The following is a 144,179-nucleotide window of genomic DNA, read 5'->3' as shown; positions in this document are numbered from 1 at the left end:
GGTGTAGTGAGTGAAGTGAGCCCTCCTGCTTTTTTTCTTTTCTCTTTTTCTTTTTCTTCTCTTTTTTTTTTTTTTGAAGAATTGCTTACAAGGAAGATGTATTGGCTAACGCCTATCACCTTCAGCTGGATTACGAGGCGGTCGCAAGCATTGGGCTAGGAATGCGCGACTTTGTTTTCTAGGCAAAAGGAGGGAAGCAGGGTTGCCCTCATCATTAGTCTAGTCATGGCTCTACTATCTATCCCTAGGTTGATGTCAAAAAAGAGTGGAAGGAGGTGGGCTTCCTTGGCTGTGGGTCTCTGCATTAGTAGGAACTTGATAAGCCTAAGGTAATTACAGGTAGTTAAGAAGGTTGGATCTAGGCAAGAAGAAAAATCTGCGAGGAAGCGGTTGATAGAAGGGAGGAGATCCTCTAACCTAAAGACTAGGCATTCCTCGGGGCTCCGGGCATTAACATTATATATCTTAAGAAAGTCAAAATCCCCATGAATATTTTGATCATAGTCAACTCCATGCCTACGGGGGTAGGGCATGTAGATGGGGTCGTTGCATTCTTTAGGGAGCGAGCTGCAGAAGGTGGTCCAGACATCAAAATTGGTATCCCAAATCCTCCTCCGCCACTTTGGCTGTGTCTCATAGCCTTGGATGATTTTGGGAACCCTGATTACCTTGTCTTTCCAGTAGTCTTCAAGCTCTTGCCTCCATCTAGTTATTATGAGGATTCTTTCCTCTATCCAGCTGTTTGTAAGATCATTAGCCAGATCCTTGATCTTGGCTAGAATACCTAGAGGCAAAGCACGGTCCAAAGAGCATGGATAAGAAAATGAAAGTTCAAAGGGCCTCGTCTGGAACTCCTGTTGACGCCATATGACCAATTCCTGAGGCCAATCGATAGGATGGGGATCCCCCCGTAGTGGCACAGGCTCTTCAAGAAATTGTCTTGGCAGTGATCGTGCTCTACATTGGGCTTCCGCTGCTAGTTCTTAATGCACTTGGGCATATGGGCATCTTCGGGCTCTTCAGGCGGGAGGTCTGGTAGAGGCAGACTGGGCATTCTTTGTTGCTCTTCTTCAACATCCTGCTCAAAGTCCAAATCCTCTTCGACATTCTGCTCAACAACTGATGGAACCGCTTGTGGTGGTGGTGGTGGCTGCTCATGCTCTTCAAACCCAAGTTCCTTAAGCTCAACAGTGGAGAGGCTGGCACGGCGTAGGTAGTGAAATTGCTGCTCTTTTGTGATTCCTGTGCCTGTTGGAAGCTCTCATTCTTGAAGGCCATACTTTAGTGCTGGGGTGGTCAGTTCTAGCTTCCTTCTTACCTTCTCCACTGAATCATTGCCCTCCGCCTGGGTGACATGTAGTACTATGCTGAGGAAGGCTTGCCTTTGTGTGTTAGCACATACATCAACAACTTCTGCCCTGGACTCCGCAAAGCACTCTCTTGCACTTAGCCACCGCCAAGCATTCTGTTAAATCCCTAACTCTTTCAAAATTGTTTCTTTCCCACTCATCACTGGCTCTCTCGTCCATCTTCTTTCTTCCCTCCTCCAACTTACTTGCCAAGGTTGTCACAACCTGCTTCTGCTCATTCGTTAAGAACCAGAGTTGGTTCCTTTCCCTAGATTTTTGAGCCAACTATTCTTCAGCAATTTCTTTTGCCTGATTTGCAATGTTGAATCTTTTTTTTGCCTCAACAAATAGCTCTAACTTTTCTTGCACAAGCTGCTCATGACTTTGGATCTCTGAGAAGTGCAATCTTCTTTGGGTGAAGGCCATGGCCATGAGGGCCTCTATGTTCTCCCTTGGTAATCTCCAATGCATCTTGCAGTCGTTGTGCCTCATTCTGCAGCCTTTATGCTTCTGCTGTGGGAACTCCTGGCCTTTCCTATTCTAGGAACTCTATTTCCCTCTCCAATCTGTCTTGTTCTTCAAGTTCGTACCATAGCCGAAAAGCTATGGCATCTTCTTGTTGCTCACTTGGCTCGCCCTCCCGAGCTTCTATCTGTCTATACCTTTCCAGTTCGGTAGTTCTCTGTTGCAAGTCAGCATACTGCTACACTAGTAACTTCAAGCTTCACTGTTTTGCCACCAGGTTTTGCTCTTCATCTTCCAGCCTTTGTCTTAGGTGGCTCTCATTGTCCTGGGCTTCCTTGGTCTTTGCTTCCAAGAGCTGATCTTGTAGAGTTTTCACTTCCCTTCTTCGGTCGGCTCCTTGCTTTGCAACTTCCAGCCTTAAGGCTACCGAAGTTTCCTTTTCTTTCTCTAACTCCACCAGGGCTATCTTCTTTTCTTCTTTTTTCTTGTCCAATTTGTGCTAGAAGCTCAGCCACATAAGCATCATAGTCGGCACCAGATGTCATGGGAGTAGGGGCTGTAGTGGTTGATGCCTCTAGCTTCTATAGTTTTGGATCTTGCCTAGACTCAGCATCTGTGGGGCAGTGGGCCTTTTTGCTCCGGCTTTTGGTACAATTTCAACCACTTACTAACAAGTAGCTACATCATGTTCATCAATTGGGCCGTGTCTAGAGAGGGCGTGGGTTGCGGGGTGGTTGTGGTTGTGGTGTTGGTTGGTACTGGCACAAAGGAGGAAGGTAGGGGGTGCAGCAGGGACTTGCCCTTGCCTACAACTACTAGGGTCATTTCCACACTGCCACTTGCTTCAACTCACGGCAGGGACTCAAAGGATTGATCTCTCCTCCCCCATGGGTTTCTTCAACAGATCTATGAGTGGCCTCTGCCAACTCAGCAAGTTCTTTCATTCTTAGTTCTTCGGCTTCCTCCTCTGCCTTTCTTTGCCTCTCTTCTTCTACCCTCTTTGATTCTTCTCTAATTTTTTCGAGTTCTTCCTCTTCTTTTTTCCTTCGTTCCTCCTCCACCCTTCTTAACTCTCTTTTTCTCCCATGATTTAGCCGCTTGAGTAGGTGGTACCTCCGGCTCTCCTTTGTTGCTTATTGTCCTTTCACTCGAGCCTTCTTCCTCGCGGTGAGGTGAGCTTTGATGTACAGCTTGCTCTTCATCTACACCAGCATCCTTGATAGCCTCACGGATGATTGCCGTCAAGACACCGCCATATCTGATTGTGGAGGCTTTCGAGGCAAGTTTTTTCATTGTGGATCGTGCAGTAGAAGCAGGAGACTCCCCACCAGCTGGTGTTGTGGCTGGAGCCAGGAGTGCAGCTGAACTCTTGATAGTTTTCTGCACAAAACCGTTCCAATCCACCTCCTCTGAAACTCCTGTAGCAATGCTCTCTAGTAATGGCACCCCGAATCTGTTCATTAAAGCATTGTATCTCTGTCTTGAGAAAAGGGCATGGACCATTGTAGCTTGCATCTTTGTTGCGAGGTCTAGAATATCAGCCAAACTGATTCCATCCACTGTGTGCACGTCATCTTTTTCGACTCCCATCATGGTATATACATCTCTTCTTGGGCGCCTCTCCTTCTTGGACACAAGCCCCAGGGCTTTCTCGACGATAGCTACATTAAGGGGCACTTTTGCCCTTCTTTCCTAGTCACCAATCCTTACTGTGACTGTGCCACAGCTCCTACCTTCATCAAAACTTCTTAAAAAGTCAGCGCACGTGCTGTAATCTACAGCCTGTCCGACCTTTTCCACATACTTTCGGAGGTTGCATTTATCCACCAACTCCTTCACTGCCGGCTCTTCCAAGATGGCATCGTCTAAATTCAGGGTATGTTTGAACGTGAACTGGCTAAATCCACGTGTCTGAACACTGATCCCATACTTTGTCAGCTCCTCTTCAGTGAATGGAAGCTTACCCCCTTTTCTTGTCATGCCATGGTAGGTGCCTGTCATTACACCATGCCAATATTAGTGTTATGAATTGACTCATCACTAACAAAAACCTAAGAAAGAATGTGTGTGACAATTTGCCATGCTGCTTCAGAGGTATGAAACTTGGAAATAATTCAAAAGCAACATCTATTTCCTCCTTGCATTCTTTCCTATTTAAATTCAGTTGATCATTTTCATCCATCACTACACCTTGCTACATCACTTGGCTCTCACTTTGCTCCACTCCCCCCCCCCCCCTTCCTTGAGTTTTAAAGGAATCCTTCCTAGGATTAGCAAAGGAAGAAGGAGGACTCACATGGACTTTGTGGGGCAAGTTACTTGGCCAACAGCCAAGTATAGAGGTTAGGATTATATTCAATCTGGGCATGATGATCAAGTTCACATGGTCGTATGGAAGCTTGGGTGATATAGGTCAAGACATCATGAAAGATGTCCGCGGAGTTGAGGCGGCTAGCAACGTGCAGTTCCTCTTCCGTAAGGAATTGGTCAATGCAAGGGTGGGCTAACACATGGTCATCTAAGTGTATGTTGTGTGTAATGGCCAAAACCCTAAACAAAAGAGGTGACACATAAGTAGGGTCGTGTTCAATTGTTTTGATTGCCCTTCTTTGCTCGGCATTGGTCATGATGCAGCAGCCTTTTTTCTCCCATTGGAGTTGCAAGGCATACCACAGTTGTAAGAATGAAGAATCAGAGCTGGCAAGCTACATGAGCTCCTCCAGTTCTTGCTCAGGTGCAGAGCGAGCAGGCTTGCGATATGAGGTAATTAGTCTTCTGAGAATGGCTTGCTCCTTTGAGATTTCTTCATTAGCGATTAATTCGACGGCAATTTTGGGGAATTTGACGGTCATAAATTTGTAGTCTTCCCAAGTGCATGGCAGTGCACGAACATCAGAAGTAAGGGGTTCATTGAGAAGTCCTAGGTTAAGCCTCTCATAGCTCCTAGCGAATGTGGTGAAGGTATTATCTAACACCTTGATGCATGTCACCACATCATCTTCCGAGGTCTCAGCAAGATCCTTGGCCACTGAAAGGAAAGATCGTCTTTCATACGAAGGCCTAAGACCTGCTGGTGGTGATGGTGCAATTGGGCTGGATAGTGGTGACTCCATTGATGGCATCACAAATGGGACTTTGCACTCAGAAGCACTTTGAAATGCTACAGGGGGCTCCAGTGGCATAGGAGGTGTGTTGCATTCTATCTGATCCGGCATGGGGGTGCTCAACTCCTCTGACTTGGATAATTCTAGGGCATTTAGGTTTGTACGGTAAATGTGTTGGGATTCATTAATCACAACCGGGGTTAGTCCAGCTTGCTTTGCAGTGTGGGCTCCGTATGTGCAAGCCTCTCTAGCTGGAGTGAGGTTGCTTAGAGTTGAGCCTCTTGAATGTCCACTCTTAGGCACCCATATCCAGGGGTTGCCCTCATAGTATCCTTGTACTCGCAAGAGACCTTTGGGGATCCATTGCGGCATGGTCGTGCGCCTACGTCGATAGCGTCTGAGCTGCCTCTTAGGCTGTGACTAATAGTTTTTGCGTTTAGAAGCACGTTTTTGTGGTTTACAAGGAGGTGGCCCTTGTCGTTTTGGCACCCACATGAGTGTGGACTCCTTGGCCTTGTGAATGGCCTTGGTGGGCTTGGTTCTAGCAGTTTGAGCATGGGGTGAGATATCACAGCCCTTCTCCTGAGGCTTGGTCATAGGCGTGGTCGTAGGGGTCTCTATCGGTGGCTTTGCAATTGTACAAGGATCAAGATAACCCTTGCTGAAAGTAGTCACTATGCGCACATTGCCTATAGCAAGATGGATGCAATCTAGGTTATAGTCCACATTGCAGTTCATCTACTTTTTAAAAGTGTGACCTATTAGTGACTTATTACCGGTCCGTTTAGTGTTTGGCAACACATAAAAGAAGACGGGTATACTTTTAGACTCGATAGAGACAGTCACTTTGCATTTTCCTAAGAGTGAGTAAGTGTTGCCCCCAAATGGGCTGAGTTTAGCATTTGTGGGCTATAATTTAGGTTGACCAATGTGTGTCCAATGGTCATGTGTCAAGATATTATAGTCGGCACCTTTGTCGATCAAGGCATCAAAAGAATACATCCGTTCTGTAGTGACCGTGATTCGTAGGTAGGCGAGTGCCACTGCTTCTTCATCTTGATTTGTCAGTTCGGTAATAGTGGCCACGCAAACATTGACAGGGGCTTCAAGCATAGGAGGCTCATGCAACGGATGGGAAGGAGGATAGTACTTTTTCATGCGACTGCCATTGAAAAAGCCTATTCCTTCACCTTCGAGCGTCTCCAATTCAACATTGCGTGTTCTACTAATTGTACGTACTCGAAAAGGTCCTAGTCCTTGAAATTTCATTTTCTATTTGTTACCCTTCATAGAGTATAGTAGAACGAGGTCCCCCTGATCAAAGTTGCACTGTTTGACATGCTTGTCAAACCACATCTTTCTTCGTGCCTTCTCACAAATCAGAGCATGGGTGGCTAAGAGTCAAGTCTCCGTGAGACGCTCTAACTCCACTAAGCGGTTGATCCAAGCCTCTCTTCACTCCCAACGCTCCTGGGCTGCTATCCTTAAGCTAGGGACAAAGAACTCTAAGGGTAGAATGGCCTCCGTTCCATAAGTCAGCCTAAAGGGCATCTGTCCTACAGCCATCTTATAAGCTATACAATAGGCCCACAAGGCCGCCATTAATTTGTTATCCCAGTCACTTCGTGATGTGGATACCACCTTCATAAGCACATTGACCAGGATTTTATTCCTGGATTCTACTTGACCATTTGCTTAAGTGTAGTAGGGCGAGGACCTTCTATCAATGATTAGAAAGGTCGAGAGCAGGTGGGATATCACTTCATTAATGAAGTGCGTGCCCTGATCACTTACTAGTTCAATTGAACAACCAAAACGTGAAAGGACCTGCTCCCACAAGAACTTCGCAGTGGTTCTAGCGTCGTTCTTTCTAGTGGCTCTTGCCTCTGTCCACTTCATCAAGTAATCAGTGCCACAATGATGTAGCATGTCTGGGAATATTGTGTCGTAGGACTAATAGGTCCAATGAAGTCAATGCCCCATTTTTCAAAGGCCTGTCGTGCTATTACGGGGGTCAACTCCATCTTATCCTTGCGCACAGGCACCTTAGTCCTCTGGCACTCATCGCAGTGTTTTACAAATTTAGCAGCATCACGGTGACAACACCTAGAAACAATGCCTAACATTGCAAAACTTTTTAGCAATATTCTATACAATTGACACATTGTTACTAAATTTTCACATTAATTTAATACAGTGCGATCGTAATTTCGTCTTTGGAGGACGTGTCTCTGTAGTCCGACAAGTGGAAAATCCTAGTTCAAAGGATTTTTGTGCTAGAGGGTGGACTTAGGAAAATACCAAATAGAATTCGATAGTTTTATCTAATCAGAAGGGATTATTTTCAATTAGTGGAACCATGCGTATTTGAGTTAATATAAGCAAAGGAGGGGAAACATTTTGATAATGGCAACCTCATAGGCAAAAATAAAAGAGAGGGTAGTTGTATAATGAAAGTGGAAAAGTAGCTAACATTTTAGCTTAACAAAAAAAATATTATGTAAGAGAGGATGCTAATTGAAAGAGAAGGGGGGGTGTTCTTCTATGTGTTATGGTTCTAAAGGTTAGGAAATGAGTTTTTTAAAAAAGCCATAACTAAAAGAAAAAATTTTGCATGTGGATTTGAAGAGGTTATGACCAAGGAGAGGGCGCCCTCATCTTGGGGGGCACATCATAGTGGGAGATGAAGAGAGGGAGAAGGGGAAAAGACTAACTGGAAGAGGAAGAGGAAAGGGAGAGGAAGTCCAAAAGCCAATTGGAGAAGAGGAAGGGGAGGAGTTAGTGGAAGTTGAAGAGTCATGAGAAAGAGAGGAGGGGATACCATCCTATAAAGAGGGAGAGAGAGCAAACTAAAAAGAGAGAAGGGTGCCATCATCAAGAAGGGGACACTATCATCCTGAAGGAAATGCCATCAATTCAAGCCATCCAAGCAAGAGGATTTGAAGAAACAATTGAAGTTGGAGAGAGCAAGAAGAGAGAATTGAAGCCCATGCCTATTCCATAGCCATTACCATGTCTTCTCCTTCTACCTCCATTTTGGAGCCTTTCTCTTCTCTTCTCTCTTAGTCATCAACATAAAACCATGGAAGCTAAGCTCGTATATTTGGACTTAATCAAGATTAAGTCTTAAAAGAGTTACAAGTGGCTTTTCCATGGCAATAATGCAATTGACCAATTGATCTCTTGGGAGAGGAAAAATGATGAGCTCACTATTGGGAACGATTGGATAGACTCCTCTTTGCTGGACTACAAAGGACACGGCTCCCAAAGACGCAATTACGAATCTCGTACTTTACGTAAGTGCCTTAACTTGTTTAACATTAAAAAAAGTGATTTTACATAAATATTTCTTTAGTTTGGAATTTTTATAAAATACCTTTGAATCTCAATTTCAACTCTGATAGTTTTTAGAATTTATGTAGGTCTTATTTTTATTTTAAAAATCAAAAACTGTTAAAGATGCTTTAAAATGACTTAAAAATGACACAAATAAATTTTTATAAAATGGTTGATTGAAAATTTATAAGTTGTGATATTTTTCCTATAAAGTTTATGACTCAGAATATTTACTGAATTTTTATCAAAATTTTTAAAGATGGTTTATATATATATATAAATTCAAAAATAGTTATTTTTAAGGCAAAATAGCAGTTTACATTTAAATAAAAAATGTTCTCTATCAATAAAAATATGAATCTTTACATGAAAAGCTAAAAAGACAATTCTTGATTGCTGATGAATTTTTGTAAGCTCTAAGATGAAAAGAAACATCAGTTTAATTATATTTTATTGAAAGAACATTTACATGAACATGGTGTTTTTATTTTAAGTAAATAAAACGATACGTGGTGTACTATTCAATAACATAGGGATGGGTGAAAAATGAGAGATGCAATAGTATTTTATGATGTTTGCTGATGATAAGAAAATTATAACCTTAAATTTAATTTACAAATATCAGAAACGTAATGAAATAATTATTTGATGGCATGAGGGAAAGCCTCAGCATCCATATTTAAGATCTACATTTTGTTTATATTAAAAAGAAGTCATCTGATGATTGTGATTAAGAGTGGAGGGCCACTAGGACTAACTGATAAATTAAATGGAAATATGGGGATTTAAAATGAATTATGTATGTGTTTATCGCTAGAGTAGAGAGAGAAAGTACATGTTTTTATCCTGATTGATATTTAGTGAAGAGAAAGAAGGAAAGGACGTCATACTCGCAAAACGAATTAAGTATTTAAATACTAAAAAGCAACGACGAAATTGCAGTACAGAGTGGAGAAACGTTTATCAAGGGATTAAAGTTTATGGGTTTTTAGAACGTTAGATGCTTTGATTTGAATGTTTGCTGTTATTTAATAAATAAAATGAATTAATTCTAATCAGTTGGAGAAGAGAAATATAAAAGGAAATTTAAATGGGGGTATTCAAATAGATCCAAGGGATCTACACCATGAAACAAACTTCTTAAAGTCAAACATCAAAGCTTCCTGGATAAACCACCACTAGTATGGCAGGAAAAATTTATAAGGAGCCGCTCTTGAAAGATGGAGGGAAACTGTAGTTATCCTAGGTTAGCGTTTTAGTGCCCAATATAAAGACCTAGTTAAAAAAGGTTGAAAAGAAACGAAGTGTAAGATTAAGTATGTTAACTAGAGTTTAGATATCTATAGTTGGACTACTACGAACAAACGTCGTAAATACTGGAAGGTTAAACCAAATTAGTAAAGTTAGTATTAACAATCACCTGTTAGTGCAACAACTCTTAGGAGCTGGCTTGACATCCAGGTTAAAAGTGGCTTGGTCTTTGGCCAGTCACACGGAATAGAGTGGGCCACCATAGTTGGGATTGTAGCACCTTATGGGTTGTTGTATCCCCACTAAAGTGTCCTCCAACTATTCCACCATGCACTTCTCTCAATACATCATGCATCTCGTGCTCACACACACATCTACGCAACAAACTATCTTGTCCTAGCCTATAGAGTTGGCCAGTGATCAGTTGATATGGCTGGATCTTTAAGATAAGTCTCCTTAGCCTGGCTTTCTCAATAGATCTCTCAAGTAGACCGTTCTCTAGCACTTGAACTACATCATCAGCCCAATATGGCATCAGATCGGCTCTAAACAAGTCTCTTTCGCTAGACAGGCCAAAGAGATGAGCATCCGGTAGGTCATCAGGTATGCCTTGTCCAGCAACTTCTCCTATGGGTATGCGGGACATGTGATCAGCCATGTAGTGTTGCTTTCCCTTACGTACAACTACAGAGAAATCGAATTCCAACAAGAGAAGTAACCATCTAGCTATGCGACCTATAGCGCACGGCTTGTTCACGAGATAAAGCAAGGCTTGATGGTCAACGAAAAAGACGAAGGGGGTGACCAACAAATAATGCCTAAATTTCTTTACAAAACACCATGGCTAACCCTTCCCTTTCTGTAGTGGAATAGTTCATCTCCGTTTCAGTGAGCTGCCTACTGGCAAAACTCATGAGGTAATCTAGGTTATGCTCACTAGGCTAGCATAGAATAGCTCCAATAGCAAACTTAGAGGCATCTATGTGTACATGAAACGTTATGCTCCAGTCTGGGGCTCGTAAGATTGGTGCAGTGGTGAGAGCCTTCTTCAACTCTTCATAGCATTCCATTCGCCGTAAGCATATGGATTTGCAGGAATGAACCGTTTTGTTATGAGATGGCACGTTGGCATTCCTTAGTCCACTCGAATACGATCAGCAGCTTGTACAATGGTCTAGCAATCAGTGTGTAATTCAGTACAAAGCATCGATAGTATCCTGTATGGCCTAAGAGAAACACTGAACACCCTTGTAGTTAATGGGTGGTGGTAGGTCAATAATGACCCTAACTTTTGAGAAGTCAGTGGCAATGCCATTCCTTGACACTACGTGCCCTAGGATACATCCGTGCTTCACCCAGAATTGGCACTTTAAGGGGTTCAACGAGAGGTTGTATAACCAACACCGTTCAAAGATAGCTCTCAACTTTTTTAAGTGTTCGGCCCAACTAGAGTGTATGCATAAGTCATCTACGAACACCTCTAGCTCGCGTCTACGCATGTCCTTGAAGATGGTGCACATTAATCATTGAAAGGTCGCAGGCGCATTCATTAGCCCAAAGGGCATAACGATATAGGCGAATACACCCCACTCCGTCGTGAAGGCAGTCTTGTGCCTGCCATAGGGTGCACTTGCACTTGGTTATAGCCAGAGAAGCCATCCAGGAAGCTGTAGGCTTCTTTGCTTGCTACCCTCTCTAGCATGTGCTCGGTATACGGTAAGGGGTAGTTGTCCCGCTTCGTAGCGGTATTAACTTTCTTGTAATTCATGCACACTCTAATTTTACCATTCTTTTTCATAACAATCACTATAGGTGATACCCAATCCGCGTGCTCAATCTCATATATAAATCCCGCCTTCAGGAGCTTATCGATTTCCTCCTTCACTGCATAGGTGTGTTTGGGATTCATAGGGTAAGGTCATTGCTTTGTTGGCACCGCATCTGGAATCATTGGGATATTATGGGTCACAACCCTAGGATCGACTCCTTTAAGTTCCTCCAAGGACCAGGCAAACACATCGACATACTCTTGTAGGAGAGCAACAAGTTTAGCCTCCTCATCCTTGGTCAAGTTGTCAGCAATGAATGCAGGTCGAGGCTTCTCGCCTTCCCCTGCCAAGTTGACTTCCTTGACCTTGACGAGTCCCTCAATTGACTCACTGGTTTGCCCTTGTCTCTTTGCTCCTAGCAGAATCACCTCTCTATCACCCTTCTTAAACTTTGTGAAGCGTTTGGGGAGATCCTGTGGCTTCTTTTGCCTCTCTGCTTCTGAGTCCTTAGTTCGCTTCTTGGCCTCCTCTTTTAGCCGTCTGCGCCTCAGGTGGACTGGCAAGTCCCCTTTGGTGTGTCTGACCTTAGAGGGTTGGGGTATTTCAGGATCACTCTCCATACTGACTTCTGACTCCGAGTTAAACTCACATCCCTTACTTGAGGAAGGAGTTTCGCCAGGGGGTCGTAATTCAATAGGTGTATCCGTCTTAAGCACTGGAACTACCAATGGTTGCGCCACTCTTGCCTGCTCGTAATCCATGGCTCCTATGTGCTCCAACCAAGATCTATCGCACTCCATACGCATGACTCCTCTTTCATTCCAGCCTGCCCTTTCCCTTCTAGGCCTAGAGTCTGCCTTAATCTGTTCGATCGTTCTCCCTTTAGTGTCATATTCTATCATGTTTAACTCTTCTTCACTCTCGTCTCCAATAGAGCAGTAGTCCTCGTACTCCTCATCATCAGAGTCTTGCCCCTCTGACTGCTTGTCATCCCCCATGCTTTCCTCTCCAATCTCCTTTTCGTCAATGACTAAAGCCCAATTGTATAATAGGTTCAGATCGTGAATTTTGATCCATTTCCACTCAAGCTTAGCCAAAAGATCACTTAGGGGTTTTAGATTGGCAGCCATGTTGCCCTTCAGTTTATCGGTCAGGTACTCTATGATTTCCTGAAGCTCAAGCTTGTTGTGGGGATATGGAACGAGACCAGTTTCCCTGGGTTACGTGAACTTCCTGCCATCATGCAGAGTGGCATGATGGGCTCCCTTGCTGGCATGCTTGGGGATTTAGCAGCTTGCCTATATAGCTCTTCCTCATCTGAGAACGGTAGATCAATGGTTGCCAAGACGTACATCCAATCCGGCTTGTCCTTAGGGTAAGGGATGTACTTGGTCAATGACCCATAGGGTTTGCTTTCCTGTGCATCACCTTTTAGCATGGTTGAGATAGCATCAAGGTCGGCTGGGGTAGTCTTCCAAGTATCCATCTCAACCCTTACCGCTTCTGTTCTATTCCCCAAGAAGATGAGATTGTTATCCCAATCTTCAATAACTCGAGCATTCCTCATCCAGGGTCGGCCTAGCAGTATGTCATAGTCCACTCCCTTCATGACAATGAAGTTCACGAAAAACTGCACCCCTGCAACCTTCACTAGCCAGTTCTTTAGGACCCCGAATTGTCTAACCTTCATTTCGTTGGCCAATGTGACATTGAACCTAGCCGTTTCCACGGGTGGGTTTCCCCAGGCCTGTAGAGCTCCGTGGCTCAAGACACTGACACCGGCGCCTATGTCTACAATTCCTTTTCGTGTTACATCCCCCAAGGCCAAGATAGGTAAGATTACACGTATCTCAGTGCCTTCCCAGAAAGCATTGATGTGCAGTGACCTTGGAACTAAGTGTAGCGTTATGCTTGGAATCTGAGTGATGCGTCCTACTCTTGCAAGTCAGTAGCAGTGTGCTCCTCTTTTCCCTCCACCCAGTGCTTTAATTCTTGCCATAAGGAAGGGTGCTGCCGAAGTAGATCTCCTAGGCTCAAGGTTACTGGCGTGGTTATTAAAGTGGTGAGGAGGTTGCTGGGTGGTTGCCTTCCTCCTTGGTCAGCACTCTTTGGCCATATGTCTTGGTTAGCTTGCTGACATGCTTCTTCCTAGTCTTGCCTCTGTGGCATCTCATGTGGTGTGGGTGCATTCCCCGATTGAGGTCGCGATGGTGAAACGGGTGTACTCACACTAGAGAGATCTTCAATTTGGTCTTCCAGTATGGGCTCTACATCCTTAAGGTGTTCCTGGGCATCCTTGACCCACTCCTTGACTTTGGCTATAGCCTCGAGTCGCCATTTGGGGTGGGGGTATTCCCCTACCTTGGCACTCCCTAGTTCTATTGTCGTAGGAGCTGAGGTCTCTGCCTCTGCATCAGTGACCCTCTTTCCTATCACTAGCATTGTAGCTTCCTCCGTCTTAAGGGTAATCTTTGTGTCTGTTCTCTTTCTCCTTCTCCTCCAGCTTTTCTTTCCCAACAAGGCTGCATCCAGGTTACTTGGCCCAAGCAATGAGATGCCTGCCTATTTTGTCTGTGCTCACATCATGACATGTAGTGGGATGGGTGTATCCTCACTGTCAAAGGTCTCCACACCAAACAGCTCCAAGGGTACTGAGGGCACATTGGCAGAACTAGTTGACGGCTTCCGTCTAGGACAGTCAGGAAATAGGTGTGTGATTCCACACTCGGTGCATCGAAGGACAACTTTGTCCTTGTTTTCATGTTCCCTTTCCGGGCACGTGATGAAATATGGCCTGGATGACCACAAGTCCAGCATGAGATTGGATCTTGGATTGGTCCTCCAAAGCCTCTGCCTCTTCCTCTACCTAGCGCCATCACTGGTACTCGTTGGTAGTCCATCAGGACTGGATTGCCTTCCTCATCATAGGATATGTATGGGTTCATGTAGGTCTCCTCTTCACTAGGTTCTTTCACATAATGAACAGGATCGTCACTCAGTGGATGGGTTACATAGGGCCCTGGTGGTCTGGGTATGCCTGTTGGGTTCATCTCTAGCTTAGGAATGGTCGGTCTTGTGTCATTTGGTACTGGAAGGGCCAACTAGGCTCCCCTGCCAAAGAGGTTAGGTGGCCTGTTGCCTAAGTATGGAGGGTTGTATTGCTGCACATATGGGAATCTCCTTTCCAGTCTGCAATGTAATGCGTCATGACCGAACCTACCGCAATTTGAGCACGGCCTAGATCTAGGATCTTGGCACTCAGCTCGGAGGTGGTTACCGCCACAGTGTATACACTGCACATGTGACCGCACAGGTTTCCTCTTTTGGTCTTGCAATCTTGCAAGCTCCATTCTCACCTTAGCCAGCTCCTGGCCTTGGTCAACACTCTTTCCCTTATCCTATATGCTAGAGTTCTCTCTCTCTCCTGAAACTGTTGACCGCTCTAGGGCTCTCTAACTTGTATTGTCCCAAGTGGTGTTCCTCATGCTTTGCTTCCTACGCTAATCATCCACCCTTATTGCCTCTTCAAAGACTCTAGCTAATATGTCTCAATGTAGAGTAGAGTTACTAGCCAAAGCCTTGTAGAGCTTCTCGCTTTGAATTCCATTTATAAATACTGTAGACACAGCCTTCTCGTTAGGTCGCTCATTTGCAAGGATCCTCTTGAAGAGGCTGCACACATGAGTGACATAGTCCCTTATGTCTTCCTTTTCCCTCTGACTGACATTCATCAACCGAACGATGAGATTGTCAGAGTATGTTGGCGAAAGGGGGAGATACACTTGAGCTATTGTAACCCTCCTTGCGACACATGCGATGTGGGTACAATTGAGGTAACGGCTGCCGTGAGCCAACTATAGAGCTTGACCCAGAAAGGGGGCGTGGCCCAGGAATGTTTTGTGGGCCATGCAATGTGGGCGGTTGGCAAGGGTGATTCGTGATTTCGGCAGGGTGGCTTTGCCGCGGCTCCTTGGGGGGTCGGTGGCCTTGCGGTGATCGAGCATTGAACACTTTCGCCGAAAGATCTGCCCCATCCTATATCCACTTGTCGCTTCATGAGAGTACAAGCATGGCATATGCCACAACTATAATAAGCCAGTGCAATGCAAGGAGACATCACTGATCTGAATTCTATGGTGTTGACTTAGACATTTATCACCTGCGCTTGATTAGCTTTTTCTTTTGCTAAAGGCGTAAAATATATTAAATGCAGATATGAAAAGTTCATACAAGTCGGCAACATGTCAACACTTAACAAGTCGGGAATACTTAACCACTTAAAACAAAAAGTTATGGCCAGTTATCATTTGATAAGCCCTTTATGCATCATGGGCTACTCGATTTGTACGAGGCGGGGCGAGTCTGGGTGGCCGGGTGATTGGGGCTCTGCTGGTGTGGGGCTCTCGTGGGGGTGAGCAGGGAACATGTCGGTCGGGACATGAATGGTGTAATCCCGGCCCGCTAATGTCTCCAGAATGTCTTTAAATAATTCATTAAATTCTTCTCTTTCCCGAGCTGCCCTTTCTGCCTTTGAGCATCTAGGGCCCGAGCGGGAGCTGGGAGTTCGTGCCACTAGTGCTGCCACCTGTTGCGCGTTTTGAGTCTCGACTTTCTTGACTCGAGGATTCTTCGGCCTTCGCCCTGGGCAGTGTCGCTTAGGGCCTCGCTTCTTGGCATACCTCTTGATGGTGGGCACATAGCGCTCCGGTGGAGGGGTGCGTGCCACCTGCTCCCGCCTTTTGCGAAGAGCGTCTTTGCATGCTAGATCTCCATGATTCTCCATGCATTCTGTCGCAAAAGGAAACCTGCAAGACGCAATCCAAGGGTTTAGACCTTGATATAGGATACAACTGTTTGCATGGAAGGGATTTTAGTGTGGTTTATAAAGCGCATATGACAAGAAGGGGAGGGGTGAGGCATGCGGTGTTTGTTGTAGAGGAATGGCCCCCATGCTGATGTTCGCGTGGCTTCTAGTCATTAGTGGATATTAGTTTATGCTAAGTCGCGTGGACTGGTTGTCATGGAGTGGGATAGGGCACATCCTCGGAAGGGTAGACCAAAACGGGAAGAAGGTGTATAGAAAGGGACTGCACCCTGTCTACAACATCAGTGTTGTTGGTCAAGGCCTCCTATGGCGGTAATGTGGGTTGCATGCCCTTCACTTGGTGGTGGGAATGGTCACACAGCTTTTAAATGTGTGATGAGAAGAGGACTTGAGGAGCTTAGCCTGTCAGACCCAGCTCTTCTGCCTGTGCTTGACTATCATTGCTTGCGTGTGTTGATATTGTTTATACAAGGTGACACAAGAATCAGTGTTTATTTATATACATATTCATGAATCCATGTCACTTCACGAGGATAAGAACCAAGTGTAGAACTCGGGGTTGTACCAGAGCGTGGCACACGCATCTAGTATTCGTGGCAGCTGACTTAATACTGATAGATATTTTGCCACGTCGAGTAGCATGGAACCTTGACCGAGTCTACTAGCAATATGTAACTCCTCCTCAGTGAGAACCTTATCAATCAAAGGGCCTTGTAGCCTAGTCCCAGCTAAGTCCGTACCCCGAATGTCAGTGAGCACTCGAAGGGAAGTTGGTGCCACGTAGGTTGGGTCTCTTTGAGACCGCCATTTGGCCAATCGCTCTTCTGAGACCGTCATGATCTGAGCCCCTAGTTCGGCCATTACAACGCGGCTTTCGCACCAACGCTGCTCAAATTGACTCTGGCCTGCTGACAGTCGCTTTAGTAGCTCTATGTCTACGAGATTCGGTCGACAGAGCACTTCATTGAACGTGACGGTTAAGCGCAGTTCGTCAGCCTCCTCGTCAGGGATGAGTCGCATATGTTCATGCAGGAGCCTGTCATAGTGCCCGTTAAGATGTTCTTGTTCTTCCCATGATAGAGGAAAGGTCAAGTAATCTCCAAGCTGCTCCTTGGGGATCGTGCCCATGTCCGCAAGGACGTAGACACGCGCGACCACTTTGAGCTTAGCCTCTAACTCAGTTAAGCATTCTACGACACTTCTATGTTCAACGAGGGCTTGCTCGGTTGCTATCTCATGCAAAGTTCTAAGAGTTTCCTTAGGCTTTAGCATGGCTGGGGGCTCAGGCCTAGATGAGCAAGATTGGTCAACGCTAGGATTTCTTATGCTCTTGGGGTTCTCACGTTTCTCTTGAGGTTTTGCTGCTATTTTGTCATGGTTCTTCTCAGATGTGACTGATATAGATTTGTCACCCTATTGTGACGATGTTGTATCCACCCTTGATTGGTCAATGCGAGTTCTATTCTCAGTGGATAGAGTGCTGCAAGCAACTATTGATGGTAACAGCTGCTTTGATTTTTCAGAACACGCGGATGTGTCTGAGGTTTCACCGCTATTAGGAGAGGCAATAATGGGTTCATTGGTGGATGGACTCGGTGCGTTATTCATCGGCTCTCCGGCGCCCTTTATCTCAATGTTCTTGGGATCCACAACCACCTGCAACTGTTGTTGTTTTCTCTGCTTTCTCCTCTTTTTCTTGGTCAATGAAGGTGCCTCTCTCGACGACTCAGGACCCTGGGCTATATCGACCGTTGATGTGCTTGGTCAGGCCTCAGCATTTCCCTTCTCTAGTGTGTCCTTATGGGACATAGCCGTGGTTTGCTGAATAGCCTTGCCCGGTTGTGAGGGCACAACTACCGCCCTTTTCGGAGAGTTTAGCTTTTCAACCAACTCCCTTGCGTTTGACTCCTTCGTCCTAGGCTTTAGGCACTTTGAAAGTGCTAGAGTTGCCGAGGGATTTGGTTGCGACACCTCCTCCACAGGTAAACTACTAAGGACACGTTCCACATGGGGCATTGTCACAGCCAAGGGCTGTGACTGCTGTGATCCCTGATTGGAAGTAGTAGCAGCTAGTTTGGTGGGCTGGTCACCCTTGGTGGATTGCGGTGTTAAGTCCTTAGGTCGATTGGAAGTGGTCATGTCTTTTGTTGCCCTTTGAGCATTCATCTGTGTGGATCGAGCATGAGTTGATCTGGTCACTTTGGGTTGCACATGCATATCCTTGGGCAGAGAGCTACGGCTAGTGTCATGTCCCCCCTCTTGGGTATTCGGAAGCTTTGATGGAGATAGAGATTGGGAGTGAGCAGTCGTCATTGACGACTGCTGTTGTGCTTCCTGTGTTTGCTTGGGAAAAGAGGATGTAGGAGATCTAGGGCTCTTAGGTGGACTTGGCACTCGCTGAATGATTTGCTCGAGGCTTTTAGATGATTGTGCCATTTGCTTTGTTGAGCGATCAGCCTTGCCTTGAGCCATGTTGTGCCTATGATGCTTGTTCTCCCCTTGGGAAATCAAAGGCTCCTTGGGCACTAACGATTTTTGTGCCTGCTCAATGGCTACGTATGACATCTGTTTATTTAGCATGCTAGGCTGGGGCTCTTTCCTTCCAACAATCATGTCTGGTTTCTTGCCTTGAGACCTAGAGTTTCTCTTAGATTTCCTCTTGTGCCATGCTTTTGAGGTGCTCTGGCCTTCAGCTGATAGAGGAGGTTTAGCAGGGGGTTTTGGTACCCAAATCCATTGGTTGCCTGCATAATACCCTTGAGCACGAAGCAACGCTTTGGATATCCATCGCAGCGTTGTGCTAGCTCTCCATCGATGCCTTCGTTTATAAGGCTTGGGCTTCTTTTAGGGTCTTCTACGATATTTGTAAGTCCAAAGCCCATTCTTGGCATTGTCTCTTGACCTTCTTGTTTCAGGCCTGGCCTCACTCACTAGTTCTCGTTGTTCGACCTATGCTTGTATTAACTCTTCCAACAAGTCCTTGCTCTCGTTAGTAGGCTCGATCATTACGTCAGCAGCTTCCTTGCCTTTCCCTTGAGGTTTGATGAGATCACCCTTGCTAAAGGTTGTGACTATCCTCACACCTGGTAGTGTCAGGTGTATCCTCTGTGCTACATAGTCGGCCTCACACTTGGTCGCCCTTTTGAAGGGTCTTCCCAGGAGGGTTTCTTTCCTGCAGCTAGCACCTTTTGGAGAAACATGAAATAGGATGGGCAGGCTTTCCGTTTCAATTGTTGCAAGGATTTTGCACTTCCCGATGAGTGCTTGTGGGTATTCCCCATAAGGGCTAAGAGTTACACTAGTCGGTGTGAGCTCTGGTCGGCCTAGTAGGGTCCATGATTCATATGTCAAGATATTAAAATCTGCTCCTTCATCGATTAGAGCATCAATAGTATGCTCTCTTTTTGCGGTGAGTTTGACCCTAAGATACGCAGGTGGTACTATGTCTTCATCTTCCGGGTCTCGGCTTGTAAATTTAAGCCTTCTGACAGATGCCCTTGAGTTCTCGACTGCACGACCAGATGTGGATTCTCCACCGCTGTCTTGGGTCGTCAGTGCAGTGCTATTCAAGGTACATCTCTCGTCAAGAGTGTCATGTCTAGTCATCTTCGCATTTGTAGCTTGCTGAAGTTGCATTTTGCTCTGACTAGACACGGTTTGAACACAATGTCTTTGTGTTCTTGTGGTGTGGCCTCTTTGCCCTTGATGGCTAGATTGGCCCATTGATGTTCTAAGGTCTCTGTTTCTCTCTGTTCGGGTATGGGCTTTTGGTTGCTCTATTGCAAGTGAAACTCCATGCTGGTGTAGAGCCATTACTTCACTAGGGTCCAATTTGGAAGACCTGTCACGGCACGCGTTTTCTCTCCAACCTACTTGGGGGAGGTGCGGAGGGGGCAGAGGGGGCAGAGCCCCCTCTGCGGGGGTCCGGGGGGGCAGTCCCCCCCGGCCCGTAGGGCCGTTACGGTAGACGCCATATGCAATTTGGAGGACCGTTTATAGCCAAATTTTGAACTACGTGCTCTAAATTTTAGGCCGGTGATGGATCTGTGATGTGCCTTTAGCTCTACGTAGCCTTTGGAGTCAATCTCGGGGTTTAGATGTGTCAAAATTTGTGTTCTAGATACTGTCTGATTTTGACAGTTTTCTGTCCGATTCTCAGATGTCCGATTTTCAGGAGTCCGATTATCAGAATCGGACGTCCGATTTTGGGTTGGTCCGATCGGCCCAGTGGTCTGATTTTGGTCACGTCCAATTCTGGGAGTCGGATCGAAAAAGTGGTCCGATTCTGGGAATCGGATTGGACAGGATAGTCCGATTCTGACTGGTCCGATTCTGGACTGGTCTGATTCTGACTGGTCCGATTCTGGGTGGTCCGAGTGTCCGAGTGTCCGAGTCTGATGGGTTGGTCCGATCAGACGGGGTAGGTCCGATCGGACGGTTGTCCGAGCGTCCGAGTCCGAGTGGTCCGATTTCCAAAATCGGACGAGTTGGTCCAAGTCTGAGTGTCTGAGTGGTTCGAGCGTCCGATTCTCAAAATCAGACGGGTTGGTCTGATCGGACGATTGTCCGGGCATCCGATTCTGGGAATCGGACACTGAATCGGTGTCCGAGTCCGCTGGCCCGAGCGCACTTTCGAGCACAAATTTGTCCAAAATCTTAAGGTATTGCTTATTGTAAGCTACCAGATTCCATAGGAATGATGTTGGAATGATGGGGAAGAGATCTATATACCTGGGATAGCCAATAAACTCCAAAATGCAAATCAGCAACGAATCAAACCCTCATGCCCTGTTATGATAGCAGAAACCCTGATGCTTGTTTTTCTTCTTTTTCTTTGTTTTTTCCTACCCTAATGCACCCAATTCATAAAGTAAATACCTACACTATTTCATTCCACAACATAAATCTCAAGAAAGCAACAAACCTACTTGCCAAGGAGATCGAATACCATCTTCAACCCCCTCGCTTCCTACCTATCTACCTCAAGCACCGGTTCGGGGGAAACCCCTTACTTTGATGCTCGATTCGAAGCGCGCAAGCACTCAAGGCTTGAATCCGTTGGTCCCGGCAACGGAACCAAAATGTGGGAGCTTTCACTCAACCGCCAAGACCCACGGACCGCTTATTGATTCAAGCGTTCCAAGCCGAGCACTAATGGCTACCTCTCACATAACCGACGCGCCATCCATATCTATGGGTGTAGTGAGCTTACCTCCGTGCCGTTCGAGTTACCTCCTCTCCCGTGCACTCCGGTGGCTCCACGATCTAAGTGCAAGCTTCAAGCAAGCTCCATCCTCAAGCTCCACGCCCCAAGCTCCATTGCCGCGAGCAAGACAAGAGAAGAGAAGAGAAGAGAAGAAGAGAGGAGAAGATGGAGAGCTTCTCCTCCTCGGTCCCTCACTCTCACACACTCACTCCCTCACACTCTCACACTCCCTCTCTCAAGCACAAGCTCAAGCAAGCAAGAACAAGAAGAAGAAGAAGAAGATAAGAGCTACTTTTGGCCACACACAAGAATGAGCTTCTCATTCACTTTTCAACTTTATATACAAAACCCTAAATCCCTTTTGGGCGGTCATCCCCTTTTTCCCTTTTTACATGGCCGGCCATAGCCTAGGCCCTTTTTCCCATTGTCCCTCTATCTTCCTAGCTTCCTTTCCACCGCCCATCTACATTTACAAATTGCACGGGTGAGAGCCCGGCGCTCTTTTACAAGATTTCAGGGTGCGCCTTTTTATTTTAAAATGCGCCTTTCCCCTTTTGCCTTTGCCTTGGACTTTTAAGGTTGCCCTTGCGCTTTTGGCCTTTTCTCCTTTTCTTTCTTCAGTCGGGCTACCTTTTTTTCGCCTTTGCCCTGCGTCTTTTCCACTTCTTTTTGCTTTCTTCGTGTTGGGGTTAATAGAGTACCTTTCCTCAGAGAATCTCTTGATAAAGAGGTCCTTAAGATGGGAAAAGTTCATGCGCTCATCTGCATCTAGACTAGTGTACCGAATTCTCCCCTTATCACCTAAGCACAGACTGAAAGCTTGAGAACGTTGTGCAAGGTCCATGAGCCCGTTTGCTTCACAAACTTGTTCAAATTGCTCCACAAAGCTATATGGGTCATTGCTAGGTTCATACTTGTCTAACTGCTTTGCTACAATAGGGATTCTAGATTGCCCCTTGCGTGGCCCCTAATCCCGAGAGTAATGCGGTGACTAAGGGTGTTGCACTCTGCTCAGCGGACGTATTGTCCATGAGCCGCTTGGCTACAAGTTCACTCAATGATAAGTTAGCCTCTGTTGCTTGTTCTCTCTCTGCATTTGGCCCTGCTTTGGCTGCACCAGCCAAGGCTAGCACACATCAGGTCTCGTACATGTCTACATCTTGTTAGAGTTTCCTAGCCTTCTGCTCGTGGTTATAGGATGTCTGTGAGTGTATAATGAGGGTAAAGCATGAGGGTTTGCCTCAGGTTATCCCTATTTATATGTTTTTGTGAGTTTTACTGCTTATCTCGTGCAAAATACACATGAAATTACCCTTTTACCTATCACTGAAGCAAAACTCTAAATGGTAGGGAGAGAGGGGAGTTTGAGCATTGAAATAAGTTACAGAATCTAATATATTTTCTGCATTATTCATATAGGATGATGTTAAGTTAAATAAAGGGAAGTATAGCACGATTGTAAGGCTCGGTGTCTTCTCTCATTATAGCAACTATGCGTTAGTGTATGGAAACATGAAAAGAATGGATTTGCACAATGTACGAGATTGTTTTCCAATTGTTTGAGCACTTAATCATATACACATTTGCATCAAGCATCGTTAAATGGTATCAATTACAAGCTCCTGGATGCATAGCACTTAGTTTCTTTACGACTTGACCCACGTAGTAGAGAGAGAGTGAGCAACCCGGCTATAGGCCTAGATGGTGGGTTAAAGGGGATGGATAAGTGAGGATAAGTGCATTCCTGGAATGTTAAATATATTGGCACTAAGAGGGGATTTTGTTTCAAATGTGTCTATGTGTGGGAGCAATGCATCGAGGGGCCAATCCCCAAGATGTAGAAGAGTTGCAGTAGGGCCACGGTAATCAGCCGGTGGGGTGCTTTTGTGTGTGTAATATGTGGCATTTATTTTCGTCATATGTATAATATCCCTCTAAGGAGATGGGGAAAGGGAACATTCATTGGATTACAAACTATAAACGCGCAGTAATTATTTTTTGGGATAGTGTATCCCTCAATAGAGGGCCCACGAGGCCATGAGGTGGGGTTGTCTGTTGAGGGTATGAGATCCGGCTAGTGCCTTAGCCAGTGTTGGCCCATTTTAGGTCCCATCATATGTCTCTCTTTCTCTTGCTCTTACTCCTTTCACAATAGCTCTTGCTTTTGCTTACATACTTTCACTCCAGTCTCACTCCCTTCACAACTGGCATTAGAGCCATCTTCTTTGAGAGCTCAAGCCCCAAACCAACTTCCATTCGAATACCTACAACAGGGTTTCCCCATTTGGTAGCCATAACTTCATCTTTTGAGGTTTGTATTAGTCTTCCATTGCTTCAACATTCATTAAGACCTTTTGAGGCTTGATCTAGGGCCTTATTAGAGGCCATTGAGTGTTATCACAAGGCTTATTGAGGCCAACATTTGAAGCAACATCTCCATTAGTAGTCCATGTGTTTGCTCCTCTTTAGGCAAGCCTCCCCCTTGTTAGATTTGACACCTCTCCCACCTCCAATGTGACCTTTGGCATTTTGGTAATTATCTCAGGCACCCTTGGCATTGACATTGAGAATTGGACATGAAATTTGAGCTCATATACTTTAGACTCTTGCTATATATAGCATTAGACCAATTTCTTACAAGTCTATGAAGGCTTTACTTCATTGTTTGAAGCTCATACATGCTTCCTAGGATATCCATATACAGATGTATTGATGTTGGATACGTGGGGGATGATATAGCATTGATATGAGATGTTATTTGGCTTATTTGAGTGCACATTTGACTTAGTTTTCTCATATATTTCATTGTTGTAATAATAGGGCTAAATGTCATTTATTTGGGAAAAGCATATGCCTCTTGTCATTCGATGCTTCTAGGACTTGGAATTGATGCCCAAATGTTGACACTTGGGGATGCTTGATACATGTCTTGGAATTCTTTTGGGCTTTGATTGAGCTTGAATTTCCTCAATTTTAGCAAAGAGTTCACTGTGTTATATAATGGACAACAAGTTTTTTCTCTAGGAACACTAAATGCCTATTGCTCTTGAATGTTATTCAAGTGTTCCATATACATGTATTCATGCTTAGCATTGGTCTATGCACTCATATAAGCCATGGAATGCTCTTGAGATTCAATTTTGAGCTTGGAAATATTCATCTTGACTATGGTTCAAGCCTTGGTTGCTTCAGTGGCTTATGTAGTTACAGGGAGGTTGTTGGGGGTAAAGACGCATATGCCTAGCCACCCATGTATTACTACACTAACAATACCCACACACTTGTATATTGTAGATGGTGAGCACCCATCACTGTCACTTCATTCTTTATTCTTTCAATGACATTTGAATAAAGGGAAAGCCGATCACACATTGTGATGGTTCTCTCTCTCTCTCTCTCTCTCTCTCTCTCTCTCTCTCTCTCTCTCTCTCTCTCTCTCTCTCTTCCATAGATCTTACTTTCACTTGCATGCTTCCACTCCAAGCTTACTCCCTTCAATTGGTGGTAAAGGTGCATGTGCCTAGCTACGCATGTAATATTATTACACTAATAGTACCCGCACACCTACACATTTTAGGTGGTGGGCACCCATCATTGTCACTTCATTCTTTATTCTTTGAATGACCTTTGAATAAAGGGAAGGCCGGTCACACATTGTGATGGTTGGAGTTCCAACATCTTCTCTCTCTCTCTCTCTCTCTCTCTCTCTCTCTCTCTCTTCCACCATCTCTCTTGCTTCTCTCTCATGCTTCCACTTTGGGCTCACTCCCTTCAATGATCTGTGATCTGTATAGAAAGTCCATGGATGCACATTCTACCTCCAGCATTGAGGATGTAGTAGAGTTAAAAGCATACTTGAGCTTGGCCAATGCATCCATGAATAATCCAAATTTGAACCAAGCACTTGATCATTCAACCCCAATCCCAAAAGGAGAAGCCCTTATATGCTATCTAAAGAGTCACCTCAATATCCAAGAGAAGTGCAAAAACATAACTCACATGTGTATATTGGTTAATCTTGCAAGGTTGTTAGAGAAATCCCATCATCACCTTGAAATTGCGAATTAATGCATTTAGGCCTTACCAAAAACAAACGTTCTAAGCCTTTCACATAGCATGAAGAAGTGTGTTGAATGCTTCTTAGCATTTACAATTTAAGAAGAAAGAAGCGCTTCAATACATTTGTTACAAAGAGTAAGAGCTAGAATATGTGGAACTAGGAGAACTATAGTCCTCCAAATCAAAGAAGTTCTTACCCATAGAGCCACTACAAATTGTGTCTTCTATGGAAAACTACATGGAACCTCAAGAGTTTGATGAGACAAGGGAGAGTATAGGTGATGTACCTCAAATACCACAAGTGGTGGAGTTGGCACTAGAGATATAGAAGTGTTGCTTGAGACTATTGACTGCGTTACAAGCTTTTACACTCAGAATGCCAACTATCTATTGACTATGGAGGATACAAAGGTGTAGTAGGAAGACTTAGATGAAATAGTGAAGAGATACCAAGAGTAAGAAGGAGAGTAGGTTACAATGCTTGACTTCAAGGTTTTAGAAGAAAGAAAGCTTTGAAAGGCTCTACTACCAAGTCTCATATAGACATTGATTCAGGCAAGAAAGAGCATAAGAGGTGAACACCTAGGATTACAACCATGGGAAATTGAGGGAGAGAATGAGCACTTATGTCCTCTACACAAATGGGATCGGTCTCCACACATTAAGGAATGCAAAAGGGACACCACCTAGCCAAATCGGAAGTGGACTAGGCCATTTTACACACATAAGTAAAGAGATGATGATATAAAAGAGAAAGAGAGAAGAATGCATGGTACAATATGAAGTAAATGATTAAAAATACTAATATTTAGGATTACAACCAATGAATCCCAACCCAAAATGGTGGGGAGGATAGGCACACATAAGTGGAGGGATAATGGTGGTGACGATGTAGGAAGAGAAAGAGGAAGAAGAGGTGGAGAGGACGATGGTGTTGAGGGGTTTGGGATATGGAACAAAAAGAAAGGAAATAATGAAGAGATGGAGAATGAGGGAGGATGAGGGCAAGAGTAGGAGAGGGTGAGGGTATGATGAAGTGGGGGGCAAGGAGAGTGAAGGAATTGAAAGATGGGTGGGGGTTGAGGGAGAGGGAGAGGGAGATAAAATGGGAAAGAAGGGTGGTGGAGTGGAGAGGGATGGGGGAGTAGTGAAGGAGAGGAAGAAAATAAAGGTAGTGAGAATGGTGGTAGAGTTGAGTACGTGTATTCCTTCCTTTGAAAGCTCAAAGGGGTCTCCTTTTATAGGCACTTGAAGGAAGAGAATAAAGGTAGTGAAAATGGTGGTAGAGTGAAGTATGTGTGTCCCCCCTCCCTTGAAGGCTCAAAGGGGTCTCCTTTTATAGGCACTTAGCTAGATTGTATTATCTACTTACCCTAATTAATCAAGCATAATCTTAATTGATTAGATCCCAAATTGGATATGCACTAGGTAATGTAAGGCAATGTATAATACATTTTGTTGTCTTGTGTGCATGAGTCTTCATAGTCAAGCTTTCCTAAATCATAAGAAAAGGGAAGGTAAATACAAAGGTTAGAAAATGTGAGGGATAGTTATACATGTGCATTACGAATACAATGTGATGCTTTATAATATGGGATAGATAGTTTAACAAGGTTTTGATTAGAGAGAATGTGAAAAGATATATATACTTCTTACAATATGTTACATCCTTCAAAAGGAGATGAAGCTTGCTTTGAAGAGATATCAATGGAGAAAAAGGCTTTGAATTGAGAAGAGTCTCAAATCTCCACCATTGTAGATGTAACATTTGTTATGAATCCATTCTTGTACCAATATATTATTACATTTTCTTCTTTTGGTAGCCAAATCTTTTTTCCATGCATGCACCATTTATGAAGCTCCAAATATTAAAAAGAAGAATATCATAGTTAATAAGCTAGGGAAGATGAGATGCATGAAATGAGTAAAATGTAAGAGAGAAGAAAAAGAGAAACTGATGTATGCACCACATGGAAGAATTATTGGAGTATTTCTTAAAATACTCAAAGGCATGTGTGTCCAAGCTTGATCCAAGCTTCTCCTTTCATTTTCAAAGATTCTAGCTCCAAGTAATTGACAACTTTGAATTTTTATAGAAGGTGTCTTCATATCCCCTTATCCTCATGTTAACTTTCTTATATGCTTGGCATCATTTCCTTGAATGTGAGGAGACTCTTATGCACCACTCCAAGGTTTCTTAATGTCATGTGACTCACTTCTAAATCCATCTAAGCTCAACAAACACCATATTAGTGAATTTGGGAATCTCCCAAGTCTCACTTTCAAATAAGGGGTAAAGATTTGGCCATGTGGCTAAATCTTAACCCATGCTTCAAAGTGGGACTTGGAAAGACAACCTATATAGTAATTAGGGCAAACTCCACTTTCAAGTAAGGAGAAAAGATTTGATCATGTGGTCAAATATTAAATATGTTGGAAATTCCCAAACTATATGGAAATTTCCAAATTCTCTAATATAGTGTTAATACTAGAATTATTCTAGATAAATATTTCCAAAGATGATTACTTCTAAAAAAGAATTTTCTAAGGAAAAGGTAGATCACTCTATAGAAATATGCAAGCCTTTATAAACATTGGTTCCTATATAAGGCTTAAATTGCACACCCAAAAGCTATGTACACCTTGCATGATTCTAAGAGGAGATTCACATGGAAAAATAAAAGGTTGTGAAACACACCCATCAACATTGCAAGGTTAGGCTTCTGCTATGCTAAGCTATGAAAGAGTAAATGCACTCCATTACTCTTGCTATATATTATAGAATTTATGATCCACAATGCTATGGTTGAAACAACTTTCCAAAGATCCCTAATGTCAACACCCTAGAATGTGAAAAGTTATACTTATTCCAACCATTAGACCTTCAACTCTCCTTCTACAAGTTCCTCAAAAACTTCTCTAACTTTCCTAATATTGCATTCATTACCACATGTAACTATCTTCGGCTCTTGATCAAATTACTAGAGTAAGCCACAAGATCCTATGAAGATAGACTGCCCACATGCGCTATTAAAACATATAACACATACGATACATCATCCTCTCTTATTATTGATTGTTCTAGGAGATAAAGTGTAGTCCTCATTGAATAAGTCTCCCAAAGAAAATGAATCACTAACCCTACAACTTGGGAGTCCTCATCCTCAACGTGGGTCAACGTTCATAAAAGCAAGTACTATGCATCCATGATATATATTTCCAATACCATGTAATGAATGTAATGCAAGAGTGGATGATCCGTCATGCTCAACCATTTTATTTATCCAAAATAGCATTGTGTCATTGCACAAATAGTTTTCTTCATGCTTTTTATACTAACACATTTGCTTCGTTGCATAGTGACAATATCAAGCATACTCGTGCTACTAAACCCTTTAACACTTAAACCAAACAAACTCTATATACAAAGTGCATTAAAAAAAAATCATATTTCAGTCTATATTTAGCACTCATGATCCCTCCCCTCCCCACTATCTAATATTATGCTTGCGATAGTAGGTTTAGAGAGTGCCTTTATGTCATTTTCTTGTTCGAAAAGCAATAAATCACACACTATAATATGAAAATGGGGCAAAGCTAAGGCTAAACCTCATGCCTTAGACCCACCATGCATCCTCAAACACATTTGTAATTTTTTGTAATTTTTTGGTGCATAAAACCTATGTTTTTCTATTTAAAATTATTTTTTATTTATTTATTAATAAATTAATATTATTTTTTAATTTTTTGATTCAATCTAATTAGGATTACTGAGCTTCATCATTATCTTTCATTTTAATCCATAAGAACATGATTTTTCCACCTGAAATGGAAAACCCCCTTATTTTTCTACTTAAATACCATATTTTGGGCTTTTAATTATTAATAATGATCACATTTAATTACGGATTCTACATACTATTACTCACATCCCTCAAAGATATGTCAAACAAGGTTCATATAAATTTTCATACCATATGCACTTCATTTGGACCATAAACTGTTAAAAACAAGCAAATTTTCTTCATAAAATAGACATATCGTTCAATTGTGTGTGTTGGGTTACGAAAATTGAATGCATGGACAGCCACCCATTTGACCCGCCATCGATCTCTACATAGCATTGAACATCGATTCTCAGCATCCTCTTGATCTTGGATCAATCAAGCATTCTTCATCTTGTTCTTCTCTTCCTTTTGCCCGCATGAACTCTTGGAGGGGAGAGAGAGAGAGAGAGAGAGAGAGAGAGAGAGAGAGAATATATATATATATATATATATATATATATATATATATATATATATATATATATATATATATATATATATATATATATATATATATATATATATATATATATATATATATGAAATTGGCATCTCTACATCGAGACAGCCATTCCTCGTGCGGAGATCAACGATAGGGAGTGAAAATTTGGAGAAAAAGGCTAGTATCTTTGAATCATAAGCTTTTTTTGCAGCCCCAACCCCCTCTCATCAAAATCACCATAATGGCATCGTGTGCAAACCGCTCATCAAAAAACTCCCCCCTCCCATGTGAATTTTTTGGGGCCTAAGGCTCGCAAGGGCCATGCCCTTTCATATCTTGGCCAAAATTTGACCCCCACAAAGTCCGATCTCCAGTTCCTCTCTCATCCGGTACTCGATTTCACGTCTAAAGAATTATGCATGTCCATCTTGAAGTTCTGAACTACTAAAAACTTGTCCTGCTTCAATCTCGCACTCAAGAAAATTATGAAAAATCCACAACCATTACGAAGGTCGATCTTTTAAAGTAATTTGAATTCTCGTCTTCCACGGCCACTTAAAATTGTTGAATCTCCACATTAGGAAAAAAATGAACTCACAAATGGGCCCTTAAAAATAATATAGTTTAAGATGTGGGCCTTTTGGATTGTCCAATAGGAAGGCTAGATGTTGACATCGATGGAGGGTGAATATTCTCTCCAAATCTTGGGTTTTCCATTAAAAAAAGAGGTAGTGGGGGATTAAAAAAAGGGAGAATGAATAGTGCACAAAATTTGAGTTTCTCTCACCTCGTATTTCCCCCCTTTTTTTTGGAAAATTTTCAATTTCGATTTTTTTCCCTCTCATGAAATCAGTTTAACCCAAAAGTTGAGCAACAGACCACTTTCCCTCTCTTCTCTATACTCCTGAATTTTCGTCTCCATTGAAGCTCCCTGCTGAGAGTAATTAGGGTTTTGAGCATTCTACTTACCTCTGCACTTTCTTCTCCACGCAGCTCCAGATTTTGGGCAAAACACAGGTGCCCATCTCTCTTTGCATTTTCTCTTGTTTGCTATTTTTTCAATAGGGTTTGATGCCATTTCTTACTATTGTTGTTGTTTTATTGCAGAGGTTGTTTCGGCCAGGTGGCAGAGGTGCTCATCTCACTCTCCTTTCTTTCCCCCCTCTCTCTATGTGTTGTTTCTCTTTTATGTTGTGTTTTCAATAGAATTTGATGTTGGTTCTAATTGTTGTTTTCTTGCAGAGTTTATTTGGAGCAAGAGGCAAAGGTGTTAATCTCTCTCTCTGCTTGGTTTTTTTTTTTGCTGATATCTTTTCAATACAACACAATGTTAGTTCTAACCCTTGTTGTTGTTTTGTTGCAGAGATCATTTTGGGTGACATTGCATAAGTGCTTATCTCTCTCTCCCTCTCTCTTTCTCTGTCTATGTTTCCTCTTTTCTACTATTTTTTCAGTATACCTTCATGTAAATACTAACTCTTGCAAAATTGTCTTTTGTAGAGATCAATTTGGGCAAGATTGGATAAGTGCTCATTTCTTTCTCTCTCCCGTGTACTCACACAAACTCTCTCTTTCTTCCTCTCTGTATTATCCCTTTTCTACTATCTTTACAATAGGGTTTGATGCTAATTCTAACTTAAGGATCAATTGTTGTTGCAACACTTAACCAAGGTAGAGCAGAGATTCTGTAGCTCAATTTACAGATAATCTACCATATTTTGTGGTGCTAAAATTTACTCGTTTAGTGACTTTTATATTTAATGGAATTGATGTTTTCTTATGTCCATCATTTGCAATGGGTTTTGATTAGTAATGATTCAATCTTATCTTTAGCAAATCAGCTTATAGGTGAATTGGCCATGTTTTGTATTGCTTCTATTCATGTAGCTATCTAGATATTTTTTGCTAAAAGGGATTCATGCAAGTATTTTTGTTAAAAGGGATTCATGCAAGTGTTTTTTTGTATATACAGGTATTGTACAAGGTTTAGGTGAAGCATATAATTCTCCATCAACTATTTTGATGTGGTGAGTGATTCCTTTGTGTTGGATGACATGGATCTACTGGAAGTCGATGGTTCAAAAATCCTCTGCTATATTGGTCCTATGTGTCCATTTGGATCTCCATGCCAATTGGCAGTGATCCATGAAACTCTTGTATCATATCATCCATATAACACACAATGTGTTGAGTCTTAGAATATCTCAGGTGTCAATACAATGTGCCTATTAAGATTTGCATGCCATGTGGCTGCTATCCTTGTAACAACTACTCTATAATATCCACATTTCATACAATGTATTGAGTCAAATCAGACTCCTCTTCATTATAATAAAATTTATTTTGGCAAAATTCTCTGAGTATTCTTGTGCTATTCTTTTCATTATATTTCATGTGGTGATGTCTTGAAATTAAATCTATACTTTTGTTGACGTATATATCCATATGCGTTTCAATATCGATGTTTATGTCTGTTTACAAAAGTGTAAACATCTCTTAATGCCATGTTGATTTGTATGGCATATTGGACAGACTTAAAATGCTTATTATTTAGGGGTTAATACATACTTCTTTACATCTAATGCGTAGGTTATAATGCTTGAGAGAAGAACAAGCATTCTCTCAATAGAAGTACGTAACAGAAAAGATGAAGAAGGGAATTGGATCACTGATACCTATCATTGCTCGTCTTGGGTACATATGCGTCCAACTATGAAGGGAGCTTTCAGGGTGAAAGCATTTGCAATTGCAGATGTATCAAAGCACTAGAAGGGTAAAATTTTAGCTCTCAGATAAAGGAATGTTGATTCTCACCTTGTAACAAAGGCGTTTGTACAACATGTATTCATGCAAAAACAAATACACATTGCGCCCACTGTGCCCTTTCAACGAAACATTGCAAACAATAAGTATTTGCAACTCATTAAGAATGAGAACTTTCATGATACCTATGTAACAACTTGTCTTGAATTTACAGAAGTATACCCTTCAGATTGCTATGAGTGGCAAAATGTTGAGAGTTTCACTAGTTCTTTTAAGTGTTACCACCTCGAAATTGGTAGATTGCTCTTTGAGGGGCGTACAGCTAAGCAACTCGCAGAGGACCTTGTTTTTTTCTATGACTCCAAGTACATATTACCCAAGGGGAGTCGAGAATATGGAACCCTTGAGTCTATGCACATATCAAATCATCTCACTAGCATAGAATGGCCATTGTGTAGTAGCAACATTTTGCACATATGTAGCACAAAAATTTCAGCAGACATATTGAATGTGCATCTGAGCTGGTTTATATCGATTACAATTTTTGCATGCATGTTCAAGGAATGTAAGGGTTTGAGACATACCAAAAGCATGTACGTCATAAAAAATACATTAGAGGATTATGTAACAAGAATTCTAAGCAAAACTTGGACATCAAAAATAACTCACAGTCCTGACACAGTGGAGTGTCGAGTCACAACAAGGGACATGGCTTTCAGATAAAAAATTTCTCTCTTAGTTGACTATTATCTTACTTTGGGATGAATCGGCTAACTTTCCTTTCCAATTATAGGTACTTTGTCGCACAACAAACTTTATGCCTAGTGTTCAAGTATCGTAGATGGAGGATGCTCAAGGGTAAATGGTTGTGCCTTGATCAAGACATGCGTGAAAGTGCAGCTGTGGATGTTACTATCATTTATGAGGGCCGCGAGCCCCAAGTGTTGCAAATGGAGGATGATTGGCCCTTGAGTATAATGCGCCAGGAAATTACAATGTTAATGCAGAACCCACCTATTAGCTTCTATTTTAAACTAGATGGTAGGAAAATTCGAAGCCGAGATGAGGATAGTGTTACCAGCGGAAAGTGTGTGGCTCCACATATTTTAGAACTTGTAGAATCTCCCTAAAAATCCCAACACCACAAGTTGTACTATCCAACACTTGTAAATTTTTGGATTTTTTTGGCCAATAGAATATTGTCGCTTACAAACTTGCAATATTTAAAAATTATGGTATTTTTGCAAAATCATATACTTGTTATATACTTTCCACATCAAGACATTTACATATGCATGTAGACTTTACAAAGAGTAAAGCCATAACTAAATATCGTTATGCGAACAACCCTTAATGGTTTAAAACTTAAGGTTTTTAAGGTAGAACTAGTTTAGTTCTTGTTTCATTGTTTTATTTCACAATTTTTCTCTTCATCTCTTTATATCCACCACATCCCTCCTACCTGCTACGATGGATGCTCACGCATACTTTGATGAGTGGATCCACGAGACTATCTTTGCCAACCAGGGTGACGAGATATTCCAGGTTTTCTCTAAGAACTTCAACCTTGAAAGCGTGCTCTCATCGCTGGATCCCCCCCTTCAAGTTTTGAAAGAATTTGTGAGCACCATTGCTACATGTACATACTCCATCGAGAGATCCGACATGACTCGGATGCCTCTAGAACAGCTCATGGTATTTCAGGCAGGGAAGAATCACCAAAAAGTGGTGAATAGGTGTCTGGCCCATGTGGATCCTTTGCATAGAGTATGCACTGTTCCCATGGGAAGTGCACCACATACATCACCTTTGGATCTCCTGGAGTGTGATTGCGCATTGGCAATTTACCTCCTTGCATTGGATACACCCCTAGAGGAGAAGAGCGATGAAGATACAACTCCACAAGTTGTTTCTATCACATATACGAGAGAAGAACCGATCATAAATGTTGAAGAGGAACATCGAGTGGTGACAGAGCAAGGGTTGGCTCTCATGGTACCATCTTCTTCAGAACAGCCACAAGTCGACAAACCCAACCTTGTCTCCTTGATACCCATTGAAGTAGATAGTGTACAATACTTACTTCCATCAGATGTACTACAATACTTGGAAATGAAGGAAGAAGAGTTGTTTTCTATCCTAGTCAGGGATTCAATGAAAGACCTGATCGATTATGATTACATGGATGTGCATCCAACAATGGTAGAGATTGGAAGATATGATGGCACAAGCTTAGATACTGTGAGTGCGATCATAGCAGCACAAGAGCATATTACCTTAGTTGAAGAAGATTACCTTGTGCCCGATGCTGAATTTGAAGCACTACAACATGATTTGTTCGGACCAAGGCTCCCACTTCCTACCAAGGAGTTTGTAGATCCCTCTGCCCAAAGAGGTGCCTTCCTGACACACGAGGAAATGAAGATACAAGATGGTCTGGAGAAGGTGAGATTTCTAACTATCATATATTTTTGACAGATGATTTTTTATGCCGAGAAGTGCTTAAAAATAGCTAAAAATTACGAATATCAAATGGACTTTGTCAAAGGCGATGGTGGCAATCATTACGATTTTAAGCAGCAAGTGTCTAAAGCGCTAGTGCTTATTTTCATGGAAATCAAACATTAGCAGATGGTCGAGCTGGAGTTTTTCTAGATGTAAAACGACGTCAAGAATCCAACGCAAGTCTCGGATCTCCATTCCGAGGTCGTTTGATCCCCCATTTAATCCCCGTAAGGTTTGGGATTGTGAAGCAATCTATTAGATCTGGAAGCCGAGAAGAGCGTGATGGGGCCCAGCTTTGTAGATTTCGACGTCACGGAGCCACTTGTCCAGACGGATCTCGATTCCGATGTTGTTTGCCCCCTCAAAACTGAAAAATCCATTTGATTGAAAGTGTGAATGCAAAAAAGCATGAACTAGATATTTTGGCTATTTAGCTTAAAGCTCTTAATTAAGAGCTTAAGGGCAAGAAATGCCTACGAAATGAAACGATGGGGGGGGAAAGGGGGGGCATCAGTTTTTTGCGCCCCCTCTTTTCTCCCCTCATGATGCATTTTCTGATCGGTAGAGTGGAGAGGAATGCTCCTGGGCCTGGAATGCTTCTATCCTTTGCCCTCCATTGCCACAAATAGATCAAGGACTGATGCACTGAGTCAAGAGATCAAAAACCAGTCTTTCTCTCTCCTCCCTCTCTCTCTCCTGCATAGAGGCAATTCATGTGCAAGAAATCAAGAAGAAGAGGGTATGAAGGATGCTTGTCCGACTGTCATCGGATTGCTTCAAGATGAAGAGGAGGCTGAGGAAAGAGGTTTAGCACTGAAGAATGGTTGCTGGTCAGTCTGTGGGCTGCTCAGAATAATTATTAAAAAATCCGCAACACGCAAGACATGAGGTATGCTTCAATTTTACAAAGAAATTTGATTGTTTTTGTTGTTTCATGGTCCAAATGTTATTCATATGCGATGAATTTTTGTTTGAACCTTGTTTGCATCATATTTGAGGGTTGTAACTATAGCAATATAGAACCAGTGATGATTTAGAGCCGTTATTGATTCTTTAAAACAAGTAAAATGTCATTTTCAATGAAAATTAGTGGTTTTTTTCGATTTTGAGTTGGAGAAAAGAGATGAAAATGGAATAAAATCAGAGAAAATGTTAATTTTTAGTCAAAATGATAAGCCAATACAAATAAATCAGAAAATACCTATTTTTCATGAATAATAAATAGAGAAAAATAGCAAAAATGGAGAAAATTGGGGTTTTCGTGCTCAAAAAATATGAAAAAATAAGATTTATGTGCATGAATGTTTGGCAAGGTTAAAGCATGAGGTCAAGCCTCAGTTTGGACTTGTCCTTTGTGTTATAGTCCGTGTTTATTACTTTTTACATATAAAAATGATACAAAACAACCATTTACACCTATGCACTACAGCAATACCTAAACGGTGAGGGGGAAAGAAAGTTTGTGCGACGATCTAATTTCTGAAAAGATACAAATTCTAATTTTCCTTTTTGTGCATAGCATTTAGGGATCGTTCATAATTAAATATAGGCGACTAGTAGCACGAAAGTTCCGGTGCTAGTCCCTAAAGCAATGCAGCACGTAACGCTTAGTTAAAATTTATGAAAGGGTTGTTTTCCACACCTCACATGGCTGGTTTTTTTAATCATAAAATGGTTGTGCACAATCGTCATACAGCTTGCATCAAGCATGCCATGTGGTATCTCCTGGAATGCATTGCACTTGATTGATAAACTTTGACCAATGCTGAGAGGACAGGAAACCCAAGCTATAGCTTTAGACGGGTGCTTCCGTTGGGAAAAGTTTTGTGAGGCAAATCAAAATCATCTGGAATGCTGAATTATGAAAGAGTGGAGTTTGTGTGAATGTTATATGTGTTAGCAACGCATCTTAGGGCTAATCCCGAGGTGTAGGAGAGTCGCAATGGAGCCACAGCAATCAGTCGAGAGGTGCTTCCCTATGTGTGTATTACGAGGCATTATGTCTATATGTTATGGAATCTCCCTCTAAGGAGAAGGAAAGGTGAACGTTGGACTACATATTGGATACAAACGCAAAATCGTCATAAGCATTTAGTGCAAAGTGAGTTTTAGATGCTCCTGGCCTGCGAGGCCGTGTGGTGGGGTTGTCTGTCGTATGCATGAGGTCTGGCTAGTGCCATAGCCAGTGCCGGCCCATTTTAGGTCCCATCAATGGTGCGTCTGCCGGGAGCCGCCAGCAAGTGGTAGTTCTCGAATCTAGGGTTTTTAGGGACCAAATAGTTGGTTCATGTCTTCTGACAAGGGCCGTCAAGCCGAAATACAAAAAGCAGAATGTGCTGAGAGGGTTAGACGGCGGTTGGAGATTGTAAGATGCTATTTTCCTCAAAGGAGCAGCCTGTTACGCATAAGTGGCAGTGGTTCTAGTAACCTAGGTGTTACGAGTAGCTCTTTGAGTGCAAGTGGAAGTCTTCGTACTTCCCTATTTCCAGTTAATCAACCCACAACAAGTAGGGGTGTAGTGTTGCCTACACAGACTCATGTTGTCAATCTGGTTGTAGCCATGACACAACCTATCGCAATTCCAGCAGGTACACCGGATTTACCGGCATTAGGAGCACCATTGCCCATTTTCCATGGGTTAGCAGAAGAAGATGGAGAACTCCACATTAAGGAGTTTCAAACGCTCATGTTCAACTATCAGATCCAAGATGAAGGACACCTAATGATGTTCTTTAACATGACGTTAAAAGGAAAAGCGGCAGTGTGGTATCACAGTCTAGAAGCCGGAACCATAACTAGCAGTGCCCAATTCTTTACGGCTTTCCATAGGGAGTTTGCCCCTGAGAAGGGTGGACAATATTGGTTGTGTGTTCTGAATGTAACACGCCAAGAGCCAAATGAGAATGTCCAGGCATATGCCAAGAAACTAAAGCAATTTCTTCACAAACTTAACGCTTATATTCCCATTCCAGCGGCTGCACAGTTGCAATATTTCCTACATGATTGGATTTTAATATCTAGGTGCAGCTGAGTAGTGTTGCTTTGGTCGATATTGACACTGCCATTACCCAAGCAGAAGGAGTAGAGTCGTGCTTGCAAGCGGCTTATGCATGAAGGATAAATTGGAATGGTAATAATTTGGCCTTGACCAATGGGACTCAAGGGGACCCCCTGTTAAATACAAGTGGCAGAGGGAGTATTATGTCGAATCTGCCTATGTTACTAGCTCCTCCTAGCATGACTATGCCTATGGCTAGTCAGGCGGCCTCACTAAATAGTGGTGGAAACCAAACAATGAATCCTAATGTTGTCCCAGTTGGTCAACGGATAATTCCTAATCAAGTGGTTAGGCCCATGGGACGACAGACTGACGATCGTAGCTATGAGTAGAGTGCTTCTAATGTCCTTGGTGAAGTTAAGGACATGATGAAGCACTACACCGATATGATCTCTGAATAGTATCGACAAATAGCTGCGGATGTCAATTTTCTTAAGAAGCAATAGAATTTGATAGGGAGCCGACGCCCTAAAGAGGGTGGCCCCTCAAGATTCAGCTGTAAGTGTTGTGGTGGCCAATATTTTCCTAGGAATTGCCCAAATGTCAAATGTAATATTTGCGGGAAGTCTGGCCACTTAGCCGCTACCTGTTGGAGTAAGATTAGTCTCTCCAATAAGGGAGTAAACAGTCAGGTCTAGTTAACCATCACGCATAAGGGAATAATCTCCCGCAAGACGATGGACCAAGGCAAATACTACAAAGAGGAAAGGCTGTTGTAGAGGAGTTACCTCATGGCAAAGGAGTCAGCCTTATTGAGGCTGTACGTGTCAATGATGCTGAAACTTCTAATCCACGAGCCGTAACAAGAGGCCAAAAGATTAAAGAGGGTGACAAAGTAATTGTGAAACCTATCGAGGGAAGCCCTAAGCAAGATGCTAGGGAAAAACGAGTCCTGAATCCTGATAAGGAAGGTGAACCGTTAAGACCTGTTGGTAGTAAAGTCAATCCCGAGGAGGATAAAGGATTGCCAAGAAAGAAGACAAAGGCTAAAAAAAAGGCACCAAAACCGATGGAAAGACCAAAGGAGGGAATAGTGTGGTGCGAGAAGAGAACTTTGGCTAATTACCACAACTTTGATCTAGCAAGTTCCCTTTGTGAAGTCAAACCAAACATGAATCTCCTGCAATTGATTAAACTTTCTCCAGGAGTACGCAAGGAATTCAAGAAAATCTTGCGTATAGGGTATATAATAGAACCTTTGGGCATAGCTAGAGTGGGGGAAGATTGGTTCGATCATGCTGAAAAGCATTGCCCTAGGGTTCCAGCATATGTGGATGGAATATTAGTGGAGCACGCTATTGTGAGCTCGTGCTCAACTGCCAAGACCCACGGACCACTTATTGTTCAAGCGTTTCAAACGAACTCTAATGGCTATCTCTCACCTAGCCGATACACCTCAGATCCCATAGGTGTAGTGAGATTACCTTGATGCCCAAGAATGAGTGGCCTCCTCCTGCAAGCAGTCTGGTAACTCCACGATCCTAGTTGCAAGCTCAAGCAACCTCATGTCTCCTCCTTCAAGCTCCATCCTCCATAGCCATGCATGGGCCAAGAGAAGAGAAGAGAAGAAGAAGAGAGGAGAAGATGGAGAGCTTCTCCACCACGATCCCTCACTCTCACACATACACCCACTTCCTCACACTCTCACACTCCCTCTCTCAAGCACAAGCACACATAAGCAAGAAGGAGAGAAGAAGAGAGGAAGAAGAAGCCACTTTAGCCACACACCAAAGAATGAGCTTCTCATTCACTTTTTGAGTTTATATATAAGCCCTAAATCCCTTAGGTACCCATCCCCTTTTTTACATGATCGGGCATCTTGCCAAGGTCCTCTTTCCCTATTCCCTTCTAGTTACCTTATCCCTTCACCTATGCCTATCTAGATTTAACAATTTGCACAAGAGGGAGCCTTGCGCTCTTTTACAAAATTTTGGTGATGCCTTTGCATTTTAAAATGCACCTTCACCTTTGACTTGACCTTTTGCGCTTTTGGCCTTTCCTCTCTGATTCGTTTGCCAAGTTGCCTTTTTTTGCATTATTCCTTATTTTGAGTTTTCTTTTTTTTCATCTCGCATCAAGGTTAACAGAACCAATATCTTTGATATGGTAGTTGCTATCCCATTCTTGGATATGGCATGGCCTATGATGGTGTCATGTTTTATCCAAAAGTGATATTGTAATGGATCTAATGAGACTTGGCATTGCCTAAATTCCTTAAAGACCCCTCATAATTTCTGTTAATGTTCATCCCATAATGAATTAGTGCAGAGGTCATTGATTAAAAAAATTGAGATACTTGCAAAGTATATCCTTACAGATTGTATATATTAGGCATTGTAATGTATGGAAACATCCCCATTTAGTAGCAAAGGCAAGTTTGTGCCTATCATAAGGGCGATCATGCATTGATTATATCTTGAAAAATCATCGAGGAAGCTATAAGCCTCCTTGTTTGCCACTACCTTTTGATAATATATTCAATGTAAGGCAATGATGGGTAGTGGTCTCTCTTGGTAGTTGCATTTACTTTCTTATCATTTATGCATACTTGAACCTTTTCATTTTTCTTGAGTACAATCATGATGGGTGACATTAAGTCTATGTCTATCTCATAAATGAACCTAGAGCTAAGAAGCTTTTCTAGTTCTTCTCATACAAGATGTGTGCATCTGAGCTCATTGGATATAGTCTTTGCTTAGTGGATTTAACTTGTGGGCATGTCATATCAATATGGTGTAGGTAAGTACATGTGATGGTACTTCCTTAAGATCAATGTAATTTCATGTGAACACGTCTTGGAATTTCCTAAGGAGTGTGATGAGGTCACTCTCATCACTTTTTGAAAGGTTTTGAATAATATACATGGATTTAAGAGACTCTCCTTCCCAAGTAAGATTCACCTCCTTGACCTTTATAGGTCAAAAGATGGAAGGTATATAGGGAGCTTAAGCTCTTACAAGACACACAACACATAGACAATGTACACAAGATAGGAAGCAAAAAACCCTAGTCTTTCTTCTTTTTCTTTGTCTTCTCCACTATGTCAATCTACCAAGAACAAGAGAGAGTACAATATACATAATATACAAGCAGTTCATAGTGTGAACTGCTTGTACAAGCTAAATAGAGAGTACAATATACATAATATACAAGCAGTTCATAGTGTGAACAAGCTAAATAGAAAGATGATTGGATAGATATCCCCTAACTTAAGTAGGTGGACTATAGCTATAAAGTATCATTGAATTGATATGCCAATGCAAGTAGCAACAATGTTAGTGATATGAATGCAAAAATGGTCATCTAGGTCCTCAACTCCATGACTTGTACTCAAAGTAAGCTTCAAAATCATCAAAGCTTTTCTATTCCTAGGGCCTTCGTGAATATATTTGCAACCTGCTCCTTTGTAGTTGCATAGATAATATCAATGTCACCTACCAAGGCCCACTCTTTAATGAAATGGTAATTAAATTCAATGTGTTTTGTGTGCACATGAAACACTGGGTTCCTCTCCAACTGTATGTTGCTCATGTTGTCACAATAAACGATAGCTCACTTAACTATCTATATCCCCAAACCTATTGCCTACCTAGTCTATATCAATATAGCCAATAATTTCATGATCGAGTCATCCTCATAAAAGATACTATAATCCAATGTGGCCTTAAGTTACTACAAGGTACATCTCACACTGTCCAAAGAAGGTTTACAAGGCACCTGCATAAAGTGTTGTGTAGTTACAATTAGGCTAGGTGATATTAGTGAAGATCAAAATTTTCACCAAATTCTTGTACATTGTGGGATCCGTCAATATCTCACCCACATCACTTAGCTTAAGATTTTGATCCAATGCCAAAGATTGGCTTACAATCATCATATCATACTTCATCAATATATCTAAGATGTATTACCTTTGTGATAGCCATATCTCCTTAGCTATTCTTATCATCTCAATGCCAAGAAAGTACTTTACCTCTCCCAAATCTTTCATGCTAAATTTTTGCTTGATAAGACTCTTCACATGCTCCATCTCTTGTATAGTATCACCCCCAATAATCAAGTCATCTACATTTAAGGTAATCACAATAATACCCCTATTACTCTAATGCCCATAAAGTGAGTGATCAACATTTCCAACATGGAAACCAATAGAGATAAGATACTATGCTATCCTGTCATGCCATGCTCTTAATGCTTGTTTCAACCCATACAAGGCTTTGCATAACTTACACACATAATCGGGGTGAACCATGCTCTCATAACCCTATGGCTACTCTATATACACTTCTTGCAACTCAACATGCAAGAATGCATTCTTTACATCCATTTGATGCAAGATCTAACCTTTCTCTCCAACTATTACAGTGATAGCTCTAACAATTGTCATCTTTTCCACTAGAGCAAATGTCTCCCATAATCAATCCCATAAGTCTATACATAATTTTTGGCCTTACTATTTTTGGCCTGTGCATTTGTGGAGCACTTTGTGATCCCTTTACATCAACCCTGGTTTTTCTTACACTAGGTGTATAAACAACTGAAATAACAAGCTCCTTGTCCATACTATGATCTAAACTATCAAACTTACCATCTACATGTGAATGGCTTATAAAAACATCTAGTACAACAAGTGGCTCAACCACTTTTTATTTTCCCTTTTGTGATGCATTTTTTGCACTTCTAGGAGTTCTATTTGCATGCAAACTACCACTTCATGGTCTCTTAGTGGACTTACTAGAAGAGGACTCTTTTGACCCACTCAAAATCTATGATGAATGCGGATCCACATTTTCTGCAATTGCTTTTTCTTTTGCATCATTTATAAAAATCTACTTTTTAGCAGTGTACCGATTGCTTATCAAAATATCTATAAATGAGTATGTTTTGAAGTAATAAATATTTCAAATATCTTATAGCTATTAATGCAATGGCTGATGATGATGATTTGTTTTATCTACTTTGGGTGGCCTTAATAATGAGAAGGCCTAAAAAGCTTTTATTGATTCTATGTATATAAGGAAGCCATTTCCAAATTTTGACAAGTTGATCTCTCTCATGATTAATAAAGAGATCAACATGCTAGGTGATTAATCTAAAAGAAGTGATGAACGTGTTCAAGCTTTTTACTCAAGTTCAAGAAGAAGACGTGGTAGTTCCTCTTCAAGAGGTCGTGGTATGGGTTATGTTGGTGGTAACCAACAAGATGGGTTAAATCAATAGTTGGTAATATGTAGATTTTGGGAGGCTATGGTAATTCTAGAGGCAAGGGGAACCTCTAGACGAAGAGGTAGATGGTAAAATAGAGGTTCTAGTAATTGTGGTATTATTTGCCAATACTGTGAAAGAATAAATCATATTGCAGTCCATGGTTTTGATAAGAAATATAACATTCATAGTGGCAAGTTGTAGTAAAGAAATTATACATCATCTTCAAGATAGAATGATGATAAAAATGAACATTTATTTATCATGCAGCATATGATGAATATTGTTAAAGGAAAATGGGCATTTGCTTATGGTATGTTGATTTGGGTGCATCTAATCATATGACCAACCATGTTGAATAGTTTTGAGAGATATAGGATTTACAAAGTTCAAGTTATGTAGATATAGGTGATGATTCATACCATCTGATTTCATATATTGAAAAAGTTTCATTGTCCTTGTATGATGGTTAGATAAAGTGTTTATCATATGTTTTACATATACCATTCATCACAAAGAATTTGGTATCTATTGGTCAAATGGTAGAGCAAGGGCTACGGGTTAGATTTAATGCAAAGGGATGTTTTATTGAAATCTTTAATAATAAGTGTAAATTGATTGCAAAGGAAGTAGAGTAGCTGCATATTTACTTTAGATGTTGGAACCCCTGCTATAAATTCTATTATGTATGCTAAAGGAAAAGATGTGATTACAGATATTGAAATATGGCATAAATATATTGGACTTGCAAACCTACAAAGGCTGAAATTAATGTAGTCTACAAGGTTGGTTACACATTTCAAACTTGCTGAATTACATAAGGTTTATAAAGCATGTCGATTTGGGAAGTAGACAAGGCAATTTTTTTTCATGACAGAGATGTAAGCAAGCACATACTTGATGTTGTGCATACATATGTTTGGGGATATACCCCAAATGTATCTCTTGGTGTCAATAAGTATTTTGTTACATTTACTAACAATTGCTCAAGAAATCCTTGGGTATATTTTATGAAGGAAAAGTGTGAAGTGTTTGAGCACTTCAAAACTTTCAAGGCTATTGTTAAAATAGAAATAAACTTGAAAGTTAAGTGATTGAGGTCAGATGAAGGGGAAGAATACCTCTCTAATGAGTTCAATGACTTTTTGAGGTCTCATGGGATGAAGCAATAGTTTACATGCAAGTATACCCCACAGCAAAATAGGGCTGCAAAATCAAAAAATAGACATATTGCAAAAGTTGCACAAGCATTGATGGCTGAGAAAAATATACCCAAGCACTTTTAATCTAAAGTTATTCATACTGCTACCTACATTATGAACAAGTCTCACGTAGCTATCGTTCATACTATGACTCCTAAAGAATGTTTTACAAGCAAAAAACCTAATGTATCACACTTGAATGTGTTTGGTTGTATTTCATATGTTCATGTGCCTCATGAGTTAATAAATTAAACCCCAAGGCTAAAAAATGTATTGTCATTGGATACTCTAATGAGTAAAAAGGGTATCATTGAACAAGTCTCCCGTAGCTATCGTTCATACTGTGACTCCTAAAGAATGTTTTATAGGCAAGAAACCTAATGTATCACACTTGAATGTGTTTGGTTGTATTTCATATGTTCATGTGCCTCATGAGTTAATAAATTGAACCCCAAGGCTAAAAAATGTATTGTCATTGGATACTCTAATGAGTAAAAAGGGTATCATTGTTAAAACCTTATTAGTGATGAGTTTTGAGTAAGCATGCTTGTTGTTTTGGATGAGATAAGCAATTGGTATGCATCTAGTGGAGATGCATTGGATTGTGTTGATAATCATGATAGTCATGTGCAAACAAAAAAGTAAGAATCATGGACTCTTAGTGTACCGAAGACATCATCTAATAGTAGTTCTACAAACAGTCCTTGGTTTGGGAGACAAAAGAGCAATCTTGTGTCTTCAAGTGCATCTACTACTATGGCAAGTAATGGCAAAGGGAAGTAGAAAGTGTTAGTAATAATACATCTACTAGTCATGTGGTTCTTAATGGAGACTCTAGTGGTTCAGAGAGTTTGGATGATGACCTTGGTATTCCTTCAATTAGGATGCCATGTGTACAGAGAGCATACAATAATGTAAAGACTCCATTGAGTGATCCAATGGTATGCATGTCTAGTAGGGTGATATATTCTATTAGAAGATTTGGTTTTGAGAGTTATGTAGGTCACCATTATGCTTATATGGTAAATATAGTTGAGGATATTGAGCCCACGTGTTTTGAGAAAGCTATTGGTCATGTTCATTGGGATGCAATAATGGATGAGAAGATGACTGCATTAGAAGCCAATAGGACTTGAGATGTAGTACCATTACCCAAGGGCAAGAAACCTATTGGTTGTAAGTGGATCTATAAAATAAAGCATAATGCAGATGATTCTATTAGCAATAAGGCCTATGCTAGTTACAAAAGGCTATGTACAAACATAGGGCATACACTATGAAGAGATATTCAATCCAGTTGCTAGGATGGCAACTATCAAATCTATTATTGCTTTGCAACAGCCAAAGGTTGGAGTTTACAGCAAATGGATGTGAAGAATGCCTTCTTGCATGGTGATTTGCAAGAAGAGATGTATATGGAGTGGTTGGCAGGTTATGGGGATTTAGAGCATCCCACATATGTGTGCAAATTAAAGTAGGTGCTCTATGGGCTGAAACAAGTACCTAGAGCATGGTCTAATAATATTGGAGAGTATCTTGTCAAGATTGGCATTTATGCTTCAAACTTAGATCACTCACTTTATATGAGAAAGGATGATGTAGGTTTAGTTGTCATAGTCATCTATGTGGATGACTTGATTATTGCATGTGATAATGACAATGGGATTACTAATATCAAGAGCCTTTTGAAGCAAAAGTTTGAGATGAAGGATTAGCGTGAGCTAAGGTACATTCTTAATCTTGAGGGGTCAAATGTGCTAATGGTAAATGGCTATCCCAAAGGCAGTATGACTTGGATATGTTATCCAACTATGTTATGACAGCATGTAAGCCTCTTTCAGTACCATCAGAGCAAAATGTAAAGTTGAGTGCTGATCTTGGGGATGAGATAGAAGACCCTACTATATTTAGGAAGATAGTAGGAATTTTGATCTATATGACTATCTCAAGTTATTCTTGGACTTGTGAGTCAATTTATACAAGTACCAATGAAGTCTTATTTGGATGCAATTAGACGCATATTGAGGTATATGAAGTCCACCTTGCATTATGGACTTTTTTATGAGGCAGTTAAGGATATACACGTGTTTGGGTACACAAATGCAGATTAGGCTAGTAGCAAGTCTGATAATAAAAGATCTACTGGGTGGATTCACGTTTTCCCTTGGTAGTGAAAAATTACTTGTAGCACCAAAAATCAATCAACTATTGCTTTATCAAGTATAGAGGCTGAGTATAGAGGTGTTGTTATGGTAGCATGTGAGGTGGTATGGCTGCAAAAGTTATTGACTAATTTGGATGTGTAGGGAAAGAGTCTAGTTGTCATTGACTGTGACAACATGAGCAATATATAGTTAGCTAGGAACCCAATGTTTTATGCTAAGACAAAACAGATTGAGGTGCATTACCACTTTGTGAGAGAGAATGTACTTGTTGCAAGAGAGATCAACTTATTAGCACACAAGCTCAAATATCTGACATTTTCACAAAGGAATTGGTTGTAGAGAAGGTTCAAAAATTTCAAAGCTTACTCGGAGTTGAAGAGATGTAGTTGAGCTTGAGAGGGAGTGTTGAGATGGCAAGTTCAATACGTGCGGACCATCTACTTAGATAGGTCCACATGTCTACACTTAGCACATTGATGGTCATTATGATCCTCACATTGATGGCCACTGACTTAATTACTTATTATATTTGGTTTGCTACACCTACCTACAACTGTCATAGTTATAGTGCGAGTCATTTAGTATAGTTAGTTATATACTACTTGACTTACTACGTCACTTCCCTTTATATCGTATCTCATATATACTTTGTGTACATTTCTATTGTGAGAGGAAGAAAGAAGAAAAATCAGCAAGAAAATGTTTTGGCCTCCATCTCTCTTTGTATGTTCTTGAGTGAGATTCTTCTTATGTGTATGGTGTGTGTTTGGCATAGAAGCTCGGGCAACTCCCTCCACCATGTGATTCATGACATATACTCTCTCGTGGTGCATGTGTATTATCCCCTAAGTGTGCTACTACCATGCCTACCCTATATACAAGATAATGTGCCCACCTTGCCTAAGATTACTATGTGGGTCTCCTCAATGTGGTAAATACCTCCCATGCATGCCTTGCATCCTCTTCAATGCAAGCTCCCTTGACATCACTATCAATACCAAGGCTTGCAATGTCAGTACCCCTCCTCCATCGTCCTGCCCAAGTGATGCCTACTAATGCTAATGTCTCCTCACCTCTTCTTTCATCTAATCATTGTAACTATAAGATGTTTAATCAAACCATCCTAACTATCCTTGCTTTATTTTTCATCATAAGTTGCTCTCCTACATATCTACCCTTAATACTTACTATTGTTTCTATGTTTCAATTAATCCTGTATTCTAAGCTTCATACTCACACTTAGTGATATTTATATTACTCAATTAATCGACTGCATGTGCTCACATTACTAGAGTCACATTAATGATAGTCTAAATGCAACATCGTATATCCTTATGGGTGCACATCTCACACACATTTTTATTTGTCAACAAAGAAGAGTTGATGAGATGAACATTTTTGTAGGAAATAATGAAGAGCCAACCTAGGAATGTACTTATCAATGAAGATTTTCTATTGATGGACAAAGTAATGGAGTAGCAATTGGGCACACCTGACAACAAATCTAGATCCAAATCCAATCCAATCAATGGAAGTTTAGATTGTCATTGTCAATGAATCAAAGTACTTGTCAAGATCAAAATACTTGTCAAAATATTTGCTTATGGGTGACTAATGGTTGTGAAATTGTGAGTACGCATGATTTTTCCATTTTATAGGTTGGATGAAGCTATCCAAGTTCATGCTCATGTGCTAGCTCATGAAGTTTGCTTTGACTTCTTATCTTCTTTTGTATACTTTGGCAATTGAGCCATCCATCCACTATTATTAAGTTCAAGCTCATATTATTTCTTCCAACTTGGATCCTTTTTTAGGTGCCCACTTGCTTTTGTAAAACCCTATACTGATGAAAATCTCATAATGAAAAAAAAAAGGTTGAAAAATATGAACTTGCATCCCTTTTTTGATTCTAGAATTTCTTTAAAGTTAAATTTTATTTTTACCTTGGTTGAAAAAAGACAGTTCCATCCTTTTTTGGTTCCCCTAATGATGAAAGTCTCATAAGGAAAAAAATACTTGAAAAAAGATGAATGTGCATCCTTTGTTAGGTTATATAGTTTTTTAAAGCTAAATTTTGTTTTTAAATTTGGTTGGAACAATATAGTTGCATATTTTTTTAGGTTGCAAGGTATTAGATTTTTTTAAGAATATTTATGTCAAATTTGGGAATTTGGAGAATGTCTATGGTTACCATGTAAGCTTGAGAGTCAAGTCTAGTAGATCTATGGACTATAAGTTTAATAGATTTAATGCAAATTAAGTAAATATATTACCAATTATATGTTTATAATATCATATATATACAATGGGATAAAAATCAAGTATAGCTAAGTTGCTCTAGCTCTCTTAAGCATCTTAGAGCCAAACTTAACCACAAAACATTTTGCTCTAAGAGGTCCAAAGCATCATTTGAAGAAGCACAAAATAGTATGTCATGACACCAACACTTCTCCTTTTGCATCATCACATGTTCTCATTCTATCATAGATCATATCTCAAAGCTTAAGGGCCATCATCAAAAGCTCCTTTAGTACCAAATAACTCAATCTTCCAAATGTTGCTTGCATTAAATCCATATTTATGGATCCATTTCTTGATTCTTTGCCAAAACTCTCAGTCGAGCTACAATGCCATAAGAGATGGAAAAGTGATTTCTTTTCTATCAACCATAAAGGATACCAAGGGGATATATATATATATATATTTGTGTGGATGGTAGTTTCTTAGAGCCAACCTTCCACAAAAGGGTGTTGAGCTAGGCATCTCCATGTTTTCTAGTTTATTCGGGGACAAAATGCATTCCATTCCTCTTTTACCTTGATAAAAATGCATTTTCTTTTTTTTTTCTCAAATCTCTTCCTTCTCTTGAGCCTATGAGTAGGCCTGGCCCTTGACATTCAATACACACAAGGGGGTGACCCTCTTTATTCAACATGCAATGGCAACTAATTTTTCTCGCGCTTCTACAAGACTAGTTGTAGCCACAATCAGCTCGTTTCTAGTTCAAATTTAGTTGAGTTCCATAATTAATAGGTTTCACACCTCTAAATTGTTGGAATCCTAGACATAAGACTAGCAAATGACTATAAGTTTAGTAGATTTAATTCAAATGAAGTAAATATATTACCAGTTATCTATTTATAATATCATGTTTATACAATGGGATAAAAACCAAGTACAACTAAGCTTTAGCTCTCTTAAGCATCTTAAAGCCAAACTTAAACACAAAATATTTTGCTCTAAGAGGTCCAAAGCATCATTTGAAGAAGCACAAAATAGTGTGTCACAACACTAACACTTCTCCTTTTGCATCATCACATGTTCTCATTCTATAACATGTACTTGAGCATGCTTGCACTAATCATATCTCAAAGCTTAAGGGTCATCATCAAGAGCTCCTTCATACCAAATAACTCAATCTTCCAAATGATGCTTGCATTAAATATTTATGGATCCATTTCTTGATTCTTTGCCAAAACTCTATCAACCATAAGGGACACCTATATATATGTATGTATGTATGTATGTATGTATGTATGTATGTATGTATAATTTGTCTTTGGTAGTAGTTTCTTAGAATCAACCTTCCACAAAAGGGTGTTGAGTTGGGTGTCTCCATGTTTTCTAGTCTATTTGAGGACAAAATGCATTCCATTCCTCTTTTGTCTTGATAAAAAGGCCTTTTTTTTTTTCAAATCTCTTCCTTCTCTTGAGCCTAAGAGTAGGCATGGCCCTTGAGATTAAGTACACATAAGGGGTGACCCTTTTTGCTCAACATGCAATGGCAACCAATTTTTCTCACACTTCTACAAGACTAGTTGTAGCCACAATCAGCTTCTTCCTTGTTCAATTTTAGTTGAGTTTCCATAACTAATAGGTCTCACACCTCTAAATTGTTGGAATCCCAAACATAAGACTAGCAAATGACTCCTTTATCTCCCAAAGACTTAGATGACTTTTGGTTGTTGACAATCATTGTGAATATCTCTTAAAAGGCATCGATAACTAGCCAGATCACTGGGACAAAGGGAGATCACCTCTTTTGATAGCAAAGTGGGTACACTTGAATTCTCCAAAAATGATATTTGTGACTCCACCAATGCTTGGGTTGTTATTAATATCGAACCTTTATTCGAAGTCTAAGATCATTAACCTTGTTAGATAATTAATTCATTTGATTAAATAAATGATTTATCTTTTATGTGTAAATAATCATAAATTGGCAATCATAAAATTCATAAAATAATAATCATAGCAAGTCTTTTCCTAGTAGAGATCCCCCCCCTTTACCTTTAGGCATGTATGCATTGGCCATCTAGTCCCTAAGATCACCACCCAAGGATGATCTTCATGCAACCTCTTTAGTAGACCAAAGGATAGCATGCTTGCTTATAACATCATGGATTCAATCCCAAGATCACCATTAAACCTACTACAATGTTATGACCTCTCAAGATATTGCATGCCACTTGGGCAAGGATCCATAGTTCCAAAAAAAGTTCAGGAGCAACCTCTCCATCAGATTCCAACTTTACTTTGGAATGCATAGTGGCAAAAAATGCATCTAAAGGAGTAATGATGCGATATAGTATAACTAATTTATTGGACAAACTCACAACAAGCAATCTATTGTAGCTCTTGATCTTGTCTTCCACCTTGGCAAGCAACCACACTGAGACATCCATGTACTAGGACACTCTACCTAGCTTGGTATATTTACATACTACTATAAAAATTGCCCTACCTCATCTTATTCTAGGTTAAGAGCTTTATCTTCCTTTTGGTGATGATTGGTATTCAAACCAATGCAAATGGAGCATAAATCTTCAAAAGGACATTGGTACGCTCCTAATCTACTTTAACAATGTTAGAGTTATCGATTGATCTTCAAACCAATGCAACTGGAGCATAAATCTTCAAAAGAACATTGATACACTCCTAATCTACTTTAACAATGTTAGAGTTATTGCCTGTAAACATTTACTAACAAAAGGTTGTACCATCTAGGGAAGGAAGCCCTAAGAAATCACCTTTCTAAAGCCTAATGTCAAATCATTTTTAGTAGAGGGTTAGACTGGCAATTGCAAAAGTAAGGGTTGCAAGGGGCATCCCTGTAGTTTGCATGATTGTCTAGCATATTGGTCATATGCCTTGTCAAAATCCAAGTTCACAAGCACAAATTTCCCCCTCTCTTTAGAGCTAAATCCATTAACAACACAAGATTCAAGATTGCATCATGTATCTACCAACCATGGATAAAACACTATTGTCTACTATACAATAGCTTGATGTATTTGAGCACTTCAATTCTTTCAAGGCAGCTGTTGAAACAGAAATAGGCTTGAAAGTTAAGTGCTTGAGATCATATGGAGGGGGAGAGTACCCCTATAATGAGTTTAGTGGCTTCTTGAGGACTCATGGGATAAAGAGGCAATTTACTTATAGGTATACCCCACACCAAAATGGGGTTGTAAAAAGAAAAAATAGGTATACTGCAGAAGTTGCATGGGCATTGGTGGTTGAAAAGAATATGCCAAAACATTTTTGGTTTGAAGCTGTTTATGTTGCTCTTTATATTATGAACAGAACTCCCACTGTTGCAGTTCATGGGATGCCCAAAGAATTCTTTGCAGGCAAGAAGCCCAATGTATCACACTTGAAGGTATTTGGATGTGTTGCATATGTTCATGCGTCAAATGAGCTGCAGAAGAAGCTTGATCCAAAGGCTGAAAAATGTATTTTTATTGGATACTCTTTATAGCAAAAAGGGTATCGTTGTTATAACCCTGTCACAAGTGAGTTCAGAGTGAGCAAGTGTTAACCCTAAGATGAACAAGGTGGAAAATCCGAAAAATCTAAAGTAGAAGACAAGGCCAAGGCAAAGGTGAAACGGAAGACGAAGGCGTGCCAAGAAAAATATGGAAATACAAGAAGTGTAGAAAAGTTCTAAATCAAGGAGAAAGATGCACAAGAAAAAGTGCAAGTCAATACTTTTGTAAAAGAGCACAAGGCTCACCGTGATTTATTGTAAGAGCACTAGGCTCTCACCCGCTGTGTAAATTGTAAAGGTAGATGGGCGGTAGGAAGGAAGCTAGGAAGATAGGAGGACAATGGAAGAAAGGGCCTAGCCATGTAAAAAAAGGGATAAGGGGATGACCGCCCAAAAGGGATTTAGGGTTTTGTATATAAAGTTGAAAAGTGAATGAGAAGCTCATTCTTATGTGTGGCCAAAAGTAGCTCTCCTCTTCTTCTTCTTCTTCTTGTTATTGTTTGCTTGAGCTTGTGCTTGAGAGAGGAAGTGTGAGAGTGTGAGGGAGTGAGTGTGTGAGGGTGAGGGACCATGGTGGAGAAGCTCTCTATCTTCTCCTCTCTTCTCTTCTCTTCTCTTTTCTTCTCTTCTCTTGCTCGTGGCAATGGATCTTGGAGCGTGGAGCTTGAGGATGGAGCTCACTTGAAGCTTGTGCTAGGATCGTGGAGCTATTGGAGTGCTCAGGAGAGGAGGCAACTCGATCGAGCATGGAGGTAAGCTCACTACACTCGTAGAGATGGATAGCGCGTCGGCTATGTGAGAGGTAGCCATTAGTGCTCGGCTTGGAACGCTTGAACAATAAGCGGTTCATGGGTCTTGGTGGTTGAGCTTGTGCTCACCTCTACAATAGGGATGTTATTTTTTATGAGATGAGCAATTGGTATACACCTACTGGTGATATATTAGATGATGATAATGATCATGATAGCTATGTGCAGAAAGAAAAGAAAGAATCACGGAGTCTTAGTGGACCAAAAACATCATTTGGTACTACACCTACAGTGAGTCCTTGGTCTGGGAGACTGAGGAGTATCCCCACATCTTTAGGTGGATCTATAAGTGTTGCAGGCAAAGACAAAGGAAAGAAGAAAGTGTTGGATGTTAATAATTCATCTACTAGTCATTTGGGATTTGATGGAGATTCTAGTGGTTTAGAGAGTTTGGATGATGAGCTTGGTATTCCTTCAGTCAAGACACTAGGTGTACAAAGAGCACATAGTAATGTAAAGGCTCCATTGAGTGATCCAGCAGTACATAGGTCTAGCAGGGTCAGATACCCTATTAAAAGATTTGGTTTTGAAGGTTATGGAGCTCACCATTATGCTTATATGGCGAAGGTAGTTGAGGATGTTGAGCCCACTTGTTTTGAGGATGCTGTTGGTCATGCTCATTGGGGTGCAGCAATGGATGAGGAGATGGCTATATTAGAAGCCAATATGACTTGGAATTTGGTACCCTTGCCTAAGGATAAGACAGCTATTGGATGTAAGTGGGTTTAAAAAGTCAAGCATAATGCAAATGGTTCCATTTGTCAAGAATCCCAATGTGGGGTTGATCATGGTGTGTACAACATGATTGACACATAATTATGGTGGATTGTAACAAACAAGGAACTCCATGGCTAGAAGAGAAGGCACACAATATGCACACTCGAATGCTCTCTTCTTGTTTTTCATTGCATGAACTAGCTACATATATAAAGGAGGAAATGCTCCATCAATAATCTCTCACACTTTCCATGTGTGTCCCCATGTGACACTATACAATCCACACTTTACATGGGTGCTCTATGTGGCATACTTTTAGTCCACATCTCTCATCCATATTCGTGCACCATACAATCTTAAGCACATAAGAGTGCTTTCACGTATACACACCTGCAAACACCGAAGCTTACATTCTCAACACCCCCTCTTAAGCGAGGTGTTTACTTTACCTTATCACCCATCCAATGTAGCATTGCATGACCACAATCGCTACCTTTCAACACTCCTCCTCAATGTTATATTGGAGTGTTTATATGACTAGATACATCTAGTTCACCATATGCATGTTTTATGTGTGTGTACAATGTTCGTTTGAGCACCACTTGCTCGGGTGAACCTACCCCATCCTTTTTGAACAATCCTAGATGTTCGGGAAAGGTATGACAAACCTCAAGGTGCAACAATCATGTGCACACACCATGCACTTGCAAATTCTTTTTGAGATCTTAGTCTCGAGCAGAGAACCCAACACAAGCCAATTCTTGTGCAACCTTGTCTCGGACACACTTTGTTGAGATACACATTCATATAAATACATTCATTTTGAGCCTCTAAGTGGGCTCGACTAGAGTACCCTCATACCATGGGTGAGTATAGTTGCATGTTTCTAAGCATATATGCTCAAATATGAATTCATTGTGGCTCTTGTTTATGATGTGGGAACAACTACTCACAAAAATATTCATTTTCATGAAAAACTAACAATAAGAGTTTATCCTTGTGAGATAGGTGGCACCTTATCATCTCTCATCTTCTTCCACATCGTTTTCTTTCATTTCTCCTTCTGCTAATGTGCTACTTGGGTTTTTCGGGTGTTCTTCATAGATGAAGATGGCATTGGGGAGGTTGGAGTTGAGGTAGGTAATGAGGAACTCGAGGGCATCGTTAAGGTTGGAGAAATTTAGTTGAGGTAGGTGGAGCACTCACTGTTGATGCTCCACTGGCACACCAGATGCAACGGGATGTGCCCTAGCTATGACGAGATGCACCCCACAGCTACAATAGGATGTACCCCAACAGCCGCATCTTCTGGTATTCTAATGCCTAGGACTATAGCTTTGGCATAAGGCATTTTGTCCTGTAATAGCGGATCTATGTGTTGCATGATCTTTTGTGGCATCCATAGCCATATGATTGTTTTGCACAGACTCTTCTATAGAGTACCTCAACTGCCTGAGCTCGTGTCCATGGCTGTGATACTCTGATATTTTTGAAGTTGACTTGTTATAGTAGCTGCTTCTGCACCTTCTGTTCTTCATTTAATACTGCTACTTCAATATCATGATTTGCTGCCATTACCTTAGTAGTCTACACAACACTGCCATTAGCCAGCCGTGCCTACAACATCCACCTGCTTTCATAGCCTGCGCTTGCATCGCTGCACCTTGGATAGTTCATGCAATTGACATTGCCTCTGGAGCTACCCTATTACTACATGTAAATTGACGGATTGATTCTTCTTTGTCTACAAGCTGCCACATCTTCTTACTCTCTCTCGCTTCCATCAGGTCTGGTGGACTATGGCTGTTCTCTATCATTACCATCAATCGGCGACATGAATATGGCAGTGATGCAATTGGGCCACAAGCTCGATTCAACATAGAATTGTCTTTCTCCCTACAGTGTTGTCAACATTGATTTCTACAATATTGATAATTAGAAAGCACTAAGTATTGCCAAGGAGGCCACATGGGAGTAGAGTGGACAATAGAGGAGGCATTTTACAGAGACATCATGGTCGGAACTACATGCTTAAGGAGGAATGCCACCTCATAGCCTCCCTCTTTGCTTGAAGCGCATCTTCTTCATCTCCACCTTCCTCTCTTTTTCCTTTTCAACCACACAATATCTACAGTCTCTTGGTACAATGCAAATTAGCACTATAATGTGCTCTTATGAACTCTTCCTTCAATGGTACCAAATGTATTTGTGTTGCCTCCTAAGCCTCGCTTAGAACTATAAAAATTGCATGCACTTTCAAGAGTGCTCTTCAGAAGCTCCTCTCCTTTTTGAGAAGCCTCTAAGGTACAAACTATGTGAAAACCTTCCTTGCTTCCACTCCACATGCTCATCCTTGAGTATACACATGAGACATGCCTCAACCACCATGTTCCAACTTGGATTGCAACCAACCCAACACCACTTGCCATTCCAATGATAGCAAGCATATGCATCTTTACATTCTCCTTGCTCAATAGAAAGAGCCAATAGGACAACAATGTCCACAAACAACAACCTTTCTCTTATTTGAGCACTCTTCCATGCTCAAAAATAGTAACCGAAGAGAAAAAATAACCAAATACATTTGCCTTCTATTAGCAGCTTCTTTGTTGACAATGGCTCCATGACTTGTGTTGAAAAACTCCATTTCCAGCTTCCATTATACAAAGATCCTTCATTTGATGGCCTCTTCATTATTCTCAAAAGATTTTAGCTCCCTTGAAATCGTGAACCAACATAATAATGAGTGTGCAAGATTTTTAAGGAAAGAATGGCTAAAACATACTAGGGCTGAATTCGAGAAAACCACATACAATGATATCTACACATATAAGTACACCATGATCAAGAGCCCTGACCACGGCTCTAATACCATGTCAAGAATCCCAATGTGGGGTTGATCATGGTGTGTACAAAATGATTGACACATAATTATGGTGGATTTTAACAGACAAGGAACTCCATGGCTATGAAGAGAAGGCACACAATATGCACACTCAAATGCTCTCTTCTTGTTTTTCATTGCTTGAACTACTTACATATATAAAGGAGGAAATGATCCATCAATGATCTTTCACACTTTCCATGTGTGTCCCCATGTGACACTATACAACCCACACTTTACATGGGTGCTCTATGTGGCATACTTTTAGTCCACATCTCTCATCCATATTCATGCACCATACAATCTTAAGCACATAAGAGTGCTTTCACATATATACACTCGCAAACACCAAAGCTTACATTCTCAACACCATTATCAAGTATAAGGCTAGGTTGGTTGCAAAAGGTTATGCTCAAATATATGACATAGATTATGAAGAGATATTCAGTCCAGTTGCTAGGATGGCAACTGTTGGATGTGTGATTGCCTTGGTAGTATCCAAAGGTTGGAGTTTGCAATAAATGGATGTTAAGAATGCCTTCTTGCATGGTGAATTGCAAAAAAAAGTGTATATGGAGTAGCCATCAGGTTATGAGGATTTAGAGCATCCCACATATGTGTGGAGGTTAAAGAAGGCACTCTATGGGTTAAAGCAAGTAGCTAGAGCATGGTCTGACAAGATCTAAGAGTCTCTTGTCAATATTGGCTTTTGTATTTCTGATGTTGATCACCCACTTTATGTGAGAAGGGGAGATGCAAGTTTGGTCATCATAGTCATTTATGTGGATGACTTGATTATTACAGGTGACAATGACAATGGGATTGCTGAAGTTAAGGACTTCTTGAAGAAAAAGTTTGAGATGAAGGATTTGGATGAGCTGAGATACTTTCTTAGTATTGAGGTGATCAGATGTGATGATAGTATATGGCTATCCCAAAGGCAGTATGGCTTGAATATGTTATCCAAGTATGGTATGACAACATATAAGCCTCTTTCAATACCATTGGAGCAAAATGTTAAGTTGAGTGCTAGCATTGGGGATGAGATAAAAGATGCTACTATGTTCAGGAGGATAGTAGGGAGTTTGATTTACATGACTATCACAAGGCCAGACTTGAGCTATGATGTTGGCCTTGTCAATCAGTTTATGTAGATGCCTAGAAAGCCTCATTTGGATGTAGCCAAATGCATATTGAGGTATGTGAAGTCCACTTTACATTATGGACTTTTTTATGAGGCAGGTAAGGATGCGCAGATCTTTGGATACACAGATGCAGATTGGGCTAGTAGCATGTTAGATAAAAGATCTACTAGTGAATTCATGTTTTCCCTTGGTAGTGCATCAGTTACATGGAGCATCAAAAAGCAACCTACAGTTGCTTTATCGAGTAGAAAGGCTGAGTATAGAGACGCTGCTATGGCAGCATATGAGGTGGTATGGTTGCAAAAGTTATTAGGTGATTTGGATGTGCAGGGAGATGGTCCAGTTGTCATTTATTATGAGAACATGAGCAGCATGCAGCTAGCTAGGAATCCAATGTTCCATGCTAGGACAAAACACAGAGGTGCACTACCACTTTGTGAGAGAGAAGGTACTTACAGGAGAGATTGACTTGGTATATGTCAGCACATAGGATCAGATAGCTAACATTTTCACAAAGGCATTGGGTGCAGAGAAACTTCGAAAGCTCCGAAGCTTACTTAAAGTTGCAGAGATAGAGTTGAGCTTGAGGGAGAAGTGTTGAGATGGCAAGCTCAACACTTGTAGACATTGATGATGGTCCGCACGTCTACACTTAGCACGTTGGTGGTCATTATGATACTCACATAGCCACTAACTTATCACTTATTATATTTAGTTTGTTAAACCTACCTACAACTGGCAAAGATATAGCACCAGTCGACTAGTGTAGCATGTTATACACTATTTGACTTAGTAGGCCACTTTCCTTTATGTTGTATCTTATCTATACTTTGTGTACATTGTACAGTGTGTGGAAGAAGAAGAAAAAATCAGCAAGAAAACATTTTGGCCTCCATCTCTCTTCTTGTGTTCTTGAGTGAGCTTCCTCTTGTGTATACAGTGTGTGTTTGGTGCAACAACTCAAGCAAGTCCCCCCACCACACGATTCTTGACAATCATTGATGATCACACCATTGATAATCACAAAACGTGTAGGACCTTCACAATCGTATCTACTATTAGAGAGCCAATCTCCCCATCTATTTATTTGGGAAGTCAAAGAAAGGAAATCATGTGCGAGGGTTTTATTCGGAGAGAACTGAGGTGACCAAGGTAGTGCATGCATGCAATTTCCCCTATATTACATTAGCCAATATGTAGTCCTTTTCCTACTGTAGGCAAGGATAGTGAATTAGGACCCTTTACCCACAATTGATATTATTGTAGTACAAGCTTGGCCTAATAGGTGTTGGGAAACCTTCCATATAGAAATTGTGAGGGGGGGATTTGCCACATATAAAAAATGAGAATATGACTAGTGGAAAACTTAATGGACCCTTGCTTGAGGCATTGTAAAGAAAATGCCACAATAGCCTTGTGCATTTTCCTTTTTTCCTCATCTACAATGGATTTTCTCCTATAAGTCCATAATGAACGGATTTCAATCTCTACCATGTCTAGGCCATTGTTCTTTGAATGTAGCCAAAAAGTCAATGTCCATGGACTCCCCATTTTTTTGAGCTTCTTCACTTGTGTATTAGAGGCCCTCCGCTTCCACCCTAGGGACACTTCCCGACTGAAGAGAGTCGCATGAAGAGTAAACATGTGCATGATTGGAGGAGACATGACCTTAAATGCATTTAAGTAGTAAATGCATTAAAGGAAGCAACTTGAAGCTAGCCCACTACGCTCATACCCAACTTTCTCCTTATCTTCCCTTATTAAAACCTTCTCTTTTCATAGGTAAGTTCTATTCTCCTCAATACTTGTCACAACATCCCCTTTGTATGCTAATTCTCCAAGGTGAGTGGGTACAAGATTGGGGAGAGAGAGAGAGAGAGAGAGAGAGAGAGAGAGAGTTATTCTTTTCATTGTTGTATCCATCAATGCTTTTGGGTTCCTTGGGGTTACAAGTTGACTTGGACTAGCATGAGGAATGACCTTAGCAACCTTCCCCTTTACTTGCATTTTGGCCTTCATCTCTATGCTAGGCTCTAGTGCACCCAGATGATTTCCTGAAACGATCAACCAATTAGGTATACATCATAAGATGGTTGATGATAAGAGATGGGTGACTGTGAAAGCAAATAAAGTTCGGTTTGCTTCATATTTTAAAGCTAAGTGATGTGATTTGTTGCTTCAAGGTGGAGGTCTACACTTTCTTTCCACATTTTATATGAAGGCTCTTTATCTGGAAATATGTTGTGCTATTGTAAGACCTCTAGTGATAGATGTGCATTCTATACTACATGTGAGGAGATTCCTGCTCATCTTGTTATTTCTTACCTAGTTGCTAGATAGTTCTAGGTTTCATTTCCCAAGGATGGGCTTACATGCTAGCATACAATGATCCGTTCTTGGATTTTGAGCAAGATGTGCCACAACCACTTTACAACCAGAGCATAACTATCTCTTTAATTTTTTGCATTGGATTGGTCTTTGGCACATCTAGTGGATGCATAATACTTTCATTTTTGATTAGTCTTAGGTATCCATGGTCATATAGGGTTGTTATTGTGGCAAGTTCCATGGTTTTTGTTGATCCTCATAGATGACTGCTTTGTGGATGGATGTCGTCCCCACCACCCCTATATAGTATCCAAGTTGGAGAGAAGGCCCTTTGTAAATATTTCCTTTGTGGATGGATGTCGTCCCACCCACCACCCCTCTAGAAGCCAAGGTTGGACAGAACGCCCTTTGTAAATATTTCCACTGATATAATACATATTACTAATTACCAAGCGAGAGAGAGAGAGAGAGATTATTATTACTGGTGAAACAGTTTATACTGAAGAAAGAGGGGGAGAGACCGAAGTCAGATTACTCGTCTGAGAGGTCTTGTCCATTGGCAGCTTGATACTGTGCAGCGTGCAAGCATGCAGGTGTTCTCCCAGGATGATTGGATCCCATGACATATGGCAGTTTCTTCTGTTCCTGCGCCATGCGTTTAGTCTATTTGTGATTCTTGTACTTTTCCAGTAATTAATAGAATTGCCCTTTACTAAAAACCAAAGAGAGAGTCATCGATCCTAGAGCTGATCCGTTCGTTCAACTTAAGCTGTACTTGGCATTGTCCCGATGATCACTACTGAAGAACCAAGCAAGGGCGGGCCTGGAGAGTTAATGAGGGGGTTTGATATGCAGAAAAGAATGAAGTGCTTCGAAAAACCTCATTCATAATCTCCACCCTCACAATTGGATTGTGTTTTCAGAAATATGAATGCTTCTGATATCAATTTGTCAAGGGTATGGTACAGACACAAGTTCCTGTAATCCGTTGCACAGACAATGAAGCAGGGAAATCCATTTTTGAGCCCTCCGATGGCTTGGCACAGTGGAGAAACCAATGGAATTGCTCGGATATCCGAAATGTAGAAGTTCCTATTCCAATTAAGCCCCTTAGTTTTGAAAGGCGCCAAGGGAACAATTGTATTCTTCCGTGAGGGATTGGTACTGCATATCTATGTTTCTGTGATGCCCCTAGACACAATGCATCTTCAGATCTTGGCACACTTCCATACACCAGGAGTTTTCATCTGCACGGAGATGTCTGCACACTCTAGCTGGGGCATCATGAGGTTCCAGCCTTTACCTTGGCGTAGCTTTGTCAGGCTATCCCGGTTTGGCATGGTGAAATGCACAACACAGGTGAACATGCCTCTATTTTCCCCTCTTTGCTCTCCCCATAATGAACCCGAGTGGTTAAATTCAAAGCTAGGACCAAATCATATATTTTGTACGGACGGTCCTATGTTCTTCATCATCCGTAGGGAAGCTCTTTCTCGTAATGCTGCTTATACGTTTTTCTACTTATGCCTTTGGTGACCTGGTGATGATCTATATCAATATATGACGAGTTTCTGTCACTGTGGCTTTCAACAGGTAGTCATGATCCTTTTGAGTAGGGTGAAATGAGACTCTCTGAATCTGTCAAGAGTGTTGATTCGAATTATCACATTCAGATTGTGGGTTTCGCAAGTCCGATGCTCCTATGGGTAAGTGTTCCTAAACTCTCAAAGTATTTCATGTGTTGCCATTCTTCTAAAAGCTGGCTGATTAATTGTATTCCGTTAAAATATTTTATCAATTGCTATTCTCCTCAAGCTAAGGTAGTGATTGCATAGTAAGTAACACTAACAGAGGTTACCTCTTGGCATTTGGACAGAGGTGAGGGATTTGTGCAGGACGGGGCAGTTGATGGATGCAGTGGCCATGCTGCAAATGCTTGGTGAAAGAGGCAGTGGAAAGCTGGAGGACTATGTTTGTCTGTTGCAGTCGTGTGTTAAAATAAAAGCTTTGAGCCTTGGCAAACAGGTCCATTCTCTTATTGTCAAAGCCATTCCCGATGAAAGCATTGTTATAGAGAATGCCCTTGTCAATATGTATTGCAGGTGTGGGAGTTTGGCTGATGCCCACAGTCTGTTTGACAGAATGCTGAAACGAGACATGTCCACATGGACCAACATGATTGCAGGGTATGCCATACATGGGCCACCTGAGTATGCCATCAAGCTTTTCAGAGAAATGAAAGAGGAAAATTTACAGCCTGATGCTGATATCCTATTAAGCATTGTCAAGGCTTGTGCCAAGACAGGAGATTTAGAACAAGGGAAGCAGATTCATACTATTTTAAAGAAGAGAGGGATGCACACAAATATTCTGGTTAGTAGCAGCCTAGCTAATATGTATGCCAAGTGTGGTAGCATCGAGCTTGCTTATCAAGAGTTCAAGAGTATGCTGATAAAGGATGTAGTTTCATGGAACACGATGCTCTCAGGGTTTGTGCAGCATAAATGCTTTGATGAGGCATTGGATCTTTTCCAGCAGATGGTTAAGGAAGGTGTGAGGCCAGACATGGTCACACTGTCAAACATGCTTAAAGCATGCACCAGCATACAGTCTGTAAAAAGTGGTAGGAGAATACATGATTACATACTTGTGAACAGACTAGACCATGATACATCTGTAGCCAGTACCCTGGTTGACATGTATGTGAAATGTGGAAGCATAGAGGATGCACAAAAGTTGTTTGATACTATGCCTATGCAGAGCAAGGCCTCTTGGAATGCGATGATTGCAGGTTATGCCCAATCAGGCCGTGCAGAGGTGTCATTGAAATTGTTCTGGCAAATGGAAGCAGGAAGTGAAAAGCCAACCATGGTGACATATATCAACACTTTTAAAGCATGCGCTGTACTTGGAGTAGCTGAGCAGGGCAAGAAGATCCAGGAAAGGTTTTTAATGAGTGGCATAAAGGCCAATATAATATTGGGAAACGTACTGGTAGACATGTATTGCAAATGTGGTAGTATGAAGGATGCTCGCCAGACCTTTGATAGAATGCCATTGAGGGATGTGATTTCCTGGAATGCATTGATTGCAGGGTATGCACAACATGGGCCTGCAGAAGAGTCATTTATTCTTTTTAGTCAGATGGAAAGTGGAAGTGTTATACCAGATGGAGTGACCTTTCTAAGTGTTCTCAAGGCGTGCATCAGTTTAGGAGTCCTTGAACAAGCAAAGCAGCTCCACTCTTACATCTTGCAAACTGAACATGAAACAGACATTTTTGTTCTGAGCACTCTTGTAGATGTGTATGCCAAAGGTGGAAGCCTTGAAGATGCACGTGGGATGTTTGAGAAAATGCAGAAAAGGAATGTCGTTGCATGGAACTCTTTGATTGCAGGTTATGTCCAGCATGGACATCTTCATGAAGCTTTCAAACTTATTCAGCTAATGGAGGAGACAGATCTTAAATCAGTTCCAATGACTTTCTTGAGTGTACTCAAGGGATGTGTGGACCTTGGAAAGTTGGAACATGGCAGGATTATTCATTTTCACATTATCAGTCGAGGATTTGAAAGAAATGTCTACATTGGAAGCACACTTGTAGACATGTATGGCAGATGTGGGGCTGTCAAAGATGCACATTCTGTGTTTGACCGTTTGCCGGAACGGAATGTGGTCACCTGGAATGCATTAATTGCTGGTTATGCACTACAGGACTGTTTATCAACAGTTTTTGAACTACTGTCAAGAATGGAACAGAAGGGATTAGAACCGGATGGAGTTACGTTTTTAAATGCTGTTCAAGTTTGTGCAACCTCAGCATGCCTGCATAGGGCTAAACAAATGCATTTTTATATTGTGGAAAGTGGATTTGATTATGACCTCTTTATAGGAAACTCACTAGTTGATTTGTACTTCAAATGCAGTAGTTTAGACGATGCCCAGAAAGTCTTTGGTGGAATGCCTAAAAAAGATATTGTCTCATGGAATTCTATGATTGCTGGTTATATTTTTCTTGGTCTCAATCAAGAAGCATGTAAACTGTTTCAACAAATGGATAATCAAGGTGTAAAGGCGAATGAAGTAACATTCTTCAGTATTCTCAAGGTTTGTGCTACTCTAGGAAATCTGAAACTGGGCAGGGATGTACATGTGTCCATTAAAAAAAGTGGACTTAAGTTGGATGCCTTTTTGGGGACTTCCCTCATTGATATGTATGCAAAGTGTGGGAAGTTCGAGGAAGCTTTTGAAGTTTTTGATTCTCTTCCTGGTCGAGAAGTATCCCCCTGGAATGCAATAAGTACAGGATGCATTCACAACGGGTATGTTGAAGAAGCTTTCAAAAATTTTCAAGCAATGAAACGGGAAAATATTGAGCCCGATAGGGTCACATTTATTAACATCCTCAAGGCTTGTGGCAGTCTTGGTATTTTGGAACAGGGCAAGCAGATACATCTATCTGTGCAAGAGCATGGGGTTATGCCTGATATTCACATAGAAAATGTTCTGATTGACATGTATAGTAAATGCGGTGATATGAATGCTGCTGGGAAAATCTTTGATGAAATGGAGGAACGGGACATGGTTTCTTGGAATGCTATGATCAGTGGAAATGCTCAAAATGGACATGTCATTGAGACTCTTGAAATGTTCCACAAAATGCATGCAGAAGGCCAGATGGTTGATCATATTGCTTTTGTCAGTGTTCTTTGTGTATGCAGCCATGCTGGCCTCCTTGATGAGAGCTGCTATTACTTTGCTTGCTTGAAAGAGCATAATATTCAACCAACTCATGAGCACTATGCTTGCATGGTTGATACATTAGGTCGTGCAGGCTGTTTGCAGGAGGCTGCAGACCTGGTCCATACTCTTCCTTCTCAACCTAATATAGGTGTGTGGATGGCCTTACTAGGTGCCTGCCGGTCCAACAATGATTGGCAACTGGCAAAAGAGGCAGCAGGAAGTATAATGGAGATTGACCCTAAATATCATTCTGCGTATGTGCTGCTATCTAATATATGTGTTGAAGTAGAAAATTTGGAGGCAATGTGCAGGTGGGAAAGTTTTACAGAGACATGTTAGTTGTGACAAAGGCTGTCGACTATTTCCTGTTGGAGTTCATTGTGCAGCTTCCCACTGGCATTGCCCTCAAATGGGAACATTTTGGGCTGGAAACAGGTAGTACTTTTCAACATTGGTTTTTTGCAGCTTCCAGAAAACATCCTGCTGTGTGTTGACTGGTGGTTTACTGGTGCCTGTGCCCATGCTTTGTCATCAGTGCATGTTTTGTTTGGACCTTTGGACCTTTCATATATGTTGAAAGAGTTACTCACCTGTGCTGGCTCATTTGTCTTACTCCTGCAGGTTCTTCGAGGGGGCCTATTTTTTGAAAGCAGCCATTTACACACTGGCAGTGGAATCACATCATGGCCTCCTGTTTGTGCTTGTGTAGCACATTGTCGGCTCACATTGACACTGGTCATGTGGCATATTTTCACACTCAACTGGCAATCCTGTTGCTCTACACACGACTTTTGCTGCCACATCTTATTCTGCAGCCAGAGCAACTAAGGTCTGTCACTCAGGTATTCACCGATGTTAATACCTTTTAAGTAACTTTTCATGTATTTTGAGTTATGCAGTTATTAGCTTTTTGGACTCGTTTTTTGTACTGCTTTAACAGATCTCTTTCCATTGGGTTCATCGAAGCATTATTGTGCCTGTCCAAGTCTTTAGCCACTCAGGTATTTTGCCGATGCCTAGACCCTTGCATACTTGTTCTGTTTGTGACTTGTGCTTTTGCTGCTGTTTGGGTTCTGGTTTGTCTCTAATACTGTTATTCAGTCACGCATGCAGTTTTCTCTTATTTGTAGCAGATGGTCTTGCCATTCTAGGACCAAAACATCACTTTGCCTTGTGCTTCTAGGGATCGGCTGATACCAGGATGCTGAAGTCTGACCTCTAACAGGGGGGCTTCTGCTATAGCCTCTCATTGCTGGGTCATGAAGGAGCCAACGGATTGACTTGCAAGTGGTGCACAAAAAGACAAAGTAGAAGCAAGAATGAGAAGAATGCTCTCAAGTTTGCACACGACAAGAATGAGCTTATCCATTCACTTTCTGGCTGTTATACATGGTCACGGGCTGGGCTTTCACCGTAGTTGGGCACCTCTCCCTTCTATTGAGTTCTAGGCTGGACTTTCTTGCTTATCGTATACATATTTGGCTTGCATAGGCCGCTACGAAAGTTACAAAAGTGAACGGAAGTTAGTGCTTGCACCATTTCCGAGTTGTGGGTCTTCCTTCCTGATGGAAAATATTACAACTTACACAGACATTGCACTTGGCTTCCAAAAATATTCTTACAAATAATTACGTGATTGTGAACATTGATCGAAAATTATTGCATGCCTTAAACCTTGGTCAGTTCCGTCACCACTTTATCCGTTTATAGTTAATATTACTCCCTCCTAGTAGAGTGCTAGTTCTATGGCACTCTTCATCGGAGGTAGCACGCTTCAGCTTGCATTGAAGATGAGGAATGTTGGGGACATTGGGGTGGCTGTTGGGAGAAAAGTAGTGGTTGTTATTTGGAGTTCGTTGGTTTTTTTGTGGATGTCGGATGTCAAGTAGAAAGTGGTGGTTCAAATTAGATGGGCTCTTAAGATTGGTATATGCTATTGCTAGACTGATTGGATTTAAATAGAAGTTCAAAGCTGGTCATTGTGGAGGATGTTTAGCTGGTAGAAATTGTAAGCTGCTAGATTAGTTTGTACTTGCACGGAAAACCTCTCGTTCTCTTTCCCTAGGGAAGTGCTAATTTATTTTCTATGCACAAGACATGTTGATGGGTTGGTAGATGAACTCTTGGCAAGTTAGAGTTTTGTCCCATGCTTGAGGACCAAATCCGTGTATAGGTTATGGTGCAATAGACTATTATGTAGTTAGAAGACAACTTGATGCCTTCTATTTGTTGAGTGTTGATGAGCAAGGCACCAATTGATGGGTGATGGAAGGGAAGGATTGTCGTTGTTGAGGGATAGCCAAGTCAATAAATCTTGAGGTAATTGAGTGGAGTGGGCTCACGATCATGGATGCTAGGGGGGTGGTGGTTTTTAGGGCATATCCTTAAGTAAAGATTACAGTGCTATGTGAGGTTGCAATGTTGGGCGATTTTTGATTGGCTTGCAGACTGATTTGCTTTCAATATCATTGCCCTAGCAATGAGAGAATGGGTAGAATTGTGTTAGTAACCCAAGGAGATATGTCTAACTATAGGTGAGTCGAGACTCCCTAGGTGTGTCTTGTCCTTGATGTACCTTGAGTTTACGTGGGGGAATAGGAAGCCGGGCTAGGGGGTTAGGGATGGAGCCAGTTGATTGAGGCAACTAGGTGTTGCCAACTTGAGGACTCCTAGGTGCGGTGCCATGTTTGTGCATGTATATTTTTTATTTTCTTTCTTTCTTTTGATATACGATGCAATACAAAAGGATTTTCAACCTTTGTAAGGGGGATGAGGTGGTAAGATGGAGGAGGTGTTAGTCATAGTGTCCAATGTTTTAGTGTATGGTGTGGACACGAAGTTAATAAGTGTGAGAAAAGATGCAACAACCCTATTTTTTGAATTTGAGGGATTTTCAAAATTTGCTCCATCTTGCCTATCTTTGCTATTTTCAATTGTGCAGAAATACTTAGAGACCCTAAAAGTGCAAAAACCCTAATTTTAGAGTTTGGAGCTTGTTGAAAAATTGTACAATTTCTCATTCATCTTGCTCATCTCATCTCTAATTTCAAAGAAATTGTTAATCTCACACTCATTGCCAAGAAATTTGGGGGTTTTCGACTAGTCCAATTTTTGAAATTTCTTGAAATTTTTAGGAGAAATTTGGGGCTTTTGTGATCTTTGGGTTCGGCATGCAACTTAGGCTGTTGTTTTTTGTAGTCAATTTGCATTCCAAGGTGACATTTCATCGTTGTAAGGCTTGAAGTGGAAAATTTCTTCAATTTCTTGAAATTTCTTTGAGAAAATTTGGGGCTTTCGCATTTCACGTATTCCAAGGTAGCAAATAGGTGTAGTTATAGTATTTATTTAGTGATCGATACATGTTGGGCACGGAAACTCGTACAAATTTGGAGATTTATAATATTAATTTTTTAAAATTGACTTTTGGGACACGCATTTCACAGTACAAGAGTATATTGCTGTTCTGAGCAGTATTGGTATACTTTACGAAGCATTTAAGTACTTTGAGACAGTTTTGGGATAGTTTTATGATTGCATTATCAATCCCATGTTGGGATTTTGATACTCATATGAGTACATTTTGTACTTCAGCTTGGAAGTGTTTGGTTGCAGTTTGTGCATCTTATTGTAGCAATGGCTCAACAAGGGCACAGTGATCGTAGCAACATTTTGGGTGACTCGAGGACAAATTGGATGGTACCAATTACTCCTTGTGGAGTTTCATGGTGCGCAATTTGTTGGTTGGTAAGGGTCTTTGGGATTTTGTGACCCGTGATTCTACTAGACCAAGAGGATTTGCTTCTCAAATGCTTCGCAAAGGGGCTAGAGAACAGCAAGCTGGCCATGTTGCTATCCATATTTCTCCTATAGAAGAACAAAGGAAATGGGACTCCAAAGATACATAGGCCTTGTTTTAATTGCTCTATCAGTCAAGAGAGCAATAGTACCTCATATTCGGTCTTGTAAGGCCTCTAAGGTAGCATGGGTTATCCTTGACCAAATGTTTGCAGCTAGAAATGAGGCCAAAATCTCTTACTTGAGAAGAGAATTGGCAAATGCACACATGGATGAGGGTGATACTCGATGAAGAGATGGTTAACATCACACTTAACTCTATTCCAAAGTCTTACTCGGTTTCCATATTTCATTGCATTTGTCCTTGAGGGGGGCACATAGCCCTTCACATTCATGTGGTTAACCAACCTCTTATTGCAGGAGGAACAGACTCGCAAGAACATGACTATAAGATCAAGTGATGTAGCTATGCTTTCTAGGTATAAAAGCAAAGGCAAAGGCAAGCAACAAGTGAAAAATCAGCCCAAGGCTGATGTGAGACAATCATTTGGCAAGGCTGTCTAAGATGTAGAAAAAGGGAAAAAGAAGGGTAGATGCCACTATTGCAAGAAGCCCGGCCATTACATAGACGAATGTAGAAAAAGGTTAGCAAAGGAGAAAAAGGACTTTGGCTTGGTTGTCCATGAGGACACGCCTATGGTTCATTCATCAATTAATGTTGCTGAAATGTAGCATACATGGTATTTTTGATAGTGGTGTTGTCAAAATAATAGGTATGCTTTGATACCATGTTAAAATAGTGTGACAGAACGGTATGCACTCGTACCATATTAGAGAGATAATAGGGTTTGCAAGGAGAAACATAGAGTGTACGGCAGACACAAAGAGAAGAAGAAACTGTGAGAAAACACAGAAGAAGAAAAAGATCAATGATGAATGATTGAATCATGCTAAGTGAATTAGAGCCGGTATAGTGCAGCTGAAGCTCTGAAGATGATTGCATTGTCATGTTGATTAGGTGGCACCACCTATAGGGAATCTGCGCTATTGGGGAGTGAAATGCAGCCCTCTAGGTGGTGTATATCGAAGTAATGCTGAATGGTGAAGGAAAGGATAGCCAACTATAGAGGGAGTGAAACACAGTCCTCAAGAGCTGTTAGAGACAGAAGGATATGTTGAAATCTCTCTGAGATGATGGCTGCTATCAAGGTGATTGTTGGGTAGCAAGTTGAGAAGAAAATGCAAAAATATTTGATGAAAATCTCTCCATGTAAGTGGCTGCAAACATGTGGTTGCTGTGGGCATCCCTTTAGGAGTGAAGAAAACACAAAAATGCAGGTATTAGATGCATGGCTGATAAAGAGAGTGTAACCTATTGTACACAGACTGAAACTACAGCAAATGCAAGTTTAAGGATGATGCCAGGTGAGAAAGGCCGACGCTAGATGATGTAGGTTGCAAAACACTAGGTGGAGATGCATACAGAAGCCGCAAATCATAGTGTCCTCCTCACAGGGTGTGAAGGACAGTGGAGAGAATGGAGAAAGGAGAGAAGAATGTGGAATAGAGTGATAGAGTGTTAGAAGGAATGAATGTGTGGGATGTTAAATGAGGTAAGTCAATGCCATATTTATAGGCGTAGGCTGTCTCAAGTGGTGCCCCAACTCTCTCGAGTGGCGCCAACCGAAATCTCTCGGGTGGCACCTCGGCTCTCTTGGGTGGTGCCCATACACTAACTAATGATCAAAAGAAAGCCTTTTTGGGGCTATAAATGGAAACCAAAAATAGGAATGAAGTAGAGGAAATGTACTGAATGACTTGATTTCTCACCACCCCCTCTCAATCCCAAAAAGAAGCGAAAAAGAGGAGAGAGAGAGAGAGAGAGAGAGAGAGAGAGAGAGAGAGAGAGAGAGAGAGAGAGAGATGAGCATTTCTACTAGCACTGGCAATGCGTGTGGCTCATCTTATTCAAGAGTTTTAGTTGAAATCGTATCAGCAGGCCAAATTGCAGCATCTGACGGAGACTTTGCAAGATAATGCGTGTCAGACTCATAAGTTCTTTCGAGCCCTCCATGCCTCTCGTGCTAGAGAGAATATGACTAGACTCCTGGATGCAGAAGGGCACCTGGTCCTTGATCCGCAGACTATTGTGCATATGTGTAGGAATTATTTCATCGACCTTCTTGGTTCCACTTCTCCACCTTCAGCCCAAACTACTCAGGCCCGTTCAGTTTTTTATGACCTGGTCCGTAATCAGGTTCCGCAGGACATGCAAGCCACTATGGAGTCAGATATTTGTGAGGCGGAGGTTATGGATGTTTTGTTACACTTACCCAAGGATAAAAGTCCTGGCTGGGATGGTCTCACCAATGAGTTCTTTGAGGTTTTTGCTACCCAATTGGCGAAACCATTGACGTCTTTGTTTCAGCAGGTGTGGGAAACGGGGATTATGCCTTCCTCATGGAAAGAAGGACTTATTAAACTGCTTCCAAAGGTTCCTTCGCCGTCTATGTTGAAACATTGGCGCCCAATTTCTTTAATGGGTTCTATGTACAAAATCTTTTCCAAAGTAATGGCGAATCGGCTCCACAAGCATCTCCCTGCCATTGTGCATCCTCTTCAATATGGTTTCATTAAGGGCCGAAACATTCTGCACAATGTATTAAATGTGCAATTGGCGATTGATTATGCAAGTCATTCTAATCAGGAGGTCGTACTGATTCAATTGGACCTGGAAAAGGCTTTCGACTATCTGGACTGGTCTTTTGTTGCAGAGCTTATGTCTGCTATGGGCTTTGGTGATCGGATGTCTCGACTGATCTACATCATCAGTGCAGCGGCGTCTTCGCGAGTCATGTTGAATGGAGGCGTTATCGAGCCATTTGCCCTTGCCCGCTCTATCAGACAGGGGTGCCCATTGAGCCCTCTCTTCTTTGCCCTTGCGACTCATCCAGTTCTTTCGATGTTATCTCATATGGCAGCTTCCACTCAGTTGGCTGGATTGTCGCTTCCTTTTGGACAACATTTCATTAGTCAATCCTTGGCTGATGACAGCTTTATGATTCTGCGGGCGGATAATGATAACCTTCGCAAAGCATTGGATGTTTGGGCTCTCTTTGGTCAGGCTTCCGGCCTTCGCATCAATGCATTGAAATCAGCCATTCTCAGCTGCACGGAGTCGGATTTGCAGTCATTGAACTGGCAGGGTATCGTTGTGCCTCGTGGCTCCATTGTCAGGCATCTTGGCTACCCCTTGGGCGTTGATGTTCCCCCAAAACAGCTTCTACAGTGGACTTCTCAGAAACTGGCGGCTAAGTTCCTGTATTGGAAGTCTCAGGCTTGGCCATTCCATGTTCGCCTCAAAGTAGCCCAGACAATTATGTTGCCGATGCTCACATATTTCTTGCCCTTGCTGCCCTGGACTACTACTACTCTGAATGCTCTGACTCAGTTTATTCGTTTTATGTTATGGAAGAAAGATTCCTTGCATGCATGCATTTCCTGGATTTCTCGGTCGCATGCATGCACCCCCAAATGCATGGGTGGAGGAGCTATTTTGGATGCCCAAACTCACATGTTGGCCCTCCGTTGGTCTCTTTTCCGTGCCATGTGCTCAGATCATCGTCCGTGGGTCGTTATAGCCCATTATTTCCTTGAGGAGCATGGGCTTCGGCATGGCAATACCCAAATCCAGAGTTCGTGGTGGCATGTTCTTAATGTCGATTCCCGTTTCTGTAGTTCCTCTTCATCACTGCTTGCCCATTTGGTATGTTCCTGGAAATTGGTCCTCCGGAAGGCTCAGTGGCATCCGGCGGAGGATCGCTTAGCTGCTAATTCTTTTCAACTGGAATTGCTGGCAGTCTCGCGGTTACTTTCATGGGAAGGTAAACAAGGGCTTCGACCACAATTCAACCGTATGGCACGTTTGGGCTTAACTTCAGTCGCGGATGCCACCCTTGCCAGTCGCAATGTGTTAATATCATTTCGTACAACCAGGAGGATTTTTAGGATCCCTCGTGGATACAGGCATTTATGGGAACAGCTTTTGATGGTGTTCCAGAGTAGACAACCCTTTCCTGCCCTTGCTTCGGATCGTCCTTGACAGGATTGGGACTTTGAAGGCCGGCTGAGTTTAGGCAAAGCTTCCGCTAACCAGGTCTATCATCTTCTGATTAAAGATCATCACTGGCTGGTCACTAAAGCTAATGCTCTATGGGGATTACGTAAATCCCGGTCATGGTGGAGGGTAACTGTGATGGAAGGGTGGCTGAACAAGACACCCTTCAAATATAAGATCTTTCTTTGGAGGGTGATGATTGGGGGTCTTCCGCTTGCTTCGGCTCTTTCCAACGACGAATATCCAATGGCAACTATTTCTTTTGCACCACTAGTGTCGAATCTGCCCGTCACCGATTTATTTCTTGCCCTATCGCTAAGAAAATATGGTCGTTCTTGTCAGCCGTTTGGAGAGCGGTGGTTGGTTTCTTGCTAAGGCCCTTTGATTAGGTCTTTGTGCAGCCCAAATACCCAACACCGGCATAGCCACATATAAAGCTCGTGTTTCACTTTCTTCGATATTGGGGCTGTTGGCATAACTGGACCATTCGGAATGCTTTTCTTTTTGATTCCGCCTGTAATGTTCAGCGGCATATTGCTAGGCTTAAGGGTCTCTTGTATTGGCAGATAGATCTTCTTCAGCATTCTGACTTACTTTCCCGGGAGGACTTGCGTCCCTGGCATATGGCAATTTCCTCTACATCTTTGCCATGACTTTGTAACTCTTAGAACTAGAACCTTTTCACATGATGGCTTAGTGCCATCATGTATCTTGTAATCAAGTAAACTTGTACTTTTTTCGTAATTAATACAATTACCTTTTACGAAAAAAAAAGAAGAGAGAGAGAGATGAAGATCAATTGTGAAGTCCTAGTATTCAACTTGTAAGGGGACGTGTAGTGAAGAATGGTAGACATGATGAGTTGATAGTACTTGAAACTCAACCTTGGGAGAGAAGCCATAAGCTCTAATACTTCATGGTAAAAGGTATATAAAAGCCTAGCCACCAAGTGATGGTTGAAACATCCAACGACCTGAACTAGGAAGAACCTATAGATCATGGGCATGAAGGGGAATCTATGGGTGAGATGGCATGGAGATGTCAATCACCCGAAGAAGGTAAAGGGTGTGTGAAGAATTGTAGGATGAGTAGGGAACAAGCGGAAGGAATGGAACCCCCCTCGAAAGTAGAAGAAAGAGAGCCCCATTGGAATCCCCATTGGAATCACCCCTCAGTGTGAGATAGGGAATCAAGAAACTCATGGATCATGGCCTTTGAAGAGTCTAATGACAAAGGAAGTGCCGCTAGCAGTATCGAAGAAGGTATCTGGGGTGTAAAGAAAATTGTGTAGTTGCTGCTAGGGTTTGCACTGAGGAAACATATAGAGTGAACGACCATGACAGAAATACAACGATATAGACACAAAATGCAAGGCTTAAAACTCAAAATGCATTTTTTATTAAATTAGCATGATTTGGGGCTGTTTAAGAGGCTAATCAACATGTAATGCATTTCTTAGCTCAACACTCCCTCTCAAGCCCAAAACAAGGCTAGAAAGAAAGACCAACCTAGGTTTGCCCAAGGTGTCCCACCCTAAGTAGCCAGGGCATTGGACAAAGGGTAGATGGTCTGCCTAGTGGCCTACCAAGACTATAGAGGCGATGGCTATCTTACCAAGGGAGTCCAAGTAGTCACCCCAAAGAAGGTATCGGAAAAAGGGTGACTCAATGGCCCACCAAGTACTGCCAAGGCCGATGGAACCACAAAGAACTATGTTTGTTTATTTGTTTTTTTCTTTTTTTGGGTTGTTTAAAAGTGATTTGAGAGATGGTTTGCGGTCGGTTAAGTAATTGTACCATACCAAAGAATGAGAAGGGATGGTTAGGTTCAATCCATTACAAAATAGACAAGCTATCCAACCACTCGAGGGTGTTGATGATGAGAGGAGTTATGAAGCAGTGGTGGTGTGATGTACAAATCATTGGTCAAAACAACTTAGGATCTGTCTAGTGGGGCTCTTCACAATGAGAATGCTGCCAAGATAATAGGTATGCTGTTATATAATATCACGATATGCAACAACACAAAGAGACAGTAGGGTTTGCGGAGAGAAACACAGTGTGTATGCCAAACACTGAGAGAGAAGAGAAACTCAAAAGTACAAGAACATGGTGATGATGCACTGAATCGTGCTATGAGAAGGAAAGCTGATACGATAGAGCCGAAGCTTAAAAGATGACTGCAGCAGGCGGCAATAGCTATGGGGAATTTGCAGAATGAAGGGAGCAAAACATGGTCCTCTGGGTAGTGGGCTATCGAATTAATCATTGGAAGGTGAAGAACAATTATCGAGGGAGCAAAGTGTAGTCCTCTGATGTTGTTGGAGATGAGGAAGATGATCACCAGCTGTCGAGGGAGCGAAGCATAGTTCTTAGATGCCGAAGAGATGGCATGAGCAGCAAACAAAAATCCTAGAAGTGTGTGAGTTATCAAATGCAAAGAAGAATCAGCCTAGATGTTGACAGATTGATGCCATGATTGATGCCAAGGATGGCCCCCAGGTGCAAGGACGTACGCCATGCTAGAGGAGGTGATGCCAGGCAAGGGAAAGGCCTTTAGATAGGCAAAAGCAAATCCAAGAGTGACGCTTGATGAGGAAGAAGCTGATGCCAATGTTGCAAATGTTGACGTAGGTTGGGAGAGCTCCAAACACAAGACGTGATGATGGAAATAGGGCTCTTGAAGTAGAGGGTGAAGAAGGTGGAAAGCAGCCACGAGCCACGAATTGCAATGTCCGCCAGAAGGGGTGTGAGGGCAGTGGAAGGGTTGGAGAGAGAAGGAAAGAATGCTAGAGTAACAACGAAAGAGCGGTAGAGAATGATTGAAGGAGTGGTGAAGAATGAAAGCTCTGACGGCCTATTTATAGACCTAAGCTATCTAGGGTGGCGCACCACCGAGTGGGCGCCCATTGATGAAAATGACCAGAATGTGGACACCAACCCTTTTTAGGGCTGTCAGTGTGAAACCCTAATTGAAGTGGAAAACTGAAGAAATGGTTTCTCAACATCTCTTAGATCCAAAAAGGGATGAAGAAAGAGGAGCGAAGAGAGATATAAAGAAGATATAGAGGATCCCGAAGATCCAAGATTTCCACTTAAAAGGTAAGCTCTAGTAAGGAATAATAGACGGGGTGAACTGTAGAACTTGACTTCTCGAGAGAGAGAAGTCACTAGCTCGCAACTCCATGCTGGAAGGAATTCGAAGGCCTCATCATGAAGTTGCGGCTGAACCTCCAGGGCCCTCATCTAAGTGGTACTTGAAGATCTTGGGTATCAAGAGGAGAAATGAGTGCGTGAAGACAACCATCCCCAAAGAGTAAAGGCTAGGGAAGAACTTCATGATGAGCAGGTGCCCCCTCTGAAGGTGGAGACATAGGGGCCCCCTCTGAAGTTGAAGAATTAGGAGCCCCTTGTGAGGGCAAAGAGAGTACATCCCTCTTTGAATCCCCCTCTGCGAGAGAGGGAATCTAAAAACTCATGGTTCACGGACTCCAAATCATCTGATGATGAAGGAAGGGCCGCTGGTTGTGCCGAAGGAGGTATTTGGGGGGTCGAAGATGTTGAAGAACTCCTAAGGGTGGCCTCTCAAACCTGAGTAGTGGAGGGTGGGAAAAGGGGAGGCTCTATGAGAGTGTGCAACGGAAGAAGGAACGTGAACAGAGAGAGAGAAAGCAGAAAATGAAGGAAGAAATACTGCAGTGACTAAAGATGAATGCTGAATACAATGATGTGGACTGATTAGTCCTTGCATGTAGCCGAAGACGTTAGTGAGGGCACCAAATCAAGCTGAGATGATGGCACCACCAAGTCAGAGAGTGTCTGGGAGCCATAGTGTGCTGAAATATGCAAGAAGAAGTGATTAGCCAAGTGTGAGCTATGGCTATATATAGCCAAACTCCCCTAAATCTGGCCGATTGCTAAAAAGGCCTCTAATTCTGGTTGACTTGCTAAAATAGTTAATATGATTGCAATGAATGCAGTTCGACTTTACATAAAAAAGGGAAAAAATAATGACAAAATAACCCAAGCAGTCGTGGAGTAGGTAGGCACTGTTAGGGGGTGTAATTCAACTAATAGACAGAGGAAATGCACAAGAAATGTGCCTAGAATAGAGAAAATGCATAGAGATGTACACTAAACTGTCAGAGCTTCAATGTCTCCGTCAGACTCTAACAGGATCTCACAACTAGGAGATGATAGACTGATATGACTAAATAGGGCAGGCTAACACCCCCTCTCAGATCCTGGGAGTGTTTGAAGACCCAAAAATCTCAGATGATGAAGCATAGAAGCCTTGGGCAAAGGCTTCGTGAGAAGAGATCCGCCGCATTGTCCTTCGTGGGACAGTAGGTCATTGCTAGCTCGGAATCCACGATTTGCTCACGAACATAGTGATACCGAACCTTAATGTGCTTCGTGCAAGCATGAAACACCAGGCTCTTCTCAAGAGCAAGGACACTCTGGTTGTCCATGCACAGCTTTGTAGGTCTAGTTTGTGGAAAGCCAATCTCCGCCAACATATGACGGAGCCAAACTGCCTCCATAGCCATCAAACATAGGGCACAGTACTTAGTCATTGTAGAAGAGAGGGCCACAGTAGGCTGCTTCTTGTTGCTCCAAGAGATAGCTCCCGATCCAAGGGAGAAGGCATAACTTGTAGTGGACCGTCTCGAATCCACATCACCTGCCCAGTTAGAGTCACTCCATCCAGATTGAGTAACTTTCTCTCCATACATGATCTTGTAGGATCGAGTCTCCTGTAAATACTAAAGAACACGCAAGGTTGCCCTCTAGTGATCATGTGTAGGAGTCTTCATAAAAGATGACAAAGCCACTTGAAAAGAAATATCCGGTAGAGTGTGGATGAGCCAGACAAGGGAGTCAACAAGGCACCTGTAGCGGGTAGCATTTGAAAGGGGATCTCTTGCTGCCACAAGCTTGGACTTAGGGTCCATGGGGCAAGAAATAGGCCGACACTCTGGCATACCAAACTCCAAAAGTAACTTGGAGATATATGTGTGTTGCAAGATAAAGATGCCCTGTGCTATTTGATAAATCTCGAGACCAAGGAAGAAGTGTAGGATCCCAAGATCTATCATCTCAAACTCGTCTCAGAATATCTTGAGTTCGATCAACCTTTGTAGAAGTGCTCCCTGTGATAATAAGATAATCAAAACACACCTATCACCCTCAATCTGATAGTAAAGGTTAGGGTCTTAGAATCATGAGTTGATCTTTGGAAGCCAGTGTCATGAAAGAAGCGATCAATCCTCTAGTACCAAGCTCTCGAAGCTTGCTTTAGGCCATAGAGGGCCTTCCGCAATTGATAAACATAGTCCTCCTTTCCCTACACAAGAAAACCTAGAGGTTGAGAGACATAAATTGCCTCTTCAAAGACACCATTCAAGAACACAAACTTGACGTCCATTTGATATATAGGCCAATGGTGATGGGCTGCAACAACAAAAATATCTCGAATGGTAGACATATGAGCCGTAGATGTGAAGGTCTCAAAGTAATCCAATCCTGCCCTGTGGGCAAAACCCTTGGCAACAAGCTGGGCCTTATGCTTGTCCAAGGAACCATTTGCAAGATACTTGGTCTTATAGACCCACTCCACACCAATCACCTTTTGCTGCTCGAGGACGTGGAACCAACTTCCGAGTCTGATTTTGCTCAATAGAATCGAGCTCATCATACATAGCCTATCTCCAAACATCCTATGCAAGAGCCTCATCAACTGAAGTAGGCTCACTATCATGAAGAATCTAGGTCATAAGAGCATAGTTTACACAAAGTGAACTATCCTGTTGGGCCTGTAAACGAGTTGATTTGGGTGGACCTGTAGGAGTAGCAAGAAAATGAGTAATATGTTGTCATGGGATTTTATGCTTACAGTGTGAAAAATGGAGATGTTATGGATCATGTAAGTCTGCATACTTGGTCTACAAGAGCTTCAGGATAGATTGCATGATGGAATGCAGGGACTCTTTAAGTTCATTTTTGTTTGGAAGTCACTAAGTTCAGCAAGTCAACTAGGTTTGAGCATGGGACATGGAATAAGGCCTGTTAGTGACTTAGGTAACTGAAGAGTGACTTTGTGAAACCTGAGAGTTGTGTGGGAGTGAGCAGGGAGATTAGTGTTATTTGTGTCGCAAATCACGGGTGTGAATTGTAGGGGCAGAGCTGGACCATGATCCAAGAAAATCACAAAAAAATATTTGTCTAACATTTTGTTGATTTTTTGTACATTTGGAGCTTTGAAATAAAGAAGAGGGTGGGAACAACCTCTTGGGAAATCCAAGAAATCACTGGATGAAAATATTTTATAGACCGGTTTACCAAGGGGGGGTGAAGAGTAAAGATCAATGGAGGAAGGTGAAGGGAAAATGTATAATGTGAAAAGGAAAGATATGAAATGGATTTGGAGCCATCCAAAGGGCATGTGAGGCTCATAATGTCATGACTTTGGAGCCTTATGACAATTCAACCAAATGGGACCCTTCTTGGAAGCATTAGTGGAAGAAAAATCAGGCACATGATTTTGTAAGATTGTTTAAAAATACTTCCACTCCGATCCAAAAAAACTTTTCAACATGAAAGTTGTAGCGCGTGAGCTGAAGTTTCGGCTGGTATTTTTTTATAATTTTTTGGAGCTACGAGACGGGAGATATGGCCAAAATAGTGGATGCCAACTTTTTCCAACTGCAGTGGAGACCACCTCCCAATTTAATACACACCCATACTTTCCTCCCTACACTTAACACTTCCACAAAACATCATTCATTAGACCCTCAACCCTTTCCCCTCTCTTCTCCTCTCTCTCAAGCTAAAAGCTAATAAACCATTAGAATTCCCCTCCTAAATCACCCTCAAATTATTCTTAATTGTAGTAGTAATGTATGAACTCTCATTACTCTCTCTATTATTGCTAGATATGATCTTATTTTATGAAGATTCTCTATATTTTTTTATAGGAGAGCTTTTGGACTCAAGCTATGGGGGGGAAAATGGAGACAACTCACCTATGATGGAGCTTGATTAAGTACAAATTGATCAACAAAACATTTAGATGGAGCTTCCACATTGGTGGAACCGCCTTAATGCAGCTTTGGTGGTGTTAATTCCTATTACATCTTAACCTCCTCCCTAAACACCCTCAAGGCCTATATAAAGAGGCCTTCTCCTTTGTAATTTGCAAGAAGAGAGAGAGCAAAGAGGCCTCCTTCAGCCCTATTGAGCCTTCCCCATTCTCCCTTATGAGCTTATGGAATTCCTTCTCTTACTATAGCTTATGTATGCTGTACAATGTAATAAGCCCATGATATTGGTGTCCATATTGTGTATATTGGTTATGTCTCGAGGGTTCTCCATCTCTTAAGTTTATTGATTCATCTATTTTTTCGTAGTTCTCTCACTCTCACTCACTCACTCTCTCTCTCTCCCTCTCTTAGTTTTCATCTCTTCTCCCTTACAATCTCCTCTCCCTCTTGCATAGCGTCCTAGTCCGCTCTTCCATGACTAGGTGGTGCCCTTATCTCATTCACTTTGTGGCAGAAGGGAGTTTGGCATAGTATAGAGGCTGCCATACCGAATTTCCTTCGTCATAAATTGGTGCCCCCGCTGAGGACATTCTCATCCATGCGGGAGGATACAACACATGGTGGTGCATCCTCTACAACAAGTACTCCAAGTGGCTCTTCTCCAACTCCTTCACCAACTCTTTTTGAAGCTGGTCGAAATCCACGACTCCCACAATGGTCTCCCAAGGAAGCCCAAGAAAGGAAGTATGCCTATCGGATGACGGCACGTATGCGGGTAAAAGGTGTTCACCTTAAAAATTCCATTCTCTCACAACGGAAAAAATCATGTTGCCATCAATTGCTAGGTTCTCATAATTGTGGTGAGTGTTTTGCAAACAAAGTAAAGGCCCTTCCGGGAGGTCCTCGTCTCCAAGTCATCAAATCCCTCTCTCTCTCTGGCCTAATCCACATCAAAGGAGGACAACTATGCATGAACGGTGTGGAGTTTTGTAGAAGTGCAAAGTATGAAGACTACCTTCAACTGTTGTTAGCTCGAAGGTTGGGTGTGGTTGAAAAGGTGGCCATCACACCTTATGAAATATATGTCGCCGAGGATGGACACGCTAAGGCAAGAACAATCACTGGTGAGCAAATTCTCCATATAGCAAAGTTGGTGGGATCCAAAAAGAAACATTCTGGAAAAAATCCTTCATAATTCAAGAAAGTGCATTCCCTCTACTCCCTTAAGTAGTTTCTACTCATGAATAATAATAATGGCCCGAATTTCTACACCTTCCACTCTGTACAAAACATCCAAGTTAATGTATGCATCAGTAGGAAGATTTTCTTCCAACAGCGTCTTGTCATGTACTTTGGGGCTGAAAGATTAAGGGAAATTCTTGTATCACCAGAACCTATAATCTTCCCAATGCTAGACTACAATGCATCCTTTAATGTACATGTCTTTATCCTATTATAATAGTTTCTCATGAATCACAACGAGTTGTATGGACCTATCCGTCCACTTGCTATGCAAACTGTGCATATTATAGCCAGCACAAAGCTTAGATTCCAAGGCATTATTAAAAGCATACTGGGGTCTAGACGTCTTGCTGAAATCAATGCATCTGTAAACCCATTCATCCTTACCCTCATAAAATACAACTTAAGTCTAGACGTGTTCATCTTTGTACTCTACTAAGGCAACATGGCATTTCCAAGCTTCTTTGGGCGCAATGGAGAAAATGCAGTGGATTTTTTGGACAACCTTGAGATGGCCTTCCTTGTCTCTGGGAGGGATGATGAAGCATTAAAGTTGAGGGCTTTTCCTTTGGTGCTCAAGGAAGAAGCTAGAATGTGGTTCCAAACTCTAAATCCGGCCCAAAGAGCTGAATGGGAAGGATTGAAGGCAGCTTTCTTGCAGAGATTTCAACAAACTAACTCAGCTGAAGAGTTATGGCAACGGCTTTTGGCCCTCCATCAAAGTGATCCTTATGGTTATGCAACTTATGAGGAAGGGTTTTTGAAGCTTTGGGGGCAATGGTCAGACTCACTGAACCCTGGAGAGAGAGCTCCAAACTGCCTTCAAAAGGATCGATTTATTTCAGGTTTGTATCCCTTGCTCAGGGAGAAGGTAAAGGTGAAATTTTCAAACACTTTTGAAGATGCTTTGAGAATCACTAGGGAAAAGAATCGAAAGATTCTGTACCAAGCCCAAGCTAGCCAAACAGGTTTGGGAAACAACATCACAACTATGGAGGCCTCTCAAGTTTCCCCAAATGTATCTAATGCACCAGGCCTTGTTAGAGGTCAAGAAGACATGATCCAACAAATAAACAATCTTACTAATCAACTAGAGGGTTTGAGAGTGAATCTTGTGCAAGGTGCAAGAAGACCTATCGAGGGGAATGGTGGGAATCGACCACAAATGCGGCGACAAGCAAGGGAGATGTTGTGTTACAACTGTGGAGAAAATGGATATGGCATGTACAATTGTCCTCATCCTAGAAGATATGATCACCCTGCCAGAGGTTCTCGACAACAAGTAAGCCCTCCTCATGCTAGGACTCAAGAGCAATAGCAGTCACGACTTGCAATTTTACAACCACCTTATGTTCAAGCTGAAACCCCTGTTGTTCAATCAAATGTTAATGTCATAAAAATAGAGGAGGTGGTCAGGGATAGAAGGCTCCAAGAAGAAATAGCAAGAGGTAAGATGAAGGTAGATGTAGTAGAGACCATGCCTATCAAGCGGGTACGTGTCTAGACTGAGGCAAGCAAGGGAGCAACCAATGAGGCAAGTACATCACGGAAGAGGAAGACTCGAACTAGGTCTAAAATTGATATCTCTGACTTCCCTTTGGGTTCTCGGACACAACCTTATGATCTGGTAGCAGACGTGAGCTCTCAAGGGCCAAAAATTACTTGGCCACAACTACTTCATGCCTCTCCAAAGCTACGACGACAATGGTCAAAAATGGTAAGCACAAGGGCAAGGCAAGGTAAAATGGTTAGTGCAATCAAGGTATATGGACTCAAAGATATAGTGCCTATAGTGGAGGCTCAAATTAAAGGTCAACGGATTCAAAAAACATACATCGATAGTGGAGCAGAGGTTTGTGTCATGACAGAAAAACTTATGCATCAATTAGGTTTAGAAGTAATGGAATCCTCAACCTTCAGGGCAAAGATGGCCAACAATGATGCGGTCACATGTGTGGGTGTAGTGAAAGCTTTGAGAGTTTCTGTTTTTGGAATCACTGCAGCAGTGGATGTTTATGTGATGCCAGTAAAGGGGGAAGGATATCCCCCCATCCTAGGGAGACCTTGGCTTATGGGCATCGGAGCTAGGCAAGATTGGGCAACAGGAGATCTGGAGTTGAGGCCACGTAAGGTGGGTGGCCACGATCAAAAGGTGGTTTACAACTTGAAGAGTGGGCGTCAAGAGAACCTTGAACTAGAAACGTTTGTCGATGAGTGGAGCTCAAGTGGATGTTCCTCATCAGTAGAAGAGGAAGAGAGTTCAAGTGGAGAGAGTGATAGCACTCTCGAAGTTATGGGCGTCACCTTAAAGGAACCTACCTTATCAGAAGACAACCCAAGAATCCAAGGAGAAGATGTGTGGGATGCTAGCCTAGAGAAGATGATATCCAAGGATATAAAGGATGAAGAAAGGGAGGGTTATGTGAATGTTCTCAAGAAGCATGCATCATTGTTTATTTCTGATTATACTCACATTACAGGTGTCACTGCAGTGAAGCATCACATCCAACTCAAAGAAGGAAGCAAACCTATAGTACAAAGATTGAGAAGACTGGGAGTTGTGCAACAGGATGCACTGTTGATGGAGGTGAAGAGACTCTTGAATGCAGGATTCATATACCCAGTGGAAGATTCAGAATGGGTCTCCCCAGTAGTAGTGAGGCCAAAGAAAAATGGTAAGTGGCGAGTATGCATAGATTACAAGCCACTAAATGTTGCAACAAAGAGGGACCACTTCCCTCTCCCATTTCAGGATGAAATCTTGAATGAAGTAGCGGGACATGAGCGGTATACGGTGTGTGATGGCTACTCTGGCTACTTCCAGATTCGCATTGCAGAGAAGGATCAAAAGAAGACCACTTTCATCACACCATGGGGCTGTTTTGCCTTTCGGGTCATGCCCTTTGGTCTCACAAATGCCCCAGCAACCTTTCAACGATTCATGAATATGGTTTTCCAACCTTACTTTGGTAAGTCCATAAGGGTTTTCATAGATGACTTTTGTATTTACAGCTCAAGGAACATACATCTACGCAAGGTTGATGAAGGATTTACTCGCTTAGCTAGGTTGGGTGGACAACTAAATAAGGATAAATGTCACATTGGGGAAAGCAAGGTTACACTACTAGGGCATGTAGTGTCAATTGAAGGAATTGAGGTAGATCCAAATAAGGTAGAAACATTGCTAGCTCTACCTTCCCCAACCTCCATCAAACAATTGGTCTCCTTCTTACAAAAGCTAAGATATTTGGGTAGATTTATACACTTACTCTCTCAGGCCATATACCCCCTGCAGCAACTGACACGCCAAGAAACACTTGTATGGAGTGAACAAAGTGAAGGACATTTTAAGGAGATAAAGAAAATGTTGGGGTCACTTCCTATAATCCTCCAGCCTTGTTGGGAAGAAACATTCTTTGTAAACCCTAGTGTGGGAGAAGAGGCCATTGGTGCTGCTCTCCTACAAAAAGATCCAAAAACATCCTTTATGAGGCCTGTGTATTTTGCCAGCCGCCTCATGAAAGCCTCAGAGAAGGCTTACACCTCCATGGAATAACTAGTGTTGGCCCTCATGTTTGCAGTAACCAAATTTTGGCCATATTTACTTCCAAAGAGGTTTGTGATCATCACTGTGGAGGATATGTTTCCCTATGCACTACAACATATGGAAATCTCTGACAAAATAGCAAAGTGGGTGGTCCGACTTCAAGAGTTTGACTATACAGTGCAGGTTGAAAAAACAACTCGGGCATGCTTGGCTGATATTTTGACAAATAGGTGCTATGAGAAAAATCTCATGGTGAAAAGAAAGAACCTTCCACCACCCCCATCCATAAAAACTCTTGTAGATGCTTATAGCCTCTACTTTGATGGTGCATACAAGAGAACTAAGGATAAGGCAGCCGCAGGCATCGTTGTTTTCTCTCCTTTAGGAGAGAAAATCTATAGTGAAGGAATCATCTTGGAAGGTGTCCACTCTAACAATGAGGCAGAATATCAAGCTTTAATTCATGGTCTTTATTGGTGTCTTAGTAATTCAATCGAGAGATTGAATGCTTTTGGAGACTCCATGCTATTGGTAAGGCAGATGCAAGGTACATGGGCATGCAAAAATACAAACCTCTCTAGTAAAATGAGAGAGGCCAAATCTCTTATGAGAAGATTTAGGGAGGCACAAGTACATCATGTGCCAAGAGACCAGAACAAAGATGCCGACCATCTAGCATCATCAAAGCTGAATGAGTCAATGGTGGGAGCAGTGGCTATCAAACCCCCACTTCGACAAGGCAAGGAAGACTTAGAAGATATTCTACATCTCTTAGAACAAGGAGAAGCTCCCAAACACCTGACTAAGGGAGAAAGACAGTGGCTAGCTCGGAAGGCTACAAGATATCGCATAGTAAATGACAGTTTGTATTGTCTTGGTAAGGATGGTGTGCTTAGGAAAGTGCCGTCAAAATGGGAAATTGAAGAAATCTTAAAAGCTTGCCATGATGATGTGTGTGGAGGCCACTTTGCACACGACATCACAAGTAGAAAGGTTCTACAAGCCGGCTTTACTTGGCCCAGTCTACACCGAGATGTCAAATATTGGTGTCAAACATGTGAAGAATGTCAGAAATCAGGACCACGACGGCTCATGGCAGAACCCCAAACCCCAATCAAGGTCTATGGACCCTTTGAGAAGTGGGGAATTGATGCCATAGGGCCTCTACCACGCACTCCATCAGGAAAAGAGTATATTATCATGGGGGTAGATTACATGACTAGATGGGCCGAGGCTATGCCAACTAGAAGAATCACTGCTAAGGAAGTGAGTAAATTCATTTTTGACCACATTTGTTGTAGGTTTGGTACCCCTCTTGAAATACTATCAGATAGAGGACCAGGGTTTAGAGCTAATGTGGTGGGTGAACTCGTGCAAAAGCTAAATATTCAACGACGACACTCTACCCCTTACTACCCTCAATGCAATGGATTGGTGGAAAAGGTAAATGGAATGATTTGTAAAATCATCAGCAAACAGGTACATTCAAGGCCCCGGGATTGGGACAAGCACCTTAGTGGAGCTCTATGGGCTTACAGAACCTCCTTCAAAACCATGTTAGGGTTCACACATTTTCATCTAGTTTATGGACAAGAGGCTCTTTTGCCTATTGAGGTGAAATTAGCTAGCCTTCGGGTATTAGGTGGCACAATAGGCTCTCAAAAGGAGAAGTTACATCAAAGATTACTGGACCTAGAGAGGCTACAATTGGATCGTGAAGAAGCCATCAACCACTACTCCCAGGAAGCTGAGAAGCGTAGAGAAAATTTCAACAAGAAGCTAATAGATAAAAACATCAAGGAGGGATCTTTAGTGCTTCGATATGACAATCGCTTTGATAAAAGAAAGGATGGCAAGTTTCTCTACCGGTGGGAGGGACCGTTTTGGGTCACAAAAAAATTCAACAATGGCTCCTACAAACTTCAAGACATTGAGGGAAAAGTTCACAAGACCAGGGTAAATGGATGGCGCTTAAAACCCTATCACATCAGGGTGGGGTTAGCTCAAGATACCAAAGAGTGTCTAGAGGCATAAATACCTCTAGCCAGGTTGGGGGGGGCTATATGATCCAAGAAAATCACAAAAAAAATATTTGTCTAACATTTTGTTGATTTTTTGTACATTTGGAGCTTTGAAATAAAGAAGAGGGTGGGAACAACCTCTTGGGAAATCCAAGAAATCACTGGATGAAAATATTTTATAGACCGGTTTACCAAGGGGGGGTGAAGAGTAAAGATCAATGGAGGAAGGTGAAGGGAAAATGTATAATGTGAAAAGGAAAGATATGAAATGGATTTGGAGCCATCCAAAGGGCATGTGAGGCTCATAATGTCATGACTTTGGAGCCTTATGACAATTCAACCAAATGGGACCCTTCTTGGAAGCATTAGTGGAAGAAAAATCAGGCACATGATTTTGTAAGATTGTTTAAAAATACTTCCACTCCGATCCAAAAAAACTTTTCAACATGAAAGTTGTAGCGCGTGAGCTGAAGTTTCGGCTGGTATTTTTTTATAATTTTTTGGAGCTACGAGACGGGAGATATGGCTAAAATGGTGGATGCCAACTTTTTCCAACTGCAGTGGAGACCACCTCCCAATTTAATACACACCCATACTTTCCTCCCTACACTTAACACTTCCACAAAACATCATTCATTAGACCCCCAACCCTTTCTCCTCTCTTCTCCTCTCTCTCAAGCTAAAAGCTAATAAACCATTAGAATTCCCCTCCTAAATCACCCTCAAATTATTCTTAATTGTAGTAGTAATGTATGAACTCTCATTACTCTCTCTATTATTGCTAGATATGATCTTATTTTATGAAGATTCTCTATATTTTTTTATAGGAGAGCTTTTGGACTCAAGCTATGGGGGGGAGAATGGAGACAACTCAGCTATGATGGAGCTTGATTAAGTACAAATTGGTCAACAAAACATTTAGATGGAGCTTCCACATTGGTGGAACCGCCTTAATGCAGCTTTGGTGGTGTTAATTCCTATTACATCTTAACCTCCTCCCTAAACACCCTCAAGGCCTATATAAAGAGGCCTTCTCCTTTGTAATTTGCAAGAAGAGAGAGAGCAAAGAGGCCTCCTTCAGCCCTATTGAGCCTTCCCCATTCTCCCTTATGAGCTTATGGAATTCCTTCTCTTACTATAGCTTATGTATGCTCTACAATGTAATAAGCCCATGATATTGGTGTCCATATTGTGTATATTGGTTATGTCTCGAGGGTTCTCCATCTCTTAAGTTTATTGATTCATCTATTTTTTCATAGTTCACTCACTCTCACTCACTCACTCTCTCTCTCTCCCTCTCTTAGTTTTCATCTCTTCTCCCTTACAATCTCCTCTCCCTCTTGCATAGCGTCCTAGTCCGCTCTTCCATGACTAGGTGGTGCCCTTATCTCATTCACTTTGTGGCAAAAGGGAGTTTGGCATAGTATAGAGGCTGCCATACCGAATTTCCTTCGTCAGACCATAGGTGGAGCTACCAAGGGTATGCAACTGGAGTTCCACTAAAAAACAAGCTCTAACAGGAGGAAAAGGTAAGGTGTCTATTGTATGCTTTTGGGGAGAAGAGAGAGGAGCATAGTTACCAGGAACGGGGAATGGGAATGGGAACGGAGGGAACGACATTATATATGTGTGTGTGTGTGTGTGTGTGTATAGAGAGAGAGAGAGAGAGACAACACTTAAGTCTAGATTCATCTAGAAATTATAGGCAGGCGAGAGAAGCGCCAGGCAGGCAGGAGAGACAGGTGTCAGGAGGCAGGCCTGGCAGTCTGGCAGCCAGGCAGTGGAGAGAGGCATGAGGCATGTTAGGCAGGCAAGAGAGGCAGGAGAGGCGGGAGCGGGCTAGCTAGCACGAGGTGGGGCAAGAGTCACAACAAGCGAGCCGCGACAGTATTCACGAGAGGCCGGAGTCGGGCAGCTAGCGCAAGGTGGTACATGACACAATCAACGATTTTTTAATTAAAAAAATGCTACGCTGTTGGAACGGCCATTCCAAATAGGGAACGGCGTGAAACGGGCAGGAATGGGACAGGGAACGGGCTGGAACGTTCCCCCAGCATTTCCTGGGCTCGGACCTCCCGGAACGCGTTAATCCGTTTTTAAATGCCGGAACGGGCGTTCCCTGTTTCTATGGAGAGGAGCTATGGTGCTGTCCTTAACAGGAAAGAACAGGGTATCCATGACCAGCAAAGTTTCTTCTTGTTTTCATCTCCATTCACAAGGCTTTCTTGATGCCCAAAAGCTTGAATCTTGCCCCCAGGCTCTAGTGAACCATTTGGGGCAGCCAAAGGAGTGATTTTTCTTGGTCTATGGGCTGTTTTGGACTGTTCAAAATTGTCATAAATAGGGCAGCCCACAGTCCACTCAATTTGGAAGAGCTTGGAAGTGATCTTAATACTGTCCCCAAACAACAGGGCAACCTTGGGCAATCATTAAAGGAGCTTATGATTGAATCTGTATGCATTTTGAAGCCTTGATTGAGGGCTGGAATACTCTGTTACAGGTAGCTTTGATAGGGATTTGTCAGAAGTTTTTGATACATGTCCTGATTGCAAAGGCTTCTACCTCTATTAGATTCAAGCTACATATACTTTTGAAGTGAATACCTATAACAGTCAATGGACGACAGCAGCATGGATCATGGATTATGTTATGTATTCGTGTATGAGCTGGGCTATTGTCTGAGTGTGTCTTGGGCTTCAAACCTCCCTTGTTTGGATGTATTCGGTTATGAGCTATGATTATGAGCTGATGTCTTCCATGTATGGCAGGATGCTGAAATAATTCAACTTGATTCACCTCTATCAATTCTCTTCTAGATCTCCTATTTCTTTAATTCCCTTCTCTTTTGTCTACTCCTCCCCCTGAATCTCCCTTCACCCTATTGTCTCTTACCCTCGTGGTAGACTTTCGATTCCCAAACTCTCTGATAGTGGTGAACCCGACGTGAAAGTCGGCCCAGCAGGTGTGTAAAGATGGGGGATTTTGCAAGTTCAAGTGGTGATGATGCTTTACAATAGATTATTGCTTTGTTGCAGCAACAACAAGAGCATCGGTGGTTGTTACAATAGCAAATGCAAACTCGACAGGAAGCAGAAAGAATTGACTCCTTAGCTGTGAATGCATTGCAAGCAATGGGACAGGAATTGAAGTAGTTTAAGGGTCAAAATGTTTCGGCCTTCATCCGGATGTATGAAGAAAAGATGTTTCATGGGGTACCGCAGTATGCATGGAGTCGATATTTCTCTTGTTTGGCCATGCATGCATTGCATGATTGGATTAGTGAGCTACATAGAAGAGATGTTGATTGGGCAACTTTTAAGAAAGCTTTAAGAAAAGAGTTTTTCTTGGAAGATGCAGGTTTAGTAACTAAAAAGACATTTACAGATTGGATTGAAAAGCCTAATAAAGGGTTGGTTGCTACAACTTTGCTCTGTGAATTTGAAAGTAGGTATGCGCAGTTGGATGCGATGAGCATCAATCATTGGAGTGTTAGAAAATTGATTTGTTTTTTAAGGCTGTTGATCTTGTTTTGTAGGAGAAGTTGATTGATCGTTTAGAAGATGCCTCTTCTGAAACAGGACTGAAATCAGATTGGGCTAATGTAATTGAGACAGTGCATATGTTGGTAAAGAGAGAGCGGATGAAATTAAGATGAGGTATAGGTACTACATATGCCAGTGCTCAGAAGGGGATTGAAATTGCAACCAAGGGGTCTGTGGCTATGGCAGAACAACCAGCTATATCTATCGGTCCAGTTCTTAATGGTGATAATGTGGATGAATTAATCAAAGACATGCGTAATTTAAGGCTGAGTTTGACATAAATCAATGCAAAGGTCAAAAAGTTGAATGTTAAGGTAGAAGGGAAGGGTCAGGCAACAGCCCAAAGACCGTTCAAAGAAGGATACAAGAAGAGATGCATTTGGTGTAACAGTTTACAACATGAAAAGCAAGACTATACAGCCTACCGTGAAGCGGAAGCAAAAAGGTTAGTCTTTTGGAAAGATGGCAAAATACATGCAACAGAAACTGGTTTTCCAATAGAGCCAAATTTTGAAAATGGTGGCATGCAGAAGAGGTTGGAAGAGATGGCTGCAAGGACAGCATTTGTTGCCATGGATGCAGCCACATATGGGTTGAGAATTGAAAGGACTGATGAAGCTCGTAAAGGAGGCATGGCTGAAGCAAAATCTCGCATTTGAATGCAAGCATTAGATTGCATGGAAAAGGGCAAAACAACAAAGTTTGAATTGGTTGATGCAAGTCAGAGTATACGAGGAAGAACAGGATGGAGTGTATCGGTGGATTCATTTTCAGCCTATGCTTATTTGACTGAGATTCATAATCAAGAAGCTCTTGTGGAAGAAAAGAGAAAAAGAGATGAAAACACTCCTAGTTCTTCCTCTTCAAGCCTATCTAAACGCATAACACGAAGTAAAATGGAGTAGCAGAAAGAGGCTGAAAAAGTGATACATGAGCATGCTATGGAGGATGCATCTCAAGAGAAGAAACAAAAAGGAAAGAAAAGGGGCAAGCAGCCCGGTTATAGGTTACAATCGGATATTGAGACTGCTATAAATCTTAAAAAAGTCTTGGAAGAACGCATACTTGGCAGTAAAGTGGAATTCACACTTGGCGAAGTTCTTGGAATCGCGAAGCATGAATTTCATGATGCAATCATTGATACGCTATAATGCAAAAGACAGTTTGATGGTGAAGTTTTGCAAGTATTGATGCAGGCTGACAAAGACATAAAGAAACAACTTCAAAGAGAGTATGATGATGCATGTAATGTTGTTTTGGAGTAGGCTGATGTTGAAAATGGGCTAAATGGAAGTGTAGACAGTAAGCTTGTGGGCTGAAATTGGTCTTATGGGCAGCAGTAAGCATAGAGAGAAAGCTATGTGTAATGGGGATGTCCATCAACAAGTACATGAAGAAGAAGATGCTCATTTTATTCGAAGTAGTCATTATTCATGAACGCATTGGGCTCGTGCTACAACAGAGACAATTGTTAAAGTGGGAGAAAGAGAGACGCCTTGCATAGCTCTCTTGGATCATGGTTCCGAAATCAATGTTATGGCATGCAGTTTGTATGAGAATGGAGGTTGGCCACTTGGCCGATTGATGTAGATCCGGGATGGCGCATGCGGGCAACCAACAATTCATGAAGGGAACTTTATGTGGCGTTGTTCGAATGTACTCGTAACTATTGGAGATGTTAGGGATGAATATCATTTTTTTGTGCAAGATTCATGTAGCTATCCAGTGATTTTGGAGTAGCCTTATATTTCAGAATCAAGATTAGAAACAAAAGCTTTGGATGATGGTTCATCATATGCTCATATACGAAGTAAAGACAATACAAAGGCGGTACAGTTTCTCACTATTTGTGTGAATCATCCCCGCAATCGGGATAGGCTACGGGATAATCCTATGCTACCTAATGCATGAAAATTTAAGGGTTTTTAGACAGCACTGCCGTAAGTGGAGGCTATGGCAGTGCCTCTAGGGAGATAATTATGCCTCCAAGAAAGGGGGAAACTGTGATTGTGTTTGGATTACAGGAATGGACAACATGTAGTCTTGGCAGCTTTAAGAATATTTCAGCCATGTGTAGGCCTGAAAAGAAATATGTTGGTTGTGCTGAAAAAGAGTTGAGAAGACATATGGTTTGATTGCTGCAAATGAAGGCATTTCAGGGCTAGTTGATGTGGATACTATGGCTGAAATTTCTGCAGCAATTAATGTTGAAAACAAGGTTAAAAAAGAGGTTATTTATGTTGGTACTGTAGAGATGTATGAAGTCATTCAAGAGTTTGATGAGCATGAATGTTATAGGCTACAACATGGGTTGCAAAACAGGGCTAAAGCAAGGGTGGATATGAAGTACAAAATAGTAGCAAAGAAGGTTAAGCATATGGCTTTGCCTTTATCACTTGAAAGTGATGGGTTGATTGAAAAAGTGTCTCAACAGCCTAGTTTGTGGGATCCACATGGAGTAGGACATAAATTTATAGCTAAAACTTTACAAAAGTTGAAAATTGGTGATACAAGCTTTCTTTTGCTTGTAGAAAGAGCTTGTTTCTTGCAGATGTTGGCAAGGCATGGGAAAGCCTTTGTGTTTCAGCCAAATGAAATTGGATGTGTTGATCCAACCATAGTTGCACCTATGGTGATCTTTACAGTACCTCATGTGCCATGGAATTTAAAGCCTATTCCAGTACCTTGGGCATATTTTCCTAAGCTATTGGAGCTTTTGAACGAGAAGATCAGGATGTGGATTTTGGAGATCTCTTCAGCTCCATATTTGTATTGATGGTTTACTATTCCAAAGAAGAATGATTCTTTGAGGTTTATACAGGATTTACAACCAGTTAATAAGTCACCATAAGGAATGTTGGATTAGAGCCGATAGTGGATGAATTTGCAGAAGCATTTGCAAGCAAGGCATTAGAGTTAGAGTCAGTTAACTCTAGTTGAGTTAAAGCTAGGTCTATCTTAGACCTATCTTGTACCTTTCATTCTTATTCTTTCAGTTTAACAAATACACTCTGCTCTTTTGCTTCAACACACTCTTATTGTCTCTCTTTTCTCTCTTCCATAGCTGGCTGTCATTTTCCAACATCTCTCTCATTCCCTAATCATTTCTCAAGTTATCTTAGCATTTTTCAGCAATTTGAGCCATCAGAGAAAGAGATTTCAGTCAATCTCTATTGTAAACCCTAATTACAGCAAAAATTAGGGTTTTAACATACGCCTCGAGATATGTACTTAGAATTGAGGGCCTAGAACTTGAATTCCAACAATTGAAATTGAGGAATTTCAAGGAGATTCAAGAGGCCAGTCAACCAATATTAGATTTAGGATTGAATTTGTCTTTCAGGAAGCAAGGTGAAAGCCAATTCCCAAGCAAACCAAGGGGCAAATTGGTTTGGAGGCTTGCTGGTCAGTTTTGATAGCAAGAGGCACTTGGATTAGCAGAGGAGATCAGAAGATCTCAGTTGTACTCCTTTCATTTGCAATAAAAGATAAAGAAATACTGCAAGGGCACCAATTTTGGGGGCAACAGGGTATCCAATGTTCAAGATTAAAGTGGTAAAGTATGCATTTTCAGTTTATGTGAATTTTATGATTGCTGTAATTAGTTCTAAATGAGGTTATTTACCACCCTATCTAAGGAGGAAGATTAGTTTCATCCTCTATCACCTACACTCTTCGGTCTCTATGTCGATTGAAAGGTGAGAAGGATCGAAGCTTGCACTCCAGAGCTATGGCGGGGGAGCAAGAGCAAGAAAGAGAGAGACAAGAAATGGGAACTCCAACAGTCACAATGTGTGACCGGACCTTCCTTTATTCAAACTGTCACTAAAAGAAAAAAGAATAAAGTGACGGTGACGGGCGCCCGCCACCTGCAGTGTGTAGTGGCGGTGACTGTCAGTGTAGTAATACAGGGGCGGCTAGGCGGAGGCGCCTTTACCCCCAACAATCTCCCACTTAAAGGCAAATCTGCCCTAGTGAGGAGTGAAAAGAAAAAAGAAAAAGACAGTACAACATGTACACATGTACAACAGGGTGAGGAAAGACGTCATCTCATCCCACGCCCATCAACCTCCTGACGAAGGCAAAGCGCTCTGTAGAGAGGCTTTTCGTGAGCAGATCTGCAGGATTCTAGTCAGTTGAGATCTTGACAAGGTCAACAGACTTGTCCTCAACGACCCCATGTATGAAGTGATACCTCACCTCAATGTGTTTCGTCTTCGCATGGAAGATCGGATTCTTGGCTACGGATTCTTGGCTAACTGAATGGCACTCATAGAATCCGAATGCAGTGTAGGGATAGCATCAATACCAAGGTCAGCAACCAAATGACCCAACCAAATAGCCTCCTTGCAAGCCTCAGTGGCTGCAACATACTCGGCCTCTGTAGTAGAAAGGGCCATGCATTTCTGCACCCTGGACATCCAAGAAACAGCACCTCCAGCATAGGTGAATACATAGCCGGAAGTGGACTTCATACTATTTGCATGTCCTGCATAATCAGAGTCAATGTATCCCACGACTCCTGTATCCTGGCTGCCATAGCATATGCACATATCTACAGTGCCCTTCAGGTACCTCATGATACCCTTTACGGTATGCCAATGCTTCTTGCAAGGTGTAGCCATATAGCGTGCCACAACACCAACTGCAAAGGCAATATCTGGACGAGTAGCGATCATGGCATACATAAGACTGCCCATTGCAGATGCATAGGGAATCTTGGCCATCTCGGCCCTCTGCTTATCTGTCTGTGGACAATCAGCCTGTGATACCTTCACATAAAAAGACAATGGACAGCCAATAGGCTTTATGTCTTGCATGCGGAAGCGCTCAAGGACTTTATGAATGTACTCCCTTTGTGACAAGTGGAAGAGTCCCTGATGCCTGTCGCGTCTAATGCGCATACCAAGTATGTGAGCGGCCTGTCCTAGATCTTTCATCTCAAAGCTCTTCTTGAGCTGAGCCTTAAGAGCATCTAGCTCATCATCCCTGCTATCAGCATATCATCTACATAGAGTACCAAAATCAATAAAGAACTATCACGGGCTTTCTTCATGTAAAGACACGGATCCATAGCATTCCTGCTGTAGCCATGTGACTGCATAAAGACATCAAACTTATGATACCACTCCCTAGGTGCCTGCTTCAAGCCATAAAGACTTTTCTTCAATTTGCACACTAGGTGCTCCTTGCTAGGTTCTGCAAAGCCCTTAGGCTGCTCTATATAAATCTCAGCATGCAAGTCTCCATGTAAGAAAGCCATCTTGACATCCATCTGGTCAAGCTGAGCAACCAAAGCCAAGACTAAGCACAGGGTGGCCATCTTAACCACAAGAGAAAAGACCTCATCAAAGTCCACACCATGCTCCTGCTTAAAACCCTTTGCTACCAGTCTAGCCTTGTATGCCGGCTTAGGGTGTCCAGGGGTACTTTTTAGCTTGTACATCCACTTGCATGGCAAAGCCTTCTTGTCCGTAGGCAAGGAAACCAAATCCCAAGTGTCATTCTTATGCAAGGAGTCTATCTCAAACTGCATAGCCCTCTCCCAGGAGTGACTGTCACCTCTATGCATAGCCTCATCATAAGTAAAAGGCTCTCCTACATCTATAACCAAGACATAATGCATCGAGGGCTGAAATCTATCAGGTGGACGTCTGTCTCTAGTAGACCGTCTTACGATAGGTTCTGCTACTTGCCCAGCTGCCTGTCCAACACCCTGACCATGAGCATCTGCTGCAGCTGTAGGCTGTCCAACTGGCTGTGCGGGAGTTTTCGGCTCCTCCTGAAATATGACCGTGCGGATCTCAACAACTCTCTCAGGCTGCCGATGCATCTTGTCTTCATGGAAAACTACATCATGACTGTAGATGACTTTCCGCGCCTGCGGATCCCAAAGATGGTAACCCATCTCGCCTACATCCCTATAACCAAGGAAAATGCATTTGACACTCTTAGGATCCAGCTTACTTTTCTTGTCCCTGGGCACATGGCCAAATGCCTCACATCCAAAGACATGGAGACGCGCATAAGAGGGAGGTTTTTCAGTCCATACCTCCTCTACAACCTGGAAATCCAAACCACTAGAAGGTGATGTGTTTATGACATGCACAGCTATACTAACTGCCTCAGCCTAAAAGCTCTGTGGTAGGCCTGCATGGCTAAGCATACTGTGTACACGCTCCTAGATGGTTCTATTCATCTGCTCAGGCAAACCATTCTGGGGGGGGGGGGTGGGGTAGGGAGTGGTCAACTGACGCTTAATACCCCTCTCATCACATAACTGCTTAAAAGCACGTGAGACATACTCACCCTCATTATCTGTTCTTAGACATTTTAGCCTATATTCAGATTGGTTCTCAACTAATGCAAGCCATCTCTGAAACACAGCCAAGACATCGGATTTCAGCTTAATAGGATAAGCCCAAATTTTACGTGAAAAATCATCTATGAACGTAACAAAATACTTTGCACCACCTAGACTGAGAAGGCATGGACCCACAGACATCTGAATGTACCAATGCCAAGGGCTCACTCATGTGTGGCCTACCAGACTTCTTATGCGTAGACCTAGTCTGCTTGCCATAAAGACAATGCTCACATGAATCAAAACATGCATAATCAAGGAGCGGTAAGTACTGCAAACTAGAAAGCATTTTCATTCCCTTCAAAGACATATGGCCCAAACGGGCATGCCAAAGAGATACATGTGGGATAGAACCCACAGACAAAACATGATCAAGGGAAGAAGCGGATACAATCAAGGGATAGAGGCTGCCAGCCTTGGCACCTCTCACAATCACAAGTCTGCCACGAGTGATCTTCCATGCAGAGTCTCCAAAAGATACATGATAACCTGCGTAATCAAGCTGTCCAGCTGATATGAGACTACGTGTCAAAGCAGGTACATGACTTACATCCTACATAACAAAACTGCTGCCAAAAGGAAACTGCAGCCTAATATCACCAATGTCCACAATATCAAAAGAGCTGTCATCACCCAAGCGCACAGAATCTGAAACAGTACGGTATGAATGAAACCACTCTCGACAAGGTGTCACATGAAAGGACGCACCTAAGTCCAAGAGCCAATACTGTGCATACATAGAGTGTATCTCTGTCATGTGCGAAGCACTAGAAGAAGCTGCAAGGATATAATCGTCATCAACATCCTCAGGCTGCATAACATTGATCTCTTTAATTTTAACACTGGACTTTGCAGGCACTATGCTGCGATCAGAAGACTTATCGTGCACTTTGTCTTTTCCCTTATCTTTGCGCCTTTCATTGCGCAGTTCATGGCATTGTGGCCTAATATGGCCCTTTTTCCCACAATGGTGACAAGTAACATCTGCATTCCTGCCACAGGATTTGCTACATGACTTCTCACGAGACTTGGATTGAGATTTCTGAGAATCCCGTCCACGGCCATTGCCACTGCCATGCTTTCCATATCCATCATTCCTGCCTCTAACTGTCATAGCATGCGACACACGAGAGGCATCCAAATTCTTACGGTTAACCTCTTCCTGCAGAAGAGCACTCTCAACATCACATAATTTCAAGGTAGCAATAGAGGCACATAATGCAGTGTGGAATACATCCCATGACTCATTAAGAGTACCAAGCAAGAAAAGAGGAGTGATATCCTCTGCAAAAGTGATGTCCTACGAAGTCAAGTTTTTGAGTATAGCATGGAACTGGCTCAGGTGAGCAGACATAGTCACATTCTCATTCATGCGCAGATCCATAAGCTACTTCAGCCAATACATCTGACTCGCTGGACTTTTCTTGTCATAGAGATTCTTGATTTTATCCCACAACTGCCATGCACTCTGTTCTTTCTTAAATACATTGTAATGAACCTGTTCTGTGAGAGATAATACAATAGTGGACTTACATAACTCATCAAGCTCAAGCCATTCCTCATCTAGCATAGTTGCAGGCGGATGCCCGCTCAACCTTAAAGGTTTGATCTGCGATTTCTACACCAACACCTGCCAAATCTGGCTCTTCCAATAAGAGTAATTCGTACCATCAAGCTTAGTGATGTTGAAAATAGCATGATCAGTGGATGAACTTGCCATAATGCAGGCTGGAAGACTGTAGACAGTTTAAAACTGCTTGCTGTTTACTGCAGAAAATGACAAAAAAATTACCAAAATCGAGAGAAAATGGCGAGAAAAGTGTAACAAAGCTGCTCCCACCAAGTACTAGTGAAAGTACATCATTTCAGAATATTTCAGCATGAAAAATCCATGTCAATCCGGAGTTATATGCTTGCTGTAATAAATGACAGCAGCAGGGTACTGTGAGAGTCAATTTCTGACCAAATCACTGCACCAAGTCAATAAATGACAACCAAGACATGACCAGCCATAAATGGGCATAAATTAGCACCAAACAGTTATCAAGACCTTGAGCAAACACCCAAACATATCACCAAAGCATCCGTCAGTGAGTAGGCATATCCCCTGGACAATAGGAAAAAGTATACATAACACTGGCAAGACCTAACACCAGTAGGTGTATGCTCACAAGAGTGCAAAGCCCAAGCTCACGTCAAAAGCAACTCCAAGATATCAGTGCATGAACCATGTAACATTTTTGTGTAAGAGATCCCAAAGTCTGAAGTATCTGCAAAATGCTCAAAATAGCATAAACCTCCTGCTCAATGTCGGTCAAGTATACAAGATGCTCCCATTGGCACAAGAGGCGGATAAACGAGCTCAACAACTCAATCAAACCAAGTCAGAGTACCAAAGACAGGTAACCAAGACAATGCCTCAATAGCATCCCAAGAGCATGACAGCTACAAAGCAACTGTAGGTAGCATCCATGAGCAAGACATACATCCCAATAAATATCTCTGACAACCAAAGTGACATCCAATACAAAATTCCGGAATAGCAAATGAGAATCCAAGCCAAGTCTTCAGAGAGCACTGAAGCTCAACAAGTACATGGTACATTGTGTCAAGACAAATGCATCAAGCCGTAGGCGTCGGGTAAGCATATATCCAAAGAGCATGTAACTGTCAAAGCAGTGACCACTGTCAAGCATAAACCAATGTCAATAAGTGTGGGTTGAAATAAGCTCAAGCTTCCAAAAGCATCTGGATCCAATGACAAGCTCGAAGTCGTCCGTCGATGATCAATACATCATAGCATAACCCAAGACATACATCCGGAACCAATAGGCATATGTCAAAGTATGAAAGATAGCTTCAGCCCAAGAGTATTCAGCATGCATTTACTGTTATAAATTGTGTATTTCCAGCCCCACAATCAAGCGAAAATCATAGCATTACATGTAGCTTCAATCCCCCAATCAATTGGGATGCAATAGGCATCAAACCGGTTATGTAGTCATGCCCAAATAAGCATAGGCATAACAAATACATGCTGTCTCAGTCCTGAAATCTGTTGCAGAATATTCTGTCATCAGAATTTGGCAAATCCGACATCACCATTGCGTCCGGAGTGTGCAAAAACCCCAATTTAGACTCTTATCTTGCCTGAATCGAGTTCCGAATGCCCGAGATATGACAAAAAGAGTAATTTTTGGGCCAAATTTTGAAACAGGCGCAAAAATTACGTGAACTGGCTGGGGGGGTCTGCTGTTCCACGTGTCAACAATGGGGTCCAAAGGGGGCACAAATGGGGGCCAAAGAAGGCCTACACCAAGCCTCAGCAAGCCTTGATAGGCTGGAAGCAAGATCCAGGTGAAGGAACCTCCAAGAGGTGTGAGCTATGGTTGCCCACAACCTGTGAAAACTCTGTTTACCTAGACCTGTGGATTGAAATAAAACTCTGAAATAATGAAGCAATACCTCAATGTCAATGCCCTGATGGTGCCTCAATAGGCCAAGAAGAAGCTCGGGAAGCCGGGGAGTGATGGGAGCTCAAGAGAATGAGCTATGGCTGCCGGAAAGGAGACCCAATGCGAGTGTGGAGTCAATGGGAAGTTGAGAATGCCACGAGCCAAGCTTAAGAGTCAGGAAGCCGTGCTCTGATACCAGTTGAAAGGTGAGAAGGATCGAAGCTTGCACTCGAGAGCTATGGCGGGAGAGAGCAAGAAAAAGAGAAACAAGAAATGGGAACTCCAACAGTCACAATGTGTGACCGGGCCTTCCTTTATTCAAACTGTCACTAAAAGAATAAAGAATAAAGTGACGGTGACGGGCGCCCGCCACCTGCAATGTGCAGTGGTGGTGACTGTCAGTGTAGTAATACACGGGCGGCTAGGCAGAGGCGCCTTTACCCCCAACATCGATGAGATAGAAGATCGCATCACATGAGGAGGAGGCAACGGGTGGAGCTAGCAAGTATATTGGTCTCGATTATGCTTTATGCTGACGATATTATTCTAGTCTCTGAATCATATGAGGGTCTATCACCTACACTCTTCGGTCTCTATGTCAATGAGAGAGAAGATCACATCATACGAGGAGGAGGCGATGGGGTGGAGTTAGCGAGTATATTGGTCTCTATTATGCTTTATGCTGACGATATCGTTTTGGTCTTTGAATCGCATGAGGGTCTACGGTAACATCTCCATGCGCTTCATGACTTTTGTACACAGCGTGGGTTGATGGTTAATCTTGAGAAAACCAAGATCTTGATCTTCCACACATTAGCCCCAATGAGGAGAAGATTAGTCTTCACCCTATGAGTTGGATAGGTGGAGGTTGTGGACTCGTATGTCTACCTAGGGGTCACTTTCACTACATCTTGTAGGAGATTTACGATGGCACAAGCAGCCAGAGATTGACTCATGCGAGGATACGTAGCATTGGCCATGATGGAGAGAGAGTGCCACCAGGCACACTTCTAAGAGCCTCGAACACAAAGGTGGCTATTTGACACATTGGTCACACCAACCATGATGTATGGTGCACCCATTTGGACCCCTGGCTTGGCTATATACCTATGGACATAGATCGAGAGACCACAGATCATCATGCTCTCATGGATGATCTGCAGCAAACCATCATTACCACATGAGATTATCAAAGTGGAGTTTGTTGCACTCCCCATGTGTTAGAAATCAAGCTCCACCCCGTCTCTCTTTATGTCTGTGTGACTTACTGACATTAGCTGGATACAGCTGTACATGTGTGTGCCATTGAATAAGTTAGTGTAGACTTGATCTAACCATAGTTAGATGATGGTTAGTAAAACCTAGTGTAAGTCTCACTTTCAGTTTTTTAGTCGAGTAATGGAATAATGAAGAAGAAGAAGATGAGCTGATGCTTAGGGTTTATGCTCCACTTTTTGTCTCTCCCTCTCTTCCAATATGGTATTAGAGCCATGCTAGGTGGGCTCTCTGGAGTAGGAGACAGTGAAGAAGACCTGAAGAAAGTGAAGATCCAGGGTTCTCTGAAGACAGGCAGGCTGCCATTGTTCATTGGAAAGGTATGCACTGGTTCACTGTGGTTCCCATTGGTCAAGTGGGAGGTCTGATTTGGGTGCAATAGAGTGCACATCAAGCATTAGAACAACCAAGATTTGCTGCTGTTGTAGCAGCCCCTACCTGCATGTTTGCGCTTGTTGTCAATGCAGGTTGTTGTGGCTGGGCAGAACACAATGAAGGCCTATTGAAGCTCTCTAATGCTTGAAAAACCATCGTAGAAGGTCATTGATGGGATCTAGACACAAATGCTTGCCTATTGAGCTCTCCATTGAGCTATAACAGTGAATTGCAGACCTGGAAACAGTCTTGAACTGCTGTATACAGGGTATATATAGCATATACCTTACATTGGAAAGGATTTAGAGCTCTTGGACATGTCTGGAAGACTTCATTAGAGCATAGGTATGCTCAAGGAGACATGTACATTGGTTTTCATGCTTATGGACTGAAGTTTGCTGACAAAAACACTCAGATCTGGAGGCATTTACTTGGCTGGAAAACTGTCATAAATCTGTAGACAGCAAGCATTGTTTACACTTGAGGCATTACATGACATTGCTTGGTTCATGTCAAATGTATGACTTGGGATATGTCTATTGAATGTCTGGAGGACTAAGACAAGCATTAAATACTACTAAAAACTGAAGTCTGGAGCTGGAAATTAATGCAGTTACACTGTCTTGGCTGGGTACAAACTGTAAATGCAATCTATGACTTGACTTCTTGAAGACAAGAGTGTCTATGGTTGTATGTATGGTCATTTATTGACCCCAACATACAGTAGCACATGTATGAAGTGGTTTGAGGACTCTTTGAGCTAAAATACATCTTGGTTTGGCTGAGTATTTGCTGACTGCAACTTGCAGGCAAGATATTTGACACTTGTACTTGATGTATATGCGTTGATATGTGCCCGAATGATCATGTATGGAATCCTACATGTACTAGCATATGTCTGTGAGCTTTTGGGACATTTATGACATGCATACATCTCGGTTTTGGTTGTAAATTAGCTGCTGGTCATTCATAGCCTGCAAAATTCAGACTGCATATTTACTTGACTGCAGTGAGGTTGCATGAGACAGAGTTAAAGCAACTACATGGTCTATGTATTGACTGATGTACCTACGGGTTATGCCACATGTTTGTGGATGGTTTTGAATGTTGATGGGCTGAAATACCCTGGTTTTAACAGTGAATTTGTTGCAGAAAACTATCATAAACAATCAAGGACTGTAGTTGGTCAATGAGACTTGTTGGCTTGTAGGTAGTCGACATTGTCTATTGCAACATGGCAAATGCACAGGGCATTGACAACATTATCCAGATTGTTGGTGAGAAGTTGGATAATAAGAATTTTGCCTTGTGGAAATTCAGAATGAAGAACTTTTTGGTTGGCAGAGGATATTGGGATCTATGCACCGGTGATGAAGCTGAACCTGAATTGCCTGAATGGCTGACACACAATCAAAGAAGAGCTCATAAACAGTGGATAGAGAGAGCATGTAAAGTGCTACATTGGTTTTCCTTATGTATATCTGATGCTATGGCAATACAGATCACTGGATGTGATTCCCCGAAGGATGCTTGGGACATACTCATGAAGAACTATGGAAATGTAACTCATGAACGAAAGATTCAGCTGAAACAAAATTTAACAATACGTCTAGGAATGGCAGAAGCATCCAAGCTTCCACGACGGAGATTAAGACCATAGCGGACCAGCTTTCAAGCATGTTAAGAATAGTTCGAGACCTTTGCAGTTAGTGCACTCTCATGTTTAGGGTCCGTCTTATAATTCTTCGTTTGGACGTGCTCATTACTATATATCCTTCATTAATGATTTTAGCAGATACACTTGGCTGTACATATTGAAACATAAAGATGAAGTGTTTGATGCATTCAAAGACTTCATGAAGTATGCTGAAAATGAGTTGGGCTGCTATATTTCTTGTCTTAGGTTAGATGGAGGCGGAGAATATGTCTCGCGGGAGCTTGACAAATATCTTGCAAAGTATGGGATCAGAAGACAACTTAGTTGTAGCTATACACTGCAGCAAAACGGTGTAGCAGAGAGGAAAAATAGGGTACTGATGAAGTCAGCTAGAGCTATGCTGAATGAAAAGTGTTTGCCTAATGCTTACTGGGCTGAAGTAGTGGTGATTGCTGTATATGTGCTGAATAGAACCCCTTCAGCAGGGATTCATGATGTAATACCTTATGAGAGGTTGTATGGTCATAAGCTTGACATTAGGCACTTAAAGGTCTTTGGCTGCATTGCGTACGTGCATATTTTAGATAAAAAGAGGAAGAAATTGGATCCTAAGGCTGTCAAGAGCGTGTTTTTGGGTTATGCACAGGATAGAAAGGCCTATAAATGCTATGTGCCGTCTACTCATGAGACATTGATAAGCAGAGATGTTGTCTTTGACGAGTTGGCCTCTTGGTATGGGAATCTAGTTGCAGTGGCTACTCATGGATCAGTCAACACAAGTAATGCTGAAAAAAACCCCTTCATATAGTACATCTATGAGTGGTCCACAAGTGATGTGTCATCTACAGTGAGTCCTTGGTCAGGACGGTTACGGAATTGCACTCCTACGTCCATTGACACAGACATGTCAGTGAGGGGGAGATTGGATAAGGGAAAAGAAAAGATGTTTGAGAATGTAAGAGGTCCACTTATTGCAAGTTATGAGTCGTCCAGTAGTGATAGCTTGGACAGTGAGTTGGGGATTCCTTCTATTATGACGCCTGGTGCAAGGTAGAATCAGTATGTATTGCCTCATGAGAGGCAAGCTCAGAGTGAGCCACAGTTGAGGAGGTCAGAAAGGGTCAGAATACTAATTTATAGGTTCATATACACTAGATATTCAGCCCGTCATTACGCCTATATGACTAAGGTGACAGGTTTCAAAGAACCCACTAAGTTTGATGAGGCAGTTGCAGATGAGAACCAGTGTGTTGCCATGGATAAAGAGTATTCAGCTTTGGCTGAAAATGGAACATGGGATTTGGTTTAGTTGCCTAAAGGCAAAGTCCCCATTGGCTGCAAATGGGTGTACAAGGTTAAATGCAAGTCGGATGGGTCATTAGAACGCTATAAGGCCAGGCTGGTCACAAAAGGATATGCACAACAGTATGGCCTTGACTATGAGAAGACTTTCAGCCTTGTAGCTAAAATGGCAACAGTCAGAACAGTCATTGCATTGGTAGCGGCTAAAGGTTGGAAGTTATGGCAAATGGATGTAAAAAATGTATTTCTGAATGGTGACTTACAGGAAGAAGTTTATATGGAGCAACCTGAAGGCTATGTGCATTCGGATTTTCCGACACATATATGCAAGCTGAAAAGGGCATTATATGGGCTGAAACAGTCACCCAGAGCGTGTAATGCTCGAATTACAGCAACATGGATTTAGATTGGGTGATGCAAATCACAATTTATTTGTGAAGAAGATAGATCATGGCTATGTGTTTCTGGTTGTCTATGTCAATGATTTAATCATTACTTGAGATGATGAGAGCGGGATTGCTGAAATAAAGTCATTGTTGCAGGCTAAATTCAAAGTCAAAGATCTTGGTGAGCTAAAATATTTTCTGGGAATTGAGGTAGTGCCTACGTCTCAAAGCATATGGTTATCACAGAAGCAGTATGCTTATGACATGTTACAGAAGTATGGTATGGCTGAATGTAAGGCTATGGATACACCCCTAGACCAAAATGTCAAGCTGCAGATTGATGTTGGGAATGAGATAGAGAATGTTACCATGTATAGACAGATGGTGGGCAGCTTAATCTACCTGACTATTACTCGACCTGACTTGAGCTATGCTGTGGGACTGATCAGTCAATTCATGCTTAAGCCTCGCAAACCGCATTTGGATGCAATCAGGAGAATCATGAGATATGTAAAGAATACAACAGATTATGGGGGGTTTTATGCATATCGGAAACCCCTTGACTTAACCAGTGGATATGCATTTGGATTGGGCAGCAGCATGATCAGTTGGCAAAGTAAAAAACAGCCTATAGTTGCATTGTCTAGTATAGAAGCTGAGTACAGGGGTGTGACCTTAGCGGCCTGTGAAGCTGTTTGGTTACTGAAGTTACTGAATGACTTAGGGATACACTTGGATAGTAAAGTGAAGTTACATTGTGATAATATGAGTAGTGTGATACTTGCAAGCAATCCCGTCTACCATGCAAGATCTAAACGTATTGAATTACATTACCATTTCATCAGAGAAATGGTACCAACAGAGCAGATTGACTTGATGTATGTGAGGACTGAAGACCAGGTAGCGGATATCTTTACCAAATCACTTGATAAAGAAAAGTTCATCTATTTTAGGGAGCTCTTGGAGTATTGCAAATGGTTTGAGGTTGAGGGGGAGTGCTAGAAATCAAGCTCCACTTCGTCTCTCTTTATGTTTGTGTGACTTACCGACATTAGCTAGATACAGTTGTACATGTGTGTGCCATTGAATAAGTCAGTGTAGACTTGATCTAACCATAGCTAGATGATGGTTAGTAAAACCTAGTGTAAGTCTCACTTTCAGTTTTTTAGTCGAGTAATGGAATAATGAAGAAGAAGAAGATGAGCTGATGCTTAGGGGTTATGCTTCACTCTCTGTCTCTCCCTCTCTTCCAATACCATGATGATGGAGGCTGTTTTTCATAATATCAGCTTCATACATAGAGTATGGGACATGCACCCAAATAAGCTGCCTAGCAGAGCCTTCGAGGCTTGTAAGCAAGTAGCTGAGGCAGGACAAGAGACCTTCATGGTACACACAGGTCGAGCAATGGCTTACAAGATATGGAATCGACATGGACCATCTGCTCCCCCCCTTTCAATATGACCCTAACCCTCCCTTCATATACCTCTCCCACTTAGAGAGGAACTTGGTCATGCAGTAGGACCTTTACCGGTTGTACCTACAGCATACATGGATCTCACCAAGACAACCCCTCCTCCCAAAAATATCATGCTACAAAGACCACTTCATGAAGACTACAGCAGATGGCTTCATTGAGAGACTTGGATGCCTAGATGTATACATGCCGCATGAGAGATGGGTAGCCATTGGCCACAACTCAAGGTATCCTCCCATCAGCTTGAGATTTAGACCGGGAGGGTAGCCCACATTCCCCAAGTGGATGCAGGCTATGCTAGGAGGAGGTGGATAGCAAGGAGCGTTACATCTATAGATGCAGAGCCTACATCGCAGTCTGAGCTAGGTACCCCCTACTATTTGGAGGAGACACTTCCCTCAGACTAGTCATGGAGTCTCCACATGAGCGCCACCTAGGCCAGTTCCTAGTTGAGATTTAGAGGCTGTGTATATCACTACTACAACGTGGCACATCACAAAAAGGGGGATGCCAATCATAGCTCACTGATCTCTTCCAGACTGTGACCACACACACAGCACCCATACAAAGAGGGTGACAATCTAGAGAGCTAAGGAGATTAGAGCAACATGTGGCCCGTGGATACAGCGACACAAATACTACATCAAAGGGATATAAGGGAGATCCACTAACGACATGAGCAACAACTAACAGAGTTGAGAGCCCAATCCAGAAACTACCCTCATACTATTTCATTTGGGATGTATGACATACTGTATCCACCAATCTTGACTAGATGGAACTAGATATAGGGATATCATTCAGCCACATAGCTAGACATATACTACCTCATCCTCCCACTATATCCCTATATGAGCACTATTTTGGTTTTGCACATCACCTTAGCTTCTTTTCACAATATCTCACTTACCATCTTTTAGCATGCCACACTTTGATATCCAATGATGACCGGCATTGTACATTTTTCTGTCTCATAGGCCGATTTCGGTCTCAACAAACATTAATATTTCTCTCTCTCTCTCTCTCTCTCTCTCTCTCTCCATTTCCAATAGGAGGCTTAGGGAAGGCTCTTTAGGACAGACAACTTAGTCGATGAAGAAACCTTTACCATTGATGGAAGCTTATCTTCTTGTTGGAATTGGGCCTTGTTTGTGGGAAGAGAAAATAGCTGATAGGCATGCCTAGCAAGGCATACTTGCACATGGAGGACGATCTTTGTAGATGTAGTTGTTGAAGTCTCATCTAGTAAGTTTCACATAAGCCTTCTCTGCTTGGTATTGCTTTTGGGTGTTCTTCAAGAGGAACGGTGGTCCTTGGTAGCTTGGAATGTTTGATCCACCAATTTAGTATCCTGTATTATCTTGCATTCACCTGGTGAAGATATGAGAGTACATGCAGTTGTGTGCTTGAAAATAAATAAAAGAGCTCAGTTGACATAAGTAGCACTTGTCTGAATTTAGTTGAGTAGATTTTGATCCTTGTTGCCGCTGCTAGACAATCATTGCTTGGAAGTGTGCAGGTTTTGCCTACTTAGTTCTATTTATATACATTCATTGAAAGCACTTTTTATTTATGTACACATTTACAAGGTATGGTTCCATATCACTCTGAGATGATGAAAGCCAATTGTAGAACTCACTGTTCAGGATTATACTTGGCATAGCACAGGCATCAAAGAGTTATGGCACCTTTGGTAGCAGAGATAAATATTTTGCAACATCGAGTAGTACATCTCTGTGAGAGAGTGCAATGAAAGAGGAACATGAACATGGAGAGAAATGGTGAAGAGAAAAGACAGCAGGAATAAAAGAGAAATGTGCACTAAATTTGAAAAGAATGTTGTGTTGAATACAGAGAGAAGATTGATTAGTCCCTACACGCAGCCCACAGCATCAGTGAGGGCCTCAGATCAGGCTTATGAAGAAAGGCGGCACCAGAGATGGAGAAAATGTTGGAGTCCGAGTGTGCACCTCCAGTAGAAAGCAAGAGAATGATATGCCCCAGCCAGCCCATCTACTATGTGCAGCAAATTGGCCGACTATTGCAATAAATTGTAAGAAGTGGGTGCATTGATGGAAGCGTAGAAGACTGCTATAATAGACTGTACAACACGAGAGAGGAGAGAAAACAAAAGAACACTGCGAAGGGAGAACTCAGAGATATGCTTGGGAAATGGAATCCATATACCAAACACGAGACAACTGCGTACAACGTGAGTCGTTGGCTACATGGGCACTCTCTAAGAGGGCATGCAATCTACAACTGATGAATGAATGACTATGGAGGAGGGAACCTAAATATATAGGCCAAACATATTCCTTAAATGTGATCAGGTCAACCAGCAATAAATGCTACAAACACCATACAAGTGGCACATAAAAGATATCTAAAATCACTACAATGTTTTGCCCACTACTGTGCATGCTCACTAATGAGTTGACAAAATTGCTAATACTCTCTCTCAGTTCATGGGTGATCTGATATAAGACCATCATACAATGATACACTCATCATACTTCATACAACAAAGACCACTAGAATAGGACCTTGGATACCCAAGTAGTGGGTGATCAAGCCACCACCAAGATGCCTCAGAAAGAACCTGATATCGATGTCAATCATACTAGCTCCTGAAAATAGAGAGGAACCATGACAGCTCTCTATGTCTGTCAACAATACCCCGCAATAGCATACTTGACCATCCTGTCACCAAAGCCTGTGAGCATACATGAACATAGATTCTTCGCCTTTGGCCAAAGACTGGCAAGGGGTCCCCTCATATGAGCTCGGACTCTTTGTCGAGTAACAGCCCATCATGACCTTGGATGCCAATCCCAGCTCTAGGATTTCAAATACTAGACTTCAATTGATGCAGAAGGGAAGTCTCTCTGGATCCTTTACACATGTATGCATGTATAGATGAGGCTCGCTTGCCTCACCTCACTACCCTCTCACACTCTCTCTCTGGCACTAGAGAGTCAGATGAGTACATTATCAATAGTAGAAAGCAACAGGAGGGGCTGCCAAGCCCTTTGCTTGATTTGAAGAAGATGATCCCTTTTGTGCCTTGGCCTTCGCCCTCACTGGAGGATCCAAGTCGAAGTCAATGTCTTAGTCTCTCATCTCGTGCTATCGTCTAGCATCCACATTGACATGTAGAGCTACGTATTGGGGCTGACTATTATAACCTTGTACCTTCAGCCATTGCAATCACATTGTTCCTTCTCTCACTTATGTTCTCCACTATGAGTCTTCTTCTCTCCCCGTTCACTTTCCTTTTCCATTGTGCACTCTCACATGGTATCAGAGCCACGCATGGGAGTTGGAGATCTTCGAAGAGGAGCAACCTATCCACAGTATGTTTTATGCTCTACTTGCGACATAGCTGCCATTCAACTTGCGTTTTGTGCAGAATCGAGTCAATCATCTAGGCAATCATTATTTGAACTAGATAGACCTGAGAGGCACTTATAGACTAGGGCAGCATCATTTGTGTACAGGGCGGTGTGTTTTTCAGCCAATTTAGGCTATTTTTCTAGGTAGGTGGCATTATCTTTGGTGGAGAGGTCTATTTACTGCTGTGTGGGTCTTTTATGACCTGACAATTATTTACTTGTGCTTGGTGATGTGAGACGAGTGTACTTTTTGTCTCCACTATGATCTTGGTTTTTGCAGGTGGACGAGTTCTTACTAACTAGATACCATTCAACCCTTATGATCCGAATTTACATGTACCTTAGAGAGACTCAACTATATCCTACTTTATGTAGATGATTTATTGATTGTTGGCTCAAATTTTGTTGCAGAAATTAAGACCCAGCTTTGTGCCACTTTTGAAATGATTGATCTTGGTTTATTGTCTTATTTCCTGGGGATGGAGGTAGTTCATTCTAAGGGTTGTATTTTTGTGTCTCAGCAAAAATACGCTCTTCAACCTAGTGGAAAAGTACTGCTCGAATCAAACACGGCATGTAGCCACTCTACTTGATCCCACTATCTACTTGTCTAAAGATGCCCTAGGATATCCCTTTGATGAGCACACCTATAGATGTGTTATTTGTAGTAGGGAAACTTCTTTGGCTAATTCATACTAGACTAGATTTAGTTTATTTAGTCAGTTTACTTAATTAATATTTCACTGCACCTCACATGTCACCTTGGATTGCTTGTTTGTGTGTTTTGAGATATGTTTGGTTTATCTATGCTTATGGTTTGACTTACGGCTTCCATTTACGTTTGCAGGGCTACACTGATTCAAATTGGGCAGGAGACCCCGACACCCTGTGTTCCCACGACAGCTATCTCTTTACCTTGGACACGATTTCCGTTTCTTGGTCAAGTTGTAAATAGAATACGGTGGTAGCTTTCATGGGCGAGGCTGAGTATCGAGCGTTTGATGGTACCACTGAGACCATCTACTTGAGATGTCTACTGGCCACACTTCATTTTTCATGTGACTCTCCTACCATCGTCTATTGCAACAACCAAAGTGTTATTGTCATAATCCAATCACACTATAGATGCGGTATATGAAAGTCCACTTTCACTTCACCAGAGAGCAGGTTGAGCTAGGCAGTATATACCTAAAGTTTATACTATCATCTAATAACTATACGTATATATTGACCAAAGTGGTCAACCAGCCGATGTTAGAGCATATTCTACCCAGGATTTGGCCTAGGTACATCTTCCCCTACTTCTTTAGCTTAACAAAAGAGAGTGTAGACCTCCAGCTTTTTCTTCCAGTTTGAGAGGGAATGGCTTTTTTCTCTTGGTGGTGATAGGATGGTTTTACATTCTTTGATTCAGATGTTTGATATTTTGTACTTTTCTATTCTCATCTGCACTATCAAGATGATGTGATTGTAAAAGGGCATTGGATAAGTGAACAATTCTCCTATTACGAGGACATTGTTCAATGGCATTGTTACATAGGATTTTTATTAGCATAGACCCTTTTGTATAACTCCAGTGCATTAGTATTTTATTTATGTAAATATACATCTTTGCACATTTATTTATTTTCGGACTTTTAAGTGGTCAACTCCAGATTCACCATATTTTTGGCATTACACATGGCAATCTCTAAGGCAACTTGTCTAGCTTACTCTCTACACATCTTTTTTTGCCTCTCTACATACCCACCATATTTGCTTTACCCACCTTTCCTTCATTATTGACACCTAGTAATGGTAGAGATAGCTTGCTTGTTTTGTGAAGGACTTAGATTGGATTATTCTTTTGTTGTTAGTCTTCTATCTGTCAATCATCGCAACCCATATTTTTTTAACAAACACTAAAAAAAAAAGGGAAAAAAAGTTCATTGTGGTTCCATCTGCCTTTGCAAGACTTGGTAGGCCACTGGGCAGCTAATGTGAATCCTTTGTCCAAGCCTTGGCTTCTCTAGGGTGACCACTTGAACTTCCTTGGTAAGATAACCACCACCTATGTAGTCTTGGTAAGCCACTAGGTAGCCCACATGCACTCTTTGTTCAATGCCATGGTTGATTTAGGATGGGACGCCTTGGGGTGAAAACAAAAGCATACACACTTTGGGTTAGACTTCCTTTTTAGCTCATTTTTTGGCCCAAGAGGGGATGTTAAGCTAAAATATGCATTACATGTTGATTAGCCTCTTGAATAGCCCAAAATGCTGACCATTGAGGATCCAAAACTTTTTGTAAATAGGCATGCTATCCTCCATCCAATCCCAATCTCGTTTTTGCATGTTTCAAGTGATCTAACTTTATTTCCCACACCCCATTCACAGAGGACATCTCAGCAGAAGCTGTTCAACATTGTCTCTATACATTTGGCACCATCTTTAGCCTCCATTGATTTCTATTGCATTTGCTAATTAGCAACGTCGTCTATAATTGGAAACGTATTAAGTTGCTACATTTATGGTCCACTACTGCTATATATGGATTGCCACATCATCGTACTTGCGTTTTTACTACCTTCATCTTGCCCACGTCATCAGATTTGCATTTTGTTATCGTCATCCTACTAGGTCATTATCAACGGCTATGTTTGTAGTATAATAATCCTTGTAGTATAATAACTTCAATCCTTCATAAAACAATCCTTGTAGTATAATAACTTCAAGGAAAGTGGCTGCTAGGGTAAGATCCACATATGCTATATTTGTAGTTTGTTAGAAATCTTGTTACATGATCAAGTTGTTCTCAATATGAGAGAGGTTTATGGAGGCGGAGTCAAGGCCATACTGAAAGGTAGGGAGGAAGTCCGTCTTAATTTCATATCCTATGAACCTTTGTTCAAGCTATGTATACGATGAGATCTTGTGTCTTGCCTTAGGTAACTACCTAGAGGCCTCAAAGGCTCTCCTAGGTAGTCGATCTAGGTACATATTGTGTACACTATGAAGAAAGTTGATGGTTTGAAAAATGTCCTCCAACATCATAGGGGGTGCAACAAACTCTTCTCTAATGATACAACAAGAAGATGATGGGGTAGATATATGAAGTAAATATAATTACTAGTAACAACTACCATCTAGTTAGGATTAGTGGATAAAGTATGTCATGCATCCACAATGAGACACGTTTGGGGCAGCATTTGGAGCTCTTTCAAGTCCTGATAATGTTGCTAGTGGATCTCCCATATCTCTCTAGTGTAGCCTTTGTGTTTGGTACCCCTACACCTATCAGCATCATCTGATCTTGATCTCCTCAACTCTTTGGATTGTCACCTTCCTGTGTGTAGGTGCAATGTGTATAGTTACTATCTTTTTAAAAATGGTGAACAACGAATATTGCCCCCCTCTCTGCAAGGTGCCTACTTGTAGTAATGATGTGCATAGCCTTTGAATCGCAACTAGGAAGTGGACCAAGCAATGTTGGTCTAGGGAGTTTTGTTTATATCATAAACATATATATTATTAACTTTAGAGAGAGAGAGAGCATATGCATTACATTTAATTCTCATATCATCTATTGCTCTTTTTTGCTTGACTTCTACTCAAGCAGCTCCTTTGGGTTTTCAATGAGCAATTTATAGTTAGTTAGGATATGAATTCAACGAATTCCTTATCTAAGTATGAAAATTATTTAAATGATGCATCTTATGTTCAATAAAGAGCTACACAAAGTCAATATAGGCTCTTATTTTGATACAAGGTAATATAATCACAAGGGCTTGCCTTATGAAATTATATGCTTATTTGGCTATCAAAATGTAATGTATATTGCTAAGTTGTCTAAATATGGGCAATGTATGGTTCCCATTTTTTTTGCATTTCCTTCTATATTTGTATATATATGGTTCAAAAAATATGAGTGACATGTTGGTTCTTGTATTAGTGGTTTTATGTTGTACTTTGAGAATACTTCGAGTAATTTGTAAGTTATTTTGGTTTACTTTTTTATGTCTATATTGAGATCTCAATAGCAATGAATGGAGTATATTTTATTTAGTACAGGTGTAGAATTTTTCCTAAGCCGTGTATTGCAAGTTTATAGTTGGTTGTTGATGGTCGATATACATCTATGATTGCAATAGTCATATGGTTATATTTGATTGTAGTATGTAGTGCTTCCAAATTATTACTTATATTTTCCTTTACATTTGTGATGTGTATTTTAGGGTGGTGGTGTATTGTTAGTCCATGGCCTTTTGTCGATGTGTATCCTATGAACCCATTAAGGTGAACTTATTAATTCTTTGTTGTCTCTGTTTCTTAGAGAAAATATTTTGTCTTGCATGATCGTGTGGTCAACAAAGAAGATCCTTATGTTGTTGGAAGCTACAAATATTTAAGGACACAAGTAACAAAATTTTTGAATTTAGATTTGTAATACCTTGGTTCATGGTTTTCCCTCTTGCATCTAATTGTAGTCTTTCTATTTCTTTGTTGACTTCTTGGTCTAGTTTGATTTGGGATGGTTGGATCCTGGATAATTCACTATATGTATACCCTCTATATCATGTGTGTTCAAGGCTTATTTATAAATATCCTTATCTGTGAATTTTTTGTTGATAAAACATAACCCTTTTCTATTCAATATATAAGTAATCCCTTTATATGGGACCCTTTTGGATGTAAAAAATATGTAAAAATGGTATTTTAAAAATTCCTTATGTTGAACCCACATGATACATATGTTTATGATTGACCTTCCCAGGGGTTGGATAGGATATAGTAAGTAGAGATTGTTTGGGTCTTTAATGTGTGTTAATGTAGTGTATACTAGATGAGTTTTTATATGTTCAAGAGGACTGAATGCAATTGTTTCCATTGTGAGTCCTTGTGCGTGATATATTGTTCGTGTTGCAGCCGGTTGCAATGGAAATTGTGTTCGGCTTACTATGTTGTTATGGTTTAGTTCTATTTGAAACTCTTTTGCAACCGGTTGTTCGTGTTGCAGCCGGTTGCAATGGAAATTGTGTTCGGCTTACTATGTTGCTATGGTTTAGTTCTATTTGAAACTCTTTTGCAATTTGAAAAATCGGAGTCCAATTAGGAGATATGTTTGATGATCTTAGCAAATTTTTCTCGTTTCTTAACTTCATTCCTATGTGAGTAGAGATGAATTCTACCCTATTATGGTTTCATTTAGTATATTTGTTGATCCTTTACAGTATCCATAAGCACCATTAACTAGTACATCTGACACATCTATGTTGCTTCCACAAATGTCAACGTGCATGTTTTTCTTAAGTTCTAAAGTGTAATGTAGTTCGTTTGTTTTGGGTCTAGGGAAAGCTTTTTTTTAATTGCATGTGCTATGTTTCTTATCTATTACTAATAAAACTTCTACTATTTCTTCGATGTTCTTGGGAATAAACATGTTGTGGTCATCCTTTTGTTTGTTATTATAGAAACGATGGGTGATCTTTGAGGGTGACAGAGGAGTACAAACATATTTTTTATTTATAAGATTTAAATCATCATAGGATTGTGTTCCCATTCTTTTCTTATCTAGTATATTAATAAATTCTTTGTTTTGTCACATTACTTTTGTTAGCTCATATGCTTTAATATATTGATGCCAAAAGTTATACCCAACTATTGCCTTTGGATGTTGAGATTTCTTATAGATCCAACGATCTTTGATTTGACTTACTTGACATAGATCACCACAAAAAATGATATTGAGTCCTCCAAGTGGTAAAGTATGGTTACATTTATTTGTTTGTCATGTATATACCATGGTGAGCTTTATTTGGCCTACAAGTGATATCTCATGTATAACTAGTAGTTGCACATTATTGTAATGTGTTGATAAAGAATCTAATTTTTTTGTTGATAATGCACTTCCTGGCTGTAATATAAGTGGTATGTGTAGAATAGTGTAATGTTGTGCCACCAATATTATATGCAACTTTACTAGTATATGCATTGATCAAGGCAAGTGGTAAATCTATTGAGCTATCATCTTCTCTTTTGTAATGTCAAAGGAGACATTGAATTATAGTCATGAGTATGAATGTTTTTCTAGTTCTTGCACCACCTATTAGAAATATATATTTTTTATCATTTGGTTGGTGTTATAAATTAATATAGATATATCTTTCTTGTAAATTTAGATTTCGTATATCTGATGGTTATTTACTACTAAGTTTGTATATGTATGTTTTTTGCAATTTGTATTCTTAATAGTTTTTCTTTCCTTTGAAAATTTTGAGATTTAAATTATATTGTTCAAAGGGTTTGATAAGGCTAATTTTGCTCATTATACTTCATTTTGAATTGTGGGATGTGTTAGTTGTAACTTCATCTATTTTTGTAAATAATGACTTCTTTTTCTAATAGTATTAATGATTTTTATGTATATGCATTTCCAAGTTTTTTCCTAAGAGAGAAATTTTCATCATGATGGAATAGTAAGTATAGTAAACATTGGAAATAATATATTTGTGTCATCTAGAGCAAGGCATTGCAATGTTTCTTTTCTTTTTAAAAGCATGGTTCTTTTTTCTATTGGATTAGTGTTGATAAATACGAATTACCTTTGGAGCTTGGTAAGGGCATAGAAAGTGCTAAATATATATCTTGTTGTGAGATAAATTGTTGCATATTAATGAGTGTATTTGCTATATATTTAAGGCAATCTAATGTGGGCACTTTGTTTTCTTTGCAGTATGCAAATACTTTTGTAAGGATTCTATTGTTATTGCATCAAGTTTTGTAATGTAAGAGATGCAATAGCTACCTACACCATGAGGGTTCAAAATGAATTATGTATTTCTAGTTGCATCCCATAATTTTGCAATTGATAGATTGCACTTATTGATGTAAATATCTACAACTTTTCTAAAAAAAGGTATGGGTTTTGTAATTGTTGCTTGTAAGGCATGAATATAGGTTGAATCATTTAAAGACATATGTTGTAACCATTTGTCAAATGTCATATTTTCTTCTTTTTTTAATGAATTTAGTTTTATATTTATTTTCTTAGCTAGATTTTGTAATGTTACATTTGGTTGGTCAAGTAATAGCTGTGTAGTTCACATTGATGGTTTAGGAAAGTGGAATCTACATCGTTTATTTCTCTTTTTGCAAGTTGCTTGATGTTGATGTGTTTGTATTGCTATTAGATCTTCATGTAATGCATCTTTATTTTGTAATATAATTTGATTCACAAAATGAATTGTTGCTTCATGATTTTCTACATGGCATGAAGGTGCATTTTTTATCCAATTAGTCCATGGTCATGTCGACTTCCTCCACTTTGAAATTTTGTGATGAATAAGAAATTCTAAATCTTGCCATGGATTTTATGAACTTTTAATAATAGTTTTTTAATTTGCTTAAAACGATGTGCATAATAGCAAGATGTTGTAATAGGTTCGTCTTTTATGATAAGATGAATGTGTTTCTAATGCGTCTTGTGTAATATCAGGGTTAAGTTCTTGCAAGCATTTCATTAGATGTTCCTAATGTTTTTTTGCAGATGAGAATGTGACAAAGAAAGTAGGTGGGTCTAGTTGATGTATCATTGCAAACACATTTTTTAAAAGTTTATGTTTATAATTTGGTGATGTTCTTAATGCTCCAAAGTCTTTGCATCCTATTTTAGAACCTAAGAGTCATTCTATATTGGTGCTATTGGCCATGTCTTGAGCACACAAATTTGATCCTTAGAGCTTATCTTCATCCAAGAGTGAAGGATGGAGCTAGATCATCTGAGCCTTCCTCTACCTCTACACTAGTTATTACCCATGAGCTCACGTTCCTTTATATCCATGCGTTGGAGTCTTCTTCAATGGATGCTTCATCTTTCAAGAGGCCTTAACTTATTGGCAGTGGTGCTTCGAGTCATATGAATCCAGAAGGAGATTCGCTATAGGATCTTGGTCCATCTGAGGGTCTTGTCACTATTGCTAACATTTTTTCAATGTCCATTAGTGGTGTTGGCACTTTGCCATCATTATCAACCCATTTATCGAGCTCCATTTTGGAAGTTTCATATATTCCCAACTTGGGCTTTTCACTCCTCTTTGTTCATAGCCTTACTTGACTCAATATCCAAGTTGTCTTCACCAAGCATGCCATTTTTATTGAGAATTCTTCTTTAGGAGTTGTTTTAACGACATTTTGGTAAGAGCTATACATGTTTCATTCCCCTTCTCTTGTGCAAGGTCTTCCAAGGCAAATGTCTATTGTTATACATGTTCTCGCTTGTGCACCTTCTATTCCATAGATTCCATTCCATCCCCCACCTACTCCTCTAGTGGTTCCCTCATACCTTCCATCCCTTTCAAGGGGGGACAATATTGGTGAGGTATCTGTGGACTTCCTAGTCCCTATTGTTTTAGAGGGGGGTTCCTAGGATCATAAGGAGCTTCTTCATCAGTGGTCTACATCCTCAAACTTCATCATCATTGGCACTCTTCCTGTCACCCTCGGATCAGCATCTTCTTCAGCCTTCAATCACATCCAAGTTTTGAGAGGGGGTGTTAATAGTGAGGTTTGTCATGCATTATTATCTCCTACCTTTTAGTCTTTGCCTAAGACAGATGAGAACATTAGGAGCTTTGACAGGTTTATCATATGCTTTGACATGGAGGCAACTCTATTCGGTGCATGCATTTCTTTTCTCAGTCAATTTAGTGTGCATTTCTTGGCATCTGTCAACATGTGCAACCCCTATAAGCATGCAATCTACCCTATTAGCCTTTGTTAACATTTTCGCCTTGGCATGTTAGTATTTTCGGCATTTTTTAATGCTAGTCAGCTAGATTTAGCTGGCCAATTGCCACATTTAGTGGCTCAACTAGCTGTCAGTCAATTTGGGGGCATGTCAACTATTTATAGCTAGTCACCACTTTGGGGTAGATCATTATTTTCTTCCTTTTTCACGTACATACTCAGATTGTAGCATTCTTCTCTATCATTTGTAGGAGTTGCTTGCTACACACTTTGTCTCTGTCACCATGTCTAGAGTTGTCATCATTTCCTAGCCTAATATGGTATCCTTACTAACCCTTTGGGCTACATCATTGTATTTTGCATTCTGTTGGGGATAAAGGCACCTCCGCCTAGCCGCATGTGTATTACTACACTGACAATCACTGCCACTGCACACTGCAGGTGACGGGCGCCTGTCACCGTCACTTTATTCTTTATTCTTTTAGTGACAGTTTGAATAAAGGAAGGCCCGGTCACACATTGTGACTGTTGGAGTTCCCATTTCTTGTCTCTCTCTTTCTTGCTCTTGCTCTCCCGCCATAGCTCTCGAGTGCAAGCTTCGATCCTTCTCACCTTTCAACTAGTATTAGAGCTCGGCTTCCCGACTCTTGAGCTTGGTTCGTGGCATTCTCAGCTTCCCATTGACTCCCCATTTGCATTGGGTCTCCTTCCCGGCAACCATATCCGACTCCTTCGAGCTCCCATCACTCCCCGGCTTCCCGGCCCCTTTGGGCACCCTCAAGGCATTCATACAGAGGTATTGCTTCACTCTTTATAGGGTTTACCTTAGTTTTCAACCCTCTTGAAACAGGGTAGCCATTATACTCCCAGCTCTCATTTCATATGTGGGCTGCTCTCCCCTTGTTGTTGGAGCTTGTTTGAGGCCTTCCTTGGCTTTAACCGGACCCCTCCGAAGCTTGGCCACCATTTTTTGCAGCCCTAGGACCAACATTTACAGTTGGCGCAATCACGCGATCCTCCCATATGTGTCTTCAGCATTAACAGTCACAACAACAGCTCTCCCCCTCCATTGGCACCACTTGGAAAGACTCCATTTCGAGCATATGAACATGCTTTGATGCTTGGTTTTGATGGTTGATGTGTTGGCATAGCATTTGGACTGATTTAACATTGTTTTGGGACTGTCATAACAGTCCACAAGCAGTTTATGACAGTGTTACACTGACATTTGATGCTATAGCTTGTTTGGCATTGTCATTTGATGCCCAGTTGGTCCCGTTTGATGCCCGGATGTTAGGGGAATGTATGTCTATTGTTTGGCAACCATTTGGAGCTGATTTTTGGTGCTGAAATTCTCAGTTTTGAACAGTAAATCACTGCTGTACACAGTTGGGCTGAAGTCATTTTACTCATGTATGCTTATGCCTATGCTTTTTGGGCTATGTTTCGGGCATATATGGTGATGTATTGACACTTGGGGCTCAACATAGAGCTTGGTTTGGATTCGGGATCATTGGTTGAGCTTGAGCTCACTTTGCAAAGCATTTGGATGCTTCGTCTTAGATGTACTTATGGCATGTATGTTGCTTATGTCTAACCAATCTTGACATGCTTAGCCTATGCCATTACTACATGCTAGTTATATTGTTTGGAGCCTATTGCTACTGGAGCTCGGTCTTTGCTTGACCTTAGATTCCCGGAGCTTACTTGAGCTATTTATTGACTTGCCAGAGTTGTATCTTGGGATGTACTTGATGTCTTACATGCTTATGGATGCTACATACGAATGCTCTACTGCCTACATGTCCGGGATGTACCATTGATGCTTGATCTTGGACACTTGTCACTGGTGCTTGTACATGCTTTGTTCGAGCTTTGCTGCTTGATATTTACGGCTTTTGTGCCAATGGGAGCGTCTTTGGATGCTTGACAGCCATTGAGCAGACGGTCTATGCTCTTTGAGCTTTTGAGACTATTTGGGATCTTTTACCCTTCAGGATGATGCATGGTTCATATGTCTTGGTTCCTTTGATGCTTATGAGCTGTGACTCTTTGCTTTGGGTCCCTCTCTTTGTGAGCTGACATCTACTTGTGTCAAGTTTTGGTAGTGGCAGGAACACTTTGCCCCGTTGACTAGGGCTTGTGCCTACTCACTGTGATAGATGTTTGTATGACATGTTTTGGTGTTGGATTCATGCTTATCGACTGTCATATGCCTATGTTATGTCCGCATGATACCGGCTTTGGTCTTGGCAGTATCTGATTGACCTGGGATCCGATTTTGGCATTGTTAGCTCTCATTTACTGAAATCTGTAATCTATTACAGCAAGCATATATGTATGGACTGACATGGATTTTTCATGCTGAAATATTTTAAAATGATGAACTTTCACTAGTACTTGGTGGACAACAGCTTTGGTTACAATTTTCTCGCCATTTTCTCTCGATTTTGGTGATTTTTTGTCATTTTCTGCAGTAAACATCAAGCAGTTTTGAACTGTCTACAGTCTTCCAGCCTACATTATGGCAAGTTCGTCCACTGAACATGCTATTTTCAACATCACTAAGCTTGATGGTACGAATTACTCTTATTGGAAGAGCGAAATTTTGCAGGTGTTGGTGCAGAAATCGCAGATCAAACCTTTGAGGTTGAGCGGGCATCCGCCTGCAACTATGCCAAATGAGGAATGGCTTGAGCTTGATGAGTTATGCAAGTCCACTATTGTATTATCTCTCATAGAACAGGTTCATTACAATGTCTTTGAGGAAGAACAGAGTGCATGGCAGTTGTGGGATAAAATCAAGAATCTCTATGACAAGAAAAGTCCAGCGAGTCAGATATATTGGCTGAAGCAGCTTATGGATCTGCGCACGAAGGAGAATGTGACTATGTTTGCTCACTTGATCCAGTTCCATGCTACACTCAAGAACTTGACTTCGCAAGATATCACTTTTGCAGAGGATGTCACTTCTCTTTTCTTGCTTGGTACTCTTAATGAGTCATGGGATGTATTCTGCACTGCATTATGTGCCTCTACTGCTACCTTGAAATTATGTGATGTTGAGAGTGCTCTTCTGCAGGAAGAGGTTAACCGTAAGAATTTGGATGCCTCTCGTGTGTCGCATGCTATGAAAATTAGAGGCAAGAATGATGGATATTGAAAGCATGGCAGTGGTAGTGGCACTAGACAGTGGCCGTGGACAGGATTCTCATAAATCTCGGTCCAAGTCTCGTGGGAAGTCACATAGCAAATCCCGTGGCAAGAATACAGATGTTACTTGTCACCATTGTGGGAAAAAGGGCCATATTAAGCCACAATGCGATGAACTATGCAATGAAAGGCGCAAAGATAAGGAGAAAGACAAAGTGCAGGATAAGTCTTCTGATCGCAGCATAGTGCCTGCAAAGTCCAGTGTTAAAATTGAAGAGATCAATGTTATGCAATTTGAGGATGTTGATGATGATTATATCCTTGCAGCTTCTTCTAGTGCTTCGCAAATGACAGAAATACACTCTATGTATGCACAGTATTGGCTCTTGGACTCAGGTGCGTCCTTTCATGTGACACCTTGTCGAGAGTGGTTTCATTCATACCATACTGTTTCAGGTTTTGTGCGCTTGGGTGATGACAGCTCTCTTGATATTGTGGGCATTGGTGATGTTAGACTGCAGTTTTGTTATGCAGGATATACGTCATGTACCTGCTTTGACACGCAATCTCATGTCAACTGGATAGCTTGATGACGCAAGTTATCATGTATCTTTTGGAGACTCTGCATGGAAGATCACTCGTGGCCAACTTGTGATTACGAGAGGTGCCAAGGCTGGCAGCCTCTATCCCTTGATTGTATCCGCTTCTTCCCTTGATCATATTTTGTCTGTGGGTTCTATCCCACATGTATCTCTTTGGCATGCCCATTTGGGCCATATGTCTTTGAAGGGAATGAAAATGCTTTCTAGTTTGCAGTACTTACCGCTCCTTGATTATGCATGTTTTGATTCATGTGAGCATTGTCTTTATGGCAAGCAGACTAGGTCTACGCATAAGAAGTCTGGTAGGCCACGCATGAGTGAGCCCTTGGCATTGGTACATTCGGATGTCTGTGGGTCCATGCCTTCTCAGTCTAGGTGGTGCAAAGTATTTTGTTACGTTCATAGATGATTTTTCACGGAAAGTTTGGGCTTATCCTATTAAGCTGAAATCCGATGTCTTGGCTGTGTTTCAGAGATGGCTTGCATTAGTTGAGAACCATTCTGGGTATAGGCTAAAATGTCTAAGAACAGATAATGAGGGTGAGTATGTCTCACGTGCTTTTAAGCAGTTATGTGATGAGAGGGGTATTAAGCGTCAGTTGACCACTCCCTACACCCCCCCCCCAGAATGGTTTGCCTGAGCAGATGAATAGAACCATCTAGGAGCGTGTACACAGTATGCTTAGCCATGCAGGCCTACCACAAAGCTTTTAGGCTGAGGCAGTTAGTATAGCTGTGCATGTCATAAACAGATCACCTTCTAGTGGTTTGGATTTCCAGGTTGCCAAGGAGGTATGAACTAGAAAACCTTCCTCTTATGCGCATCTCTGTGTCTTTGGATGTGAGGCATTTTTCCATGTGCCTAGGGACAAGAGAAGTAAGCTGGATCCTAAGAGTGTCAAATGCATTTTTCTTGGTTATGGGGATGTAGGTGAGATGGGTTACCGTCTTTGGGATCCGCAGGCGTGGAAAGTCATCCGTAGTCACGATATAGTCTTCCATGAAGACAAGATACATAGGCAGCCTGAGAGAGTTGTTGAGATCCGCAGGGTCATATTTCAGGAGGAGCCGAGAGCTCCCGCACAGCCAATTAGACAGCCTACAGTTGCAGCAAATGCTCATGGTCAGGGTGTTGGACAGGCAGCTGAGCAGGCAGTAGAGCCTGTCGCGGTCTACTAGAGACAGACGTCCACCTGATAGATTTCAGCCCTCGATGCATTATGTCTTGGTTACAGATGCTGGAGAGCCTTTCACTTATGATGAGGCTGTTAGCCTGCTCTTATTTAGTCTCAGTCTGTCATCTCCTGGTTGTGAGCTCCTGTCAGAGTCTGACAGGAGACAGAGGAGCTCTGTCAGTGTGTTTTTAGGCTGCTTTAGTCAGCATGCAGCCTTGGGCATTTTACAGCCCAGATCTGGGCTGTTTTTGGGGTGACTGCCCATTATTTTGGGCAATCGGACCAGTTCTGGTCAGTCGGACCAGATCTGGCCATAGTCGGCCAGATCTGGCCAGGTCGGCCAGTTTAGCTGGTCGGCCAGTTTTCTGGCTGGGGGCTATTTATAGCTGCCCCCCCAGTCAGTCCAGCATTCATGCTCTGCAGGTTCAGCACTACTCCCTCCGTCTCCGTCTCCGGCATTGGTGCTGCCTCTGCTTCCAGTCTGTCCTAGTTCCCTCACTGACGCTCCGGGCTGCGTGCAGGGACTGTTCTGTCCATTCCAGTGTATTCAGCATTCATCTCAGTCAGTGCAGACTTTCTTCCTTCATTCTCTGCTTCCTCTCTCCTCTCCTTTGTGTTCGTGTTCTTCTTTCGCTGCGCACTCTCACATGGTATCATCGCCTGATTGAGAGCACGGAGGACGAGAGAAATACCTTACTGCTGCTGCTCACAGTTCCACAACAGCCAGGCGATTCCTTCAGGCGGCTGCCAACAGGTCCATCCCAGCCAGGCGACTGCATCAGAAGGCTGTACAGCCTGCGTTTGCTGTATACAGGGGCTGCCACGTCATCCAGTGACGCAGCAACCCTGCGTTTGCTGCCAGGCGACCTCTTCTGCTGCAGGGCGACCCTCCTCCAGCTTGCGTTTTGCTGTTTTGCAGGTCGCTTCTACCCCGGCTGCTTATATCCTGCAGGCGACCTCTGTCTGGGCAAGTTCCCGGTGCTGGTGGTCTCAATTCTGGTGTTCGACATCAGATCTATTTGCGTTTTGCAGATCCAGGTGTTTGTAGGCACTCTCTGCCTACATCTTGGTGGTTGGTGACCACATTGTTGGTCCTATTTCGTCAGCGGCACCACTTTATTTGGTATTTTGCAGATTGGAAGATGTCTTACCAGTTCTCAGGCTTTGAAGACTCAGAGGATGAGCTTCTTTCTCATCATTCCTCTGAGCGGAGGTGGGACTATCGTGAAGTTCGACATCGGGATGACCCTCCTCGCACTCGTCCTTCTTCAGTCCATGCATCTCAGAGGGTTCCATCTACTGCGAAGGTTTCTTCAGTGAAGACTGCATCAACTGTGCGGATGCCTTCCTTGATTCCCTCTATCCAGGTGCCGATTCTCCCTTCCTTTCCGAAGGAAGACAAGTTGGATGGTTCCAACTATTCCCTATGGTCATGCAAGGTGGCTTGCATCCTTGATACCTTTGATCTATGGGAGCTTGTTTCTTCGCCCATCGACCGACCCCCCGTGGATTCGTCTGATGGCACCTCTATGGACCGTGCAGCCTTATGGGATAGGCTCAACTCTCGAGCCCGTTCCTTTCTTTTTATGAGTCTCCATGATTCTGTTCTTGTACATGTTCACAGGTTAAAGACCGCGGCGGAAGTATGGACAAAGCTTGCGTCTTTGTATCAGCACAAGACATTTGCCCACAAGATTTCCCTGGAGAAGAAGTTGCGGATGCTCAGTCTTGATGGTTCTTCTTCCATGAAGGAGCACATCACGAAGATGGAGGATATGCGAGGCGAGCTAGCCTCTCTTGGTCGTCTGATATCGTCTGAGGATATGGCGATGATTCTGTTGACTCAGCTGCCATCACCCCGATATGATGTCTTCTACACCAGTCTCATCACTACGAGAACCCGTGAGACTCTCCTATGGGAGGAGCTTTCCCCGCTTGTCTTGGAGCATGACGAGCGACTCAAAGAGGTGGGAGCCAGTGGCTCCACCAAGGCATTTACGGCTGGCACAGGTGGTGGCAAGAAGAAGAAACAAAAGAAGGAGAAGGCCAAGGACAAGAAGGAGGAAGACAAGAAGGATGCGAAGGAGAAGAAGCCCAAGTGTCCCCATTGTGGGAAGGGCACTCATCCCGAGGAGAAGTGTTGGCAGAAGTATCCCCATTTGAAGCCTAAGGAGAAGGACTCGAAGGCGGCCCCAGCCACAACACAATCTGCGTTTGTGCATCTCTTTGTTGAGGAAGACACTGCCCTAGCTTCTACCACACAGGAGAAGCCTTGGCTCGTCGACAGTGGAGCATCTTCACATATGACCTTCCGTCAGGATTGGCTTCAGGATCTTCGTTCCAGAGGGGGTACAGTCACCATCGGTGACAATTCTACAGTTCCTGTTCATGGAGTGGGGACTTTACCTATGTTTTCTGACAGGCGGTCTTCCTCCGCCAAAGTTCTCTATGTGCCTGATTTGGGTTTTAACCTATTATCTGTGCATGGTCTTACTCAGTTAGGTACCCAAGTCATTTTTACTCAGGATGCAGTCACAGTGGAGGATGCTTCTACAGGTGATGCTCTTTGGACAGGTACACAGGAGGGTGGGCTTTATACGCTCACAGCCTTGGCTGCGCGGACTTCCCATGAGCTTGGGCTGCTCTGGCATGCTCGGTATGGTCACTTGAACCTCGATTCTCTTCGCCGGGCTTCTCGGAGGAAGATGGTGGAGGGACTTCCTGATTTCCCTCCTCTTCACACTTTGTGCCCTAGCTGCTTGAGGGGCAAGCAGCACAGGCAACCTCACCCGCAGGTTGCTTCTAGGAGGGCTACTTCTCCGCTTGAGTTGGTTCATACCGACCTTTGCGGACCTATGGGCACGGCCTCCCTTGGGAAGGCCAAGTATTTGATGCTGATTGTGGACGACTTTAGTCGTTATGTGTGGCCTTATTTCTTGGAGTACAAGAGCGAGGCGTACTCCCGTTTCTGTGAGTGGCAGGTGTTTGTGGAGACCCAAACAACTTCCAAAGTCCGTGGTGTTCGAGCTGATCACGGTGGAGAGTTCACTTCTCACCTTTTCTCTCAGTTTTGCAGGGATCATGGTATTCGGGTGGAGTATTCCCATCCGAACACACCATCAGAGAATGGTGTGGTGGAGCGTGCGAATCGGACCATGATTGAGATGGCCCGATCTATGCTGGAGCATAGGAGTCTTCCTCATTTCCTTTGGGGTGAGGTGGTGGCGACAGCGGTGCATATACGCAACCGCTCTCCGACTTCGGCATTGCAGGACATGACTCCATATGAGGCTTTCTTTGGAAAGAAGCCTCCCGTGTCCCATTTTCGCATCTTTGGGTGCGATGCTTTTGTCCATGTGGACAAGAAGAAGAGGAAGACGAAGTTCGACTCTAAGTCGAGAAAGCTTATCTTCGTTGGTTATAGTACGACCACGAAGGGATATCGGCTCTACGACCCGACGACGCGGCAGGTTGAGGTGAGCAGGGATGTGATCTTTGATGAGGCTTCAGCCTCTGAGGATCCGATTGATGGTTCTATTTCCGATGTTTCTTCATCATCGACGGACCCCCCCCCACCTTCTCTCCCTTCACTTCCTTCCAGGATTACCCTTAGCGCCCCCCCTATTCCTCCTCCTTCGGCTTCCCTTTCCCCTTTGGTGGATGTGCCTTCGTCTTCTACGAGCTCTTCTACCGCCACTTCGGGATCTTCACAGGATATACAGCCTTCTTCAGATGCGGAGGATTTACCTTCACTCGGTGAGGGGGAGTCCCTCTCCGATTCGGGTGCTTTACAGGTTCCGGAGACCCCCCGGTCTCCCTCACAAAAGGAGTCTCTCAGGATTCCTTTATGGTATCGCCGGCTCATGCAGGATTCAGGTGTTACTCACTTTCCTGCTTCTTCTACAGGTCCTCATCGATCAGCCCGTTTACAGGCCCAGCGGGACAGTTCACTATGTGTGAACTATGCTCTTATGTCACAGATTCTTCAGGATTCCGAGCCTTCCACTGTGGAGGAGGCTCTTGCACAGGATATTTGGAGACAGGCTATGCAGGCCGAGCTCGACTCCATCGAGCGAAACCATACGTGGGAGCTTGTACCGCGTCCCGCGAAACGGAAGGTGATTGGTGTGAAATGGGTCTTTAAGACCAAATATCTTGCAGATGGCTCCTTGGACAAGCATAAAGCTAGGCTTGTTGCCAAGGGTTTTGCCCAGCGTGCAGGGTTGGATTACTTTGAGACTTTTGCTCCTACAGCTAGGATGTCCACCATCCGAGTGCTTTTGGCTCTTGCTGCTCACCACCGTTGGCCTGTCTATCAGATGGACGTCAAGTCTGCTTTTCTGAATGGCGTTCTTGAGGAGGAGATTTATGTTTCACAGCCTCCTGGTTTTCTTGTGCAGGGGAAGGAGGATCATGTCTACAGGCTGCGGAAGGCTCTTTATGGCCTAAAGCAGGCTCCTCGTGCTTGGTACCAGCGGATTGACCGCTTCTTTCTACAGAGTGGCTTTGCGCGCTCCGCTTATGATCCCAACTTCTACTTACGGGTTGTGGATTCTCTTTCGGTGTTCCTCATCTTGTATATGGATGATCTTATCATTACAGGGAGTGACACTCATCAGGTGGAGCATACACGGTCCATTCTACAGCAGGAGTTTGACATGACGGATCTAGGGATCCTTCACTTCTTTCTAGGTCTGGAGATCTATCAGATGGCACAGGGCATTTTTATCTCGCAGCACAAGTACATCTCCGAGCTTCTTTCGGAGTTTGATATGGCTGAGTGTCGGCCTATCTCATGCCCTATGGACCCTGAGTCCAAGCTTCTGACCGCTGGAGTTCCTCTTACCGATCCCACCCGTTACAGGTGCCTTGTCGGCTCTCTTATCTGGCTGCTTCACACTCGGCCGGATATCTCCTTTGTGGTGGCTTTATTGTCTTCCTTTATGCAGACTCCTACCCAGGATCACTGGCAGGCGGCCTTGCGGGTTCTTCGCTATTTGCAGGGGACTCGATCCTTTGGGATCATGTATGGAGATGGGATTACCCTTTCTGGATGGAGTGATTCTGATTGGGCAGGTGATGTGGATTCGCGACGATCCACTACAGGTTATGCTTTCACCCTTGGATCTGGTGCTGTCTCTTGGAGCAGCAAGAAGCAGCCTACTGTGGCACTTTCTTCTACAGAGGCTGAGTATCGGGCCCTATGTTCGACCGCTATGGAGGCAGTTTGGCTCCGTCGCTTGCTCGCGGAGATTGGCTTTTCCCAGACCGGACCTACGGAGCTGCGCGTGGATAACCAGAGTGCTCTTGCTCTGGCCAAGAACCCGGTGTTTCATGCTCGTACGAAGCACATTGAGGTTCAGTATCACTATGTTCGAGAGCGGATCGTGGATTCGGAGCTGGTGGTGGTCTATTGTCCTACGGCGGCCAATGCAGCTGATCTCTTTACGAAGCCATTGCCTCAGGCTTCTTTGCTTCATCACATGCGGTTCTTGGGTCTTCAGACTCTCCCAGGAGTTGAGAGGGGGTGTTAGCCTGCTCTTATTTAGTCTCAGTCTGTCATCTCCTGGTTGTGAGCTCCTGTCAGAGTCTGACAGGAGACAGAGGAGCTCTGTCAGTGTGTTTTTAGGCTGCTTTAGTCAGCATGCAGCCTTGGGCATTTTACAGCCCAGATCTGGGCTGTTTTTGGGGTGACTGCCCATTATTTTGGGCAGTCGGACCAGTTCTGGTCAGTCGGACCAGATCTGGCCATAGTCGGCCAGATCTGGCCAGGTCGGCCAGTTTAGCTGGTCGGCCAGTTTTCTGGCTGGGGGCTATTTATAGCTGCCCCCCCAGTCAGTCCAGCATTCATGCTCTGCAGGTTCAGCACTGCTCCCTCCGTCTCCGTCTCCGGCATTGGTGCTGCCTCTGCTTCCAGTCTGTCCTGGTTCCCTCACTGACGCTCCGGGCTGCGTGCAGGGACTGTTCTGTCCATTCCAGTGTATTCAGCATTCATCTCAGTCAGTGCAGACTTTCTTCCTTCATTCTCTGCTTCCTCTCTCCTCTCCTCTGTGTTCGTGTTCTTCTTTCGCTGCGCACTCTCACAGAGGCTATGCGCAGGAGTGACAGTCACTCCTGGGAGAGGGCTATGCAGTCTGAGATAGACTCCTTGCATAAGAATGAGACTTGGGATTTGGTTTCCTTGCCTAAGGGCAAGAAGGCTCTGCCATGCAAGTGGGTATACAAGCTGAAAAGTACCCATGGATACCCCAAGCCGGTATATACGGCTAAACTAGTAGCAAAGGGTTTTAAGCATAAGCATGGTGTGGACTTTGATGAGGTCTTTTCTCCTGTGGTTAAGATGACCACCCCGCGCTTAGTCTTGGCTTTGGTTGCTTAGCTTGACTTGGATTTATGCCAGATGGATGTCAAGATGGCTTTCTTACATGGGAACTTGCATGATGAGATTTATATGGAGCAACCTAAGGACTTTGTAGAACCTGGCAGGGAGCACCTAGTATGCAAATTGAAGAAAAGTATTTATGGCTTGAAACAGGCACCTAGGGAGTGGTATCATAAGTTTGATGCATTTATGCAGTCACAGGGCTACATCAGGAGTGCTATGGATCTGTGTATTTACACGAAGAAAGCCCGTGATAGTTCTTTATTGATTATGGTACTCTATGTGGATGATATGCTGATAGCAGGGAAATCTCATGATGAGCTAGATGCTCTTAAGGCTCAGCTCAAGAAGAGCTTTGAGATGAAAGATATGGGACAGGCCTCTCACATACTTGGTATGCGCATTAGACACGACAGGCATCAGGGACTTCTCTACTTGTCACAGAGGAAGTACATTCATAAAGTCCTTGAGCGCTTCTGCATGCAGGACATAAAGCCTATTGGATGTCCATTGCCTTCTTATGTGAAGGTATCACAGGCTGATTGTCCGCAGACAGATGAGCAGAGGGCCGAGATGGTCAAGATTCCCTATGCATCCGTAGTGGGCAGTCTTATGTATGCCATGATCGCCACTCGTCCAGATATTGCCTTTGCAGTTGGTGTTGTGACACGCTATATGGCTACACCTGGCAAGAAGCATTGGGATGCCATGAAGGGTATCATGAGGTACCTGAAGGGCATTGTAGATATGTGTCAAGATTGTGGGAGAGAAGGAAGGAGTCTCACTTGTAGCTCTCTTGCTTGCACAATGGAGGAATACACACAGAGGTGGAGGCTGAAAACAGTTTTTCTCTTCTTAGTTGTGTAAGCCAAAAAGAACTCAAGTACATAGAAATAGAAGAACCCTATATATGAGTCTCAAACCAAACTCAACTAACTAAGGTGGCATACTAACTGAGCCACGAACTAGAGTAGATAAGGATAGCTGTCATTTAGCTATTATTCATGGGCGGTGTACCAACCGCATCTGCAACTGACAAGTCGGTGACATAAATGCACAACGGTCACCCTGGCATATCACGAGTGGAGCTCGATATCTCAACACTCCCCCTCGAGCTCAATCCCAATTCCTGCACACCAAGCAAGTCTCTGAACTTGCGCAGCTTCTCTGTGCCCAATGCCTTCGTGAATATGTCAGCTACCTGATCCTCTGTGCTGACATAAACTAGATTAATAAGACCTAGTAAAACCCTCTCCCGCACATAGTGATAATGCACCTCAATGTGCTTTGTTCTAGCATGATAGACTGGGTTATTTGCTAAGTGTATACTACTCATGTTGTCACAATAAATGACAATTGGCCCATCTGTAAGCTGATGCATATCATAAAGTAGCTTATGCAACCAAGCTTCCTCACATGCAGCCATTGCTGCATCCCTGTACTCAGCCTCTGTGCTCGACAAGGCAACTGTAGGCTGTTTCTTGCTGCTCCAAGTGACTGCAGCACTCCCAAAAGAGAACACATATCCACTGGTAGATCGTCTATCAGAAATACTACCAGCCCAATCAACATCAGTGTATCCATGTAACTGTATCTGAACCCCAGTCTCATAAAATAGTCCATACTGCAATGTGGACTTCACATATCTGAGTACGCGTCTAGCATCCAAATATGGTTTCCTTGGAGCTTGCATAAACTGACTTACCAATCCAACAGCATAGCTCAAATTTGGCCTGGTAATAGTCATATAAATCAAACTTCCTACTATGCGTCTGTACATAGTAGGGTCTTCGAGAAGCTCACCTGCATCTGTGCTCAACTTCACATTCTGCTCCAAAGGAATTGAAATAGGCTTACAGCCTGTCATCCCATATTTGGATAGCATATCCAATCCATACTGCCTCTGCAAGAGCCATATCCCACTTGGTGATCTAATCACCTCAATGCCCAAGAAATAACGCAGCTCTCCCAAATCCTTCATCTTAAACTTTTGCTTCAATAGCATTTTCACATGAAGGATATCTTCATCACTATCACCTGTGATAATCAAATCATCAACATAAATGACAAGCAGCATAATACATTTCTCTGTTTTTCTCACATAAAGTGAGAAATCTGCCTTGGAAATCTGAAAGCCAATAGTGACAAGATACTGTCCTATCTTGTCAGACCATGCTCTAGGTGCTTGCTTCAAGCCATACAAGGCTTTTTTCAACCTGCAAACAAACTCAGGATGAACAGCATGCACATAACCTGGTGGCTGCTCCATATAGACCTCTTCTTGCAAATCACCATGCAAGAAGGCATTCTTTACATCCATCTGATGTAAAGACCATCCCTTTGATGCAGCCATAGCAATGACTGCTCTTACGGTTGCCATCCTTGCAGTCAGACTGAATGTTTCTTCATAGTCAATGCCATATGTTTGTGCATACCCCTTGACTACTAATCTTGCCTTGTATCTGTTCACAGAACCATCTGCATTGTGCTTCACCTTATAAACCCACTTACAGTCAATTGCATTCTTACCTTTAGGCAAAGGTACCAACTCCCATGTAGCATTTGCTTCCAAGGCATCCATTTCTTCATCCATGGCTTTCTCCCATTTTTCTTTTCCCATGGCTTGCTCAAAAGAAGTGGGTTCTGGTTCCTGTATCACTTTGACCATATAGGCATAGTGAATGGCTGTAAATCCATCATATTTCAGCCTATCCACAGGATACCTAGCTCTGGTAGACCTGCGCAAAGTAGGTTCACTCCCAGGTGCTCTCAAAACATCCCTGGTCTTCCTTACTCCATGTGTAACAATAGAAGGAATACCCAACTCATCATCAATGCTCTGTTCTGAGTCACTGGATTCACCATCCACATAAGAATGACCTGCATTCACATCAAACATGGACTGATCTACCTTCTCTTTTCCTTTTCGTGACACCTGAATACCACTATCTGCATTGCTTTGAGAAGATTCTCCTGATCTCAATATGCCTGTCCATGGCAAAGAATGTGAACCACTACTAGAGGACGCTCCAGGTCCACTAATATTTTGTGACTGCTGCTGTGAATTCTGTGCAGCATTACCGTTTTGTGCATCTACATCATTAATCACATTTACTGGTTTATACCAGCTACTCATCTCATCAAAAACAACATCTCTGCTCACTGTAAACTTACGAGTAGAAGGGTTATAACATCTATACCCTTTCTGCTGCAGAGAGTAACCAATAAAGATGCACTTCTCAGCTTTTTGATCCAACTTGGATCTCAACTCATCTGACACATGAACATAGGCAATGCAACAAAAAATCTTCAAATGAGAAATATTTGGTTTCCTACCAGTATATCTCTCCTCTGGAGTCATTCCATGTATTGCTGCAGTGGGCGTCCTATTCATTATGTAGACTGCTGTAGCAACTGCTTCAGCCCAATAAAAATTTGGCAGGTCTTTTTCATTGAGCATGGCACGAGATACCTCTCCAATATGCTTGTTTTTCCTTTCTGCAATTCCATTTTGTTGTGGGGTATGACTACATGAATATTGTTGCTTTATGCCATGCTCCTGCAGGAACCTTGCAAACTCATTTGAGAGGTACTCTCCCCCTCCATCTGACCTTAGGCATTTTATTTACAGGCCTGTTTCTTTTTCAACCATAGCTTTAAGAGTTTTGAAATGCCCAAAAACTTCACTTTTCTTTTTCATAAAATACACCCAAACTTTTCTGCTATAGTCATCAATAAAAGTGACAAAATAATGACAACCTCCAAGAGATGCAGCTTTAGTAGTCCACACATCAGAGTGGATTAATTCCAATGGCTTCTTACTCTCTTGAACATGTCTAGGAAATGGTTTCCTTGCATGTTTTCCAAATTGACAGGCTTCACATACCTTATGCATTTCTGCAACCTTGAATTTAGGTAATCCTGCAACAATATTTTGGGCCTGCATTGATTTAAGTCATTGTACATTAACATGACCAATGCGTTTATGCCAGATATCAATATCTGCAACTACAGCGGTCCCATGTGCAAACATTGCTGCACTCAATTCAGGCATGTATGCATCCAACGTAAACATTCTGCCCTTCTTCTTTCCTTTTGCTATCAAGCGACCTTTATTTTTCATATCCTCAACAAAACATCCATGAGGATTAAATCTGACCTACAAGCCCTGCTCAACCATTTGACCAACAGAAACCAGATTCTTGGTGATATTCGGGACATGAAATATATCTGACATGTATTTCTTTTTCCCATCCTACATAGACAAAGGAATTTTTCCAATTTGCACAATAGGATGTGTAGTATCATTACCAGTCTCCACAAATCCTGGTTTTTCCATTTTACTTGCATCCTCCATCCATTTTGCATGACCTATCATGTGGTTTGATGCACCTAAGTCAACATACCATACATCGTTGCTTTCTTCTGCACTTGTCACAGAATTGTTCATGTGCTGCACCATAAAGAATTGCTCATTTCTGTTATCACCCTGTCTACTAGAAGATGCATAATTCTCTTGTTGCAATTTTCCATTCATGATGTCATTCTGCTTTTTATAGCAGTCTTTAGCCATATGACCCATTTTACCACAGTAGTAGCATTCAACATTGGTGTTTGCATTTTGCCCTCTTTGCCATCCACCACGACCTCTTTGGCTCCCCCTGCCTCTAGAGTTACCACGTCCTCCTCCATAGGACTGGTTTTCTTGAGTCTGCTGCATATTCTGATTTCTACCACGGCCTTTAGATCGGCCTCCTCTACCTCTGCCTCTACCTCTGCCTCTACCTCCTCCAGTATTTGAGTAGAAGACAGCTTCTTTTGAAGTTCCTCCTGAAGAAGATGCACCACTATTTCCCTGCTCCTTAGAAATTAACAGAGCAATCAACTCCTCAAAATCAGAAAATCTTTCACGGACGGAAATGGATGTTCGGAACTGTGCATAATCCTTTCCTAGACCATTCAAGGTCACAGAAACTAAATCATCTTCCACTGGCGACCCAATGGAAGCAAGTGCATCTGCAATCTTCTTCACCTTCATGTGGTAGTCATTGATGCTCATATTTTCTCTTTGCACATTATGCAACTCTTGCTTGAGCTGCATTTTTCTGGCTTGCGTATTTGTGCTATACATTTTTGACAAAGTATCCCATGCCTCCTTTGGCGTACTTGCATCCTGAATATGCACAATCATAGAGTCTGAAATACTGATAGACAGCCAGTACATAACTTTCCTGGCTCTCTCATGCCATGCTTTAAATGCCTGCATTTGCTGTTGATTGGGAACATCGGGAAGAACTGGTTCTTCTTCATTTCCTGCAACAAATTTCCAATATCCTTTTCCCATAAGGAAATTCGTCATTCTAAACTTCCATGCTTGGAAGTTGTTCTTGTCAAGCTTTTCAGTGACAATCTGTGAAAGAGAATCAGACGCCATTACAGAACACTGCAAAAAATTCTGTCACTGCAAAGAACACAACTTCAGCCTCATAAGGGCTAATCTGCAAAACTGACGAAAGTGGTATTTGACCACACAGCCACTTCCTAGTGACGATTTTGCATAAACAGAAAACAAGGATGATTCTGTAACTCCCAATGTCTCTGCACACAAGCATACGATGCAATTTCTGTGGTAACTTTTCACCGACCTGTAGAGCAGTAGTCACACAGCATAAAACAGGGCCTTTTCCTGAGTGCGTGCAAAAAACTTCCGCCTCCAAAACAGGCCCCGAAATGGCCTCAAATCAAAAAAACAGGGTCATCATGGCTAAAGCCCTGTCCCGCAGCATATATTGCCCTGTTGCTTCATCGCGAAGGACGTCTCAACCTGAGACAATGCACTCTTGCAATTTCCGGTGGTGCTACCTGTAGAGATCTGCTCCCAAAACAGAAAATAAAAGCAACACTGCTCCTCTTACCAGAACACCCCGAACATGGCTTGCTTTCTTGAGCTCCTTACCACGAACAAGGCTCTGATACCATGTCAAGATTGTGGGAGAGAAGGAAGGAGTCTCACTTGTAGCTCTCTTGCTTGCACAATGGAGGGATACACACAGAGGTGGAGGCTGAAAACAGTTTTTCTCTTCTTAGTTGTGTAAGCCAAAAAGAACTCAAGTACATAGAAATAGAAGAACCCTATATATGAGTCTCAAACCAAACTCAACTAACTAAGGTGGCATACTAACTGAGCCACGAACTAGAGTAGATAAGGATAGCTGTCATTTAGCTATTATTCATGGGCGGTGTACCAACCGCATCTGCAACTGACAAGTCGGTGACATAAATGCACAACAGTCACCCTGGCATATCACGAGTGGAGCTCGATATCTCAACAATATGTGCATATGCTATGGCAGCCAGGATACAGGAGCCGTGGGGTACATTGACTCTGATTATGCAAGACATGCAGATAGTAGGAAGTCCACTTCCGGCTATATATTCACACATGCTGGAGGTGTTGTTTCTTGGATGTCCAGGGTGCAAAAATGCACAGCCCTTTCTACTACAGATGCCGAACATGTTGTAGCCACTGAGGCTTGCAAGGAGACCATTTGGTTGGGTTGTTTGGTTGCTGACCTTGGTGTTGATGCTATCCCTACACTGCATTCGGATTCTATGAGTGCTATTCAGTTAGCCAAGAATCCGATCTTCCATGCGAAGACGAAACACATTGAGGTGGGGTATCACTTCATACGTGGGGTCGTTGAGGACAAGTCTGTTGATCTTGTCAAGATCTCGACTGACTAAAATCCTGTAGATCTTCTCACGAAAAGCCTCTCTACAGAGCGCTTTGCCTTCCTCAGGAGGTTGATGGGCGTGGGATGAGATGATGTCTTTCCTCATCCTGTTGTACATGTGTACATGTTGTACTCTCTTTTTTCTTTTTCTTTTCACTCCTCACTAGGGCAGATTCGCCTTTAAGTGGGAGGTTGTTGGGGGTAAAGGCGCCTCCGCCTAGCCGCCCGTGTATTACTACACTGACAGTCACCGCCACTGCACACTGCAGGTGGTGGGCGCCCGTCACCGTCACTTTATTATTTATTCTTTTAGTGACAATTTGAATAAAGGAAGGCCTGGTCACATATTGTGACTGTTGGAGTTCCCATTTCTTGTCTCTGTCTTTCTTTCTCTTGCTCTCCCACCATAGCTCTCGAGTGCAAGCTTCGAACCTTCTCACCTTTCACATTCTTTCTAGATTCAATATAGATTTCTCTTTCATTCATGTTATATTCTCTCTTTTCATTTTCTCTTTGTGTTCATATTTCTCTTCCATTGTGCACTCTCATAGAGGACTCATATGACTCTATGCATTGTTGTTGATAAGCCAAGGTTGTTGAGAAGACCAAACAATTGAACGAGACTCCTCCACCTGATGATTATGGATAAACACTAACTCAGTGGTAATAGTTGGTGTCGAAGTAAAGCTAGATAGAGGCTCTAATGTAGATCCATCATAGAAACAGGGACTACCTATGCGTGGCACTTAGGAATGAATTAATGTGTTTTAGCAGGCATCTAAAGTGAAACACTTCTAGAACATTCACTAGTGTTCCTCTTATCATTGCAAACCGTTCCCTAGCATTTTAGCCCCTTCCCGGTAACATTTCTTGTTTGGAATGGATGTTCTTTCTTGCAAAAATGAAAAAAAAAATACTTTTCTGCTCGTAGTGCAATTGTCTTCTCCTAGTTGTCATGCTTAACTCCTGTGCATCGAACTCTTGTCTCTTGTGCTACTCGCGTAATGCCCACCACACTATGCCTCTCTCTCTCTCTCTCTCTCTCTCTCTCTCTCTCTCTCTCTCTCTCTCTCTCTCTCTCTCTCTCTCTCTCTCTCTCTCTCTCTCTCTCTCTCTCTCTCTCTCTCTCATACAAGCAAGATGCATGCAAGAAGGAAGAAGAAGCATATAAGATTGCAACCACAAGGATGAGTTTATCCATTCACTTTTTGGCTTTTATACATGACCTTGTTTTTCTTGGGCACCCTCCCATTTCATTAGCTTAGACCAGACTTCTCTTACCTTACATAATCTTTGATTTTTTACAACCCTTTTGTGACTTATTGGGCCAAGATTTCTTGTGCTTATGCCTCACTCAGGATGTCATTATAATTTGCACAAGAATGAGCCTAACTCTCTTTACAAAATAATTTCAAGTTGATTTTCTATCCGTGAAATTATATGTACTAGAAATACACTCTAATCTCCACTTCTCTTTTCATTCCAAAATTTTGTCTTTTTTTGTGCACTTTCTATATCGCGCCTTCTTGGAAGGGGTTAATAGTGATTTTTGGTAATCATGCCTAGAAGATGTGTAAATGGTCATTTGTCTTTGCTAGAGGGCTGAATTCTAGCACTTTGTACTTTTTCAATGTATCTAGTGTAAAAGACACATTGTAGCTATCACATTCAACAGCCATCTATATCACTTTAACATTGCCATTTGGGCTATGTGCCAATAACTAGAATGAAAGTGCTTTCTTGTTTGTAGTATCTTTTGTATTTCAACTTTTCTAATCTTGAAATGTATGAGTATTGTATGTGTGGCAAACAAACTAAAATATCACATAAGAAGGGGTTTGATACTAGAAAATCTAAACCTTTGGAATCGGTACATAGAAAATATCACATAAGAAGGGGTTTGATACTAGAAAATCTAAACCTTTGGAATTAGTACATAGTAATACATGTGAGAGTATACCTACATTTTCTTTGGACGGAGCATCATACTTCACTACTTTTATTGATGACACTATTAAAAAGGTATAGGCTTATCCTATTTACATGAAGAGAATGGATTTGATACATTTCGAAATATCTTGACTTATACATTGAGAACTAATAATTGTGGAGAGTATACCTCTCATGTTTTCCAAGACTTTGTGATATTCATGGTATCAAAAGGAAGTTGAAAAGATGAGCAGATATATCCAAGGATTGAAAATATGCTATCAAATGTTGGTCTTACTTATGTTTTTAGAGTGAAGCTATTAAGATAGTTGTTGATTTAATTAATAATCCCCTAGCAAGCCTTAAGATGGCAAGATTTCAGGAGAAGTGTGGTCTATTGTCTTATGTTCATTTACAAGTGTTATGAGAAGATAGTAAGCACTCATGATGTTATTCTCGTTAGGGGTTACCATCTTTGGAATCTTAGAGCTAAAAGGATAGTGTGCAACCATGATGTTATCTTCAATGAGAATCAAATGCATAAATAGCCCATCAAAACAATTGAAATACATAGAGTATTGCTCAAGGAGGATGGATAACCACCAAATGAGTGGCATGTATGACCTGTTCCACACAATGCATGGCTTGGACAGCCAAGAAATATTGAGATGGGAGTGTTGCAATTAGGTGGATAGTCTTACATTGGGTAACATAAATAGTTGGAACAACTAAAGGCTCAAGTTGAGCTGGTATTAAGATGAACTACAAGAGTCTCTAAACCACCAAAGAGATACACATCATCTCTAGATTATGTCATGATTACATGTTACAAAGAGTCTTAATGTTATGTCGATATGAGGGATGAAGGTAATAAGTGGAAGAAGGCTATGCAATTAGAGAGAGACTATTTAGTCAAGAATGCTACTTGGGGGTTGGAAACATATGTTACCATGCAAATGTGTTTAAAAGTTGAAAATGTTCCATCTAATGTATTGCTAAAGTACAAGGTAAGATTGGTAGCCAAGGGATTCAAGCAAGAGAACATGATAGACTTTAATGAGATGTTCTCACCCATAATCGAGATGACAACTCTTGGTATGTTGCTTACATTGGTTGCTAAAAAGGATACGGAACTTGTGTAAAAGGATGTTAAGACGACTTTCTTTCATGGGGATTTGCATGAGAATATCTCTATGTAGCAGTTAGAGGGCCTTATTGTGAAGGCAAGGAACAATTAGTATGCAAGCTCCACACGAGCTAATATAGATTCAAACAAGTTCCTAACAAATGATATCATAAGTTTAATGCCTTTATTGTGGTCCCAAGGATATGCTAAGACCGATTATAGACACTCAACACTATGGATAGTAACCTTATTACTTGATCCTTTATGTGGACTATATGCTCATTGTTGAGAAGTCACTACAAATTATGAGGGACAAAGACAAGAAGCTTCTCTATCGACCCCAAAAAAAGTACACTGGATAGTTACTTTAGCATTTTAATATTGAGAGGAAAAAGGCTATTGCCTCCATATTTAAAACTTAGCAAAGAGGATAGCCTTAAGTCCAATGAGCAAGAGATTGAAATGGCCAAGGTACATTATGCATTGGTTATCAATAGCTTGACATATGCTATGGTTGCACACTTCGTGTCTATGCAATGGAAGTGATTAGTGAGTTCATGGCAAGCCCTAGCAAGAAGCATTGGAAAGCAGTGAAGTGTATTATGAGATACTTGAAAAGCATTAGAAGCTATATGCATTTGCTTTGGAAGTGAGAATGCGTCTATTCTTGGCCATGTAAATGTTGATTTTTGCAAGGAATGTGGAATCTTGAAAGTCTACGATAGTTTTGTCTTCACATTCACAAGAGGTGCAATATATTGGGTCTCTCAATTGCAACCATGTATGGTCGTATCTACCATTGACATTGAATATGTTGCAGCTATTAAGGCATACAAGGAAGCATCTCGTGTGTGTGTGTGTGTGTGTGTGTGCGTGTGCGTGTGCGTGTGCGTGTGCGTGTGCGTGTGCGTGTGCGTGTTACTTGAAGCATCTCTTGTGATAGCCCCTATTCATTACGTTGGAAGAATATCAAACTTGAGGGAAGAATGAGATCAAATGAAAGGACCAATCAGATAGGCTCCATTGGCTGCTTGCTCAAGAGAGTGAAAAGATATTGGAGAAGTAGTGATCGCTTTCTAGGAAATGTGTTGATCTCTTTTGGGGAGATGCATGGCTACTAGCACACTTATTGCAATGGCTCATGCTATCAACCAAAAAAGAACTATTTAAATCGTCATCTTTATTAGAGCCAATTAAAAGTCTTAAATGACCTCTCTCCTCTTATCACATCTAGGTTGGCTTTGCCAAGATTGGTAATCAAATAATGTGCATAAATTGTGTTTTGAACCATGCATGTTGTTATCACCACCTTGGTTGCATTAACAAAGCCATGAGTTTAACTAGTAGTTTCTTGAGCATGTAGAATACACCACAAAATTGAACAAAGGGAAAAGGAAGAATGGTTAGAAGGTTGAAAAACTATTTACAAAGTTCAATGTGTAGTATATGTTTTTGTTTGTGGAACTACATGAAGGCAATGTAATATGTCTAATTAAGAATTAGTTGAATTTACATTTAAGGATAAAAACCTTAGTGGCTTCACTATGAGACACATCATATGCTTGTCCTTCTATAATATAGTAAAGCTTTAATAAGTTTACCTATCATTTGCATCACATGTTTGAAAGTCATATATCAAGAGGGCAGTTTAACCATGCAAATATTAGTGAGAAAAGGCAATGTGTAGCAATGCCCAAGTGCTAATTTGATAGAGAAGAAGTTAGCAAGGATAGGAGCAATTTTTCTCCCTAATAGTTGTGAGTTTCGCTTTCCTAGGACTTGAACTAGTTTGTTTAGCTACATTTGTATAGGTTAGCATACATTAGAGTGTTTACTTGATGTTGAGAAATGCTTTCAATTGTCCATGATGGATAATGTGTATAATACAATGTGTAAATGAAGCAAAGGCTAGCCTAGTGGAAAATGAAGGGTAGTAAACCCAAAGGGAAGATGGAAAAGAAAACATATATTCCAAAAATGAGCAAGGAACTAAGTAATCTAAACATCATGTGTCATTAAAGTTGCCGTCTTTGTTAGAACGGAATAGCATGTTTCCAAAGATCCTACCCATTTCTAGACTTATAACAAAGGGGTAAGGTAGATTGACTTGCATTGAAGATTTTCTAGGCAAATCACCTTAGGGAATCATGTCAATCACAAAAAGAGAACACTTCATGATATCCAATTTGACAAACTTTTTCTCAAGTTTGCGACAAAGAAGTCTCAATATGTGTTTTGGTCTGCTATACATACGTATATCTCACTGGCATTGTAGATTGAAATGGCAAGACTAATGAGAAAGGAGTAAGCTAGGTTGACTTGCAATAAAGATTTTCTAGGAAAATTACCTTAGGCTATCGTATTAGCCACAAAAAGAGAACACTACAATTTGACAAACTTTTGCTCAAGTCTTCAATAAAGAAGTCTCAATATGTGCTTCGGTCTACTACACTCATACGTATATCTCACTAGCATTGTAGATTGAAGAGAGTTGGGACCATTGGTGACATTAATTTTTAAGATCATAGATATTCAATCATCATTGAGTAAACTAGGACACTCTTAAATAGGATACCAAAATAAGCTAAAAATCATATTACTTGCATGGAGTAAGCAATAAGAAAGCAATTACGATTGTCGAGAAAACAAAGAATTAAAACCCTTCTATAGGAAATGTCATATTGTTTGGCCTAATGGTTGAAATTTCAGGTTTTAAAGATGAGGTCATAAGTTCAATAATCCCTTCTAAGCTTAAAGTTGTTTATTCACAAGTTCACGTACTCATTCTACCCTTGCTTTTTGTCATCCTCCTAAAATGTGCCCCAACAACAATGTTTCCATGTGCATAGCTCCTTTCATTTGACATGAACCTAGATAGCTTTTATTATTCTCTTTAAAAGGTGCTAAGAAATTGAAGTCCAAAAATGATATTCTAAACGTATAATTATTATTATTTTGAAATAAGAGATTTAGTGATTTGCCTAATTTACTAACTTGTGGGATCATATGCTTTATTTAAAAGGTGTACTTCATCCCAAAACATGGACCCCAACCTTCTCATCTCTTAAAAGCTTGATTGAATAGTCTTGAGAATCATCCATGTGTGTAATCACAAGAATAGTATGATATAGTGTTCACAGAAAACAATTCTTTAATGTATTTCTCCCCGTCAAATTTCCAAGAAACTAGTTAGTTTATCCTTATGAAAACTAGCTTTTTTTAAAATGCTACTTAGAATATCAATCAATCATATTTTTTTCCCAAAATCAAACAGATTTCAATCTCTTCCTTTTTTGTATTGGATAGGACAAGTTTTTTGCAAACATTGGTATAAAATCTCTGAACAAAATGAACATTCAAAATTGTGATTACTTTTCCAAGGCTAGAGTTATTGCTCTATAATGGATGTTAGCACTCCTAATACTCTCTATAGATATTCATATCTATATTGGTCTTCTTGAGCAATGCTTTGCAAGAGGTGTAGGGAATAAGAATTAAGTGTGGCATGACCATGAAAGCATGTAGTAAAGGAGGTTGACATGTCTCCATTGAATTCTATTCTCAAAGCAAACAATTTGGAGGTTGACATGTCTCCATTGAATTCTATTCTCAAAGCAAACAATTTGGATGCTATACAAAGAGAGCTAATGCTAACACAATGAATGCTAATGCATGTTAATGTAGAAAGGATCAATATGATATGCTATAAATGATCAAGACAATGCATCCAACTATTACCTCCGTGTGTTTGTGATGATTATGCAATCAAATCACAAGGAAAGCATGTCATAAAGGGGGCCATAGCTCTTCGGAAGGCTCAACAACACATGTTGGCCTAGATAAAATGCAACCCCCAACATATTTGATTTTGGCAATCACCTCATCTCTAGTACCATGGTGGTCGAGCTTGAACATGATGAAAGCGTAACCAAAGTTCATATCTTACCAAGTATGCAAACTTATCACTCTACAAGCTCCAACTAAAGCAATATTATCAGATGCATCCAGTGGATTCCTCTTCTTCCATTGTTTCCTTTCCCTTTTCCATCCAATCACTGTTATCTAATCTATGGATATGTGTGTGCACACGTGCACAAAGAGTTTGTATTACTCCTCAATCATAGCTCAATCACATCCATAAATTGCCCATTCACCCCATTTTCCAACCACTTCATCTTGGTGATTTCACTGAGCAATGCTTTGGATTGTGTTCATTCATAAGCCATATTTTGGTTCCCTTAAAAAAAACACTTCATTGCTTTAGAACTTTAATATGTACTTTAATATATGATGTTTACAAACTCCAAAGGTGTGATTGATTTATCCTTTACTGCTAATTTTTCTTAATATCTTCAAAACATCTTCAATCATCGTCTACTCTTTCTCTAACATCCATCAATTAGGCACCCTAAATGTATTTGAATGCAATCTTCCAT

The 144,179-nt window shown here is 41.8% G+C and overlaps 1 protein-coding gene across 10 annotated transcripts; it reads left to right on the top strand.

Moving 5' to 3' along the window:
* The first annotated feature begins 60,625 nt into the window (after positions 1-60,625).
* Positions 60,626-116,765, top strand: LOC148024264 (pentatricopeptide repeat-containing protein At4g04370-like). 10 transcript variants are annotated; one of them, XM_087693871.1, is made up of 7 exons: positions 60,626-61,543; positions 61,778-61,890; positions 62,061-65,362; positions 65,549-65,769; positions 65,868-65,928; positions 66,111-66,343; positions 110,767-111,748. In XM_087693871.1, the coding sequence occupies exons 2-3, from the start codon at positions 61,887-61,889 to the stop codon at positions 65,264-65,266; spliced, it is 3,210 nt and encodes a 1,069-aa protein (XP_087549997.1). In that variant the 5' UTR covers positions 60,626-61,543; positions 61,778-61,886; the 3' UTR covers positions 65,267-65,362; positions 65,549-65,769; positions 65,868-65,928; positions 66,111-66,343; positions 110,767-111,748. The 10 variants fall into 10 exon arrangements, with proteins under 10 accessions (XP_087549997.1, XP_087549998.1, XP_087549999.1 ...); XM_087693872.1 differs by lacking the exons at positions 66,111-66,343; positions 110,767-111,748 and adding an exon at positions 116,631-116,765; XM_087693873.1 differs by lacking the exon at positions 66,111-66,343 and having other exon boundaries at positions 65,549-65,756; positions 110,767-111,746.
* The last annotated feature ends 27,414 nt before the right edge of the window (positions 116,766-144,179 follow it).

The sequence above is a fragment of the Lygodium microphyllum genome, chromosome 15 (assembly GCF_053477565.2).
Source record: "Lygodium microphyllum isolate KBCC chromosome 15, Lygodium_microphyllum_v1.1.10, whole genome shotgun sequence".
Classification (NCBI taxonomy): Eukaryota; Viridiplantae; Streptophyta; class Polypodiopsida; order Schizaeales; family Lygodiaceae; genus Lygodium; species Lygodium microphyllum.
The sequence above is the reverse complement of the archived record's forward strand: the minus strand, read 5'-3'. Positions and strand labels throughout refer to the sequence as shown.